The following is a 140,412-nucleotide window of genomic DNA, read 5'->3' as shown; positions in this document are numbered from 1 at the left end:
CTCAAATGAAGTTAAACAACTTGGGCAAAGTCACAAGTGGCCAGGCCTTCACCAGAGCTGAGGCCCCTTGGCTCACTACCAGGCTTTCTTTGTAAGGGACAAGTCGCCTTTCTTTTTCTTCCTTTTTTATAATAGCTTTTTCTTTTTTCAAAATATATGCAAAGATAATTTTTAACTTCACTCTTGCAAAATCTTGTATTCCAAATTTTTCTCTCTCCCTCCTCACCTTCTCCTTCTAGACAGCAAGTAATCCAATATAGGTTAAACAGGTGAGATTCTTCTATACATATTTCCATATTTATCATTCTGCATGAGAAAAATCAAATTAAAAAGGAAAAAAAATGAGAAAGAAAAAAAGCAATCGAACAACTACAAAAAAGGTGAAAATACTATGTTGTGCTCCGCATTCAGTCCCGACAGTACTTTTCTGAATGCGGATGGCTCTCTCCATCACAGGTTTATTAGAATTGGCCAGAATCACCTCATTGCTGAAAATGGCCACGTCCATCAGAATTGATCTTTGTATAGTCTTCTTGTTTCCGTGTACAAAGATCTCCTGGTTCTGCTCATTTCACTTAGCATCAGTTCATGTAAGTCTCTCCAGGTCTTTTTGAAATCATCTTAGTGCAGTGTCTTTCTGCCTCTGAATACAATCTTCTATTTGACTTTCCTTTCTTACCTTTCTTAAATTAGTTAAGCAAGTGCTATTGATACCCCCTCCATTTTAGCCCTCATTTCTGTTCTTTTCTCTCTTCTGCCACTGTCACCAGCCCAGTATAGAGCCTCCTTCCCTCCCACTAGGACTATAGACTTTTAACACATCCTAGAGTCCTTACTTTATTCTCTCTTATCCATTCTTCATATTTATATCAAGAAAATCTTTCTTACGTATAACTATGATCATATCATTCTTCTATTAAAATATCTTCCAGGGTTCTCCATTGTCCACAAAGCAAAAACTCTTCTATTTGCCACTCAAGTCCTACATAACTTGAGACCTCCCTTACCAGTTTTAGCTCATAGTTCCTCTCTTTTTAGTCTAATCACTCCTAAACCTAGACTTCCCTCTGTCCCCCCAAACACATCGCTAGTTTTCCTAGCTATAAGCCTTTGAGATTAGATTTGAACTCAAGTACTTCAAGACTGGCACTCTCTCCACAGTACCACCTACCTGCCTTCCCCAACCCCTCTGGTTCTGTTGATGTTCCTCCTTTGCTTCTTCCATATGTTGAATTCCTGCCTAACACTTCAAATGGCACTTCCTTTATGAGGTTTTCTCTGATCTGCTTGGGCTATAATTACATATTGCCTCAGCCTTTATTCACACATCTTGTTTTGTTTTGCTGAAATATATTTATTATTATTTCCTAATGAGAACAACCCTTCCTAGGATTCTAGTTCTAAACAAGAAACATAACTCTCACTCTTACATGCATGTGCACTCACAGGCCCCATCTCCATACCTTTGTACGACTAGTTGTCCCTTTATGTCCTTCCTAATGCCTCTTGGAATTCCTAGTTTCCTTCTAGACTCAGCTCAGCCTTCTGTAAGAAGTCTTTCATGATCTCAACTCCATCCCTATTGCCCTTCCTCCAAAATCTACTTTATATTCAACTAGATGGCACAAGAAGATAGAATGCTGGACTTGAAGAAGTAGGAAATCTTCAGAATTCAAATCTAACCTCAAGCTTTCTGTAGGTAAGTCTACAACCTCTGTCTGCCTCAGTTTCCTCATCTGTAAAATGGGGATAATAATAGCACCTACTTTCCAGGATTTTTGTGGGAATGAAATAAGGTAATATCATAAAGCACTTTGCAAACTTTAAGGTAAATTCTACTATACATTTGAATATGTATAATCATATATACATATACACGCATACATATATGTGAAATATATATTGCACACATACACATACATTTGTATCTTGTCTTTTCTCATGGAATGTAAATTTTTTCAGAGCTGGGATCATGTCACATTTGCCTTGTATCTTCAGTATTTGACTCAGTGCATATTCTTAATAAGTATGTGATGATTGATTGATAGTGCTCCAAAATAATTTTCCTAAAAGAAAATATTAGATATAGAAATGCGACTTTAAATTTTTCTTTGACCTTGTTTAGGTGAGCAGGTTATGATTTAAAAAAAAAAAACAAAACAAATATGGGCAGATCAAATTCACTAGCTGAGTTGTGAAGGTTTCAGGTGAAACTTGCTCCCTTCGGAATAGAGAGCTCATTTAATCATCATTTATCTATGGCTTACCATGCAAGGTTTACCTTTCTCTGGTTTTTAAAAGCTCCTGAAGGTTGTAAGTCAGATTTTCTTTCATCTTCACAAGAGTGTTGCCAGGATACATAAAAGTACACATATGCTCTGTTGACCTAAATCCAAGCACCTGTCCGGAATCAAACCTGCCACTCAAGCCTGGGCTTGAAGGGCATGGGCAGGTGGGGGCAGGATCACTGAGCACTTTCAGCCTGATTTTGCATGGGCTGAATCTGGATCAACCAGAAGTAATTAGAGTCTTTCCTCTTTGGTCAAGGGCTACCACTGGAAAGAAAGAAGGAAGAGCTAATGGGCATTGCAACAGCCCAGAAATTGAGAATAATTCACAAAAGTGGCAAAGCCCCAGGATCCCTCAGCTAGTCCCTTATTTGTCCTTGCCTAGCTATGTGACCTTGGTCATATCACTTAACCCAAGTCTCATCTTTCTCATGTCTAAAATGGCAGGGTCAGAGTAGATGACCTCTGACTTCTAGCTCTAAAGACTTATAATGGCAGATAAGATCAATGGAAAGCTTAGCAATTTTTTGTGTCTTTATAATGTTAACTTATTTTATTTGTTTTTTTTAGAAATCTCCTTTTTTGATTGTACCTTGATTTTTTTTTTTTTCTTGAGGGGAAAGGTACCAAACTACATCCAAAAAAAAGATTTCAATGTTAGTTGTCAGTCTGAGCAAGACTTTGGAAACCCTAGCATCCTTTTCTCTTCTTAAAGTGGCAGTGAGATGATACAGTGCATGGAGTATTAGTCTTGAAGATTAGAAGATCTGAGTTCAAAATTGCTTTCAGACATTATTATCTGGGGGACCCTGGACAAACTATTTAACTTCTATGTGCCTCAGTTTCCCTTTCTGTAAAAAAGGGATCCTATTTGTGGTGGCAAAGAATTGGAAAATGAGTAGTTACCCATCAATTGAGGAATGGCTGAATAAGTTATATATGAAAGTAATAGAATATTATTGTTCTATTGAAAATTATGAACAAGTAGATTTTAGGAAGGCTTGGAAAGATTTACATGAATTGTTGCTGAGCAAAACAAGCAGAACCAGGAGTACATTGTCTACAGCAAAAATGTGCAATGATCAACTATGACAGTCTTGGTTCTTCTCAGCAGTTCAGTAATTCGAGGGAATCCCAATTAAACTTTGGAAGACAAAAGCCATCCACATCCAAAGAGTCAACTATAAAGACTTAATGTAAATCAGCACATGTTATGTTCACTTTTTTTTTTTTCTTCTGTCTTATTTTTCTCTCATGGTTTTTCCCTTTTGTTCTGATTTTTCTCTCCCAACATAATTCATAAGAAAGTATGTTTTTTATAAAGAGAATGTACATATATGACCAAAAATTCATTTTTTACATGTAACTGGGGAAATAAAAATAAGTTTTATAAAAAGAACATGGGACTTGGAGAGAAAAAAAGTGGGAGAGAGGGAATCCCAAGCTGCTTGTGAGAATATATTGAGGTAATAATTATAAGTGCTTAACACAGTGCCTGTGACATAGTAAGAGCTATATACATGTTGGCTATTATTATTATTAAATTCACCCTCAGGCATTTATTAGCTATATGATCCTTGATAAGTCACTTAACCACTATAAGTTTCAACATCTTTATAGATTATTGGAATAATAATAGCACCCACTCCCAGAATTGTCACAAGAATCAAATGAGATAATATTTATAATGCTTATCACAGTGTCTGGCAAGTAATTAGTTCTTGTTTCCTTCTTTCTTCTAGAAAGGTAGTCAAAGTTTTCACTTTTTGCCTTATACAATATTTTTCCCAGTCTTTTTTAGTCCCCCTACCATTCTGAATCACAGTAAAACCTTCTTGTACTCTATGTAAAATATAAAAGAAAATTAATATTAAATTCATTCAATATAAAATATAAATTAAATTCTAGAATTTATTTTGGATATAGGAAATAAAATCAAGAAATTATTTTTCATAAAAAATTTTATTTGCCATATAACATTGAACTATTGAACTAACTATTAAAAAATCAATAGTATTATACATTCATACATAGCATCCATACTATTCAAGAATATTATACATATATAGTTTTCAACATTCCCCTTTGCAAAACTTTTTTTTCCAAATTTTTCTCCTTCCCTCCCTCATTTTCCCCTCTTTTTAAGACAACAAGTAATCCAATATAGATTAAACATGTGCAATTCTTCTAAACATATTTCCATGTTCCTCATACTGTCATGTCAGCTCAAAAGAAAAAAAACAAGAAAACAACAACAAAAGTGAAAATACTATGCTTTGATGCACATTCAGTCTCCATAGTTCTCTGAATGCAGACAGCATTTTCTATCCAAGTTTATTGGAATTTCCTTGAATCACCACACTGTATAACAATTTTAGTATCACAAAGTTATTAGATAAAATTATTTTCACTAACACTACTATTTTTAGATTATTTGAATAAAATATAGAATCATTTATAAAATTTCCTCCGTACTCCCTTAACAAAATCCCCATACTACTCAGTGATTCATGTACTCCAAGTTGGGAATCCCTATTAATTGGATTGGTTTGAGAGGGATTTACATGGTCTGACTTCTTTATTTTATGGATGATTGGCTTAAAATATACAGGTGGTCTAATCAGCAGAGCTATGACTACTAATTCAAGAATGTTTGTGGTTCTAGCTCTAAAGGCTTGTAATGGCAGATAAGATCAATGAGAGTTACTCACTGCCCCTCATCTTGCTCATCTTGCTTCCATACTGAAAGGCAGAATCTCATGGTCAGAGAATATATTTTCCTTCTCCCCCATCCTCCCTACCCTTACAAATGTCAAGGATAAGGCTGGGTACACAGCAGTCTCACATAGCTTATTGAATTGAACTGCAAGCCATCTCACTTAATCTAAAACTGATTACTAGTTTACTACACTAGTCTGAATCCTGAAGCAGGTCTCCTAAAGAATTCTATTTAAGCAATATTTTGTTAGCCTAGTTGGAATTATCTCATATAAGCAATAAAATTATATTTCATGGATTTCTACTGGCTGTCTCCACAACATTTAGTAAAGGTTTATCATATCAAACTGGTCCTTAATGTTCAAGAGTGACATTGATTAAGTCAGAACCTTGTATTAGATTTATCCATATTGGCTATATTTAAGAGTGACATAAGTCCTGGTGCTGGGGGTAGGGAGAAGGGAGAAGAGTCAATGAATTTTGTTAAAATGAATACAATATTCCCTCCTTTTTTTGCTGACTTAGGGACTGTGAATATGGAATATTTATTTCTTTTTTAATCTTTATTACAAAGGATGGTTCAGTCCTTAGGGAAAATAGAAGAATTATATTAAAAATCAAATGATAAAACAATATCAAAAAGTAGTTATAGAAACATACAAAAAAAGGTTCATACAAAATCAATAAAGTTAGAAAAAGAAAAGAAACAAATAGAAAAAAAATCATGTCAAATATCTGAAATGAAATTCTAATATCCAAGATATATAGGAATTTGATACAAATATGTAAAACTGAGTGTAATTCCCCAACAATAAGAGGTCAAACAATATGAACAGCTTTCTAAAGAAGTACAAAATCATCTACACCCATATGAGCTATAGATTACAAGTAAGTAATTATAAATGAAATGCAAATTAAAACAATTCTGATAAATTGGCAAAGTTATTAAAAGATAGAAATAAGCAATGTAGATTGAGCTGTGAACAGATACACTATTGTGGAGACTGATGAGAGGAGTCTGAAATTGAAGGGGAGACCCCAAAACTCTCTGAAAACTCCTTCAAGGAGAAATTCTCCTTGAATCCCTGCCTCTGTGAGACCTGTCCCAAGGAACCAAGATAAAGTGGCTTAACTTGGTGGGACTAGTTGAAGTAATCTCATTTAGCTGGATATTTAGATTTCTATTGACTCCTATTGTTGGCTCAAGACCACTCCCAGTAAGTGGTCTTATCTAGGCCTGGGGGCAGTGACAGCATTAAGGGAATCTCATTTGATTGAAACTTCTGTCTCAGATTTTCTTATAAAAATGGCAACTTGGGGCTCAGTCCTTGCAGAGAGCCTAATATGCCATGCTATGCCATGCCATGCTATGCCAAGGAACCCTCTGCCCGCTGAAATGATCCCTAAAGGGGAGCCAAACCTCTTCATTTGGTTCCCTGAACACCAAACCTGATACTAACATTCCTGACCACCCTAATCTCATCATTTGGTTCCCTAACTCTAATCTCATCAGAGACCAATTTAGAATTTTGAGAAAAGTAATTCAGTTATTCCTACCTTCTCACCCCAGATATCTTTCTCCTGGATATATTCATCCAAAGGAGAGCAAAGACAGAAGAAATAGTTTTATATTTACCAAAATATTCATAGTATCACTTTTGGTGGTAGCAAAAAAAAAAAAAATAAAATAGAAGAAGAAGAAGAAGAAGAAGAAGAAGAAGAAGAAGAAGAAGAAGAAGAAGAAGAAGAAGAAGAAGAAGAAGAAGAAGAAGAAGAAGAAGAAAATGGTTTCCTATTTATTTAGGAAAAGCTAAACAAAATATGGCATATAAATATAATGGAATATTATTATTGCACTATGGATATGAGGAATTTGGAAAATCATGAGATAATTGCTGTGATCTGTTAGTGATGATTTCTTTTATTATTGTTTACTTGCATCTGACTCTTCATGACCTTATTTAAGGATTTTCTTGACAGAGATACTGGAGTGATTTGCCATTTCCTTTTCCTGATCATTTTACAGAAGAGGAAACTGAGGCAAACTAGACGAGTCACTCACTTGCCCTATCCTACCCTTGTGTAACTTTACACAGCTAAAAAGTATCTAAGGACAGATTTGAACTTAGAACAATGAGTCTTCCTGACTCCAGGTCTGGCACTCTATCCATTGTATCACACAGTGTCCACTAAATCATGACTATGATAGTGTAAATGAAACGAATGTTAAAACAGAGCTGAATCACTTCTGAGCCAATGACATGTCTAATCTTGGCCGGATACTATAGATCAAAACTTCTTAAACTGTGGGGGGACTGTAGTCCCATATATGGCAATATAATTGAATGCAATAGTCACAAAAGTATGATTTATTATCAGTAAATGTTTGATTTATATACCTATTTTATATACCTATATATCCAGGATCATGGAAAAAAATTTTTGGGTGAAAAGGGGTTGTGAGTGGAAAAAGTTTATATAGCCCTGGTCTAGATGATGAAATGTCTTGTCTTTTGGTGGAAACATGAGGGGCTTTGGGTACAGAAACTTATGTTTACTACCAGATCTGGGATCACTGTGTCTATTAATTGTTTTGAAGTTCTTTTTTTTTATTTGTTTTTATAAGATGAGGACATTGAATGTCTGAAGGTAGGAAGAGTAAAACTATGACCAAAAATGATTATAATTTAAAAACAAAAGATAACAATAAAACTTATTTTGAAAAAATAAATTAGGTATAAACCTCTACTTCAGAGCTTTTATTTCCCTCCTCAATATCATTTTGGTACACACAACAGATGCTGATGAAATATTGAGGTGGCCAATAATGTTTCTGTTCTTTTCCAGATCTCAAAATGGTCCCTGGACCACAGTCTAAAATAACCCTGTCCTGAGGATATGGAATATAAAGCAGACCTAAGACCACTGGTATCAGTTTATGAAATGCTAATGGCTTATCCAGCGAGGTTTACCACCTTTTGCTTGAGGCAATTTGGGAGCATTAAGCCTCCATAGCCAGAAGCTTTAAATAGTACAGTATCAAATATTTACATGTGAAAGGATCTGTGTAGAAGATTAGGATAAAATTTCATTATTTGTTGAAAATTCACTCTCTCAAAATAGCTAATTCTCCATTATTAATTTTTTTTTTTTTTTGCTCTAAAGGAGGATGATTCAAAATGGCAGATCAATCAATCAAATAATCAGTAAATGTTTATTAAGCATCTATTATGTGCCAAGTACTGTGCTAAACATTGGGGACACAAAATGAGGTAGAAGATAGTCCCTCCCCTATTGAACTCAGGATTTTCTTTTGCAATAGTTTTCTCAGTGACTGTGCCAAGTAGAAGCATTGGGCCTTCAGGTTCTGTTCTATAGCCATGCATTTCTATAGTATAATGTAAATTAATATTTTTAAATAATGTAAACTATTCCTGCTTAGCAATATGATTTTATTATTATGGTTATTTATAAATCTTTGTAGATTTTTGTTGCTGTTCAGTCATTTCAGTCATGTCCAATTCTTCCTGACCTTATTTGGAGTTTTCTTGGCAAAAAATACGGGACTGTCTTGCCATTTCCTTCTCCATATCATTTGACAGATAAGGAAATTGAGACAGACTAAGTATCAGAGGCCAGAGTTGGACTCATGAGGATGAATCTATCTGATTTCAAGTTCAGTGCTGTATCCACTATGCCACCTAGGATACCTCCACCTAGGATGGTGGAGTGATGAAATTGGAGTAACAGGAAACATAATTTAGTAGAGATGATACTAGACCTGAAATCAGCAAAAATTGGGGTCAAATCCTACTTCTGACAATCATAAAGCTGTTCAGCAATGAATAAAGTCACTTATCAAATTTTTGTTTCTTTATTTTTAAAATGGGTATAATAATACTTATATAGTCATAGCCTCACAGGACTATTTCCAAGGTTCAAAAAAATTAATAACATTTGTAATGTGCTCTGTGAATTTTAGTTATTTTCACTGCTTTCAGTTTCTTCAACTGCAAAATCCCGTTCTTATATTAAGTTGAATGCATGTAAGGATGTGACTGCACTAGCATATAACTTTTCTTCCTAGTTCCCAACCCTCAGACAGGAAACCCTGTGACTCAGCGCTTCTGGCTGGCAGTCACACAACACAATCTCTGTGACCACTGGAGACTTTCCCTTTTGTTTTCAGCACCTCGGATAGTGCTTGGCACATAGTAGGCACTTGTTTGCTTGCTTGATTGGTTTGTTACATTACATGAAGATATGGTGGCAGGTGATGTTCTAGTCAGCCATAATTATTTACATGAAAATTTTAACTCAGGAGAAGCTTAAAAATTTACCTAGCTTTCCAATCTTTAGCACTCCCACCTCCATTTCTTCATCTTTGTAGAGTCTAAATACAAATTGAAGCAATTTTTTTTTAAACTTAATTTTTTTTCCCCTAGGTCTGTGTTTTCTTTCATAACATGGCTAATGTGGAAATATGTTTTGCTTGATAGTACATATGTAATCTATATCAAATTGCTTGCCTTTTCAAGGAAAGGAGAGAGGAAAAGAATTTGGAACTCAAAATTTTAAAATATAAATGTTAAAAAATTGTTTTTATATGTAATTAAGAAAAAAAATTAAAAAAAAGAAGATACATATTCTTAACTTTTTTACAGAGGTGGAGGACTATAGTGTAATGTTGCATATACTGTCAGACTTGGTTAGTGTGTTTTATAATTTTATCCAATTTTTTTTTTTCCTCTTTCTATTGTATACTTTTTTTTTTTATAAGGGATAGCTTTCTGCGTAGAGGAAGAAAAAAGATATCTGGAAATAAGAGTGATATGAAAAACAAAGGAAAGCAATAATATTTTTAAAAATAAGAAAAGCACTATATTGTCTATTATTTTTATGGAAGGAAAGAAGTGTAGCCTTTCTGTGGTCATATTTGGTCATGGTTTGTGTAGTGTTAAGTGTCCTAACTGAATGAGCTTCAAGTCTATTTTAATATCTTTAGAAAAACAAGCTCTACCTTCCCCAGGCACTGCCCAGCTGTTTGCCAATGTTCAGGGCCAGGTCAGTTGTCAGAATTGGCCCTAAGCTAGAGATGGCTCTGTTTCTAGCACATCATATATTTATAAAGAAACTTTAACACATTGATGCTCTAAAGATGTGTGATATCATTGACATGGATATTTCCTCCACTGATGGAAACTGTCATCTACTGACCATTACCAGTCAAGACAAATGAATCAACCTAACTGAAGCTTTAAATCAACTTTCAGGAAGTGACCTGAACCAGAAAAGTCTAACCACCTGCACCAACTTAACCATTACCCCAAACCCAGTGGAGATAGCCTAGGAGACTGAGCCTGAAAGTCCTGGCAATAGCAGTGACCTCCAGACTACTAATGCTGCTTGCAGCCCTGCCTCCCACACCTTTCATTCAGAGGATGTCTTCCTGGGCATTTATAGACATGTGAACCAAAAAATGTCCGTGAAGGTGTTCTAGTCACTGCACTGCCTAAGTGCTCCCAAACCACATCCCTATGTGTTTATCTCCTCTTAACATCAATCTAGTGCTTCCATAATGGAACATTATTGTGTTGCTAAAAATGATGAAGGGGATCATTTCAGAAAAATCTAGGAAAATTTACATAAACTGATACAAGATGAAGTGAGCAGAACCAGGAGAACCCTGATCAACATACTGATCCATCATACTTCCAAAAGATTTAAGATGAAAAATTCTATCTACCTTTAAATACAGAACTAATGGAATCAGGCACAAAATGAAACATTTTTCCAACTTTCTTTGTCTTTCTTCCTTCTTCAACATTACAAATGAGGAAAATTATTTTACATGATTTCATATTTGTAATGGGTTTTGCATTTTTGTTTTCTGAAGGAAAGAGGAGGGGTAAGCTGGAGAGAAAGCAAAACTAAAAATAAAATAGAATTTGTTTTTTAAAAAGTTTTTCTAAAAGTTTTTAATTGTGTATCTTTTTGTCGGTAGAATTGATAGTAGTTGAATGAGATTATGGTCTCTCAAAGGCACAAAAAGGAGATTATTTTTCTAATTGCTGGAATTACCATCTAAGGAGACAACAGGAACCCAGGAGATTTACTGATACATATTATAGCTTTCCTAAAGAAACCCCCCATTCACCAGAGATCAAAGAAAGGAAAAGGTGAAGTCAAAAAAGAGCAGGAAGAGAGTAGCTCAGTGCTACAGAGAAAGTAGTTAATGCTTTTTTTTTTTTTTTTTCCAGTCAATTTGCCGTATATCACCATTACTAAAGAGGTAGCTGGATGGCTCAGTAAATAGAGTGCCAGCTCCTCAATGAGGAAGATCTGAGTTCAAATGTGTCCACAGACACAAGCTGTGTAGCCCTAGATAAGTTACTTAGCTCTATTTGCCTCCGTTTCCTTATCTGTAAAAAGCTGAAGAAGGAAATGGCAAACTACTTTAGTATGTTCATCAAGAAAACCCAAATAGGGGCTAGAAAAGTAGACACAACTGTCTAAGACGCCTAATATTCCTTAAGGATCAATGCTATCTCCTCAGTACATAAATCTAGACCTGGACCAGAAGTCTTCTAGTATAAATCCTTTACTTTACAGATCAGATCTAAAGAGATGACCCAAGGTCGCACGGGTGATAAGGACCAGAGGCACAGATCCCTTGTTCTGAATTCAGATCCCTTGTTCTAGATAAAGTATTGCTTCAAAATTACCATGCTGTGTCCTACATGAGGGTATCTGATTTCCCCAGCTCTAAGGCCTTCTTTCCCCTCTTCAGCAAAACAAATCTTTTATTAATTCTGCATATAAATGACTGTGAATATTTTACTTCCTCCTACAGAAATGTAAAGTCTATTAAGGGCAGATTTTTATATTATTTTATATATTTTTTTTTTCCTTTGTATTCCCAGCTTCTAGCACATTTATTATGCAACTATTAGACCCTATTTGGGTTTTTCATTTGTTGTTTTTTTGGTTTTGTTTTTTGCTGAGGCAATTGGGGTTAAATGACTTGCCAGGGGTCACACAGCTAGTAAATGTTAAATGTCTGAGGCTGTATTTGAAGCTGAGTCCTCCTGATTTCAGGGCCTGTACTTTATCCATTTGAGGTTTTCTTGGCAAACCACTTGACAACTACTGAAGTGATTGGTCTTTTCCTTCTCTAGCTCACTTTACAAATGAGAAAACTGAGGCAACAGTGGTAAGTAATTTGACACAGTGTCTGAGGCCATATTTGAACTGCTAGGCCCAGCTACCTAGCTGCTCTGATAGACTAGGCAACTGTGTAAACAGTAAAGCACTACATAAAAGCTTTCTCAACACAATGATACTTTGCATGTATGTGAACAATCAGTCAACAAATCTTTATTAAGCACATACTGAAACAAGTACTGTGCTAAGCACTGGGGATATAAAAGATGTTTCCTGCCCTCAAGTAGCTTACAGTCTGTGGGGATGGGGGTGGGGGTGAGGGTGGAAAGCAGCAATATACAAATAGAAAGAAGATAAATTAGTTGGTAGGCAGCTAGTGGAAGAGCCAAAGAAAGGAAATTCTATTCCAAATCTGATTCTCATATAGAGAGGACCTGATTGCTGAATGGAAGTGATGAGAACTTTGGGAGAAAGTCCTTTCTCCTCGATGGAATGTAAGCTTCAAGAAAGCAGGGGCTGTTTTCAGTTTTTGTATTGGAATTTCTAGTGTCTAAAACAGGAAAAGTGTTTAACAAATGCTTGTTGAATGAATCTTATCTTCTCTCTTCTGGGAAAAAGGAAGTCTGGTCTTATGGGCTTGAACCCAAATCCTCTCCATCTAGCTAGTGGTCAGTCTGAAGATATAGCAGGTGGTGGGAGAGCGGTTCTGAATGTGAAGAATTCACATCAGACATTATTGTCACAAGGACCCTTTATTGATGTGAAAAGGCTCATGGGTAAAATTTTTTAAAATGACTTAGTAATGGGCTTTTTAAAGGTCAGAGGGTGAGAGAAAGTAAGGATGGGATCTTGATTGGTTGTTGTCACCCCTCCCCAAAGAAATCCCATTATAATATATCTGGCAAAAGATCTCAAATGAGAGGTAACCAACCCAATGCCTCTAAAAGAATTCATCCCACTTTGGAATAAGTCTGATCATTACTCAAAAGTTTTCCTGATATGAGCCCAAATTTGCCTCTTTTCACCTTCCCCCATTGCCACTGTTTCTTTCTTCTGAGACCAACAGAATAGGTCAAATTTATTTTCCAAATGATACCCTTTAAAATAACTAAACATAGATATCCTATCCTTCTTGAGCTTTCTCTTTTCTATTCTAAAGATTTTTAGTTTCATGTTTTCTACACGGAAGGAGTATAAAACCTGTAGGTAGGAATATTTAAGTTTCCTCCAGGGTGAGAGGGTTATGTTTGTTCAAATTCAATCAGATAAAATTATGCTCTACTCGGTGGAAATAGTTTGTTCCAAAGGCACTAAAGCCCTAATGCTTCTTGTCCTAGGCCCCAGTGATGCAGGTTGTGTTCCCTTTAAGATACCTTTCTGATTCCCAGCCCCCAGGGCTGACCTTTGATTCACAAATCCTGGTCAAAAACATCCTTTTGAATTCTAATGGAAGATATCTGGGCTCTCCCAGCCCCCAACAGATCTGAGCTAACTTAGGCTGTCCCAGCCCCCATTCTAATGATGTGCTCAGGTTTCCCAACCCCCACCTAGCAAATTCTACCCCTGGCTGAAATCCATAGAGGAACCAATCTGGGACTCCACCCACAGGTCAAATAAAAGAGCCAAGCTGGAATCATCTCTTTGCAGAGGGTCGAAACATGCAGGCACCATGCTTTGGTGTACTTCTCTCTTTATCTAACACCTTTTATTAACCAGACTTTAACCTTACTTCCAAACTCTCTTTTATCAATCTAGGTTTTCGGGTCTGTGAATTCCTCTCCAGGGGACTCTTGCACCACTACTAGACCTCATTTAACTCTGTATCTTTGCACTGAACCCAAAGGGGTTGCAGGAGAGCTCCGTTTGACTTTCTGTACCCCGAACCTGCCACTAGACCTCAATTAACCCTAATTTCATTTAGGTCCCTCCAATTCTAGATCTCATCACCATGAAGGGAGTTCACTCTAAAGGGAGACTTGGGGTGCCTTGGGGAGGAGGACATCATTGTCAGAGTGAGCAGTGAGTTGCCATGTCAAACTTCTCAGTGTGTGACCTATCTGTTTTCTAAAACCAATAAATCATTGGCACAAGCCTCCTAACATAGTCCCCTGTCATTTTTTCATGGAGGAAGAGGATTCAATGTCCTAGCAACCCACAAAGTACTCCATGGTAAGTCTCAACAACAAACCCTGGGTTGCCTGAATAGAATGAACTGGGTGGTAGTATTGGCTACACAGGCAACTAACCACATTCACATGCATTCTGCCAAGATCTTGACTGCCTTCCTCTGTTTTGAGCAGAACTCTGCCAGGGATCTGGGAATAGGGCAGCAGAACTTGGGGGGCACTCAGCTACATGGAGAGACCCCTGGGGTGGGGCTCTTTGGATATCTTCCACATAGAACCATCCAGATTTAGAGAGAACTAGTGTGATTTTTGAGCCAGGGAAAAGATGAAAATCAAATATTCGGAAAAATCTTATTCAACTCTGACTTTCAACTGGAAGGAGGAAAATCTGCTCAAGAAAAAACTCAGTCTTTTGGAATCCCTGAAAAAACACGAAGCCAGAACCTGGCTAGTAGAACAGAAAGCTTTGTATGGTCAGTTCTGCAAGAAGCTTTGGAGGTCAGAATTGGCTTATGCCAGGTTGCTGGGCAACAAGGACTTGATCAGACAGCTCACCAAGAATGAGTTCTCTAGCTGCATGATGGCAGATGGTGAGCCAGCGCTGATGGCTATAGTGCAGAACAGGAAAGACATGAGGAAGACGCCAGGACCAGGCTATTGTGGATCTACTAGAGATAACTTCTCACCTGCTACAAATAGTAGTTTGGTGAAGGAGAAGGAAAGCAAGAAAGACCTAAATGGGTTTTTGGAAGCTTCTAAGAGAAAGCTAAATCCAGATCCAAAACAAAACAGCTTGAAAATGAATTTGGAAAGGAGAAATTTATCAGCCCATCAGGAATGGGATAGTTTGGATAAGCAGGTCCAGTTTTATCTCCAGAGATCCCACAGTGGTAAAGAACAGGAGGGACAGAAAAGAAAACCCATCCCTGCCAACTATAGGTCTTATTTTAATCAAAAGCTTCCAAGTTCTCCAAATCAGCAGCACCCAGCTACTACCCACTCTGGGCGGGATGTGCGGGTAGATCCAACCAGTGGCAGACCAAATGACAAGTTTCTAGGATGTCTCCATTACAGTAATAGCAGAGAAAGCAGCTATGTGGCCAAATCCAGACCCAGCTCAAAAAGGGTCTTTTTGGGGGAGGAAGAAGCAACATCATTCATACCTTTGAGGGCTGAAATTCAGTCCATGATGAGTCAAAAACCACATTTTAAAGAAAAAATCAAGCACTATCTTCGGAAAGTGGCAATTCCACCACTAAGTGCTCCTCTTCCAAGAGATCATAATGCCAAAGGTGTCCAAGAGAGGGGTGGGCAAGGCCCCTGTTATAGCTGGGATTCAGAAGCAGATACAGAGAAAGAGTGGAAGAAATGGCTCCCAGTGGGACCAGAATCCAGTTCACGAAGTGTTACCTTAAAAAAGCTAGATTGGTGCTTCATTCAAAAGGCCACGTCCCCAGAGGTTCTTTTCCTGGAGAATTACAACGCAATTCTCTCCAAAGAAAACCAGGTGAAGAGAAATTGGTTCCATCATAACCCATACTGCTCAACCACTAAACTACCCTAAAATTTCCCTAAATTGGTCATTTCCGGCATTGGATGAAGAAATGACCAAGAAGCTGGGCCCAATCATTTCTGAAAATTGGACCCCATAAACAGGCTATTTTCTTTCAGATTTGTGAGAAGTCAGGATTACTCAGACCCAGGGAAAAGAAACTTTCCACCTTCAAAGGCTTCACTTTCTTTGCATTGTCCAGACCTATCTTCATCTATAGGTCCTGAAGCTCAATACAGTAAAATGCTTTTATTAGGAAGGATTTCTGGGAATCCAATAATCTTGAGAAATCTTATTCTAGCAAACCCAAATGTATATAAAATGAAGAGCAGGAAACAACAGTTTGTATAAAGTCAAGAAGTTTCCAGATTGAGTGTTGACTTGGGAAGGGAAAATGAACTATAGGAAGAGAAGCTAAGCCTTATTTCTAAACCTTTTTACAATGTACTAAATTGAGCAACTGAACAAGGACTTTTGCTTATCAAGTGCTGGAAGGAATGCAGTGGAATGTCAAATCTGTAATTAGTACTTGAACAGAATTTCTCTTTTCAAGAGAAATGCTTGAAGGAAAGAGCCAATACAGGTCACAGCCACCCCTCCTTACCCCTCCCTCTGCTTCCCACAATATTTACCTAGCTTTACTAGAGCCAGAACGCTCATATAGTTTGTCTGTTCCCTTTATCCCTCACCTCATTCTCAATTGCACCCTGTATCTTGATGCTCTGTTTCTTATACCATTAGCTTTTGATTCACAGTTTCAGAAGTCTTCTTGGCTTTCCATAAACAGAATAAAAACATCTTCAAAGATCCAGGTGCTACCATAGAATGAGCACTGTAGCTAAAGTTGGAGGGTCTGGGTCTTTATTTCCTCATCTATGAAATATGGGCTGGGGGGCAGGAGGAAATTAAATTAAATTAAAACTTTTTTTTTTCATTGTGAAATAAGGTTATTAAAATCTCTTTGCTTCAGTGGTATATTATGTTATAGGAGAAAGACCATTAGACTTGGAACTGGAGGAAAAATGGATCTGAGTTCTAGTTCTAAAACCAACAGAGAAATCATTTAACCTTATGTTTTTCATCTGAAATATGGGGATAATAATGCAGATACTATATAAGAAAACATGCCTCTGCTTGTTACAATGTGTATAACCTTAAATGAGACTTTTAACTTTCCCTGCTCTCAGTTTCTTTTTTCTATAAAATAAAGGGGTTAAATTAAATGACTTCCATGATCCAAAATTCTCTAATTTCACAGACGAGAGATTTTCTTGACCATTATGTCACAAGGAGCGGTTCAGCTAAGATTCATGACCAGGTCTCCTGACTCACTTTTCAGGAGTCTTTTTATTACACCATGCTGGTGCATGTGGCAACAACCAGTTTTGACATGTTTAAATGATAAGACAGGTTATTCCTGTCCCCTGAAACCAAAGATCCTACATATCTGAGGTTGTCACATGACTGGAAAGAGCTTGTGGTCTGTTGATTTAATTGACTTCTTGGGTGAATTATTTAGGAGGATTACATACATGTATGTTATATATTAAATACAAAATATTCCATTCACAGATGTTGGGTCTCTTAAGTGTGATTTGTCTGTGTTGGGGGGGAAGGAATGGGAAGGGCTGGCTGGATATTTAGGTTTGAGAGCCAACTTTTTTTTTAAGGCACATACCTCTAAAATATTAATGCCAATAGAAACAGAGTGACTCAATATACAATATTAAAATATATAATTCTATTTAATGCTATACCATCATAATTGTGTTGTTATGTCCATTTTACATATATTTATTTAAAATAAATTTAATTTTGAATTTATTTAAATTTAAAATAAATTTAATTTTGAATTTATTTAAATTTAAAATAAATAATGATCGAAACCTAGATCAAGTAGTTGCCACTTCCCTGTGTCATTGAGAAGATATACTTTCAAAGATATACTTTATAAGTCCAATAAAAACAACCACTGAGGGCATAAATAATGATTTTTGAGATATAACATTCAATCTAGTTGTTGCATTTTCAGTTGTCAAGAAGCCTTTTTTTCATAGATCTACTTCTTTGTTTTGTAGGGGCAGCTAGGTGGCTCAGTGGATTGAGCAGCTGGACTCAGGAAGCCTCATCTCCCTGAGTTCAAATCTGGCTTCTGACACTTACTAGCTGTCTAACCCTGTGCAAGTCATTTAATCCCAGTTTGCCTCAGTTTCCTCATTTGTAAGATGAACTGGAGAAGGAAGTAGCAACCCACTTCAGTATCTTTGCCAAGAAAATTCCAAATGGCATTGTGAATAGTTGGACACAACTGGACCACAGTTTTGTAGAAATGGATACATTGTAAACTTCAGAAGTAGCACATCTCCTGCCCTAGTGTTTCTTTGAATACAGAGTCTTTGTGGAGTTTCTGGGCCAAGGTCAAATCTTTTGGAGGAATCACAAAATGTTTTTATTTGTAACTATTGATAGCTTTGGGAAGATAGTGGCTTCCTAAGGAAAGGAGAATTGGGTTATGGTCAGAAGGGTTCAGTTTTAATCTAGGGTTTGCCCACTTGTTTAATCTCAGCAAATCATTTAATTTCTCTGGGATTCATCTTCCTCATCCATTAAAATAACGGGTTTAGACCAAATGATCTTTAATGGCCTTTGCAACTGATTGTGATCCTAGGAATTCCCCAGTTGGGCCCTATTTCTGATAACATCCTAAATTCAGAACTGGGGGATTACTGTCCTTGGAAGACCCTTTTTCTATATTTTTATTTCTCCATAGATTGATTCTAGAATCTAATATACTTAGATAATGGATCACAAGCTACTCAAATAACTATATTTTGGAATTGAGCCATCTAGGTGAAGGAGAATCCTACAGCCTTAAACATCTTCTGCATTTATTCATGCAATCTTTAGACAGATGATTTATGAGGTAGGGATCATGATCAGTGTTTTCAGAAAAAACAATATTCCCTTTTTTCTTGAAGAATGGATTCATGATAAATAAACCCAAGTCTTGTGTATACCTTACAAACTGTGTTTTCTTGGGTCTCTCATTCCTGAACTTGGTTTTCCAAGATATTCTTCAGTATCCTCCCATAAGCTCATTTTATCCTTAAGTCACTGAATATTAATGTATGGGAGGATGGGAGGATCTCATTTAATCCTTGCTAGGAGTTTCCTCCCTCCTCCTGCTCTACAAGAGATTTTGGTGCACAAGTACAACTGCCTTCATGGTGGTCTCTTCTTTTAAGTTCCTTATGAGCATTCTAGGATGAGGTGGCCAAGTGTCATATTAAAGATCATTTATTATTGCTTTTGAAATTCATGATGAAACCAATACTGCTGAACCTTCATTGAATTTCCAGAGAAAAACTTATTTCCATTTGGCTACAACTTTCTTTTATTTTTTGGTCTCTGTTATAGCAAGAATGTCTCTGTCTCTGGAATTCTTAGTGTGCTACAAATTACTTGGGACAAGAGGTACTTTTTATATGAGATAAAAGGTTTTACATGGGCTATATTGTATGTATTCTACTGCCCCTATATTAAAATGGCTTGGGCCCGAAGGAGGTAAGAGAGCTGAAGAAGCAGTGGGTTAATTTGACTCAGAACATTTGACCTTGACCAGATGAAACCAAATTGAACTAGTTTCTCCACTTGTAGTCAGTTCTGTCAGATGAGTGTTGGATTCCATGCCATGTGTGCATGGTTCATTGCTCTCTTAATGGTATTTATAATTGTGTGGTTTGTAAGGATGGATATTATTTCAAGGAATTGTGCAAAAGTGGTAACTCTCAAAGAGCACACTTCAGTGACTGAAATATTGCAGTGATTTTTTGCTGTGGGGAAATCAAGTTTTTCAAGGATCACTGAAGCTCACAATTTAATAAGATCAGATGAACAAAAGCACAATGGAGAATAGTTGAAAACTATAACAAAGGTCTGAATAACTACTTTTACAAAACAGACTAACTAATCTGCAGAAAAAAGGCAAAAACTTGAGGAACCTAGGATTTGGAGTTTTTCTTGATTCTTCTATAATGCAACCTTGGTTTGTCGACATTGAAAGAACAAGAGATAAGCAAAAACAAGACACAGTGGCTAACTCTTGTTATTAAGTAAATAAAACCACATGGAAGAAGCTATATGAAAACCACTGACAAATGACCTATCTCATCATACTATAAAACATCCACATAAAAATGTTTGGGGGATTTAAAAAAAATTCTTAGAAATCTCAATTCCTTTAAGAGAATGATAAACAAAAAGATGAACATAAATATTTTCTCTTTCTTGTGTTTTTTCATTTTTGATCTGATTTTTCTTGTGTAGCATGATGAATATGGGAAATATATTTAGAAGAATTATATGTTTAACCTTTAGCAGATTGCTTGTTCTCTTGGAGGTAAGGAGAAAGAGAGAAAAAATTTGAACAGGTTTTTACAAAAAGGAATGTTGAAAACTATCTTGTTTTTATTTGGAAAAAATAAAATGCTATTTTAAAAAATAATAATCTGGAAAAAGAAACAAACAAAAGATGAACATAAACTGGCCTGGGTGATCTGGAACTTTGATTGATTTAAACCATATTAAAAACCTATGTGCTACAATACAAGCTAGGATTGAAAAAAAAAAAAAGGCAGTTCATTAAATCTCCATTTAACATCCAAATATTGTACAAGTTGTGGTATATTAATATAATGGGATGGGATGAGTTATCAGTCTTTTTTTTCCCCAGTATTTTCCAACTCTTCACAACCCCTTTTTAGATTTTCTTGATAAAGAGGCTGGAGTGGTTCACCATTTCCTTCTGTAAAGGATACTATTATGCTATAAGAAATAATGAAAGGAATAATTTTAGAAAATTATAGAATTCTTATGAACTAATATGAAATAAAAGAATCAGAACATTAACTATTAACATCGTAAAAACGAACTCTTTTGAAACATTCAAGGACCTCTGATTAACACAGTGATAAACTATTATTCCAAAGGATAGATGATGAGACATGCTACCCATTTTTTAACAGAGAGGCAATAATCTAAAAATGCAGAATAAGAGGCATTTTCAGACATGATATGGACAATATGAGAATTTTTTGCTTGACTATGTTTGCAACAAAGGTTTTGTATTTTTATTTTCAGATGTGGGGAAGTTGGATGGTAAGAAAGTTGAATTGATTATTGAAAAAAAAATCACATACCACAAAAATTCTGTGGTACATGGGGTTTCCTGAGGAAGGATATAAAATTATGTGTCAAAAATCTTGTGGACGCAATACTAACTCATGTAAAGTGATTGCAGCAAAACAGGGACATATTACCTATAAAGAGTTTTTTGTTTTTTTAATGATATAAAAAGTTATAAGGTTTATTGAATAAGATAATATGTTTAACTATTTAAGTTACCTTAGGGGTTAAGGGGGAGAGCCTGACCAACATGATGAGGATGAGAAAGTGATAAGAACTTAGATTCTACTCTCTATTATGGGTATAAATGTGACCCTTAATGCCTACTAGGAGTATTGTAGGTAATTGCTGGTATCCCTTTCTAGGTCCAATTTAGAGAGGTGGTTTTGATCCACAAAAGCCTAAGGAATCAGGCAAATTATCCCTGAAACGTTTCAGGAATGTCCATAATGGGATGTGAATCCTCTCTCCATTCCCCAACCCCCATATTAATGGACATAGCCATACCTTCCTTAGGAAAATTAGTCAAGCTCATCAGTCTCTCCAATAAATTCTTGCATGTAGATAATTTAATCTCTATGTCCTTTTAATAAGAAGAGGTAACTAGATGACATGTGGTAGATAGAGGGATTAGGAAGATAGGAAGTTTTGAGTTCAAATCCAATCTCAGATACAGTGTGACTCTGGGCAGGTCATTTAATGTCTGTCAGCCTCAGTTTCCTCATCTATAAAATGGGGATAGTAGGTTGTTGTGAGGATTCACATATGCAAAGTACTTTGCAAACCTTAAGTATATGAATGCTAGCTGTTATTAATATGAAGGTATGGTGAGGCAAAAAATAATTCCATGAATTGTATTTTATTTCTTTCCAATGATCCATACCTCTGTGATAGGGTTTAGATAGATTATGAGGTTAAAGAATGAATTGATTTTAGGATCTGCCTGTTATATTAATATAATTAGAAAATGAAATAAATAAAATACAATAAAACCACCATCACCACAGAGTTAAGTATTAGTTAGGGGAAACCTACAGAATATAAGAGCTAGAGTTATTCATTTATTTACTCATGTCTTACTCTTCATGATCACATTTGGGGCTTTCTTGGCAGAGATAGTAGAGTGGTTTGCCATTTCCTTCTCCAGTACATTTTACAGATGAGGAAACTGAGGTAAAAAAGGTGAAGTGATTTGCTCACACAGTTACTACATGTCTGAGGCTGAATTTGAGCCTCAAGGAAAATGCCTTCTTGACTCCAGATACTAGCTGTAAAATTAAGTTGATTGGCCACATACAATATGTATAATTGTTATTATGGGGAATACTTATTTATATATATATATATATATATATATATATATATATATATATATATATATATATATATATATATATATATATATACATATGTGTGTGTGTGTGTCTCATCATTCAGTAAGAATTCATTAAGTTGTATCTTCCATTATACTAAGCCTTGGGGAAAGAGAGAAAGGCAAAACTAGGATCCTCAAGTAACTCACATTCTGACAGGGCAGATAGCATACAAATAACTATGCATATGCAGCCAAGCCACGAGCTTCTAGATTCAGTTAGGAGTAGGAAGATATGATCATCTTTTTTCCTCTCCTTCAAGGGTCTGGGAATCACAAATTTTCCCATTGTCCTCCCAATCACCAATCCCCATCCATCCTCTACTCTGATCCTTTCCTCCCCACAACCTAGGGTCTGATCTACAAGGTGGCGTGCTCTCCAAGACCATAAGCCAAGTTGCCCCTGGAATACTTGCTTCTAGAGATCCACTTTTTTATTTTAAATTTAAAATTAAATACAAAATTAAGGGAAAAAAATAGAAAATGAGAGAAAAGGAAAATAAAGACCAAAAAAAAAAAAAAAAGTCGTCAAATGCCTTATACATTTACTAGCTGTGTAATGCTGGGCAAATCACTTAATCTGTTTGTTTTAATCCACTGGAGAAGGAAATGATAAAGTACTCCAGTATCTTTACAAAGAAAAATTGGACATGACTAGACAACTGAACCACAATGTACCCAAAATGCTGTTAAGTATTGGGGATAAAAAGAAAGACAAAAACATGGTCCCAGAACTCATGGATCTCGTATTCTTGCTGGGGAGAAAACATGCAGTCATGCGCAACATCCATGTATATGCAAGACATATACAGGGAAAATGGAAAATAATCTCAGAGAAAAGGTCCTGGCTGTGTGGAGGTGAGTATGAAGAGGGGGAGAATACTGAGAAAAGACTTCTAAAGAAGGGAGGATTTGATTTGAATCTTGATGCCAGGAAAATTCGGATATGAAAAGTGAGGAGGGGGAACACTGCCAGCATGGGGGAAAGTCAGATGGTGTATTCTGTGAGAATAATAGTAAAAAAGTCACCGTAGCTAGATTGTATAGTATGTAGAATATAAGAAGATTGGAAAAGTAAGAAATAGGATAGACTGCGAAATACTTTAATGACAGAGCATACTATATTTGATTCTGCAAGTCTAACAGGAAGCCACTGGAGTTTTTTAGAATAGGGATCAGATTTGGATTTTAATAGTTTGGGCAGCTAAGGAGAGGATGGATTCGAGTGGGGGATATACTTTTTAGTAGAAGATACTAGAAATCAATGATAAAACCACTGCAATAGTCCAGGATGGTAGTTATCTATGTGTGTTGAGAAAAGGGGAAATTTTGTGGGGGGGTTGACACGTTTAGAGATGACAAAACTTGACAGCACATGCACAAGTGAGGAGTTAACAATGGCACCATAGTTACCAGTTAGAATAACCAGGGGAATGGTGATTTAGTCATAGTTAAGTTGGGAAGGGGAGGTGTAGGAGGAAATTATTTCTGTTCTGAATGTGTTGAGTTTGAGATGCTGATGGAGCATCCAGTTTGAGATGTCCAAAAATCAATTCACAATGGGAGAGGTTCAGATTTGGACTAGTTATACAGAGAGCATTTTAATAATGCAGATTAAACTTGAGATTTTTTCCTTCTACCTGGAAACCTGGTTGTTAAATATTTACTATCTTACCATTTATTGGTAAGACAAATTGAGAAAACAATCTACATCTGAGAATCTGAGTAGAGAGAGAAGAATTAAAGTTAGGGAATGAGGGAAGGAATCCAAACTGTTCAGGTATTATAAAGAGATTTTGATTTCCTGTATTGCTCTCATATTCCTATCTCCTTCAATGCAATTTAGTTTCCCCTTAATGTCACACTTCAGATCTACTCATTCCTCCAATGTGTCAATCACTTGCATAAAAATTATAATTGAATTTATGACAGCTGATGAGATTGACAAACAATGAGATAAATAAGAGGAAATAGGGCAGGGCCTAGAAGTACACCCATGGTTAGTGGATTAAGATCCAGCAAAGGATAAATTGCAGAATTGTCATGAGTAAATAATAAAGGAAGAGAGAATCACATCATGACCTAGCAGTATGAATATTGAGTGAAAGAGAATGATCCAGAGTGAAAAGAAATAGAAAAGGTTAAGAAGCTTGAAGATTGAGAAAAGCCCATTAAATATGCCATTGAGAGGAATGATAACTTTACAAAAAACTGTTTGTTGAAGGATGAAATTGGAAACCTGGTTGAAGAAGTTTTAGAAGTACATGAAAGGAAAGGAAATGGAGGCACTTTCTCTAGGACATTTTCTGAGGAGAGTAGGAAAGATAAAGTATGTTAGCTGGGACAGTAGGATCAAATGGCAGCCTTTTTTTTTTTTTTTTTTTTTTTTTTTTTTTGCTGTTGATAGGCATTTTTGTAGGTCTCAGCTTTTCTGTATGTCTGTTAGATACAGAGAGATTAAATATTGCAAAGTGTGGATGAGAATGGCAGCAATCTGCTAAAGAAGTCAGGAGAGGATGAAATAAAGGCTACACTTGACAGTGAAGGTACTGGAGATCATGAAGAGGAAGAATGTATAGGGGATCACAAGCATAGAAGATGGAATAACAAAAGATGAAAGAAATTTTCAGGTTCATTAGTCAAAGGGGGATACTTGATAAAAATCAAAAGGTTGACATCAACCTCAGAAGCTAGCTGAAGGGGGGAAGGAGAGGTGATCATGGGGATTGAGGACCAGGAAAATTAGGATATTTAAGGTAGTGTAAATATGCTTAAATCCCTTATTATGAGAGCAAGAGTTGAGGATGGAGATTATGAGCCAGATGAGTACATTGAGGAAGGAGAATAAGAGGGACATCTACTTTAGTCAATAGATATCCTCAAAGGAAAGATTGCTGATTTATGATGGAAAAACCTGAAATCCAAAATGGAGGGTAAAGTATTCTGATCCCCCCATAATAGATGGGTATGGATGAACATGAAATCAGTCCTTGAAAAAGGAGCAGGGCATTCATTATTGTCAGGAAGGAATAAGGTCTTGAGTGAGTGTCAGAATGTGGATAGGTGTGAGAAAGAAAAAGCTTTAAGACAATTATGGAGTTGGCATTCAAGGGCACAGAATGCAAGAAATAGACTTTAAATGTGATATTAGGGGAATATTAAAATTGGGTTGAAGGGAACAGAAATATGGAAACAGCATAGGAAATAAGATTTTTCTATTTTAATGCCTAAACACACATTGGATTTCTTCCCTCATTTTCAAACTTTAATTCTTCCCTTCCCTGTACTCAGCTTCTCAGATGTAAGTTGTTTCCTCAATTTGTCCTACTAATTTTTATAGCATAATCAATGCTATGATGACAAATATTTAACAATCAGCTGTGCAGGAGGAAAAAAACTTAAATTTAATCTACATTATTATAATTTTCTCTAATATCATTAAGATTATCAACAAAAGAATGAATCAAATCCAGATTTGTAGCATTTGTCACTTCCAAAATGTAACTGCTCACACCGAATGTTTAACAATAATAGGTTCTCCACTATGAACTGGCTCAAACATTCTGAAATGCATCCCTATGATGCTTTACTTCAGCTCTGGAATTGATATTCAATATATACTGCATCTCTGTGCCCTGTCTGGGAGTCAAAGACTACAGAACCTGTTCCTGTTTCAGAATTTTGGTCCTATACCCTCAAGAAATGATCTCCAAGATTTGGAACAACCAAGTTCCTCCAAGAACGCCTATATTGCCCTGCTCTCATGGGCTTGTCCTGAGAAACCACTCAGGGCCTGGAAGTGATTGTTTTTGTTGTAACCCACCTTCTTACCCATGATTTATGTACATAATTTAGGATATAATGTAATGTTTAGAAAATATCAGGGAACATTAACATCTTATGAAGATTACATGTACCAAGTGTTTTGAAATCATAAATTATCAAAATAGCAATGAACAAGGGGAATCTAATCCAAGCACAATTTTCAACTGAAATATTTCAAGTTATGGGGCATCTCATTCCAATCTCAGGCAGCTCTAATTGTCAATATGTTTCTCAAATTTATTTATAACTAATTTCAACCCAATTACTCCATAACTTACAATAAATTTAATTGTCTTTGTTGCCAGCTCCTGGTCTTCTCCAGGCTAAACAAACTGGAGATTTGCACAGCATAAATTGAAGTCTTGTGGTCACCCAAAATCAATTATGCTAAAGATGCAAGGCAACTTACAAAGAGGGTCCTCTTATCTTAGTTCACCTTCAGAAAAGATACTTATTTGGATTTTTATCAGAACTCTTGCAAACCCCTTTGTCCAATTTTGCCTGTCAAATACTCTCAAAATTTTAGGCATAGCCTCAAAATAGTTTTGTGTAATTCCAAAATGAAGATACCATATTCCATATGCTGTAATTAATTCTTTCTTAAATTATACCCAGTTGTTAAAGGAGCAAAATATGCACAATTACATCCTATTCTACATAGGTTCATAGACATAGAAAGAATTTTGAAGGTCTTTAGTCCAAACAGATTGTGGGAAATATTTTCAATGAGAAAATGGCCCAAATTGATTGTGTTTTGCCCAAGGCTCTTCAGCTACTAAATAACAGGGTTCATATTTGAATTCAGGTCCTTCATCTAAATATTTTCCATTGAGCCAAACTACTGTCAGTACTTTCTAAAGCAATCTTGAAAAACCAGATCAGTTCTGGAGCATTCAAGGTCTGAGAGTTTACTTGGGCATTCTAGGAACAACTTATGACCTGGCTTTTATATATGACATGTTAAGAGTAGGAAGATTTGGGACTATGTAAGGAGACTATATGCTATTCAGGGAAGAAAATAGCTATTTCCTCATGTTGGCACAGAATTAAATTGAGTTTTAGTACAAGAAGATGTGATCTAAATTAGGGAAATCAGCAGCTTTTACTTTACCACTGTCAAAGCATATGCCCCTACATTAAATTGTGAGGCAAAGAAATTCCAAATATCTTAAACTTACCAAAAGTTAATAGTCATGAAAATCTTATACATACACACACACAGAGTCAGAGTGCCTCAGATATTTATTAGCTGTGTGACCCTAAGTGGTCACTTAAGCAGTTTGCCTCTGTTTCTTCACCTGTAAAATGGAGATAATAGCAACTATTCCCAGGGTTGGTGTGAGGATAACATGAAATATTTATAAAGTGCTTTGCAAACCTTAAAGTGCTACATATAAATTCTGTTATACACATATATATATATACACCAAACATCAGATCATAATCCCCATAGAGAAAAAAACCAACAGATATGCCCAAGTCCATCCACTAAGAGTGGATGAGTTTCAGATGTCATCTTGCACTGTAGACTTCAAGCTGTTTTCAAGGCTACTTCCGTGAAAATAATATTGGGGTGAAGGGAGAACTTGCACTAAAAGCAAAAAACAAATGAATAATCTACCTCGTACTAAAATGTGTTTATGATTTCACCAGAGCGGGTATTTTTTGCACACCACAAGCTAGCCACATGTGCTCAGCTTGTGTGGATCTTTTTCATGTTCTCCCATAAGGTGGCCACCACAGGGAGCAAAGGAACAATCTTGCCCAGAGCCGGCAGCCTTCTTTGCTTTCATGTGACATCACAAGGGTAACAATGGATTTTGCGATGCCGTTATTTCTTAATTTTACCAGTAGACCAGCTTTCTAAAATGACTCTATCCCTCTTTAGCAGGTCCTTCTAAGGTATTGTGGACTGAATATACCCACTGTTGCCCTTTGGATCATCCCCCTAAGGATCCATCCAAGACATGTGTCCAATATAAGAATTGGAAAAGATGGCACCCCCAGATTCATAAGCAGCTCTGAAGATTGGACTAATCATATAAGACCATGCTGTAAGAGTTGAGCTCTCTCCTAAGAGATTATGAAGAGTCAACAACATTTCACTGAGTTTCTTAACATAACACACATCCTTCTCCAAAGAATCACACAGGAGCTGTATAAAAGTTCAAAAAGATTTCAACCTTATTGGCTATAATTTTTTTCATGATTTCTTGGAGAATGTACTTAATACATTTCTGAGGTAAACATGATAGTGTTCCTTAAGAATTTCAGGGCCATTTCTTTTTGCTTAAAATGAGAATCTCCTCCCTAATTTCTACAATATAAAATAGAATTGGTCAGGCTCTCTTAGGTAAACTACTCTAGGTCTTTTAATTATAACTACTAGTTGACTAACAGTACTTTAGAAGAAAACACTATCTTATTTGATCTTCCTTGTAAGATATCAAATGAAATTATCCATATCCCCTTTACAGATACAGAAATTGAAGCTCTACAAAAATCAAGGGCCTCGTCTAGGGTTACATAGCTAGTAATAGGGCTAGAATGCAAACCCAGAATATCTTTAAATGTCAATTCCAGGGCTTCTGTAATTAAACCTCTGCTCTTGCCTTTCCTCCAATCCAACTCTATCATTACAAGAATAATGTTCTTAGGCATAGAACTGATCATGTTGTTTAATTTTTTAAAAAACCTGTTGTTTTCTACCGCATATTCAAATGTCCCTAGTATCATTCCTAGTCCCCCCAACCTTGTGCACTATCGCTTCTACATAAGCTCCACGGGCCAACTCTGGAGTCCTTCATCACATACAACATCATCTCTAAGGCTTTTCTTGGGTTGTTTCCCAGGCCTAGAATCATCTTCCTCTCTGTCTATAAATTCCTACCTGCTCTTTAAATCTCAAATCAGATACAATCTCTTCTTGAAAGCCTTTCTAGACTTCTCCAAAATTCATCTTTAAGTTTCCAAGGCATTAATTAGATCAGATTGTAGACTGTAGCAATTTATCTTTGTATCTTATTCTTCTATCAGACTCTACTCTTTGAAGGCTGATTTGTTAAACTTAGCTCCCCCCAGCACAGTTCTTAACAGAGGCTTAACAGATGGTGTATTATATATTAATATTGTCTTGTATAGATTGTATTTAGTTGAGATACTAGACATACTTTATGCAAATAGATTTTTTTTCCATTCCTAAAATTCTCTTTCAGTGGATGATGAGTGTATTCCTTATAGAATGATTTCTTATGACAAGCCAAGTCTGAATCTGATGCTTTTTAAGGTGACTCTCATCTAGCTCTAACAAGGGCATAAAGAAGAGAGATAATATTATTGTTTGCTTTTTTTCTTTCAACTGACCAAGTATCAACTTTTAGATTTAAAAATTACTTAATTTGACAAAATGATCTCAAAGACAGAGGTCTTTGCATTGCATGGACAGCCTTAAATCTTTAAATTAATTTAAAAAGAGTAATCTTTGTGGAAAAAAAGAAATCTGTTAGTATACAAAAGTTACTAAAGCACAGTTCAATTCAATAGAAATTCTTGGGTGTTTCAATATTAGATTGTTCCATGTCATACTTGTTTGTAACTAATGAAAGTATTATCAAAGTGAATGAAAATGAAGGATTCCTTCATATAAGGGAACATATATCTGTCAATTATAAAATAGTTCTTTACCATTATGGGGGGGAGGGGCAGAGAAGAGTGAAAATAAAATTTTCCAATCATGTTATAAGGTGGGGGGAAACATACTGTTGCATACTAAGCTGCTATAGTTTATAAGGAAGAGTTTAGTTTTTTTTACCTTTTTTTGGAACTAATATAAGAAATTATACTATTGAGTAAATAGCATAATAAAAAACCCCCACAGAACTGTAAAAATGGGGGGAAAAATATTATCTAACACCTCAATTTCAAGATGAGGAAAGTGAAATCAAGAGAAGTTAAATGAACTGCCCCCAAAGAAAGATACCTAATTAATGAAATTCAAGAAATTATAACCAAAATTTAAAAGGTCTGGATAGTCTTACGAGAAGCAAACCATCTTTTTAGAATATAAGACAAAAATTTATAATTAGATTGAAGCAAAAACCTTCTTTCCTAAGGTTATTATGTAATACTAAGCCATTTTAAAAAATAGCATAAAACAATAATGAACCACTAAAAAATTAGTATTAGAGAACAAAAATCTCAAGTAATATCCCCTTCAAAATGAGAAATTCTAAATTCAATTTAGAAAAAAAAATTTTTTTTAAAGGTAAGTTAATCTGTGGCTTCATAAGGTCATAAACTTTGGAAAATAAAAAATGCTAAAATCAGACTTGGGCATTTTTTTTTGTTATCTTCATTCCATTTAAGAAGCCAATTCCTTCTGTCAGTATTACAATTAAAAATGTTAAGTTCTGGGAAGAAAGTTTTGAATGAAGATATTTTCTTCCTGAGCTTTACTGATGCCACAACCTAGTTTTTCAGACTGAGATACATAAACTATTTTTGAGGAAAACTAAATTTAAATAAGACCACCAGTTTTTAAGAAAGAATATTGTCAGCCATTTTTTTTTCTTTTTTTTTTTTTATGACATGTCAAGAAACAGAGGCTAGAATGCAGGGAAATATAGTTCCCAATTAAATCATTGCTTTCACCCAAGCCCTTGAGAACCAAACCAAGAGCTAATTTACAGAGAGCAAATAACTATTTTGAATTTTATTCCATTATGAACTGTCTGGTCTATCTTTACTAATACTGCCAATACTAATTAGCAATGGAAAATCACAGGCATGCAGAAAGAAGTTATAGCATAAATAAAAATAAACTCCTGAAGAGATCATCTGACATACCTTTTTTCTTTCCTTAATATAGATTTTTTTCTTTTTAAATTTCTAGTATTCTAAAATAGTACAGTTAGTGCTTTACATCTGCTGGATTCATAAATCAAAAACTTGGCAGAAAAACATATTAAAATGGCAGGATTTCAGTAGTGGAGTGATAACAGAATTTAAGAGAATAACTGAACAGCTTCAAATTGCTTCACCCATTTATTATATAAGATGCCTAAAAAGGCATTTGGGGTTTCCTTTGCTCTCACTTTTACTGTACATGAAGGAGAAAGAGGAAAAAAAAAAAAAAAAAAAAAAGATGGGTATGCCCTTTAGAAAAATGTATGATATTGAATGTTCACTGTCATGCAGTTAAATACCTTAACAATGTTCTAAAAACAGGTAAGTCCAATTCAATTACACCCAATTTAACTTATCAAAGGAAGGAAATCACTGTCTTGTTTTTCCACTAGATCATGGTGAAAAAGGTCACTGTTTTATTCGGCATTATAGTTACATAACAGTTCTGTTTCTATTACTAGAAAGAATTTATTAAAATAATCCTGAAAGACATTTCCCCCCCCCTCCAATGATTTCAAGACTTGTCCTTTTCCTTCCAATTTCACATTAATCATTAAGCTGATTTGACTTGTAGAAGTCAGCTAAAACAATTGTCAAGGCACAAGCTCAGCTCTGCACAACAGCTATAGCTTGTTGTTGAAAGATTTACCAATTATGTCCCCTTAGTTAAAAATATACAATCCCTTTATTGTATATTGCAATGGGAGAAATTAACATTACAGACACAGAAGACTAGGAAAGGGGAAAACTATTTCTGAACTGTCATTTAAGTTGAAAATCTACTGTTTATTTTCTGTAACACAAAGTGATTTTTAGCATTTACTTTTTAAAATAATAAAAAATAATATTGAATAGCTGGGGACATACAATAGAAATGGGCTTTAAGATCAATAGTTTCATTCATTTCCAGGTTTGCTTAATGTTAGATTCTATAAAACAAGGAATAGTAACCATCTTTTTTGATTATGTCGCAACACTGATCATGTGCCTTGATAAGGAGGAACAATTCATTAAATAGGATGATGACATCATGTAGGGAAGACTTTGGATTGTCGATTTTAAAATCAATGTAATAGGCAATTAATAAAACTTAATTTTAAGTGCACTTCCACATGCTTTGTCTATAATATAACAAATTTCCCATCTTTCTTGCAATACACTTGACTCACTATCATTTGGCTGAATATGCACTTTCCCCCAAGTAAATATTTAGTTCAAAACAAAACAAACTCAGAAAAACAAAAACAAAAACCTCCCACCAACCTAAAATCTCTACCCTTTCATATACTAACAAACAGGATTGGCTACTGAAACAGTATACTGCAAGACACGTGAAGACAACATACAGTGGCATGAGTTTTGTTTTTTAATTTGTTGTGCTGTGACTAAAGTAAAGTTCTCAGGGCTGCAGTTAAAACATTCCAAGTTCTCCCTTCCATCTTTATTGATTCTCAAGATTTTGCACAGAAAACTCTTTGGGGGCTAGAACAGCAGTAATTGCATCACACTGTTTCCAGGACTTCAAGTTTTAAAAGCAAACTGTTCAAAAAAGTACAGTTCCTGATTTGAGTAGATACAGGGACAAAAAAAAGCACATACTTGAAGGTTACACGGGCTACAAATGATGGCAATATTTTTCCTTGGGAAAGTACAGTTTGTTGGTATTTCTTTTTAAATACTCAAAAAAGGCTCAACTTCAAGCAGTAATAAACACAAGCAAAAGTGATTTAACCCTTAAAATAAATATTCAGGAAAACCTCTCTGTACATACAAGTGAAAGAATATGTAACACTTTCACGTGAAAAGAAAAAAAAAATAAAGAATTTGTTCATACAAGCAGCTGAAATCTGCTGTTCCAGCCCTAATGTCCCCAGGAAAGAAGGGAGGCACAAACACGGATGACTACTGTAGCTCACTATCTTATGGCCTTTTTTTGTATAGGGACATCATCACCACCAATTGTTATCCCTTTTGTTATATTTATTAATTATTATTTCTTTTTTACAGCATGCCAAATCCTTTGGCATATGTGATGGCCTTCAACAATCTTTCTTTAAGTTTTTCTTTGCTGGAGTATTCCGGAAGCAAAAGGACATTAAAGCAAGTGTGAGATGTAGGCAACCTAAATGAGAAAAAAAGGGAAAAATGGAAAAGTATTAAGTCATGGGAAAATATAGTATATACACTTGTTAAAAACCTGTGAAAGATGTTGATTTACCAGCAATAATGCCACATTAAATCAAAACTTAACAAATAAGCTTCTGCTTTTGGATTTAAATTATAAACATGAAACCTTCTGGCCTGAAAATTGGCAATCTTGAAAGAAATTTTTTGTATGTGTTCAATTACTTGTAAATTATACAATGCTATGCTATAGTCTTTTAAATGAAGCATACAACAGTATATTTGGACAGAAACATTATTTAGAGGCCAATAATCACATATGAGAGCATAGTAATTCCATTTCCCTATTAGAAAATTAAGATGCAATGACAAATGGCCAATCTCTAGCCTGTGCTTAACTATTTCTGAAATAATTATTACCTAAGAAGTGACTTGAACAGAACTAAGCTGTGAATGGGGGGGGGGGGGGGGGGGAGAAGTGAATAAATCACAATAATTTGCTGAGGCAAAAAGTTAATATTTTACTGAGCTGAAAGATGAACCAAAATTTTAATGAATAACAATAATGAAGCTATACACTTATAAACTGGTACAAATTATAACTTCAAAATATTTTTTGAAAAATATTTAAACTGAACCAAAATCATAATTGGTTCAAACAAATCCTTGAATAAAAATAAAAAGTACAACTGTTCTGGCACTTTATGTTTATACTTGAATAAATTTTTGGAACATGATAAAAGGTACTATATATTCATGAATTCCATAATTACCTTTCTGTGTCTGGGCCATTTTTGGCTATAATCATCTTTAATTTTCCCAGTCCTCCCACGGGTGCTCTGTCTGTACCTGTTGTAAACTGCAAGAAGAGTCTTTTCTGCTCATCTGTAAACGAATGGACGATTTCCCAGAACTCTCTAAGTAGGGAGAAGACGTAATGGTAAATTCAATTTAAAAATTGTGTCAATGGCTATAGCACTACATTTATGAGCTTAGCATTATATAAGTTTTCTATTAAAAAAAAAAACACTATTGCATATAAAAACTATATATTAAACATGATCTACCTGCCAAGAGATATGGAGTTATGAGTCAAGCTAGTTTAGAATAAACTAATTTGTAAAATCTTACAGAAGACAGTGAGAGGTTATAAGCAATAATGCCTTATAAAACAATAATGTAACAGCAAATTTATGAAATGCTTTCTAGGCAGAAGCAAAATCATTCTTACGGTATTTAAGGATGAGGCAGGAAGGAGAATGGCCAAAAAAAAAAAAAAAAAAAAAAAACCCTGAAAAGATCTGTCCAAAATTTTATGATAAACTCTTAGTAATGATGGTGTAGGTAACACATTTATATTTGAACACACAATCTAGGGTTCTGGAGAAGGAAGCTGAAACAATATTAAAGAAACCCAAAATGGTATTATCAGTTGGATTAGATCAACTAGACATAGCAAAATCCAACTAAAATTGACAATTTTTTTTAAGGGATTGATGAACAAGGGAAGAGCGAACAAAATTTCAGATCATACTGTTGCCAGATAAAAGCCATGTTGCTAACAAAATTTTTATGACTTAATATTCACATCCATTGAAAACACTTCCAAAGAATGAACAGAGGAGAGGACTTCTACAGCAGCACAAATTGGGAAAAAAGGATAGAAAATACTACTGTGCTTTGTTTACTGACTATATATATTTTAGAAGCATTTACCATGATATAATCAAATACCATCTTCAAAGCCAAATTACTTCACTATATTTACTATGTAAATTCATAAGATTTCCTGAAAGATTTTGTTCTAAAACTCACTGTTTATGTGTATGATTTTATATATATATATATTTGTCAAAGGAGGTAGTCACCTCATAAAATAGTCTAAATAAAATGAGGTCAAGTCCTCCAGATATTCCTACATATGGTTGACAATGAGCTGACTATTTAAGCCTCATAATACTAAACAATTTTTAAAATGAGATTGATAATCACTCAAAAGAATTCAGCTTAGATATTCAAAATGAAAAAACAAAAACAAACCCCAAGATGGATAAAGAAAGTCTATTGTCCACACTATTTGCATGAAAAATTCACAGATGGATGAATGCTCCAACAATATAACTTGAACAGAAACTGTATATGGAAAATAAATCTGATCAAGAATTGAACAGGAGAGTAAAACTGAATTCCCTTTGAAAAACTATTGTATTTAGAAGATCCAAAACTTTTATTTGAAACAAAGGTCTGGCTTGTTAACTTCAATATTTTCTTGATACTTGAGCAAGTTCATTCTAGGCACAAAGCATGGCCAGTACAAAGACATGGAGATGGAGGGTCATGTGAAAACAAGAAGTAGAGATATTCGAGTAGGGAGAGGAAGCAATATATAAGGGAGTGGGAAAGACAGACTGGGGTGAGGAATGGGAGAAGAGAAGAAGGGATAAGTAGTAAAGAGCTTTAAAAACTAAAGAGGAGTTTATATTTTATTCTAGAGGTAACATGGAATCACTGAATGCTGAGCAAAAGTGACATGGAAAGATCTGTACTTAAAGAAAAGTAGTTCGGCAGCAGAATGGACTACAGTGGCGAACTTAGGATGGGCAGAACAATAAGAAAGCTGCTGTAATAATACAGGTTTAATATGACAAGTGCTTGAACTAAGATATATAGCAATATGAACAGAAAGTAAGGGAAATATATGCAAGAGAAATTGTGGAGGTGAAAATAGCAACATTTGACAAATGATTCGATGTACGGGGTAAGGAAGAAAGTGAATTTAAGGTTAATGCCAAGATTATAAGATTGAATGATAGTGCCTTCAAAAGATACGAGAAAGCTTGGAAAATGTGGGTGGGAGAGAAAGTTAAGTTCAGTTTTATACATCCTGTATTTGAGATGTTTCTAAAATTCCCTCTTTGAAATATCTAATAGGTAAGTCTTGATATGAGACAAGCTGAAAAGAAAGATTGCTGCAATATAACAGATCTGTAAAATTGTTTCCAGAGATGAAAGAAAAACCCATAAAGGAGTAAAGTGGGATGAAAGGAGAAGTGGGACGGAGGTGACAGAGAGATGAGACAAGCAAGAAAAACAGGGGAAAGGAAAGACAGCAGGGAGAGAAGAAAAGAGAGGATGCAATCTTGGAGCATATACATATTTTTAAAAAATATTTTTCAATTTTATTTTATTTTTAGTTTATTTTTAATTTTTAACTTTTATTTTTCCAAATATATATATATTAGTTTTCAACATTAATTTTTGTAAAACTTTGTGTTCTAAATTTTTCTTCCAACCTTCTTTACTTTTCCTTCCCCAGGCAGCAAGCAATTTGATATAGGTTAAATATGTGCTATCCTTTAAAACATATTTCCATATTTATGAATATGTTGAGTCAGTAAAGGAGATTGCAATACAACAAAACCGAGAAGTACTTATTTAAGAAGAAAGGGTCATCAACACTGTAAAATAGAATGGGAAGAAGGAAGATAGAGAAAAGATCATCAGATGTGGCAATTAAGAAATTGCTGGTAATTTCAGAGATCAGTTTCCATGGAGTGATGAAGTCAGAAGTCAGACTATAAAAGGGTAAGGAATGAGAAGAGAGGAAATTTTTCAAGAAGAAGAGAGGAGTTTTTTCAAGGAGTTTCACTGAGACTAGAAGGAGGTGGGAAGGTGATCACATGATGAGACTGAAGGATGACTCATGAACTAACTGCCTGTATTTTCTAATGGCATTCATACAATATTAAGATATACAAAAGAAAGTCTGATACCCTCTATGGAAAATTTATGGGAGAACATGGAAAAGAACTGCACAGGATGACAGGTTACATAGGCCGCAATCACTGTTGATGATGATGTACATCAATGAGATCACAAATCTAAGAATCAATGCATCAACACAAAATGCAAATATAGCACATTGTAAAAATATTCTTGAAAAAGTTTCATTCATAAAATGTCCTCAAAATAAAGGTATTAAAATTGTAAATAGAGTAGAATCCCCTTTATGATGTTGGTATTGGCTTGAGGAAAAAGTACAACTTGTTTTAGACTTGTGAAATTTGTATTAGTTATATTTGAAGGGTATCATTTGAATGATAATATACTTGAATCCTTGTAATAAGAAAGTCAATATATAAGGTAAATACAACATATCAAAGTAACTTTCCATTTCCCATGCAAGAGTAAGTAAGCAGTGGTAATGTTAGAGTAAAATGATGATATTTCAGGAGAGAAAAATCTTTTTTAGTTGGCTTTGAGATATACATACATACAGATGTATGTATGTCTATATGCTTATCTTCTATGAAAATTCATACTATTTAAATACAAATGATAGCATGATATAACATCAAGAGCACTAATTTGGAATTAAGACAGGTTTCTTGACTGCTCTTCACTGCCTGTGTGACCTAGTCACTTAATCTCTCAGTTTCAGTTTCCTTAATTTAAAATAAGGAGGCTGAAGCACAAGATGTCTATGATTACTCTATACAAGAGGTCACATTGAATGCTGGTTAGGATGGCAGTAGAATGTTCCATACTCTAGTCCCCAAATCTTTCTCATCTGCTCTTTTTAGTTTGAACAGCTCCAACCCTCAGTCATATTCCTCTATTCTGTTCTATATTGCTATGAAACAAAAGCAACTAATAGGGACTGAGATCCCTGTTTGGCAGCATCTGGTGGAAATAAGGCCCAGACAGTGAATTCTCTTGGATGAATGAAATCTCAAATGGATGAATTCTATCCTAGAGAAAGTACTTACATAGCAGACTTGGCTACTTGAATAAAAGCAAAATGTAAATTGAGTAGTAAAAATATTATTGTCTCATTTACTTAAAAGAAAGCAGACTGTCCTGTTAATGAGCAATAAAACAAAAACAACTCAACTCCAAACTTATAGAGTCTCTTGAAAACATGAAGACTCTTAAGTTTCCAAATCCTTTATGTTAAGAAGCTACTTTGCCAGTCCAATTCTTTTTGTGCAGCAAAATAACTGTTTGGACATGTATACATATATTGTATTTAATTTATACTTTAACATATTTAACATATATTGGTCAACTTGCCATTTGGGGAGGGGGGAAGGAGGGGAAAATTGGAACAAAAGGTTTGGCAATTGTCAATGCTGTAAAATTACCCATGCATATATTTGGTAAATAAAAACTATAATTAAAAAAAAAAAAAAAAAAAAGAAGAAGCTACTTTGTCCTTGAGAGTCCTGTGGTGGGTGAAAAAGCAGAGATGCTGATTGGAAAATTTTCCTAGAGAGTGAGCAGGAATGGAGAACACACTGAAAACTGTTGTCATCTGATGGTACTGGGCAGCAATAATAGGGAAATGGCCTGAGGCCATGATCCTAGAAATTAGCCAAATTGGAGGCCAGGGATTTACTAGTGATAACAATTGAACAATCAGTTGCCATGGCTCTAAGTCAAATTTTGCTACCTTCTCAGCATGGAAACAAATTATAGAACAAATGTCAAAACTTTTTCCACCCTCAGTTGGCAGTGTCACTAAAAATAGTAGAAAATGCATGCTCTAAACATAGACAAAAATAGTCAGCTTACACATGATGTATTTGACATAATATACCAAAGCCCTGACTTTTTTAGTTTTATGAAAAATAAATTTTCATGATTAATTTTAAAGATTAGATCATTTACTATTTAAGAATATATAGCTCCCATTGAATGGACAAAATGCTGCCATTCTACACAAAGCATCTTACCTAATAATAAGAGAGTCCCTGGTATAGCCACCATCATATTCTGTGGTTTCTTCTAATGCTTGGAAGTCTAGATTCTGAAAACAAAAGAGTATCTCTTAGAATCTTCTGGACCACCTTCTTTGGAATAAATGAATTTTATTAAAAAAAAAAAAAAAAAAGTCCCTGTTTTCTTACCCGACTTCCACAGATAAGCAATTCAATTTCCTCTGGTCTGAATAAGTATTTCAAGGGAGACTCATTGGTTACCATATGAAAACCTCTCCGAAAGGCTTTGAACTGCTTTTCTACAGATTTGTTGAGAATATAGTCAGCATAGAGACTGACAAATTCCTGAAGGAAAACATTAATCAGAGGAATTTATTGTGGCAGTGAAGATAAAAGGCAAAACATTTGGTTGGGTAATATAAGTTTTTCCAAAGATTATCAGGTTCAAGAATATTTTAAAAACTCAATACAATGTTTGTAGATATAAAAAGAAACAAATTTCATAATTCACAAATGTTTCTGAAAGATAGTGATAAATGTTATCCATACCACCTCATTACCTCATAGAAATTTAACATACAGAAATTAAAACAATTTACAAATCTGGAAGCAAACTCAATTTAAAGCACTTGAAAGTCTTCATTTACAAAATATTGAAGTTTCTTCAGCTGTCTGTCCCTGTCTTTTCTTCAAATACGAATATTTAGTTTAAAAAATTAGTGACTTCCACAAAATGATATTCATGGGGTCTAAGCAATCAGAAAATTACATTCTCTTTCCTGTAAAGTACTTAGGAAACTAGTGAATTTTTTTCAATACTCTCATATTTATATCCAAAAGTAGAAGGGACCTCTAAGGCCATTTAGTCTAATCTTCTTAATTTTATACCTGAAGAAACTGAGGCACCTAGAGGTTAACTGACCTGCCCAAGGTCATCTAGGTCTTCTGATTCCAGAGCCAGTGCTCTCTCTACTGTATACCATATTGCCTCCTTGTCATGAGTTCTTCTATAAGATTATATACCATATGGTACTAAAATATCAAATTAACTAGACAGAATTTATTATCATATGATTTATTTTGGATGTTTATATTCCGTTATATTCCAAGTTTATTTTCTGCCTATGTTCCTGAAAAAATGCTGAACTGTGATTTTTATTCCATTTTGGTACATTTACCCCAATGGAACAGCTTTCTTTTGATGGAAATCAGATTTACAGAAAACTTTACACAAATTACTCTATAAAAGAGACATGCATGAAGACAAAGTATACAGGTATCATTTTGCTGATGTAAACAAATAGTAAATAAAGCTTCACAACACCTCTTCCAACACTCAATCATCTTTGTCACACACATACATTGTTCATAAAGAAACAAACCATTTGCTTATTATAAAGTTCTTTGAAAGATGGCTTACAAATTCCCCTGAATTACTCAAAGGATTAGAAAATATAGACTTTAAGATTTAAATGAAATTATGTGATCACTTAGCTTTTAAATGTAGTGTTTAGACAGTGATCTAAAACTATTCATGATACATAACATTTTGCAATGCACAGAAATGGAGAGCAATGAAGAACTCAAAACATGGATTACCTTCCTGTTTTCATTTGTTATGGGAATCTTATCACCATTTTCCTTTAGATCATACATCATTGGATTACCAAAGAGGTCTGTCTGAGATATTTGAAAAGTGATCATCATGTCATCTTCCACACTTCCCTCATATTCCAGCAAATCTTTTAAACTCTGATAGAGAACCTAAAAATTTAAGAAGGAAAAAAAAAAGCTGACAAATGAGCCTACTGGTAAATTTTAAAACGTAACAAAGAGTTAAACTATTTCTCCTGAAAATAGGTGTACCAAGTCATAATGAGCAGTAAAGGTAAGTATTGCACATCTGCTCTGCAGAAGCAGGGAGAGGGCTATCATTATAGGAAAGCATCACTGTCTTGCCACCTTTCAGCTACTCTAAAAGTTTCAAGCAACTAAAACAATTTTACAACATTAATAATACTACCATTGCATTTAATAGTTAAATAAGCAGTAAATACTTTAGAAATGTTAAGCACAATTTTTTTTTAATATCAAGTGAATTCTTATATTTATATATCAAGTATAAGGGATAAAAATAGAAAAACAAAACAAAAACTTACTGGGTGAGAGTCTGCCAGATCACGGAAAGTTCCTTTTTTCCCCATTAGTTTCCTGTAGACAACCATGGGAAAATGCACATCCAGTATACAGTTATTGTAAATAGCCAGACCCAGTACTATGCCAATCAGGGTAAACTGACCCTCAGTTTCAAAAGAGGATGGATTAAACCAAAACAGTTTTGTAGATTCATCATATGTGAACATACCTATAAGAAATGATTTTAAACAAAAATTATTTTCTTTAAGATCATGACTGAAAAAAGTATAAATTTATTTACTTATATTAAACTGATTTGTACATGAGTAGGAAAATTCATGTTTATACATTTAAAAAACCAAAGGGCAAATTTTAGATTATGTTGCAAACATACAATTTAAAAAATTGGAAGTATATAATTTCAGGAAGCTAATGAAACATACAAGAATAAAAAGTTCCCAGTGGACCTCGATATGATTGTAGGGGGATTTTCCCCAAATTTGTAATTTATATTATTTATTTATAGAGAGGAAACGAGATCTCATATTCCTGCTACTGTGATTAAACATGAAAAAGAACATATTTCCAGAAAAAATGAAAATGCAAAATATTTTATGTTCTTAAAAATCTCACTAAAAAATTCTAAGCAATTTTTAGTTAGTGTTATTTTAAATCTTATAATTGTAAAACAGAATCTGGGAGTTTCAGTCTGTAATGTAAATACAAGGATAAATGCATCCTAAGCTAAAGCTCCTAAATGTATTCAATATATAATGCATATAAATGTCCATCTAGGGCAAGTAGATGGAGAAGGAGATGATCTGGTCAGAAAGATCTAAATTTAATTCAGTTTCTGACACTTAATAAATGTGTGGCTCTGAGCAAATCCCTTAATTTCTGTTGTTTCATTTGTAAAATGGGCATGATAATAATAATGTATACTTGGCAGGGTAATGTGGATCAAATGAGATGATAATTATTATCATCACTCTTAAATTTAGATAATTGATAAGTTTAGTTATACTATCTTTAATATAAGGATATTGTATATACTGAGTATGACTCAATAAGAGAAGTAAATGTGAATCTATAAGACTATTTTTTTTTTTGCTTCACACAATTTCTCTTAACTCTTGAAGAACTACAAGAGAACTTGTAGAACTCTTATAAATCTTACAAACTAGCCATTTTCTCCTTCATAGTATACTTGTTTGCCTACATTTCTTATCAGCACCTCTTATTTTAAAATCCACGATTTCTTTCTATTCATTTTTGAATTTCCGTCAGAGCCTGTTCCCAAGCCATATTCTCAATCTATTTTAGCAAGATGATCAAATTTCCATTCTAAATTGTGTATGGTGTCTCCTATGTATATATTATTACTTGGTTTTCAAATTTTACTATTACACTGAAGACAGACCACTCATGCCTTCCTTATAATATCCAAAAGGTAAACATTATTTAATGATATGGTAATTGTATTGTAAAGGTTTTCAATTCACCAAAATGATTTTTAAAAAAGGTTCTTACTAATATGAAAGGAAACAAAACATAAAATCAAATTTTTCAAAAAATCCAACATGATATACAAAACACTGATTTCAAAACTGCCTAACAGTCATTGTTATTTATAATAGATATCAGAGAGATGAAGTCTAATATGAATTTTTATGATTAAAATGATTCTTAATTCTTATAGCCATTATGTAGAAAAATAAATACTAGCAGACATTCTCCTATGTTTCTTCACGTAAGGTAATGTAAAGTAGTAAATATATAATAATCACAAGTAATGTAGTATATAATTTATATTAAAAATGAACAGTTTGCATTTTAGAGGAAAAAATTTTGAAATGATACATCAGAGTAAATAAGAGGAGAAAAAAGACATCTACCTTGACAAATCTACATTATATCATCATTTGCTTAACAATTCTAGAACCATATTTCAAACAAAAGTACTACTTCTAGCCTTAAAGACAACAGAAGTATATGCAAATCCCCCACTACTGAAAAAAATAACTAAAAAAAAAAAAAAAAAAAAAAAAAACCTAATCTTATTGATAGTTGGCCAGCAATATGATCTTTCTACATGGAAAGAAAAGAGGCTTTCAACATTCTTGGCATAATTTTTGTTATTTTATGAATATCCTGCAATTTCACTTAAGAGATCTACTTTCATTGTAAGATTTTCATGGCATTTAATATGGTATTTCAAAAATCAAATTTTAAGAAATTATTTGTTAGCACACAAAATGACAACTTAAATGCAAACCTCTACCATGATATATATAATTTCTATAAGTACATATTTCAATATGCAGAGTGTGTAAACATGTAGATGTTCACATTCAATAACAGCTAATAATTTAAGAGGGTCTTTCAACTATCAATAAACTAATATGACTGCAATTGAAATAACAGGAAATCTCAAATTCAAAGAGCAAAAATACTTGGAATTGCCATGACAAAATGCTGTTGCCATAAAAGTCAAGAAAAAGTATTTTTAAATGTATGTTTGATTTAAACTTAACATTCCTATGGCTAAATATCTACATAAACCAGAAACCACACTGGCTGAATTCACTGCAATTATGCTATCTTGGATCATCACTTTGCAAGCTACCCTTTATTCATCATCTCTTAATGATTCTCTATTAATTCAGTGACTATTTCCAGACAAACTCTTATCTCAAGAACTCAACTCCATTCTCCCTCACTCCCAATCTTTTATTAGAGAAGTCAGAAGTTTCCTCAACATCTTGTCTTTCCCAATTCCCTTTTTTCCCCAATTCTCCTTCGCCTAATTAACTTTTTCACATATGCCCTGGATACCATCCCCTTCTCTCTACTCTGGTATCCTGTTCCAGTAATCATTCTGGCTCTCCAACTGATCTTCAATCGCTCTTTCTACTTGTACCTTCCTATACCATCAAGAAAAATGCTTAACTCTCATTTAGTCTAAAAATAAAAACCTTCTCTGATCCTTCAACTGCTGTTTCATGTTTCTCCTTCCCTTCACTAACTTCTAGAAGGAGTTGTCATTACCACTTCACTTCTCAAAAACTAATCGAGCTGGTTACCAGACTACAACTTTATTGAAAATATCCTTCCTTGGCAGTAGGATTACTAATGAAATCAATCAAATGGCCCAATTCAATAGTTTTTTCTTGGTTCCCCAACCTTATGGTAGTACTGAATACTGCTGGCTAACCTCTTCTTGATTCTCTTTTCTTTCTTGGCCTTCAGGGAGTTGGAAGGGGCCTGAGAGACTTTCTATTGTATTCCATAATTGAACATTTATGACATACCTATACAGTAGCTGACCAGCCTCTGCTTAAAGAATCCCCAAAGAAGACTGTACAATTTTCAAAGTTTTCATTTTGGAAAAAAGTTCATTTTGGGAAAAAAACATTTAATTTTCCCTTTCCATAAACCTGGGACACACCCCTTTTTATCTTCTATTCATTATTCTACTTTTACTTGTGTAATATGTCTTATCTTCACACTAGATTCCAAAGTCCTTAAGGGAATATGCTATGACATTTCTTATCTTTAAATTCCACGTACAGAGCACAATATCTTATACATAATGTTGATGCAGTGGTAAAAGCAACTGCTTCAGAGTCAGAAAATCTAGTTTAAATCCCAGTTCTGATGTTTTAATACTATATTTATTCATGGATAAGTTGCTTTTCTTCTGAGCCTCAACCTACTGACATCACAGGAAAACTCTGAGATTTCTACAAATTACTTAATATGGTTTTCTAATTGAATGTTCATTTTTTTTTCTTTCCCTTATAATAAACTCAAAACTTGGCTACTTTTGAACTTAGTCCAAACTATTAAATCACACCAAATCAAAATTTAGTATGAAGTAATAAGAAAAGCTCTTTAGTTCTCAGGTACAATATGGCATATGCAGTATGCTAAGAGGTTCAATGCAGTTTTAAGTCATTAAAGTACAACTAAGAGTTATTTTAAAATTGTTCAACCCTAAAACTTCATTAAGAATTTTGGGATTTGCCATATAACGTATTATCTCCTCAATTCTCAAAATTAATGGAAAAATCTACTTTATTCTGGGTTACATAATTAGTAAAATGCCCTTTCTATATTAAGTCATCTAATCACTTAACAATTTAAATATTTTACATCAATGCCTAGCTCACAATTAACAGATAAAAGGTGTAAATATAACAAAGTTCTACTCAATTTTCTGAATCAGGAATAAAATATAAATAGGAATGCTGACCCTCTCAAGTTAAGGCAATTGATCAATTCTAAAGAAAGGTTAAAATTGGGAAAAACCTAGCACATAAATAATGATCCAAGAAAATGAACATATTATCAAAATATATACCAATATCTGGATTGAAGATTTCTTCCACAACTAGCTGAAAAAATTCTTTGGAAACACCTCCTTCATCAACTCCTTGTTCTCCTTCAAATTCCACATATAACTGCTTCTTCAAGTCTGCAGGATTCTCCATGGCAATCATCTCTAGCTAGTAGTAGAAAAACAAGTATATAACATAATTTTAACTGGACCTATTAGGATGGAAACAAGCAAAACTAAAGTAGAAGCAAAAAAGTGAAAAATAGGAGTTGGGAGGAAAAAGAAGACACAAAGAAAGCAAATTTATAATGAACTTGCTAGATGTACAAGAGAGAAATCTGGTAATTAAGATACTTAAGATCTAAGTCATTTTTTCCACCATAAATACAGTCTACTTTGATTGCTTGTTTCTGCCTTCTAAAAGAAGCAAAAAGAGTCCAAAACTGTGTCTAGGATAATACAGTGATAACTTTTAAAACTATGAAACTAACAAGTAATGGAAAGACAAAATTAGATTCTGTTAATCCTAAATTATGGGTTGGATATTAGAGAAAAAAGAAAAGAAGACAGCAGAAAAGTGAATGTTCAAATCATGTATAATCTCAGTACATGCAATGGAGTACAAATATATTTGCAAACATTTTTTTTACAGACTATTAAACAAGTTAATTCCCAATAAGATAAAGAAGTCACAAGAGAGCAGTTTATGCTCTCACATTAGCCTTTCATTTCATTTCTTAAATTCCTTTATAATAAATGAAACTGGTGAAATCTATTCCCTTGTTCTGAATTTATTCATAGAAATTAGTTCATAATAGACTTGAGTGACCTGGTACTTAGCACCTGAGGCGATTCAATGGAGAGTGTGGTGGGATTGGAGTCACAAAGTCTAAAATCAAATCATGCCTCAGAAACTTACCAGCTGCATGATTTGGAGCAAGTCACAACCTCTTTCTTACCCTCAGTTTCCTCATCTATAAAAAGTGAGAAGTTGGACCCAATGACTTCTATTGTACCTTAAAGTTTTAAATCTATGATTTTATAATCAATTCACATATCTAACACTCCTACAAACCAGAATACAAGAAAAATCAATGTCCACATGGATGACTCTTATAAACTGAAAGACACTGAAACATTCCCTGAATTGTTGAAGTATTGTGTTCATAATAGTTTTAATTAGGCCTATTATATAACTGATGAATTAAAACTGGTAAACCATATAGTTCTTTACTAGACATATAACAATACTTTTTTCTCAGTAAAACATTTATGAATTTACAAGTCATAAGTCCATTAAAATTGGCTTTATTCTAGAACTGAAAGATATAGTGGAGCTAATGTTTCTTATTTCTTATCTAAGCTGGTAGCAAAGACATTGCTTTCAAACTCTTGTTAACATTATTTCAGTATTAGAGATAATTTCATCACCATAGGCACTGAATAAATGCTTAATGACAGACTGAGTAAAAGCCCATTAGTACTGACTATCCCTTAAAGTTACATGCAGCACACAACTTCTTTTATTCTTCAGATGGCATGAAGACAGTGCATCTTTTCTCTGCATTTTGCATTTCAGGTTGTTACACAAAACAAGTTCATGATTTCCTTCTGGTTTACATATTCTGATATATATATAATCAAATTGCATGTGATTTATATCATGACAACTTTATTTCTATAAAAGAGCTAATAAATTTTATAATAAAATGCACAGTAATATAATAATATAGTTTTCCTTACTCAAAAGAACTCTGAATACATACTAGCTTGAAATGAATATTTTGGAAAGTCTGATCTCACTAAAATACACAAAATATGTCAAATAAATGATGTGCTTTGACTCTAACCTAAACAGAGGATTCTGAGAGGTTTGTTTCTTTCTATGTCCCTTTTTTAATATTCATTTCTCTTTTATACACATATGCACATACATATGTATACATATATACATCTACAGAAATACATATATTTCTTCCAACTAGGGGAAATTAAAAAAAAAAAAGAGTAAAGGTAAAACATTATATGACATATTAGAAGAAACTGTCTAAAATAATATGTAATTACCCAATTTCAGAAGACTTCAATGCAACCTTCAATTTAGTTTTTTATATACCCACATATGTGATTTTGCATGCAGAGAAAATGCTTTTGAATCTTTGGAATTTTAATTATCCGGAAAATTCTAAAAGGAGCATGTTTTTTTCTTCAAAAAACATACATGCAAATAAATTGTAATGACTCATATCACTTGTGTGTTGAGTGACAGCCAAATCTTAAATCACAACTGTCACAAAGATGCCAGATTTACAGGTACCTAAAGAAAATGCTACAACCCAGAAATCTTTAGACTTTGTAATTGTGTATGTGTGTGTGAGATATACGATTTATACTTATCTGCCTATGACAGGCAATTTTCTTAGTCTGTAGGAGAACATTTATGAAGCTCCATGAAATATAAAATAGAATTTCTGAAGTCTTAATTTATAACTATTCTCACGCCAAAATACAAAGTATCTTTAAAGCTATGTGGCTGCTCTAATCATATTAAAGTTAACTTGTTAGGTAATAAGAAAAACATTTCTAATCAAGTGGCTGAAACAATTGGACAGAAAATTGTTCTGGGGTTATCTATGAATTTATTTCTGTTCTCTATTAGAATGGATCAAGCCACTTGTTCTGTAACATGAAAAATCAGGGGATACCAGGACAAGTGCTGTGATTTTGCTATTCCAGTTTAATGAAATAATGGGAATGTATGACAAACCATTCAGTACTCCTGACTGAATCTGAACACCACTAAATAAATATAAATGAGAAGAGCAGCAATCAAAAAGAATGTACTATGTGGCACAAAGAACAAAGTATTGGTCTTGGAGGAAGGAAGATTCTGGGTTCAATTTCCCTTTCTGACATTTTAAAGGATAAGTAACTTTGTTAAAGTCTCTTCTAAGGCAAACCTATCTCAACCTCCCCTATAAAAAGGGACAATAATACTTGTACTTCCTACCTCAAAAGGATTATTTTGCCCTTTGCAAATTTTGAAGCACTATATAAATGCCAGAAATTAATACTGATGTTATTATGGTACCTAAAACAAATTAATATACTTTTTAATGTACACAGGATTTACAAAACATGTTCTGCTACAATTCACATATATACAGATAAAGTTCCAAGTTTAACCTATAGTATAGGGCTCATATTGTCACATCTTTTCTAAGAAGAATCTCTAAATAAAGGTGGGGAAAGAGATGGTGGTATGGCAAGAGAAAGAAACCGTGTCACGGCAGAAGGAATGACTGTCAGGGGATTAGAGCCCCTGTGTAGGTTTTCTTTAGAGACTGACAGCTGAGTACTACCTTACCATCTCCACTTTATTTCATTTATAGTTGATTTAGGCATTGCTAAACCAAGTCTCACTATGATTTCTCTCTATATTCTAAATGTTTCTTCTTCATCCTCCTATACCTACCTGGCAGTTATCCAAATCTAATTTATTTGTTTTTCTGAACATAAGTGTATAATTCTTATCAATGTTCATCTATGCCTCCTACTCCCTACTTGTGATTCAACTACAAAAAGACAAAAATATTTTCTATTACATGCTCTGTATCTAGAGTGCACTTAACATAGTTCAATACAATTTTTTTAAATGAAAGAACCATTATCTGCAACTAATAAAATAAATTGCCTCTACACTAAATGTTTATATTATAGAGACAGACTTTTGATATGAATGTGGAAAAATTTGCCTATATTTTAAAAGGACAAAAAAAAATTAGGATAATAGAAATTGGGATAAATTAAGAAATCACAAAAATTCAGTCAAGAATTATTTGAAACTTATGCTAGGTCAGATAGGCTGTGTCATCATCAAAGGTGTGTTAGGCAAAAATAAAGATTATATATAACATCTAAATGTGAATAGTTTTTCAATACTTTAAGAGAAAACCTTTTGTATAAAATTATATACTAATTATGATGTTTATTCTTTCTACAGAATTAGACAATATTCTTTATCTGTTAATAAACTAAGTTATGAAGATGATTTTTTTAAAGCTAAAAATGTATCTATTTATAAAAAAATATTCAGAACTGCTTTAATGTATTGGGCAAAAATAGGAAACAACTTAGAAAGCCAATAATTAGAAAATCTGTATCAATTTGGAAAATCAATATAATAAAATGTTACTGAGATTTTAAAAAAAGATAAATGTGAATTAAATACAGAAATATATGCAAAAAGACATGGGTATAAAATGAAAAAAGTAAAATTATCATATACATTGAGGACAAGAATACAAAAAAATAAACAAAAACAATATCTTATATGTGTATCAAGGGAATAAATCAGATAGATGGGGCTAAGGAACAAGTAATCTACTAATTACTTTGGTTAAAATTTCCTTTGAGTTAGACCTAAGGCAGAGTGTTAAAGTCCTATCTTTTAGTAGAGTAATTATAATTACATTCCTACTCCTACTAAAGCTATGGTAACTAATCGTTCAGTATACTTTCAATGGCTCACAATTATTAGGTTCCTCAACTTTTTATCTTCAACTGTGACTTCAATACATGTTATATACTCTCAAAATCCAACTTCCAATCTTTTCCTTAGAATACACTATAAGATTATAGGTACTTCTATCTCCCCTATTTACAATACCTGTATCTCAAAGATTTTTGAGGGAAATAAATTTTAAAGTGCTGTAAAAATATTGTTATTATAATGTAACTATAATAACCCCTTTCCCAAAAAGTAATTAATTATCCATGCCTGGAAGGTGGAATCCCGACTGTTTAACCTATCTCTAATAAAATGCAATATCCTGGACATGCTTTCCTACCTAACTCTGCCAATAACCAAAGACCTGGCTTTATAATGTATAAAATAAAAATGTTGGATGAAATGATTTTTAAGGGTATTTCAAGTTCTAAACATCCTAAGTTGCTTCCTTTTTCATTTATTATTAATATTACAAATAGGCCATGAAATTTGGCATCTTCATCTATTTATCTATTCCAAATGAAAATTTTGCTAAAACTTTTTCTGAATTATTCCTAACTATTCCCAAAGGGTTTTAAAACTGTGCATACTCTGATTCAGCAATACTACTGCTAGTTCTGTATCCCAAAGAGATTAAAAACAACAAGAAAAAATGCGGCGAGGGAGAGTACAAAAATATTTATAGCAGCTCTTTTTGTGATGACTAAGAATTTGAAAGAAATTGAGGGGATGATCATTAACTGAGGAATGGCTGAAAAAGCTATGGCATATAATTGTGACTGAATACTATAGTGCTATAAGAAATGACTTACAGGATGATTTCAGAAAACCCAAGAAAGACTTACATGAATTGATGCAATGTGAAACAAACAGACAGGAGAAAATTGTAATAGCAATATTTTATGGCAAAGAACTGTGAATGATTTAGCTATTATTAGCAACACAATGATACAAGACAATCCATATTTTTCAAAACTGTTTTAGACTTCTTGTACAAAGTGACTGGTGGAACTTAAAACTTAAAAAAAATATCTATCTATCTATCTATATATAAATATTATTGTTTAAAACATTTTAAGTAATTCCTAATATTCTATAATGTTTATATTTCTTTATGCAAATGGAATCATTTTAACAGAGATTATAAAAACCTGCCTAAATAGATCACCTACAATTCTGCAAAGAAAGTGGTCATTTAAAAAGTGACTTTGAATTCCATTCTCAAAAAATTTTAGATAACTGATTTATACAGGTAAATCTTAATTTATGGTCTTGTTTACAAGTGCTGAGAAGTTATTTGTCAATATAGTTAACTCTCCTGTATTTAAATTCACTTTGCTAATCAATTGTTTTAGTTCTTTCTTGACCAAAATAATAAATCTTATTTCCCAAATCTCTGAAGGTATGAAAAACAAAAGGCAAAACCAATATGGCAAGCTTATCAGGAGTAGATTTTAAATGGGTTTTGATGTTGTTCCTTTAGAACCGAATGTAGTTCAGGAAATGGAGGAGGATATACTTTATATATATCACTACCTGGGATCATGGGCCAACTTTAATAATATAAGGTTGGAGGAACTGGTGATATTCAGTTGAGAGAGGACCTTTGGAGGGGGCTGGCATTCAAGCTCATGACAGAAGTTTTCAAGTATCTAATGGCCCAATTTTAGAAGATGAGGATAGATCTAAGACTGCAGAGTTATAAGTGGACTCTTCACTTTTCTGATGGGGAAGATATAAAAGAGATAAAGTGAGGACCTTGCCTAAGGACCTACAGGAAATGAATAACAAGGAATCTAAGCTAAGTCCTTCTGATTCTAAACCCAATATTACTCTACTTAGCCCTGGGAGAGTGAAACAAGGTGGATGCACCAGAAAAATTCCAGCTTAATGTTAAAAATAAATAAATAATTACAATAATTAGAAATATCTATAAGTGGAATTTTATGCTTTTGGAGGTATGTGACCCTCACTGGAAGACGGAGTACCACTTGTTGAGTCTAAGTGTAGATTGTACTAAGTCTTTTCTCTAACGTCTAACTCTTTAGCCCTTTACTTTAAGATATGATTGTTATTTGAAGGACAGGCAAAATCACCGCACAAAGACTAGCCTCCACAAAGCTCAAAGGAGTGAACCAAGAAGTCATAGTGTTTAATTTTGTGCTCTGGCACCTCCATATAATCTGAAAACTCCACAATACTACATGTGTGTATTATATTACATCTATACTTCAGCCAAAGTTGCTAAATTTGTAGAAGTTTGTAGATTAAGATTAGTTATTTAAATGATTACCTATTTATTAGTGGGCTTCTGAATAACATGGTTAAAATGAAGAAGACCAAGCAAGCCTCTGAAAGGGACATATATATGTTACTGCCAACTGCCTCCTCTGGAGCTTTTTGTCATTAGTCAACAATTTTTGCATTGCAAGGAGGACTGGGGAACTTGGATTTTGCAAAGTTAAAAGTCCTTTAGTATTAAGACACTTGGCTATTTTGTAATCAGTAAGATGGAAAGATCCAAAATTAATTAACCTGTGGATCCAGAGCTTATATGTAGATTATCATTTTCTCAGAAATTTATATGAGAGTTAACTAGAGCACTAAGAAGGTGGGTAACTTGATTGGGGTCCCAAAGTCACTAAACATCAAGAAGCAGGTCTTCCTGGCTTCAAGTCAGTTATTTTTTCCATCAAGTCAAGCTACAAAAATTTGGTCTAATATAACTTTTAAGAATTAGCTTTGCCACACCCCAATTCTACACTAGTGTAGAATACTAAAAGTTAATTATACTTTTATCCATGAGCAGATAAGCTATTCAATTTGTTCAAAATCAGAATTTTTGTTTCCATGTTGAAAATTAAAGATGAATAAGTTGTTTTTTATTTTCTAGTAAATAACATGGGGCTAAATTTATAGATTTTTAAATGCTATGATATGATATTACTTTTCAATTGTTCTGGAGCTTCTCCCCTCTTACCCCCCCCTTACTGATATTTACATATATGTCACTTAAACTACTGTACCCATACTTCCATGTAGGGGTTTGTAGAAGATGGTAAAAGGCATATCTTTTTTTTTTTTTCTGAGTTAATAGTGGTAACTTGGCAATTATTTATAGTTTTAATTCATCTTTATAGCCTTGTCCTCCATTAGCATAAATAGTTGAAAGTAAAACTATAAAAATTTGTAGAGATGTTTAACAGGAATATGTAACTTTTATTTTAGGGATTCTAGTGTTGCGGAGAGAATACAGTCACTCAGTCAATAAGCATTTATTAAGCACTAATTCTGTGCCAGGCCTTGGGTTAAATATTAAGGATACAAGGAAAGGAAAAAATATGATCCTGCTGTCAAGGAGCCCACAGTCTAATGAGACTAAACATATAAACAATTCAGTATATACCACAAACACACACACAGTAAATGGAAAACAATCTCAGAAAGCAGGGGCCAGTAGAGTAAGATGGAAGATAGGGGATGGCATTCTATAGAAAAGGGAGTTCAAGTTGTATAGTATGACATTGGATAGCAGAAAACTTGGATTCAAATCCGAGCTTTTTATGTTTGTTATTTTTATCACTTTGGGCAAGGATTATTCAGTGTGGACCACAATTTCCTTACCTGTAAATTGAGGGAGCTTGACTAGGTCTGAGATCCTTTTTCATCTCTAATGCTTATGACTCACGTCATGTTTGAAAAAAGTTACTAAAAATGCCACATGCCAGCTAACTAACTGCCTATACTGGGACTACTACTCTTCCTTCTCTTATTTAGGTCTGTCTTTACATTTGTGGCTTTTGCAAGTGATCCCAATTTCCTCTGGATTTTTTTGTATCTTCTATGTTTATATTTTTAAAATAAACTTGGAGCTGGTTGGCAAATCATTTATTTTGCTCTTGCAGAAATGAAAAATCTTACTTTCTTCTAGTCAAAGAGGCAACTATTAATATAACTGCATATATTTAATCTTTAGCTTATCAAGAATATTGAATTGATAATTCTGAATATGATGGGCCAAAGTCACAATACTATCACATTATTCAAGAGAAGAAATTCAGCTGTGCTTATGGTTTCTACAAACACTCACCATAACTTCTACATTACAAAGTGCTGTCATTATGCCATACATTTCCCTCCAAATAGTTAATGGCTTTTCCATCTTTCTTACAGCTAAACTTGCTAATATTCTATGGTGTATTTCAAATTACCACATAACTTACCCGGACAAGTGCATCATCTATGATATGATCACGTCTGACTTTGAGTCGTAAATATGGATTCAACTGTTGTCCTTGAACTAAGCTGTAGAGCACAGTAATGCGTCGTTCACTGTACATGCGGATTCTATTATCATAATACAATCCCAGGTTCTTGGTGACAGCATTCAATATAAAGGGACAAGTCATAAAAGAGAATTTGTTTTCTGTTTCTACCTTGAAAAAAGTGTAATCTTTGTCCATTTCTAGAACATCATTCAGTGGTTCATTAATAAACTCTTCAAAAGGGATAAGTGGTTTTCTGCAATCTATAGTTTTAACACCAAGTTCAGTTTCTAGTGGGTCTACTCGTGGACCCTTCTTGTTTCTTCTCTCCTCTCCCAAAAGCTCCTGAAGTGTCAATTCACTGGATTCTGGGATGGGCTCTTCATCCTCCTCTTCATTATGATCTGTATCTACCTCTCCTCCTACTACATTTGCATAGTAAACCATTTTCAAGCACTTTGAAGCAGCAACAATGGCATCATCATCGTTCACTAGATTACGACTATTGAATTCATTGCTTATGACTTTGTAAGTAATAAGCTGTTGAAACGTTTCCATCATTCTCCGAATCTGATCTGCACTGTATTTAGACCACAGTCTGACCATTTTTGCTTGGGCTGCAAGGGGTAATTTGCTCATTGCTTTGCAAAACAATGGCAGAGCCATTTCCAGATATTCAGGGCTATGAAGATTGCCATTCTCCATGACAATAATGAACAAATTCAGATAATTAGGATCCCGAGAGTACACATTGTGATAAGTCAAGTCACACTCCACATTAGGTGACAAGTACACAAGTGCATTAAGAAAGGCAGTTTCTATTTTTTCATTAGAAAGCAATCTGTTGTAGACTCTTCTGATTGCGTCAATATCTACAGATACTTCATCAGGACCTAATTTTTGTAAGTTGTTATCTCCTTGAGAGTTGCTATCACCTATCCTTGAGGATGATGCTTCTGAATCTTCCTCCATAGCAGCAGCAGAACATGCAGCTTTTTCTTTTTCATCTTCATCCTTGTCTTCGTCCTTTCCTTGAAGAGATTTCAGTTCTTCCTTTGTATGTTGTTTAGCTTTACGGAAGCTCTGTACCAAGGCCTCAGCACTAGAAAATACTCTTCCAATAACTCGTATTAAAGGGGAATAATCCTCTTTCTCTCTACATAATTCAAGAATTTCGTATACCTTTTCTTCTGTTAAGTAAGTCACATCTATAAAGTTTGGGGAAGAAAAAGAAAGACATTTTTATAAGTCAAATATTTACTTTTTAAAAAAGTTTAATAAAAAAGCAAAGACAAACACTTTGAACTCAACACCATTACTGCTTAACCAATCTTTTAAAAGTAAATGGCTATTCCTAGTATATATTTTAGCCCCTTGGAATATAGTTTGCTCTATTTGCACTATGCAATGTTAGAATTATACATAATTAGAAAATTGGCTCCAGCTCAATGAAAATATTCAGTGTGATTGAGATCACCTCATGGGATTTATTATTTCTACTAATTGGAATGTGGCTGTGAAATCAGAAATACAAATAAAATTTTATGATTATTTGCTACTTTCACTCCTGCCTAATAAATAAATTAAATTAAATCTGAATGAATGAATGAAGCTAGCTTGCTCTGACCATCCTTCCCACATCTTCTCATTGAAACCTAGACTTTAGCCCTGGGACTGACTCTAGGGTTTCATATACTTAATACCATTTGTAGCTCACCTTAAGAATAGTCTTATGCCATTAGTTTATATAACCTCCATGAATGCACAGACTGTCTTATTTACTTGTATTTATGTTCCTAGTGCTTAGTACCGTGCCAATCATTCATTCATTTCTTTAACAATATAGATAATGAAGAACTTGAAAGTACATTATCCAGTGTGTTTTTTAAACCTTAATGAAAAATGTTTTTTTAAAATATAGAGATAATAATGAGTGTGTCAGTATGTTCCAGTTTGCAATCAAATATATTAAGATAATTTTATTTTTAATGAGTCAACATTTTAGTTTAGTTCATTATGAAACATTATGTTTCATTTTATACCCCAAACAGCCCCAGTTCGGCAAGTCTTTTTTTTTTTTTTTTGGGGGGGGGGGTAGGGGGAGGAGGAGAATCTCCTCTCTCCACCCCCAACAATATTTTCTTGATTCATTATCCATGTAAGGAGGAAGTAGAAAAAAAAGATCTAAAAGATTCCTACTCCCAAATAAGGCCCTATGTTTTATTAGCTTTATTTCTCTTCCACATAAAAACACAATACTATCTTTGGGGTTTTTTCTAGTTTATTCCAGATTTTTTCAGAAAATGGCACTTTAATAAACCGAATAGAATCTTATATTTGAAAAGGACCCTAACATAGATAAGGAAAATGAGACCTACTGAAGTAAAATGACTTTTCTGAAGTCACTTTCAGAAGCATTATCTGGAAGTATGGTTCCCTAATATCAAAGTTAGTGCTCTTTCAACCATATCATGCTACTTCATGGGTCTTGAGTTTCAAATCAAAAGATCACACCATAAGAGCATTAGATTTAGAGCTAGAAGGGAACAAATATCTCATTAAAATCCTTTTATAGTTGAGGGAACTGAAGTGAAAGGTTAAATGATTTGTCCAAGGCCACTCTGCTAAAAGCACAGAGCCTTGATGTAGAATTCACTTCCTATTATACAGTTAGTGGAAGTACGGGTGGAAGGATTCTTAGCTTACCCAAGATATAAAAATAGAAGATGAATAATTCTTTAGATGACTTTTCAAATATAATTGTTCTCACTAAAAGAATATCGTATTAATAATAGTCTGGGAATAGTATGAATTCTAAGCAAAGGGATGGAGAAGGAAAGAGCTGATCAAGTCTGAAGGATAGAAAAGCAAGTAATACATAATCAAGTTATAAGGTATGGCCTAAAGGTGGGTAAAAGTGACTAATAGGCCTTGAATGTCAGACAAAAGGCGTTTTGATTTTATTCCAGAGTCCTCAGAGGAAAGCAGAGTACTGATTAGAGTGAAGACAGCAAGACTAAGCCACTTAGCAGTTATGTTACTTCAGATGAGTCACTTAATATCTCAAGACCTCAATTTACTCACCTGTTGAAATGAGTTGATCTCTAAGGTTCCTTCTGCTTTTATATTTTTATTACTAGTTTGAAGGCTATTACAAGGTAGGCAAGTAGTAATGGGGCCTTATAGTAGTAGGTATAGTAGGTAGTAGTAGTAGGAGTAGCAGTAGTAGCAGTGGTAGTGGTAGTAGTAGAAGTAGTAGTGGTAGTAGTAGTAGTAGGAGGAGGAGGAGTAGCAGCAGCAGGAGCAGCAGGAGCAGGAGCAGCAGTAGTAATTCACATTTACATAGCAAATCAAGATTTATAAATTTCTGCACATACATTTTTTCATTTGATAGGAAGATGAAGCCAACAAGAATACAAAAGAAGATGTAAGAAATATTGTTGTTCAGTTACGCCCAACTTTTTGTTGACCCCATTTGGGACAGATTGTAGAGTGACAAGCCCACTATTACTTCATAGGTAGATTAACTGAAATAAAGTGACAAGGGCAAAGATACTCTGTAGCTTCCACCATCTCTGAGTAAACAGAAGAGCTCTCACCCCTTCTTCCTTCTCCAAACTTCTCCCCAAGTATCTGATAGATCAGAGAATGACAGGGCTGATGAACATCAAGTGTTCAGTAAAGAGATCTGTAGTGGCTACTTTCAGTAGCAAAAGTTCCCCAACAAAGACAGAACCTCATTCTCCTCATCCCAGCTCCAAATGCTACTGTAATTTATCAGATACCTGGGCCCACATTTAGGAAAAATCATAGTGATGTTCTGGTGTTAAGAGGCCGGGGATGGGATGAAGCACCCTAATCTGTCACTCATCCACTATGAAGTTCAAAAATGTGCTAGGCAAAGTCAGCCTCTAGTTCCCATTCCTGACAAGGCTTTGTCTCTGGCTTCAGTGTGGAGGGGGCACCAAATTATCTAAGAGGTGGAAGCCAGGCCTAGAAATAAACTTAGAAATGTTTATAAAAGAAAGATTAAATTCTCTCCCTTTAAAAAATCCATTAAAGCATTTTAATATCCATATATTGAGTGTGGCAATAAGATATGCAATATTACTAATTCCTATCAGGAATGGCTTATTGGGGATGTTCAGCCTGAAGAAGAGAAGCTAGGGGAAAAGAATGGATTCTGAGGGAATGTAGCTATTCCTAAGTATTTGAAAAACTGATTTATAGAAGGATTAGATCTTTTCTGTGTGGCCCCAGAAGCCACTCTAAGATTCAAAATAAATAAAGAAATTTAGCATGAGTAATAAGAAAACAGCTTTATCCTTGATTTAGAGAAAAAACTTTCTAATTACTGTAAATTGTCTCAAAATAAATTATTCTCTTGATTTAGAGAGAAACAAACTTTTGGAATTCATAATTTAGATAAGAGCTGAACTGAATGAACTCTGAGGATCATTCAACATTTTAAAATCTTTAGTTCTAATACAACATTATAGTTAAAATGAAGCAAAGTTTCCAACATTAAGATCTATTTAAGAAAAAAAAAATTATGTGAAATTTACCAGAAAGAAATTTATCATTTTATGATGAAAATACTGTGTGTGTGTGTGTGTGTGTGTGCGCGTGCGTGTGCATGTGTGCATATTTATAATAACTTAAGAAAATATATAGTTAAAAACTGCTAAGATCAAGGGTTAATTCTGATGTCGTGAGCAAACAAAACAGGAAAGGCACACTTAGAACTAGTTTAATATGACATTCATATCATTTACTCATATATTTGGGAACAATCTTTTTTAAAATTTAAATTCTTAAGTCCTAGAAAAAATGGGAACTTAAAACATGTAAAGACATCAACGTTAGAATCATTTTCCAGAAAAAATTAATTAAAGCAAAACAGCAACAAGGAGGTCTAAGAATTGACTAATAAAACAATTCCCCTGCCAAGCTGACAATACTGCTACCCCATGAAATAGCAAGTAGAATGAACCAAAAGTTGGGAATCATTTTCATCAAAGCAAAATTCTTCCACAAGACTAGGAGGAGAAAGAGATGAGACCTTCATTTTAACCTAATGGGCCTCAGTTTCCTTATGTATAAAATACATGGGCTGCCCTAGATGATTTCCTTTTTGGACTTTTGCCTCAACATCCTAGGACTCTCTTTCACATGATGAGAACTCAAACTGGAAGAATCCTCCAAGACTATCTCTATCCTTTACCCTTATTTAGGAGGATGAAGGAGCTGAAGCTCAAGGGGGGTTAAATGCTTTGTCCAGGACCATGACAATAATAATAATATTATTAATTAATAATAATAATTAATAAGCATCAGAGGAAGGAGATGAATTCAGGTCTCCAGCTTGAGAATCCCTGCTCACTTTCCATGAGTCACTCCTGTTATCTTTTCCTGATTTTGGCTTTCTTAGTCTTTTAGAGAGTTAGCCTTTGATAGCATCAATTTTCATTTTAAAGATTTCAGAGGTAAAATATGTAGATTCTCATGATCTAATACTTTATTAAATAAACTCAGCTCAAAAGTGATAAGGCATTTATTTATTTTGTTAATAATAAAAAGAAATAGTTAAGGGATTGGAATCAAGAGGATGACTATAAAAGAGCAATTAAAATCCTACAAGAATAAGAATGTCAGTCCAAATCTGAGCTGAGGCCTTTTGAAAATTTCTGAAGAATGAGTTTTTTTAGTTGACACTGGATCTAAGAAAAATTCTGGTGAAGACATGCGCATGTCTACCTTCATTCTGGCTGGAGACATTCTGACAGGAAAAGATTCAAGACTTTGAAGGACACAATACAGAACTGAAAGGAAGGCTATCTCTAGAAGCTCCCCAAGAAATCCTGCTCCCAGAGAATGATCTACAATTTAGAGACTACAGAACATCACATTTTGGCTGAAGACAGATAAATCCTAGATCAATTTTTAAAAAGAAGGAAAATGCAAATTCTTCAAACTTAACTTCAATTCCTAATAAAATTGTAAAACAGATTATGAAAGGTATTGAGCACTTAAGAAAAGAATAGGTAAAGGAATTGTAAGAATTAGGATTGTAAGGGGTTGACTGTGGGAAATGGGTAAACCATACTGATGCCATCTTGTTATTTAAATCTAGAGGTAGTTCAGCTATTCAATTATGGATCTAGTCAAAATTCTCTCTAGTAAGGAAACTTTATTCAATTATGGGAAGAAAGAAAACTTGTATTGAACTGTTTGAACCTTGCCCTCCATGGCTAGGAAAATGGACCACACCTGCTGCTTAGATACCCTTAACGAAGGACCTAGGTTATGCTGGTCAGATCCTAAGATTGAAGCAAGGAATTTTCTCATAACAGTACATCTCAAGCAATCCTTGTTTTATCTGAAAACTGACTCCGTACTAATCAATCATTTATTGTTTTTATGATTCAGATTATATTCACAGAACATTTGATGGGAAATGGGATACTTCTTTTTTTTTTTTTTTTTTTTTTGATTTCAAGGAACTGAACCTGGCTCATTCCACCCCCACCCCCAAATTTGGAAAGTTCCAAATCTTTCCTCCAATTATATTGTATTGTTTCCTATTAATTAACTGGCTTTATTCAACTATTTTTTTTAAAAAACATATGCAGTTTATTAATTCCTGTATTCGGTGTCTAAGTCTAAGGTCTGGAATAGATCTGGTCCTGGTTTGTTGAGCAATTGCCATGAACTACTTAACAAATCATTCTTGAAAGACTGAATCTTTCCTCTGGCATTTCATCTTTTACCCTCCATACAGGTAACCATGACTCAGAACAGACTTTTTAAAAAAATGGCAAAAGCATGTCCACTACACCTAGTTTTGTTCCTCAACATAGTAGACAGATTATAGCTGGTAACAGTGCATCAAGATTTCAAGAAATCATTGAAAAAGCCTCTCATAATACTCTTGTGAATACTACTGAAAGATGTGAACCAGTGGGTTTGAAGAACTGGTTCATTGAGTAGATTCAGAGTATTGATTAATAGGCAGGGACTTTTCTTTTTTTTAATCTAAACTTTTTGAATCTTCCCAGGTTGGTTGATAAATTAAATTAACATTAAGCATTCTCTTCTATAAGTTTGGTTAAGTCAATCAATAATGCCTGAAAGCTAAAGCTAAATAAAACCTCACATTCATCTGTTTTGCATTCAGGGCCTTTCACAAAATCTTACTATTTTACTTTTCCAGCTGTGCTTCTTTTTCTGGGGATTTGGATAGTAGGAGGAACTGGTAAGTTTTTTAACAGTTCCCTGAAAAGAAAAATGCATGCAATACATACTTATAAATTTAATCTACATTACTAACACTTCTTTCATAGCTTAAGCCTAGAAAATCAACAAAACAATAAATCAAGCTCCATCTTGTTGTTCTCCAAGGGGTAAATAAGTGTAGCTCACAGTAAAAATTTAACAACTTGTTCTTATTAGCCAACTACTATGAGCCAACTCCACTGTACTATAACTTTGTTCCTATACTTCCTAATATCTGGAACATCCTTTCCTCTTTCCTGATACAAATGCTATCAACATCATCATCTATTGAATTCGTACTTATTCTTTGAAACCCAATTAAAATACCATCATTTCCATGAATTTTTTCCTTATACCTCCTCCTATTAGTAATAGCCTTCACTTTGAAATATTAACACTTAGACCTTGTTTTTATTTTGTGGCACAAGCACCAGGCTTAGAGTTAGAAAGACTTGAGTTCAAATGTGGTTTCAAACATTTACTAGTTTTATGACCTTTTATAAATCACTTCACCTGTTTGCTTCCATTTTCTCATCTTCAACATGAACCCTAGAATAAAATGGCAAAAGACTCCAATATCTTTGCCAATAAAACTTCAAATGGAGCCAGACTGAAGTGGCTGAAAAAATAAAAATGCATTTATATGCAATTCAGATATTTGGTGGTGGCTAGGTGGCACACATTAAATACAGGGCTGTACTTATAATCAGAAGACCTGAGTTCAAGTCTGACCTCAGACTTTTGGCAAAGTGATTTAACATATGTTTGCCTCAATTTTCTGAACTGTAAATAAAATAGGAATAATAATAGCACCTACCTCCCAAGGTTGTATAATGCTCAAATGAGATAATATTTGTAAAGTGCTTAGTATACATGAAGTTTGGCATAAAATAGGCAAGGTAATAGACAAATACTATCAACATCATCTTAATTCTCTATATATCTGCATTAACATTAGAAGGATTGTCCTATTTATTTTCCCCCTTTCATCTTTTTATCTAATAAAAGTGCTCTGCAGACAGAAGGCACTTAATTGAATGAATGAACCTGAAAAAAGGTAGAGTGCCCTAAGGCTTTGTCATTGTTCTGTACAACAGTTTTATCAATAAACTACATAAGACAGAAATTACATATTTGTTAATTTGTAGATTCTGTGAAACTGGGAATACACTGTATAAAAATTTCTAATTAACAACCTCACAGAAAAAAATTAATAGGGATAAATATGAAGTCCTACACTTGGTTTAAAAAAATCATTTGCATACGTGCATGAGTAGAATATGATTTCTATGGAACAGTGGTCTTAACTTGGCTGACTGAAAGTATAAGAAATCAGCACTGTATTGTGGCAATTTAACAAAAATTAACATGTTTTCTGAGACAGCATTAATAAAAAATGTCCACAATTTTGAAGTTAATTGTACCACTATGTTATCTTGTGAAGATTATATCTGGAAATCCATACCCACTTCTGAATATCCAATTTTAGAAGAGCTATTGATAAAATGAAGTACCTCTAAAATGTAAGGACTAGCATCGTGAGATAGGAACTAATACAAATTCAAGTAATATATTATTTTATATAGCAAGAAGTTTGTTTTTTTTTTAAATAACAGAAATCTTTATTAACAGAACAGATATAAACTAAGAAATATTTAAATGAGGTCAGGTAAATCTATAAATTACAGGGTCATAATACTTTTTTGAGAAGCCAGGACTTTTCCTTAAGCTCATACATAGAAAATAAAGATGCTCTCCCACAAATACTGCCAGTGTTTAAAAAATTCCAATGTAGCAATTATATATTCTTATTTACACAGACTCATAAAAATATATTAGCATTTTCTAAATGGCTTATTATGGTAATATTTTATAAATAATAAAAATGGACAATGAGATAGAAATAAAATCACTGAAAATACCAAGTCCATAATGACAATTTCTCAAAATTCCCCATATCTCCTTAATCATAATACTACATACAATTAATTCTTTGATATTGGTGAAACGATCACAGAAAGATCAGTGGTCATATGTACCCCTAAAATATATCTCTATCAACAGATTTCCAAGAATGGGAAGGTGAAATGTGCTGAAAATGTAGTTTAAATTTCTTTTTTGCTGGTGTAGACAGTTGCCCTCAGCACAAAATCAGAAAAGCTATGGAACTGAGTTTACTGGTTTGGGTGGATCATTTTAGGCCAGTTTTTTAAAATTTGCAAAATGGAAATAATACATGCCAACTATATACCTCCAAGAATTGCATACAAAATAAAATATATTAAGTGAAAAAAAAAAAAAAAAAAAAAGAATTGTGAGGAAAACAATTTTAATCTTAAAGCATTATATAAATATATTCTAAGCTTGTTCAACCTCTGTCCCAAACAATAATTTAAGGACTTGTTATTTCAGTGACTTGCCTTTACCTCCAGGATTGAATATAAAAATCTCTGACATTTTCTAGCCTTTTTCCTCTCATTCAGTCTACTGCTGTCTTCCTCCTCTTCATATATTTGAGGATTCAGTTCTGCTGGTCTCCCAAGTCCATGCCCCCTAAGTGACCCAATGCAAAGGCCTAAGAGCTTCATCCTCTAGCTCAGGGGTTCTCAAACTACAGCCTGCGGCCAGAATCAGCCAACTGAGGAAGTTTATGTGGCCCGCAGGGTTATGGCAAATGGGCTGAGGGGAGGAGACAGAGTGTGAGTTTTTGTTTTTACCATAGTCTAGCCCTCCAACAGTCTGAGGGACAGTGAACTGGCCCCCTATTTAAAAAGTTTGAGGATCACCGCTCTAGCTCATACACCTTCTGTAGCTCCCAAACCAACCAAATTACATACAAACCTTGAAGCCTGTCATCAAAAAGACTTTTTTTTCAATTTGGCTCAGACCCTAAATTACCTGTGAACATGAAAATCTTCTTCCCTTTAAACTGAAGTAGCTCTTCACATGGCACTAATTTCCTCCACACACTCAAAGCCTCTGACCTCAGTTTCAAAATGGACTTCCTTCCTTAAATCTTCTGCCTGTTTGTAACTTTTCCTTTTCAGGATCAATCCAGGTGCCAACTTTTCCACGATACTTTCACTAATCTCTCTGACCTTTCACCCTACCTAAACCCAACCAAAATACAATCCTCTTTACCTTCAATTTCTCATATGGCTATTTGAACTTTTGTTTGCATATAATCATTAGCATTATACTTATTTGTGGAAATGTCTCATAACTATAAATTTTGTTTTTTTATTTTTGAATTCCCAGTTTCTGGTATAACAGGTACTTAATATTTCACTGACAATTTCCTTAAAATTTCAGTTCATTTTCTCTTGGAAAAGCTGATTTTGTCTACCTCTTAGAAGATACAGTAATTATAGATATGGGGCTTGTAGTCAGAAGACCAGAGTTAAAACCTTTCCTCACAGAAAATTAATAGTTTTCTGATCCCTGGGAAGGTCAAGTAAAGGCTGCCAGCCTTAGTTTCTTCATATGTAAAATGCCGTTAATAATAATCCCTTTCCTCAAAAGTTTGTAATTTGATCTTTACAAACTTTTATTAATAGTTTTCTGATCCCTGGGCAGGTCAAGTAAAGGCTGCCAGCCTTAGTTTCTTCATATGGAAAATGCCGTTAATAATAATCCCTTTCCTCAAAAGTTTGTAAAGATCAAATGAGATAACACATAAAACACTTTATGAATCATAAAGTAATATATAAATGTCATTATTAGCTAATATTATTTAAGGATAAAACAAAATATATAAAAGTCTTTAGAAAACCATGAAATGCTACAAAGATTTATTTATAAATGGGAAAAAAATTTAAACTAATGGTTAAAAAATACACTTCAGAGTCTATGACAAATTTTCTTTGAAATCAATGCCTATCAACCAAGACTTAACAAAGTCTTGATAGGACCTGAATAAAACATACATAAATAACTGCTTCTCCACAGTCCTCCATCCTTCTGTCACAATTACTGTGAAAAGGAGAAAGAGCTTTGGGGAATATAAAGAGACAGACTCTTAAGCAGGTCTCTCTTATAATCCCCATTTTCCTAAAATGAATACCTTCCCCTATGTTTCCTGACTTTTTTCTAATTCATTTCTTGTAAAATGTTAGCTACTTCAGAGGATGTCAACATGGATTCACAACAATGTTCCTTTACAGGTCCATGAACTTTTAAATTAATTTTTAAATTAACTATGTTTCACCACAATCGATTAATTTTTAAATCCTTTGTGTTTGTTTTATGCATTTTAAAAACATTATTTTGAGACAATATTTCCAGGTATCACAAGATTGTCAATTGGGTTCATGACATTTAAAAAAAAAAAAAAGTGTTCTAGTTGGATGAAAGGGGCTTTGATTCATGGACTCATCAATGCAAGGAAATCATTCAATGGAATTGTTTACTTAGCCTTCATTTCCTCATATATATATAAAATGAGGAAGACTAAATGACCTCTAAGTTCTCCCTTTAAGCTCTAGATCCATATTGATATCCATTTTGTATCCTTGCAAATAACCCAAACTTATCTAAGAAACAATTAGCTGAGCTATGAAAGGGTGTTGGTAGGTAATTAATATTGCAATGTGGGAAATTTTTGGAAAATGAGGGGGATCACTGAGAAACAGACTATAAACTTAAGTATTTAGTCCCCTCATGCCTAGAAAAAATGCTTTAAAAAAATACCCTATTTCAGAATTTCAACTAAGATTAGCCTTGCACAGACAGAATAGGAAGATGCTTTAGTTCCTTCATTTACCATATAAACCTTGGTTCTAGAACAAAAATTATATACACAATCACACTGGAATGTAATCCATTACTAAATTGCAAACTACACATTTAAGAACATAACCTTATCTCATAAGAACTTTCATTGTCCATTTTCAGTCCAAAGCCTGAGCTTTAATGACCATGAAGAAAGCGACAGCCAAAATACTCATCTTCAATACAAAGAAGAAACTAGAAATAGCAAATAATATGTTCTTACATTGTTAATCCTGAGTGGACTTTTTACAATATTAGTAATCACACAAAACAATTCTAAATAGTCAGAAGTTACTATTTCCTTCCTTTTAAGCTGTACCCTTACAATGAAATGTGAATGTTCATATGAAGGTTTTTTATTGGTGTCCTAACTGTAAAGATATGCAAGTTTGGGTGACTGGGAAATTTTGCTTTAAAACTACAGTTTCCCTTTATTATCGTGGCTCAACCATGGTAGTTTAACACCAAGGAAGAGATGAAAGAGTAATTAAAAACAACTAAGCTAATAATTTATTGTATGACTTGTTTTCTATTATACTGATTTCAACAGTGAGTTAAAAATAAGATGATATATATGAAAATGCCTTGAAAAAGTATGTATAGAAAATAAAACCAAGATAACCAGACCATATTATTATTTTGCTCAATAATGGGATTCTTTTCCTTTTCCTTTTTTTTTTTTTTTTTTTGAGGCTGGGGTTAAGTGACTTGCCCAGGATCACACAGCTAGGAAATGTTAAGTGTCTGAAACCAAATTTGAACTCGGGTCCTCCTGAATTCAAGGCTGGTGCTCTATCCACTGTGCCACTTAGCTGCCCCAGATTCCTTTCTTTAAAAAAAAAAAAAAAAAAAATCTAATTCAAAGAGGGAGAAGTCATTGGACTGTATTATAAACAAATCCATTTTAGACAAAACTGACATTTACAATGGTACTAAAATGACATTCTTCATTTTCTTAAGATATCTTTGTAATATCCTTGCTCACATCCAACTAACACTTCCAAGATTCATCTTCATGATGCTTTTATTGTAGAACAAAAAAGAATTCATGAAACTGGTTTCAAAATGTTTCATATAATATGTAGCCTAAAATTTCCATTTAAACCTTGGCTAATCAACATTCTCAAAGCATGTTTATATTTCAATTTTCCACGAAGAAGGATAATTTGCTGATTAAAAACTTCAAAACTGTTAGCTGACTAGGAAAGACATTAAAAAAACAAAAACAAAAACAACAACAACAACAAAAACCAGCAACACACGCAACCACTTTTAAAGTCACCAGCTAATACTTAACTTTAAACTTCATGAGAAAAGTCACCTTCTTCTGTTTAACAGTAATGCCCCCAAAATTCTAAATATGAGGGGCAGCTAGATGGTACAGTAAATAGAGCATCAGCCCTTAAGTCAGAAGGACATGAATTTAAATCCAGCCTCAGACATTTAATACTTCCTACATGTGCGATCCTGAGCAAGTCACTTAACCCTAATTACCTTAGCAAAACACACACACACACACACACACACACACACACACACACATCCTCTAAATGCATGGAATGGAAAAATGTGGCTATGGCATCCTTCAGTTCTTTCTATTATATTTAAAATATTTCATTTGCTAATTTCCTAACAAGAGTATAAAAAAACCAACCTAAAGGGATTAATAATATTTTAGTAATGCTCAGCTCCACATTACAGATTCATAGAGTAAAAAGAGATAATATGATAGATGATCTATTCCAATCTCTTCATTTGTAACTTGTGCAATAAATACTTAAGTTTATGACAAAACTGAAGGTAAGAGTATGTACTGTTCTGACATCAAAAGTTCAAAATTTCTGAATCCACTTATCAAAGTTCTAGTATTAAGTTATAATGCAATCCCTTTAGTTTACTTGAGGATGCAATATAGCTTAGAGAAGAAAGGAAGCAAAGCCCACTGGAGCTAAATTACACATTTATACTGAGCAAAGATTAAGAAAAGATTTTTATATTACTCATTTCCTATATTTCTAAAATCAGTTTAAGGAAAGTATGTTACTATGTTATAAAAGCCTTTTAATAAAAAAATTCAGACTTCTAAATCCATTTTTGAAAAGATTTTTGACACAAATAAAGAAAAAAATTACTGTGGGGGAATGATGTTAAGTTTTCACCTACTTAAAAAGAGGACATGATCAGATGATCTTAAAGTCCTTTTCAGTTTTCTCCAAACTCAATACTTGCAGAGCTAGGTAGGAGTTTAAGTAGAGGACATGATCAGATGATCTTAAAGTCCTTTTCAGTTTTCTCCAAACTCAATACTTGCAGAGCTAGGTAGGAGTTTAAGTAGAGGACATGATCAGATGATCTTAAAGTCCTTTTCAGTTTTTCTCCAAACTCAATACTTGCAGAGCTAGGTAGGAGTTTAAGTAATTGGGGCTTTCTGGTGGAGAATCAGGACTAGTTGCTCCTCTTAATGAGGAAGCACAATAATAAAGTACAGGGCATGTTTGAAAATAACGAAGGGCTATCGAGGCTTTTCAACTCTAAAATGACAGACCTAAAAAGTTAAAATGAATTTTACAGATAATATATTGTTTTTGATAAGGTAAAAAGGGTTAAAAGCACTCAGTAATCTTTATAAATAAGGCATACTTAGCAAATATTTCCATCAATACCATCCTCAAATTACTAAATGAGAAACTTCAAATAACTACAGCTTTGAAAAAAAAATTTAGACTTAACAATTTAAAACAATGTTCTAATATTTACCTATCTGAAACAGTGATTGTATATTCATTTAGAAAGTCTTCCTCATGAAGGCTGTACACAGGGCAGTAGAAACATTTTTATTGAGGATGATGAATTTTGATTATAAACTTTTCAGGTCCACTTTTCTTTCTCCTGCAGCTTTTATTTTTTTGAAGGCAGCTCTCCATTAAACTATGACAAAGAGCTTAAAGTTCTTTTGGTTAAAGTGGAGGTCTGCTTCTAGAATCACTCTTTCCAAGAATCCCTTGAGTCTTTTCTTGAAGGACTTGAAGAGGTCTTCATTAAGTGTTCACAGCTTATAAATCTATCTTCCAGGTTCATAGACACAGGTAGAAACTGAATAATGAGCCAATATTCCTTTTCTTTGTGATCATAAATATAACTTCATGATAAAAATAGGCTTCCTGTAAGAAATAGTACTTAATTGGACAAATCTTTTTTTCTATACACTATGGTAGTGAGAGAAGGTACCCTGGTTTATTTATTTTATTATTAAACTTAGAAACTTGTAAAGTTTTAAAAGCACATGTATATACTTAAAGGCTTTATAAATACTTGTTAATAATATTATAAAAATTTTACAATGAAGGGTTAAGATTATAAGAGTTTCACATCTAGTTCAGAATTTGACCACAGACCCCACATTGCCATGCAAGAATAAGATGTTATAAAAACAAGTTTTTATTTCTTTATCTTATATTCTTTCTGTGCCATTACCCTTTGTGGTTTCCATTTCCTCTGCTTCCCTCCATTTCTCTTCACCATATATACTGTGGTGAAGACAGACCAATTCCTTTTACAGACTCACTTGTTCCTCTTCAGGATACTGACTTTAAGATATGTGAAAAGATCCTCTGATTCCAGAGAATAGTTTGTACTTTAATTCCATGGGCTATAATGGGAAATGGAAGACTAAATACATTATAGAACCAGCTATTTCCCCTCCTAACTTCCTCTTCCATCCAAGCATAGAGACCCAGAAATATGCCTGTGACAAAAATGAAAACAGTCATCAGACTTGTTATAGTACTCAATAGTTTACAAGCAACCATTTTCTCCTTTATGCTGGTGAATCCTGATTTTTCTACTATACTCACTACTCTTCCTACCTTTCTCTATTTTTGCCAAGAACACAATTATCCTTCCTAATTCATAATTCGGAAAAGTTAGACTCAATTCCTCATTCTTCCTTCCTTCCAATATCTATTACCACATCTTAACAATTTTACTTGTGTTATCATGTTTATGATTTTTCTTTCTGTTCTGTTTCTGCCCACTCTCATGGCCAAGCACACTGGTTTAGGCTTTCATCACCTCACTCCTAGAGTTTGATAATACTTTCCTTCTAATGACAGTATCTCCCTGCATCCAAGTTTCTTTCCTTTCCTATGTATCTTACAAACAGCTACAGTGATTCCTAAAACACAGCTGACCACATCAGTCCCCTGCCAATAATTTTTGATCTTTCCCTATAGCTCCAGTTTAGCATTTGAAATCTTTCACAATCTGCTTCCAGTCTATCTGTCCAAACTTATTGCACATTACATACCTTCATTCACTCTATAGTCCCACTAAAGAGCTCTATTTACTCTTTAACCTACAAAACTCTCTATCTCCAATCCCCATGCCTCTGTACAAGATGAATCCCAGGCTGAGACTGCAAGTGCTTGCTAAGTCCTTACAAAGTTCATCTCATTCTACGAGACCTCTCTTGATCCCTCTAGTGGTTAATTCCAACTCTTAGAAATTACACTGCACATATGGAGATTGACTTGATTACAAAGTAGTTTTTTTTTTCCCTTTCTTATATTTGGTAGAATGTAAACTCCTTTGAGGGCAGAAACATTTTTTCCCTTGTTTTTGTATGCCTAGTACACAATACAATGCTTGACACATAATGGATAAATGCTTAGAATTGCCTCAAAAATTGTTTTTATGGAAAATAATGAAAACATGCTTTATCTTACCTATAAAATAAGAAAGGAAACAAGAAAAATCTGCTTCCTCTTTTCTTGTATATTGTTTTCCTTTTAGAAAAAATATGAATGACTTCTGGATGGAACAACTCATTGTATGAAGGGAGAAAAGCTGACAAATATTCAAATTTTCAATAATAGTTAATAAAAGAGAGAATATAACAAAAGGAAAGATTTCTTGAAATGTAAAACAAATGTAAGATTAAACCCAATCATAAATGAAATGAGGCAACTAGGTAATACAGAGGATAGTGATTGGATCTACAATCAGAAAGACTCTTCTTCCTGAGTTCCTGAGCTTCAAACATTACTAGTTGTGTGACCCTGGACAAGTCACTTAAATATGTGCTTCAGTTCCCTCATACATAGAACGAGCTGAAGGAAATGGTAAACCTTTTCAGATACTTTGCCAAGAAAACTCCAAAAAGGAGCCATAAAGAGTTGGACAAGACTGAAAAATGAGTAATAACAACAATAATCATAGATGAAAAAGTTATCCAAATTTTTTATCTCAAGTTGGAACTTTCTTTGGTAGAGAAAAACAAGTTAAAAAAAATATGTCAGCAATGAGAAGTTCAAAGTCTCAAACACATCTTGAAGACTAGTAGCCATGGTTTGTGATTGAAAATGATTTGAAATCAAAATATATATGTTCCTGGGCTGTTATATTTTATAACAATAGAATGTGACTAAAGCAGCATGACAGGGGCATAGTGAACTGAGTTTCATTAATGTTTTATCACTGTACTCAGTCTTTGCAGTATCATTTTTTAAAATAAAGAATATTTCTTGATATTATAATGCAAAGTAAGTATTTTACTTTAAAAGAGAACAAATGTCATTTTTAAGGATTTAGTTTAAGTTGTCTTCATTAAATACTACTAAGACTCAACAGCAAATTATACAAAAACAATAATTTCCCCAACAATAATGTGAAGATATACAAAATGCTAGTTAAAATGAGCCAGCCTGCTAATTTAATCTCCCTCACATCCTGTTCATTACCAATACTGCTTAAGTATACTGAGAATGACAGAAGTGGCAAATAAATTTATATCATATATCAATGATCCTTAGTTGTGTTTTAGATTCCCTTAATAAGATCCTAAATAATGATTTAAAATTACTTATTTCACCAACAAAATTGCCTGAAGTTAGTATATTTGGCTTTAATGAAATTTTATGTTTAAAGATAGGCTTTAAAAAAAAAGGGGGGGGGGCAAGCAGTCCTTTAGACTTATCTCCTAAAACTTAATATAAAATATAAAAGAGTTTATTTCAAATAGTTTAGACTTTCAAGGTATAGTAAAAAGAATCCAGAAATATCATCAGTCACAAAAGAATCAAAAGGTTCAGAATTTAAAATGTAAATGTAAATACCTACTTTAAACAAGCTTACATGAGGAGGCTTTAAAATATGGCTAAACTTCTTTAATTTAGATCAACTAAAAAAAGAAGGAATTTCAAAATATTTGAAATGCTTATCATCATGTGGAAGTGACTGCTTATCACTGGAATTACTTAAATTCTCTAAGGCTTGTGGAATACAAGATCTAGCAGGTCTGACATGAGGCTGGAAATATAAGGGACATAAACTAGACAAAAGCTTATTATGAGGACCAAAGTGTTCTCTGGAAAGTATGTGTGGAAGATAGGGATGGGAGGAGGAGATAATTACTAGATGGTCAGTATCTGGGTATATTCAGCTAAATAGAGCCCCATTCACTATGTTGAATAACTTCCAACACTTGAAAATTAAAAAACTAAAAATACCCAAGTGAAACTAAATACATAACTGGGGAACAGGGATACCCCCAGCTAATGTAGAGGTAATCCAGCTACTGGGGCAAATTTGTCCTTGATTATGCTTCAAAAATGTGTGTATGTAATTCTGATGGATGTAGAATTATATTGGCTGATCTCATAATAAGGACAAGGCAATGTGTAACCTCCCAAAAATTTTTACTATATTCATTGACTTATCCAATACCATTCATTCACAAAGACTTGTGATAGATACTGAAGTCGATGAAAATTTTAAATTAGACATAGTCCTTTGTTAAGTCCCATTGGTGGAATTTATATTTCATCAATGGAACAGGACTTATGTATATATATGAAGACAATATATAATATGAAAAGTTCAGAGAGTTATGTGATATTTGCTAGACTAGATGAATCAAAAGCTGGAATTAAGGTTGCATGGAGAAATATCAACAATCTCAGACATGCAGATGATACCATTTTGACAATAGAATGTGAAGAGGAATTAAGAGATTTCTTGATAAGGGTGTAAAACTTTATAAAAGCTAGAGACAGCATGAAATGACATCAAAGCAAACAAACAAAAAACACAACTAAGATTTTGGCAACTGGTTCCATTATTTTCAGAGAAATAGAGGGATTAGAAATGGAAGTGTCAGATTTTATATTCTTTGGTTCAAAAATCACTGCAGACAGCAGCTGTAGCCATGAAATTAGGACTTTTGTTCCATGAAAGTTAAGCTATGAGAAATTTGGATAACTTACTAAAATGCATCACTTGTCAACAAAGGTCCATATAATCAAAATTATGGCATTTCTAGTACCAGTGCATGGCTGTGAAAGCTGCACTATGAGGAAAACAAAGAAAGCACTTCAGAATTGACACTTCTAAATTGTGATGCTGGAAAAGTGTGTTGAAAGTCCCTTCCTTGAATGGCAAGGAGATCAAATCAATTAATATAGGCTATTTACTAAAATATCAAATACCATAACTATATATACTTTGGTCAAATGGTGATAAAACAACTCATTGGTAAAAATGTTTCTTGTTAAGAAAGACTGAAGATAAAATAAAAAGGGATTGCAGAGGATGAGATAGCATCATAGAAACAATGAAGTGAATTTGTAAGACCCCCAAAAGATAATGGAGGATGAAGGGGACTGATGTGCTTATGGCCCATGGCATCACAAATAGTCGGGAATGACTGAACAACAAAAACATGTGGAAAAGAGAAGGCTGAAGAGAGAAAGAGGGAAATATGAGAACTGTTTTCAATTATGTGTGGACTAGAAGAGCCAACAGACTTGCTCTACTTGGCCTCAGGGGCTGATGCTGGAGGACGACCAGAGGAAAAAACCTCTCTCACCAATGAAAGCTTTCTAAATGTCGAATGCACTTCACATGGAGACTAAATAAGTTCTCTCTCACTGGAGGATTTCAAATAGACAAATATTGTTGGGCATATTGTAGAGAGGATTCTTATTTGGCTAAGGGTTACATGGACAAAATGGTCAATGAGTGATCTTTTTAAAGGAAGATAATATTGAAAAAGATAAAAGTCAAGGATATGTAACTTGGAAAATACCTACTCTAAGGAGATCAGGTAAGGAAAAGGCGTCAATGAACGAAAAAGAGAAGGAAATGTTAGAGGGGCAGCAGAACTAAGAAAGTGATTATCTCTGAAGCTAAGGAAAGTAAGGAAGGCATGATCAGTAATGTCAAAAGCTATTATTAAAAAAAAAAGTTAGGAAAAATATAAACGGAAACAAAAGCCTTGTTAATCTTTAGGATCTCAACTTTAGAACGTAAACTCCTTTCCCCTTTTCTGCTTCAGGCTAAATACCAACTCTCAGACATACATACACCCTTACCACCATCTGGGGTAACTTCTCTAACTCGTGCATCTCTCATTTCTTGGAGGCTAATGCAATTCTGCTTTGCTTATAGAACACAGCAACTTCTCTGAAGAGGGCATGGAATGCTAGATGGCTCTGTCATCTGTAATCTGTAATCATTTCTTAACAAATCTAACCAATTACTAACAAAGAAACAGACTGCTTCTAGGAAGCAGTAGATTATGTCAGCAAAAGAAAAGTCCTGGCAGGTTCCAAGAAGTGATTGCTGGGCAGGAGAGTCATTTGTTATTATATTAGTTGGTGATGGCACCTCATAAAATAAAGACAAATAGAGAATTCTATTTCTGTAATGACACCAATAGTATAATAGAAATGATGGAAGAGAATTATAAGAATCCCAATGTTTTAGTCCCTCTATAAAAATCAACTTAGCTGCTAGAACTTTACATATATGAACTTCTCAACCAGTGATCAAAAAGAAGACACACTTTAAAAAAACTGAACAGAATGAATCATGACATTCTTGCTACAGACAAAATCACCTGAAAGGAAGTTGAAGCTAAGTGGAAGAATGCTCACAGATTCTCTCTGGAAGGGAAAATATCCTAAGTTCAGAAGCAACTAGAAAGATCATTTCATGATGTATTTGGTCTTCTCTTATCACAGGATTCCTAAGTATTTGTCAAAACACCACCAACTGCAGCTAATGTACAACATCTATTGAAGAAGCAATAAAGAAATTCAATAAAATGTTTCATAAGATGCTCTAAATTAAATAAACATATGCTTCCAAGATTCAATAATTTCAATGTTATGGCATCAAAGTTAAGATAGTAAAGTCAGACAAAAAGATAGTAAAGTCAGAACTAAGGAACAAGAGACATGAAAGTGATGACTACTCAGAATCCAAAAGCTCTCTGCCACACATATTGGGGGGGGGGGGGGAAGAAGGAGTTTTGAAGATCAGGAAGGCACTGGACATCATGAGTATCTAATTTTTAAAAAATGAAACTGATTTTAGTGAGCATTGACTACCTCAAAACTGCCTTAAGAATCCGAATCAGGAGTATCTGAAAAATCAAGATTACTGACTTATATGGGGGGAAAATGTCAAAATGAATACAGGACTAGAAGGATAAAAGTGACCAAAAAAATATGGTATGCAAACCGAACTCTAACTTGATCAATGTAAATAAGCTATTCCTCTGAGGGGAAAACAGTGGAGGACAGGAGAATGGCTAGAAGAAAAATGACACTGAAACCAATTACATCAATTTCATATAAAAATTTAACTGATGTACATCAAATCCTATAAGTAACTAAAAAGAGCTTAAAAGCCACTTTTACTCAATAATACTTGATCTACTTGTTAGGTAGAAAAAGAGAACAACAACAACAAAAAAAAAGCTCATAAAACAACAAAAGAAGTGAGAAGAAAAACAAATTTGAAACCTGGCAAGAAAACCATCTAAACAAAATCATTCTAAAGATTTAATGATGAAATCATAAGAGTAACAGAGAAAAATGATTTTTAAAAAACACCTCTTTTTATCATAATGGTACATCCTGTTATTTATTTGCTAATTATATAAAAACATTATATCTGATGGAGGGAAATATGACTTTAAAGTTTTTTCTCTAACAAGCTGTTTCCCATAGACCCACCAAATTTATACAAGATTTCCTAAAAAACTTCTTATTCAAAACCCTGGTGATTATTAATACCAAGTAAGGCAAAAAATCAGAGAGACATATATTTGATATTGACATGTTTGCTATCCTCAGGCAAGAGATGTAGTCCCTAAATTTAAGAACCACAACTTAAGCTAAAGAGGTTTCCTTTTTATATGGTGAGGCCTCTCCCCAACCCCCTCCCCCCCCAATTTGAGAATGATTAAGTACTGATTATATCAAGTTCTAGAACAAATATATAAAGTTTCTTGGATGGAACACTGCCTGGACCAGATTAAAATGAGAAATATTTAACAAATAAATACTGCTAATTTGGAGTTTTCTAAGTCAATATTTTAGAAAAGCACTGGTAAAAGGATGCCATCAAAGCGCTATTTGGGAAAACTTGGATAGTCAATGGACAGTTTGAGTGAGTACTGCTTCATCTATATACTTCCCCATTCTACACTTATATAGATAAGACATTAACAGATGGGCAAAAAATAAAAGTTATGTGTTCTTATTGGAAGGATCTGCCAAAATGATAAGATCATAGATTCACTGGACTATTGCGGGGAAGGGTTCAAAGTGGAGCAAGGAAAGGAGAAGGACAGGGGTAACAGGGGAAATAGAAAGGAAGAAGAGAGAGAAAATGAGTATAAAAGGAAAACTCAACTTAAACTAACTAGATTAAAAGAGTAAATTATGAGTAAAACCAGTATGAATTAGCAAAATTTTGCCATGTACAAGGGACTCAAGTGCTTATATACTGAGAAAGCAACACATAACATTTTTATGAAGACCTTTTTATACGATCAAAAAAATGAAAATGAAAATGTTTTTACAGAAGTATTCTTATTTCTTCAACTTAAATAGTTAATATTTCAAAGCAAGCTTAGCACTTTATAATCTTAAAACCGCAAATAAAGATGTTAGGAAACATCACTATTCAATATCATGGCTGAAGTATAATACATTTTGCCTTCTGAAGCATGAGATTTCTATTTTCCAGAAAATTCTTTCTCACAACTGGCAAGCTAATGTTCTAAGATGTTTAAAAATATTAATTAACCTAAAATACATAAACAGAACTAATGTGATAATTGTTCTTTCCACTGATCTGGAGAAATCTGTGGACAATCTACTCATAATCTACTAACTGAAAAATAAAAACTTTTTTCTTTTAACTCAATTTCTCTTTTTAAATCAAGTATTTAAAAAAAATCACAACAATTTTCTAAAGAAATTTTAAAATGTCTTCTTTTCTCTTGTTAAACTTTACCATTTATTATAATGCTATCTTAGGAACTTCTGAATATAGGTTGATTTCTCCCTGGTATATCATTATGACTTGTATGATTTTCTTCAGTTTAGCTTCATCTTAAGTAATTTCATATATCTAGATCATGATTGGATGATTATTTATGAATCACAAGCATGTAATTCTTTGCCATAGCATTCTCTGTCTAATTCTCACATTATCATGGACTATTTTGTTTCATTAATGTCACTGCTTCCTTTCCCTACTTTAGTGAAAAATGGGAAGCACAAAAACACTTTGAAGATCAAGGGGTTAATGGACCTACATATACTTAATTGCAATATTACTATACAATAAAGAAACCCTTCTGTTAAATATGGAAGGGAAAAAGAAAATTTTAACTTTAGTTGTTATATAGATCTGGGAAGAAAGTTAACTGAAAAAAAAATCTGAAAAACAAAACAACAACAACAAAAATCAAGGAATAAATTAAAAATACAAACAACTCAAATCCAAAGGATAAAGACATCAAACTAGTCGAATGTTAAATTTCTCTGTGATTAAAAAAAATCTTTTAAACAGAACCCTAGTACAACACAGCATGAATATAACACTATCTTTAGGATCTCTCATGAAAGAATGCTTAGATTTTGTACTTAATTCCACTCATAGGTGTTATACAATAAACTATAATAATAAAATTCCTGGAAATGATTTTGTAGTTTGACATCTAGCAAATTATTTTTTTTTATAAAGATTATGAAACTGGAATTTGAAAGTTTAATCCTACAAACTAAATTTCATTTTTTAATAACCACGTGAAAATGGGATTTAGCTTAAAAAGGTTATCTTATCTTAGACTGCTCAAAATAGGTATTTAATATGGAATTGTTGAACTGAAATAAGTTTTTTCTCCTAGTTTAGAGAAATTGATAGCCAACTGAAATTTCTTGAAAATTATTATAGTGAACTGAATCCTAAAGAAATAGCTATTCAACATACATTTTTTTCTAAGACGTGAGTATTTAAATTTAACTTGATATCAAATTGAAAGAACATTTATCATTTGGCTGGGAATATGGAAACCTGAGTTTAAGTTAACTAATGAACTATATGTTCTTTAGTAAATAATCAAAATGTTGTCTGTTTCCCTATCTATAAAATAAGAAGTCTGAACAAGACATTCCATGATACCAACTTTCAGCAGTTTTCAAGCTTTTGTCAAGCCAGCAAATATTAATACAAAGTAAAGTAGCAAGAATTCTTTGAGTAATTGGAGTAGAAGAGAACCAGGGAGGAGAACAAGGATGTACAAAGTATTTGTGTTAAATTTATGGAAAACGTTATATAAAATTTTCATTCTTTTTAAAGCATGGAAATTCTGTGTGCTTCAACTATTACAAAGATTTGGATACATGAGGGGAAAAAAATGGCTGTATATATGGATAGTCATTGTCTTATTAACACTATTATTATGAATTTTTTCTGCTTGAAAATGATTTTGACTATCATGAAAGCAATTATGGGGGAAAAAAACTTGGACATAACAGATAATCTAAGTATTTTATAGATACAAAAGTCAAAAAGAAAAAGCAATGAAAATCAGGGATAAGTCAACTTCTAGGAAAGGATGCCTTTAGGAAAGACTACTACAGGTTTTTTTTTTTTTTTTTTTTTTTTTTAAATCTCTTAGCTGCAGCCTAAAATTTTCTATTTTATCCTTTCAATTTGAAATTCATTTAGATTAGCAAGCATTTTTAAAAATGAAAATCAAATACTTCTAGGAGAATTAACTCTTTAAAATTGGCAAAGACTTTACCCAGAGGTAACCAAAGTCTGGAGATTTGGGAAGAAAATAGGTAATTTTAAAGAAAAGAGCATTTTTGTGAGATAAGATCTGAGTTCTTGGGATAAAGTTCATAACTGTGGAAAAAGGAAGTATAGAAAGGCAAAGAGGAGAATGTTAAACTTCACTTCACTTCATTGAAATTTTGCTTAGGGCAAAACCAAGAAAGGGGGAAAAATACATCTTCTTTACCATGTGGCCCTCTGCTCATAGAATTATAACTTCAAAATCAAGAATTATAATAATTTAAGTACAATATGAGTTAAATAAATTCATGTGGATCTGTCTGGTAACCTAACTACCATTTATAATATTGATTTCATGAGAAATGTGTTATTTATTGACAAATTCATGGAATAATAATAATATTAAAAACTTGAAACAACACAGCTAGCTTGTAACATGGATGCTTGTGCTATCCTTCAAAACCAAAAGGGGTTTTACATTTATGCTATAATTTCTTAATAATTTAATAATACATCAAAAAACAAAATTGAATTAAAATAAAAGTTCTTACCTTTAAAGTCATCTCTAGGGCCTTGTACTTCCTTCTTGTTCATTTTCCTATCAGTGCAGGAGTTGTTATGGGCACCTTTAGAGTTGTTTTCAAGGTAAGCTGAGCTGGTTCCTTTCTTGGAGGGATGAGGATCACAGAGTTTTGCATTAATCTTATAAAGCTCGAGGGCCTTAATAGCTGCTGCATTGTTATCCATACGAAGAAAAGTTGGACAGGAAGCACAAAACTCATTCGTGCAGACCTCATTTCCACAGCCCTCAGTTAACTGGTGGTAGTAGCGTTCTATTAGATGCTTTGCAGCTGCTCGCTTCCTGTACCAAACATTCAAACAGTAAGCATAAAGATTAGTATGGCGTTCATATACAAAGCTCATTCAGATTTTCAGCAAAGCAATAATTAGTGAAGCACGATCTGTGTAACATTTTAAAAGAAATTAAGAAAGTGTAAGGTTTCTATTTTTAATCAAAATTTTGATTATCACTGACAAAATATTTGTTGTTATCAGTAAGGTTAAATTAAAATTTACTAGCTTTTAAGATATTTCATTTAAATAAAACATTTTATATTTTATTTCATTCTTGTATAAAAAGGTGTGAAGAAATATAAATTGTTAAGAATAAGGAATACTTAATGAAAATTACATGGATCCTACCTTCCGAAGAATGCGTTCATATTTTTTAACATATTTTAAAATGGGTCTATAATTAAAATTGTTTAGATTTCACAATAACTACTTTCTAAAAATTTAAAAGTAAAACTCTGCTTTCCCTTTACCTAAAGACTATCTTTTGACTGCAACTGTTTATAAATACCACATGTAATTGGCTAAAATTTTATAAAATGTAAAAACAATTAAAAATAATTTTAAAAAATTTAAATCTAAATTTTATTTTTCATATTTATTTACTACCCTCCATACATGAAAATATCATGATAGGTAACTGTCTATACTAATTCTAATCTGAAAAGAAGTGGTTGAGTTTCAAAATTCAAAAAATACAAAAAAATTGTATGAAATACAATTATGAAGCCTATTACTAATAGTTTAATAAATTCATCTCATATTCTATTCAGAGTTTATGAATGTATTGGATGAGCTAAAAAAAAAAAAAGAGGGACTATATATTCTACATATTTCATAAACTTCAAAGGAAAGTGGGCATTTACCACTAATGTTTGTACCAATAAAGGTTGGATGGTCATCTAACCTAACCCAATGGGTTACAGAAGAGATTCCTGAATGGGAGAGTTATCTGGGCTACATGAAGTCTAAATCTAAAAATCTAGATTTCTAAACTTAAAATTCTGTGATTGTATGATTCTGGAAGAATAAGGCTGTAGAGACTACTGAATAAAGAAAAAACATTTTATTATAGCCTACAGACTCTCCACATTTGTGGAAAAAATAGGGTACAATACGCTAGGAGATATACAGAGACAAAACTAAATATAAAACATGTATAGTGATGTGCTGACCCTCCAAGAGTCAGCTTTTTTGATTTGTTTTGGTTTCTTCCTGGAGAGAGGGTGAGAAATAGTAAAGTGTTTCAATGTCGAGTACCCATACAAAAACAACAGAGGTACAACAATAGTGAATTATATTGAATAAAAGGTATATGAAGAAAACCATGCATTTCAAAGCAGGATTTTATTGTAAAGCTTACAAGACATCCTATCTCACAGACAGGTAATATAACATTCAAAACCAAATCAAATTTATTCTTCTGTTCTATCATGAAAGAAACATGCAGATTTGTAACCTATGATTCATGCCAAAACAGTTAACAAAAAGCAAGGGCAATGCACAATAAAATGGGGTCAACAAATGCTCTTACTTTCTGCAGATATAAAAAATCAAATTATAGCCACACACATTTTACTGATCCCATTTTAATAAAAAATAAAAATTAAATTGAAAAAAAATCCTATCTATATCTCTCTCCACTAAAATTCATTATAAAGGTTGATAGAGAAACACATTAAATAATAAAGATTTTTTTTCCCCTACACTCACCAAAATATCCTTTGAATACACAGTAGTCCCAAATGTAATTTTATACAATATCAATTATTCTTAAATTAGTTGAATAGTGCCAAGGAAATCTTATGAAAAACTCAAGAGCTATTTTCAAGTATTAATGGGTTCCTCAGTGTCAGAGTGGCTAAGATGACAAGAAAAAATAATGATAAATGTTGGGGAGGATGTGGAAAACTAAGACACTAATGCATTGGTGGTGGAATTGTGAACTGATCCAGCCATTCTGGAGAGCAATCTGGAACCATGCTCAAAGGCCTGTGTATATCCTTTGACTCAGTAGTGCTGAGTCTGTATCCCAAGGTATATTGTATACAGTATACTGGGTCTGTATCCCAAGGAAATCATGAAGGAAAAAAAGGAAAGAAAAGTACACACATGTATAAAAATGTATGCAGCAGCTCTTATTGTCATAGCAAAAAATTGGGAAAATGAATAAATGCCCTTCAATTGGGGAAATCACTGAATAAGTTATGGCACATGAAAAAAATGTTCTATTAAAAAATTATGAATAGTCTGATTTTAGAAAGGCCTGAAAAGATTCACATGAATATGCTAAGCAAAACAAGCAGAACCAGGAATACACTGTATACAGTAACAGCAAAATTGTGTGATGATTAAGTATGAAGACTTGGTTCTTTCCAGCATTTCAGTGATCCAAGGCAATCCCAATAAACTTTGCATAAGAAAAGACCATCTACATCAGAAATTATGGAGACTGAATGTAAATCAACACATGCTATGCTCACTTCATTTTTCTCTCTCTCGTGGTTTTTTCTTTATTGTTCTGATTTTTTTTCCCCAGCATGACTCATAAAGAAATGTATATTAAAAAAAAATAAAATAAAAATCAATGAATGTTTATAACCAGAAAAAAATAAAATAATAAAAAAATAAAGTGTATCTCAGAAGATTTTTCAATTTTAAACAGGCAAAATTTAATCAGATGCCATAGTGATCATTTTGAGAATCCTCTTTATGTAGAGCAGCACAAGCAAATTAAGTATCTGATAGGTAGAATAGAACTCCCTGGAAAGCAAAGCTTTAGAATACTTATATAGATGTGTTATGTGTTATTTTTCAAAAGAAATCTAGAAATAATCTACCCTAGTAATTCCTAAATCATGAACTCATTAATACATAAGCTTTCAAGTTTTGTGAAGCCAGTCAAGGTAATACATAAGCTTTCTTTTTTTTATTTTCCAAAATAGTTCCTAACTTTATAAGCAGTGTGGCATAGTGGAAAGAAAAGTTAAATAAGGAGTGTGTGGTTCTAGGTCCATGATTAATCCCTGAGTCTCACCTTTCTCATCCATAAAAAAGGAAAAAAAGCACCTATAATGCTGACCTCAGAGGATATCTCTGAAGAAAAAGGATAATATATGAGAAGCACTTTATAATCTTTAAACATTAAATAAATGGCGGCTATTATTATTAGTTTAGAGAAAGAAAGTATGCCCAAAGCATTATTCATATTCATATTCAGAATATCACAACCTAATTCATCTAGGAAAAAACTGACATTTTCAAAAAACAAATTACAACAGACTTCTAAAATCTAATTAATTTTGAGATTATTTAAAGTTTTAATAATTTATAATAAACAAAACTATCCATTTATGTACTTGGATAAAGTTGATAATGTAGCACCATGAAGAAGGAAAAATGAAAAAGAATTATGGAATGATAGAACCAGATCTGGGTAATATATATATTCTATTATTATAAACATGGTTTCACATAAGTTTGTTAGTGATGTAATTTGTCTGTTGACAATATTCAGGGCAGCTAAGTGGAAAAGTTCATAGAGTTCTGGGTCTGGAATTAAGAAGATTTATCTTTCTGAGTTCAAATCCAGCCTTATATGCTTATTTACTGTATAACTTAGACAAGTCACTTAACCCTGCTTCCTACTCTGAAAATGAATTGGAGAAGGAAATGGCAAACCACTCCTGTATCTTTGCGAAAGTCAGATATCACTGAAATGACTGAACAATGACTACTAGGAAAATTTCTTTTGAATGATTAGGGAAGTCACTGGCAAGTCTCCAAAGTATTCTACACCTTAATATAACCAGCATAATGTTATTTGCAAATAAGAGCATTTGAGAACTTTAAGTAGGCAAAAGAAACCACATTTTTGTTTGAACATTTCCCAATATAACTTCCAAGAATACCTTTAGCAAGTATCTTTGTATTTTGTTTTGTTTGATATTGATAATTAAAGGAACAATTGAAATTTTTTTTTTAAACCTCTCTACTTATCAGGAATTCTTTCATGATCTTAATACCTTGCTAAAGTAAATCCTGAAATTGGCCAAGTCAGGGGCTTTTTATAATCAACAAACAATAAACAGTAATATCCTGTGTCCTCTACCCATCAGTCATCTGATGCTCCACAGAAAAGCATTTGTAAGGAAGGGAAAGGAAAAGGGGATATTACTAAGTGCTTACTATGTTCTAGGCACTGTAAGTATTTTACAAATATTATCTCATACAATACTTTACAATGACCTTGTGAGGTAAGTACTATTATTATCTCTTTTTTACAATTAAGGATAGTCAGAGGTTAGGCAGTCAGTAATTAAAGAACTTGCCCAGGGTTTCATAGCTAGTTAAAAGTCTGAAGACAGATCTGAACCTAGATCTTCCTGATATATAATCTAATGTTCAATTCACTGTACTACCTAGATCCTCATTTATAAAAGTCTTATAAAAGACATCATGAATATGTGCAGATAATTCTTATCAAAGTATAACAATAATGATAATAAGTGACATTTATATACTGCTTACTTTGTGCCAGGAATGTATTTAAGTGGTTTACAATTATTACCTCATTTAGTTCAGAATTTGATGATAACTTCAGGATCACAAATCTGAAATATAAAACTGCATTAATCTTTTCCTTTCTTTTGGAATTTGTTCCTTACTGAAATATTTTAAAATTGATTCCTAAATGTCTTAAATATTATGTTGCTGCCAGCACTAATTTTTTTTTCCTGTACTTTTGGTTAGATCCATGTTCTCTTCTTGCCAACTGGTATTGGCAAACTACATCGGTGCTTGACAATTATTATTGGTATATGATCGATGGTAGCTCTATTATGGAGCAGAAAAAAAAATCAAAATAGAATCAATTTAATTTTGAACTCTTTGTTGCCCTCTTTCATTAAAGTCTCACTTTTTCCTCCTGTTTTCTTGAATGATACTGTTCCTAATCTTCCATTATTCTAATAGTTTTTATTTATTTATCAAATATCTATCATTTTCCAGAAACTCTGCTAAATGCGGAGGACAGATCTTTGACCTAAATAAAGGACATTACTTCCTAATGGGTTTATTGGCTAAACTTATTGTTGAACTCTCATGACATTATTATGAAGGTTACTTTTTTCATGGTTCCTTTAAGAAGTGGAGATGATCATAGTTGATACTATGCTATAGTATGATACTATACTGCTAAACATCAATGGAGAAAGCCACACAACCTTCTGTCTGGGTTCATTAAAAGTATACAATAACTAATCTTAAACTGAGCCTTCATTGCTTATTACTCTTCACTGACTGATTCTTTATCTCACTTTCCAAAATACAAATTCTAAATCTGCTTTTCTCTTAAGGCATTGGCCACAATGCCACAAGGTCTACCTTCATGCTTCACTGAAAACGTTGAAGTCATCCATTGAAGGAGGAGGATGTGTGATTGTTATTTACAGAGGATCCATCACCAGCTTTTTTTTCTTCCCAATTCTACTCTTAAAATTACCTCTTCAACCTTACCATCCCACTTCAGTTCCACTCATGGAGGAAAAGGTGATCTTTTTTCAAATATAATATCTGTTGGCCAATGTCCTGTCTCCTTTAGAAATTTTCCTTTCAATCACTATCCTTTTTTCTCTTTCATTTTCAGTTTCTCCTTTCTTTGACTCCTGTTCTGTTTCCAAGAGTGCTTTCAAAAATCTTCAACTGATTCTATAATATCCCTAAGTTACTTCCCTATACCTCTCTACTTCTCCCAAACTCCTGCAAAAAGCTCTCTATGGATTGCATCAAAATCACTTAATAGAACTGATTTCTCCAAGGTTACCAATGATTTAATTGTCGAATACTAACTGCCTTATTTTTCCCTTTCATTCTTCTTGAACCTTTTATAACATTTGATGCTGTTCACTTTTCTAGACACTAGTGCCCTCCCTGGGTTTTAGTGACACTTTCATCCCTTCATTCTCTCCATAGCTTTCTGGGCAATCTTTTTAATTTCTTTTGCTGGGAACAGCATAAATTTCTTTTCTATACTTTTGGTTACGCCAAGTACTTTTCTTGCCAACTGGCACTGGCAAATTCCATTATGATATCAGTTTATGATATCTAATTATGTATATGTATACAAATACATTTGGAGGCATGAATATGCATATGTGTTTAGTATTTGGAGAACTAAGAGTAATTTTATATTTTTAATTATTTCATGGGCTGCCACAAAAGAAGTTTTATGCAGTTGGGACCAGCAATGAGATTCTCAGGATTTAAGTAGGCTGAGCCTTATATATTTTAGTTAGACTAGGACAGTCTTTCTAATTTATTATAACCTACCAGAAGGCATTGCTGGGATAGCCTTCAAGAATCTAGGAGTTATGTCCAAGTCACAATGTGGCAAAAGAATTTGTGAAGAGAATTTAGTAAGCACTAATAAATGAATTTTTTATTGGACTACAATGGACTATCTAATTAATTTCACAGAATTTTGTCAAATAAAAGCTAAAGATAGATGGAATAAAACATCATTTAACAGGCACATGCCCTGCTAAATAAATAGATATTTAACAATATTCAGCATAACAAAATTTAACTCCGGGACCCAGGGGCCCCTCCCCCCCTCTGAAGAAGATAGGAGATGGGGGTAAATATCCAGGAGCTTCTCCCAGATCCTCAGTTTGAGAAAGGCATCCCAGAAATTTGTTTCAGCTTTTCCCATCTGGCTAACTTCCTACATTTCATGATCTTCAGAAATATAACTGTAATAATAAGAAATCAACTCAAACTCTCATTTTTTCAGATCATATGTATCATGCCCTGTCAATGGGTAATCTCTCTCCTTCCCTACATGCTTCTCCCCCACAGGAAGGATAGGGATTGTTTTAAGCTTTTCTTGGTATCACTAATAATTACCTCAGTGCCTAAGCCCTAATAACTTAATGCTTATGGACTATTGATTCCTAGGTATCACAGCATGTACTTCAGTAAGTTCTAACTGACTAGTTGACTTAGATATAAAGGATGAAAAACAAATTAGAGAAGTAGGCAAGGAGATACCTTCCAAACTATAGTTAGGAAAAGAAAAGATTAGATGAATCATGTTCTTCAGTTCTTGTAAGATAGGTGATTGACTAGATACACAAGATGAGACATACCACATTTTTAGAACGGCCAATGTACGAATTTATTTTATCAAACTGTATTTAGTTGCTTTAAAGGAGTGCTTTCTAACTTTCTTTTTTTGGTGGGGATAGCAAATAACAAAGTGAAAGCTATGAGGAAATAATTACAAAGGAAGAGTAAGGTTAACAATAATGATGCCAAAAATAGAGGACAAATGAAACATTTAAAGCATCATAGGAAAAAATTCAGAAGAGGATACAGACAAACAAGGTTAGTACTGGACTGCCATATAAACTTAATATGTATGGTGTCCCAAAATCTTAGTGCAGTCCTAACCTTTAATAACTTAAAACAATAGTAAGAACTTTTGAGATATCCTGTATACTTAAAAAACCAAGCTGAACAGAGATTCTCAGGATAATAGAGATTCCAGCCCCAGCAAATAAGAATAGGCCTTGGGGTAAAGTGAATCAGTGGCAGCAGTGGCAGGGGCTGTTTCCAGAGCTCTCATCCCACAGATAGTAAGCAGGTCACACAACTGGCCAGAAGGCACTGACAGAGGTCTTCTGCTAACACTGAGGCTGGCCTCTGTTGCTTTGCCCATCCTCACACCCAGGCTTAGGCAAGAAGAAACCCTAGCACCCCAGAACGGTTACCCTCCTCATAGTTCCAGGGCAGAAGAGTGCTTATGGTCACTCAGACCAGGAGAGGACTACATACACCTCTTCTTAGATCACACCATCTCAGAGGAACTGAAAATTTACAGATCCCTAAACATACCTCTAAAAAAAAAAAAAAAAAAAAAGTCTCAGGCTATGGAAGAGCACAAAAAAATATTGAAGAAAACTAATAGCTTAAAAAAAAAAAAAAAAAAAAAAAAAAAGAGACTAGGTTACATGATAAAGAAGATACAAAAAAATCAATCAGGGCAACTAGGTGGTGCAGTAGATAGAGCACCAGCCTTGAATTCAGGAGGACCTGAGTTCAAATCTGGTCTCAGACACAACATTTCCTAGCTGTGTGACCCTGGGCAAGTCACTTAACCCCAGCCTCAGGGGGGGGAAAAATCAATCAGAAGAATGCTTTAAAAAGCAGAATTGGCCAAATGGAAAGAGAGGCACAAACATTCAGTGGAGGAAAAAAACTCCTTAAAAAATAGAATTATCAAATGGAAACTAATGAACGTAAGAATTCAAAAAACAATAAAACAAAATCAAAAGAATGAAAAAATAGACATGAAATATGTCATGATCCCAGAGGAAAAGACTGGCTTAAAAAATAGATCCAAGAAAGAAAAAGTAAAAATTGTTGGAGTATCCTGAAAGCCATGATCAAAAAGAGAGCCTGGATATAATCTTTCAGAAAGTTCTCAAGAAAAACTGCAGAACTCCAGAAAGAAAGGGTAAAATAGAAATTGAAGGATATATCAATCACTTCTCAGGAGAGATTATAAAATGAAAACTTCCAAGATTATATATCCAGAATCCCAACAACAAGAAAGAAAGAATTCAAGTATTGTGGAGACAGTCAGGATAATGGAAGATTTAGCAGCTTCTATATTAAAAGATCGAAAGTTTTGGAATATGACATTCTAGAGAGAAAAGGAGTTCAGATTACAGCCAAGAATCCTCCATCCAACAAAACATTATAATCCTTCAGGAGATAAAAATTGGCATTCAATGAATTAGAGGACTTTCAACTATTGTTAATGAAAAAATAAGAGCTGAAGAGAAAATTTGATTTTTAAATACAACACTCAAGAGAAATAAACAGGAAAAAGAAATCATAAGGGGCCTAATAAGGTTAAACAGTTTATACCCTACATGGGAAGATGATACTTGAGACAACTAAAAACTTTTTCCTTTTTAGGGCAGTTAAAAAGAAAACATATAAATAGATTTGAAAATAAATTTGAGTTGAATATGAAGGGATGACATAAAAAAAATTAAGTGATAAGAGAGGGATGTAATGGGAGAAAGGAAAAGGGAGAAGCAGTACGAGGTAAATTATCTTAAATAAAAATGCCAAGAAAAAGCTTTGTGGAGGGGAAAAGAGGAAGGGGAGGAGTAAGTTGTTGTGGCACAGTTAGTTCTCTTTTATTGTCCTGCCTCGATTTCCCCGAATTGTTCTGCCTCAGTTTCTAATTATTCTGGCTCAACCATCCTTCCCTCTTAATCATCAGAATATTTAATAAGGATAAAATATCTTATATTTTAGAATATCAAAATGCTTCTCTCCATCCTAATCCATCAGAATATCAGATACTGTTTTATCAAGATGCCTCCCCTCACACTGTCAGAGTCCCATTTCCCCTCTTAGCATTCTTGACTCCGCCCCTGCTTCTGAGCCATGTGTATATATGTCACTGAGAACTCACATTGTTTGCTGGATTCTTGGAGATGAGTCGCATTAATCTCATTCAGCCCTGGGACCAAATCATGGAGTCATTTGGTCCCATTAAATCTCTCCCTTCAAATAAAATATTTTAAAACTCTCTAATCTTTATCTTGCCTCAGTTTCTCTGGCACTAAATAGTATACTTTATTCTCACCAGAACTGGTCAAAGAGGAAATAACATACACACTTAATTTGGTACAAAAATCTACTTTACCATTAAGGAAAAAAAAAAAAAAGAGGAGGAGAAGGGAATAAGAAAAGTATGGACCTAGGAGTGATAGAAGGAAGGTCAAATTGGGGAAGGGGTAGGTTTTCTTCCATAACATGACTATTATGGAAATGTTTTTTTTGACTAGACACATATAAGCTATAACAAATTACTTACCTTTTCAATAAGGAGGAGTGGGGAGGGAAGAAAGGAGAGAATTTGGAACTCAAAAGTTTTAAAAATAAATGTTTAAAATTGTTTTTGCATGTAACTGGGGAAAAAAGTTGATCAATGCAAGGGAAAGGTCAAACAAACTGCAGAAGCAATCAAAGATTATGGGTAAAATATTTGGAAACAAAACAAAACAAAACAAAAGACACCACTGGTATAAGAAATTCTTAATCAACAAAAACTGCTTGGAAAACAGGAAAGTGGTCTGGCAAAATTTAAGTTTAGACCAATATGTTATACTTCATAGTACAATAAATCTTAAATGAATATATGATCTAACAATATCATATTACAAACTAATTAGAGGACAAGGATACCTTTTCTAACTATGGTTAGGGAAACAATTCTTACCTTGCCAAAGAAGAGAGATATTCATCAAAGATAAAATGAATAATTTGGCTACAAAAAACTGAAAAGCTTCTGGTCATGTTAAGTGAATGTAGTTAGAATCAAGACCCAGAAATACCACAATTAGGTTTGTAACTCAAAGGGAGGAAAGCAAGAAGGGAAGGAGGGAGGAAAAAAGGAAGGAAAAAAGGAAGGAAGAAAGGGAGGGAGGAAGGGAGGGAGGAAAGAAGGAAGAAAGGGACACTAGCTGCATAAAAATAATTATTTTTTGTGATGACTAAGAATTAGAAATTGAAGGGATGCCCATCGATTGGTGAATGGCTAAACAAACTGTTATAAAATTATGATGGAATTCTATTGTGTTATAAAGAAATGGTAAGCAGGATGATTTCAGAAAAATCTGAAAAGACTTATGAAGTGAGCAAAACCAAAAAGACATTATGCAAAGTAAGAATATTGGACTATCAACAACTATGAATGATTTAACTATTCTTAGCAATACAATCCCCAAGGACTCATGATGAAAAACCACTTATAGAGAAAAAATTGATGCTGCCTGACCAAAGTATACTATTTTTCACTTTCCTTTTTGTTTGAGATTTTTTTGTAGAAAATGACTAATATGGAAATTTTTATAGGATTACACATGAATCTCTATCAGACTGCTTACCATTTCAGGGAAGAAGGGAAGAGATGGGAGGGAGGGATACAATTTAGAACTCAAATAAACAAGCAAAAAAACCAACAAGCATTTTACATGTAACTGAGGAAAATAATTTTTAAAAAATCTGAAGAGAAACAACTGGGAGAAAATGTTGAGAGAAAACTTATTGGATTATGGTATACTAAGATATATGAAGAAATTTATATAAATATATGTATGAACTGTGCTCCAATAGATAAACGATATAAGTTAATAATATGCAATTTTCAAATGATGAAATACAAGCTACCAACCATGAGGGGAGAAAATAGTGCAAGCCATAAATAAGAGAATTATAAACTTTAAAAAATTCAGAAGTTACACCTTACACCTCTCAGCTTGGCTAAAAATGACAAATGAATAAATTAATAATAACTATTGGGGAGGTTGTGGGCAGATAGGACTACAGCTTGTAGAACTGTACATAAACTGGATTAACTAGTAAGGAAAACAATTTGGAATTTCAAAACCCATTTCAATGTAAACACCCCATGAGCCAACAGTAATACCACTATTAGGCCTTTTTTTTTCCTTCTGTAGTGGCAAAAATCTGATCCACTTCATCATCACCCTCTGCCTCTTTAATTGAACCCATGAACTTTAACATCTCCACTGAAGGAGTGTACTACTCAACTGGGATATCTTATTTCTCACCTAGCTGAACTACTATGGGATTTCTCTATCAAGGACATGAATTGATTGCCTTAGTGTGTTTGTCTTCCCCCATTAGACTGTAAGCTTAGGGCAGCTAGGTAGTACAAAGGATACAGCACTGGCTTTAAAGTCAGAAGGATCTGAGTTCAAATCCAGTCTCAGATATTTAGTAGCTGTATGACCCGAGCAAGTCACTTAATATTGCCTGCCTCAAATTGAAAAAAAAAAAAAAAAAATTTTAAGCTCCTTGATAGTACTATCCATTTTTCTACATTTGTATTCCCAGTGCTTAGCACAGTGATGGCACACATTGAGAGCTTAACAAATGTTTACTGATGAAAACTTAATTCATTTATCTTGATATATGAAATAAAACACTAACAGACTATAATTTTTTATGCAATGTTTTTTTTCTTGTTCTTTTATCTCAAAATATTTGTAATTTTGTTGTTAAAAAAAGAAAATAAACATTTTAAAGAAAATCAACATAAGTGGATAGAAAAAGATTACTTTTCACTGTTCCCATTATATAATAATTAAACTACTAAACATGAAAAGATTTCACCAGGTTAAAAAAAAAATTAAAAAACTGTGTTATTTTCTATTAATTTTGTTTAAAAGAAAACCATGCAAAATGACTAGGTATAAAATTATACCACACCTGCCTATTCAAAAATCTATGTTAACTTCAGAAATCTCTTCCTGCCCACTTAGCATTGCTACAAATGTACATGTCTTCATAATTATCACATCTTTTACTATTTATTTAATATTTAAACGTGTTAGAAACATTAATAACATATAAGTATTATAATATGGGATTGTAATTATTAAGCCTTGCAAATATGGCATAAGCCATATACCTAAAGCTAATTATAATCTTATAGAAACGAATGACTTCTCTTTGTAATATGTCTCTACTATTCTCTATTAGAGAAGAAAGGTATTATTACTCCTATTTTCTAGGACTTTTGCTTAGATCACTTTTGTATTTCTGTTACTTTCTTTTCTATATTCTGTTAAATGTAGAAAGCTTTTATACCATGGAGAGTCATATTGATAATTATGCTAATTAAGAATACCAACATTCATTCAACATGGAAAAACCACACATGTACGTCATTTGGTCCAGCAATGTGTTTTTGTAGTGACATCCAATCAATTTACAGGCATTTCTGTGTACTGTGGGCCAGGTATTGTACAAGGTGCCAGAAATTCAAAGAAAAAAAGGAATGGTCCCTGACTTCAAGAAACTTTGATTATATATAACCTCTTAGAAATGCTCAATACTTTAAACAAGCCAATGAAGCCATATTACTATGGCTGTAGTAATGCCATTTTACTGGCATTACCGATTTTAAAGGGTTAAAAACAATTAGGTTAATTTTCTTCCATATTATAGAAATCTTCCCCTTGGGCTACAGATATAGCAAAAAAAAAAAAAAAAAAAGTTATCAAAAAAAGAATTTATGCAATACTATATCAATGAGAAGTGGAACCTTGTGTTAGGTTACCTTCTTGTCCACAAGCATTAATTTTTCCCTAGATTAAGGGAATTCCTTTCATGAAGCAAAATAAATATGCAAATTCTTATGTTACCAAAATACAGACAGTCAGTTATGAAACTTATTAAGCCAAATTACTTTGGATTAACAACTCAAAAACTGAAATTAAAAAGAAAATTACCAGAAGCTTAAAAACAGCTTGACTGAAGTGTTAAAAGTTCTTCTAGGCAGTCCCTCCTAATCCACTCTGCACTTCACGTTTAGAATGCCCTCCTTTGAATCTTCCCAACTTTAGTCAAGGTTCATTTGTGTGTGAAGCCTTTATAGATCACCCTAGATATTTATTTCTGCTTGGGCCCTCTTCAAATCACCTTGTATTAACTTACTGACATACATACAAATAAATAAATAAAAGTTGTGTTCTCTAGTGATGCTAGGTGGTACAAGAATGTTTAACCTGAAGAGAGGAAGACCTGAGCTCAATGTTGCATTAGATCCTACTACATGTGACCCAGAACAAATCACTAAATTGCTTTCAACCTCAGTTTCTTCATATGTAAAATGGGAAAATAATGGCACCCATCTCCAAGGATGGTTGGGAGAACAAAATAAGATATTTGTAAAGCATTCTGCAAACCTTAAAAGCTCTATGTATATTCTAGCTATGATGACGATGATAATGACCATAATCTCAGCTTTTTTGTCTTTGTATTTTTAGCACATATTTCCGAAGAATGTTGCAACAGTAGGTGCTCAATAAATGTTTGTGGAATTGAAATCAATTATTAAGCATAGGATACTTCTCATGCTTTTCATAAAATGTTAGTTCTGGGGTGATAAAATACTTTAAAGAATCTTCAAATAACTAACAAAGTTATAAATGTAAATGTTTATATTTAGCAAAGTCATAAAAACGTTATATATCAAGATTTCACAAATGAGTAATATATCTCAACATTTATTTCTTTTTAGCTAAAGGCATGACTCTAAATAGTTTGAGTTTTCCATGGCATTTAGAAGAGAATCATTTTATACAGCAAATATTAAGAAATCTGAATGTTTAATTATTATAACAAAAACCTGGTTTCCTTGATGCATTTTAAATTTGACACACAACACACATATATAAATAAAATCTTTCCTGAACTACAAAAATGACCTAAAGTAATGATACACATGAATACTCTAGAGCAAGTAAATATCTGTGGGGAAGGATTACCTTTTAAAAACAGTTAGGGTCATTACTATATATCCATAATTATAGAAAGAATACTGTGATTTCATTGACTAAGACTGCTGAAATCTATAATAAATGAAACTCTGAATGAATGATTCAGGGATTCTAAGTAGGAGTTTCTAAGATATAGTCTAGTAACAACTCTGACAGTGATTTGCTATATTATGCCTCACCATTACTAGACTTTGCTCTCACTTTCAATTTTAGAAATTGATTTAAGAAACTGGAAAAGTATGTATATTGCCCACCTACTACACTAAAAGCTATCTGAATCTTTCTCAAATATGTCCCCTTCAATTTTAACATCACGATGGCAGAAACTTTTATTACCAAATTTCTGCTCTACTGAGATTCCTGAAAAGTCTGCCTCTTTCCAAGCTAAAGAGCATTATTGTTATTAAACCTAGACTCACAGATTCCTATGAATTCAAATGAAACTTCAAAAATCAAATGTCCCCAGGTGACATATGCATTCCATTGAAAGCAGTCTTAGTAACCATTCAATTTGTTAGATTAATATTAGTTACACCAAGACCTGATCATTTCATTCTTCTGATCAAAATATTTCAATAAATCCTTACCGCATAAGTCTCACTTCATATTAAGACTATCCTCTATATCATTTCAAGAATCTCATCCTGTTTTCCTTCATGTATCTTCATGTGTCAAGATTCTCCCTCTCTCCAATCTACCTCTAAATAACTTGCAGCATAATACTGCTAAAACACAAACTCAGACCATGTCATTCCATCACTCAAACCCAGTGACTTAACATCTTTAGGATCAAATAAAAACCTCTCCACTTAGCATTTAATGCTCTTTACTACTGGGCTCCAACTTCTTTTTTTTTTTTTTACTCTCCTTCACACATCTACTCAAAGCGTGCTTGTTGTTGTTCTTCAAAATATTCTCCTCTCTGTGACTTTTGGCAAGATGGGGTGCATTCTTTCTTATCTATATCTCTGACTCCTTCCAAGCTTAGGCCAAACATTGCCTTTGCTGATCCTGGTCCTTCTTTTTATTAACTATCTTATAACTATGCTATTTTTTTTTTTTTTTTTTTAAATACGTATCATCTCCCATGATGAAAAGCAAACTCCCTGAGGATGGAAAAAATTTTTTGGTCTTTTTTTTAATCTATAGAACCTCACAGTAGCTACAATATTCTTGACATGTGCCAAATATATAACTGAGTGATTGATATATGCTATAATACAAATAAACCAGGGTATTTCTTATTCCTTCACAAATCTATCCTTCATGTCTTTGTTCATGTTAATCCCCACCTCTGTTAAGATCATACCTATCTTTCAAATCTTTTCTTAAATGCCTTTTCCCTCATTAAACTTTCACTAATCATCCCAATTAGAAATATTTTCTTCAACATCAAATCCACTTTACCTGCCTTATATTCTTATTTTGTTCTATTATATGTTACTATTATTACATAATATTATATATTTAAGTAAAGTGCTATTAACCCTCTTTCTAGATATAATGTTACATCAAGGCCAGAATCATGCTGTATTTCAATTTATCTCAGCACTTAGGTCAATACCTTGTACAAAATAAACATTTAATAAATAAGATGCTTATTAAACATTTCCTCAGTTTTCAAAGTAAAGAGCATTATTATAATTTAATTCTAGAATTACAGATTCCTGGAATTCAAGTGGAACTCAGAAATTAAATGGCTCAGGCCTCAGATGACATAGACATCTCATTTGAAAGTAGCCCTAACAAGTCACCATTCAGACTCTGTGTGATAACCCCTACTGGTGGGAATTTACCCACAAAGCAATCTCAAAATAAGTCTTTAAATTTTTGAATTCTGGGAATTCTGGGAAGTTAGGTGGTGCAGTAGATAGAGTTCTGGCCCTGAAATCAGGAGGATCTCGGGTCAGATCTGGCCTTGGACATTTAATACTTCCTGGCTGTGTGACAAGGGCCAAATCACTTAAGCCCAACTGCCTGCCCATCCCCAAATTTTTTTTTTTTTTTTTTTTGGTGTTGTGATGTTAGCAAGTTGTTTTTCTTTCTTCTTACTAAACCAAAATCTGCAATTTAAAAAATCATACACAATGATCCTAATTTTGCAAGGACCAAGCACAGGTTTCTCTTCTACATGAGGAATTATAGATAATAATAGTTAGAAACAGACTGAAATTATCTAGTTTATCATCTTCATTTTACAAATGTGGTAACTGTATGTATCTCATCCTCCATTTGACACAAGACTAGTTTTTATTTTCACCTTAAAAGGATCAGCTAACCAGCTCTACTAGGAGTTGGAAACACTAATAGATAGGATATGAAAAAAACACTAGCTAAAATTCAGAATATGGTATTAGGAAGCACTGTAAAGGTCTCAGAAAACATGTAATACTCCTTTTTGTTTCAGGAAACTGGTAATCTAAGAATGTTCTTTGATCTATAATAATCACTGAAGGTATGAGATAAAACCACAGATGAAAAATAATGGCACCCAAAATTTTACAATGTCTAGATGGACAGAAAGGAACAGCCAATTAATTGCAAGACTCTTAAACTATTAGTGTTCACCCAGCACTTACATAATTTAATCTTGGAAATTTTTTCTTCCTACATTTTTTAATGGGAGTGAAAAAATGACAGAAGCTAAAAAATGTTTTGAACAAATTTAATAACCGAGAAAAGCAATATATGAGAAAAATAAAGCACATACTCAAATAGCCATGCTAAGCATTCAAATGAAACATTAAGTAAATTGCTTAATCTTAATATTGGAGGGACCTTAGAAATCATCTAGTCCAACACCTACCTGAAGCACGATTCTCCCAGTTTCAAGGCACATTTTACATGTGCTCATATACTTTTCAGGATATATTTAAAGCTATGTTGCCAGAAGAAAGCTTGTTTAAGCTTATGAGGAAGAAAAGAACAAGCAAAAAACTCTTAAACTTTCTGCAGAGACCAAAGAAAAAATTTTATTTGACAAAGAATTTTTTTTAAAAGTTAAGCAATTTGATGGGGTTTAGATTTTGAACACTTATAAAAAAAGAATAGTATATCCCCTGCTGTGTTTAAAGTCAATTCTGTCATAATAAAAATGCAATGAACACAGGACCAGAAGTCAGGCTCAATTTTAGTCCTGGAGTGAGTATTTCAGCAGCTAGGGCTTTATAGATATTTCACTTAACTTTAGTAGACCTCATTTTTCTTGATGATAAAATGAGGAGGTAAGGGAATGGGAAGAGGAGTTAGATTAAATGATCTCTAAGGTCCCATCTAGATTTCAAATTTTATATTCTATGATTTTGAAAGGTTTTCTCCCCCCAAGAAATAAACAATATTACATACTACTATAACAGTAATTATCTCACTTTACATAGTAGTTGTGTTCCTAGAAAAAGGATATAACTCAAATCATATTATACTCAAGAAGCTCATTACTTGAAAGCTACGATATAAATCAAAGTGCTTTGACTACTATAAAGCACTACTCAAATGTAAGATAGCACAATCACTGTTGTTAGTTATAATAATTGAACTCTGTGGTAAATTCTTTTTATATAGTCAAGAATTATTTTTTCTGATATGATTATTCCCCCTTTAATTATTTATTTTATGAGTTTAGATTTTCATAAACAGGTATTCGGTTCTGGTAGGACATAGTACACCTGTATTGAATAAAAAAATTTGCCTACCTACCCCACTGAATAGCTGTCAGAGTTTCTAAAGTGGAAGTGGGACTGAAAAGCTGGAAGAGAGATGTGAAGAGCTAGAACTACACTTCAACATTTCTGCATTTCTCCCTTCCATCATAAAAGTAGGAGGCTGAAGAGACAATGAAATGTTCAGGCCACAGAGGAATTAAATATTATCAAAACTGCTACTATCTCTAAGTATGAAAAAGTGGAAAGCTCTAGGGATATGCTAACATCTATAAGAAGACTTGAAGAAACTTAATGACTAGCAGTTGGAGCCAAGAAGTTCAAAATAGGTAAGCATGTTTCTACTCAGGGCTCTTTTAAGATCTCATTTAAGTTAATTAATTCTGAAAATATAAATTTTATATTTTATTTTAAAAATCTGATAGTTATTTGATATTGTCTGTATAAAAGTAAACTAATTACAAGTTTCCAAAATAATTTCCACCAATTTTACTTACATTCGGCTAGCTTCAATGTCGTCAGAGTGAGGTTCTCCTGGTGATCTATAAGATGTAAGTGAAAAATATTAAATAAAACATACTACTTTAGATAATAACTACATGTAATTACATTGGAAGATATTTCTCTAAAATAAGTTTGATAATACATTAAACACTTTAGGTCACAACATATTACTAGGCAAAATTTTCAAATTTCTAACACATACTGAAAAAACTCAAGACGTATGGGAAAAACAAATAAAAGGTTGAACCCTATGGATTTTTTAAAATGTACTTTACTTAATAAAAGCTATTATGTATTATCTTCCTGAGAAGGGTATACAGAATCCTATGTTGGCAGTATAAAGAATCAAAATCTAAGAAATCAAAATTGTGCAGGAGGAATAAAAATTTTCACTAAAAAATTCTCAACTGCAGTTTGCTATGGTCAAACCTTGACTACTAACTCTTACAGAATGATTTACTTATGCATAATCCAAAAATGCAAGTCAGTATTAAAAGGAATTCCAGATGACATGGTAAGTTATCAGCCAATAACAGTTTGACCATTCAATATTGACATTACTTTGGTTTCCTTGTACACATACTAACTAGTGGTGCTGCAGATAATATTGGTCAGAAATAAACTTGAATGGAAGAGAAAACTAAACCTTATATTAAACCTTTGCTGCAGAAAACTGAGAATTGCCCATTGATATAAAAATCGCCAACCAGTGGTTTTGTGGTATTTTGTTTATCCAATAGAAGCTATATATCTTTATTTTATATAAATATACTCAGGAAGTCAAGTGTACTAATCCAATCCTTTCTATTTCATTTCTAGGGTGCATGAATCTCTTATCCTATATGTGGCTATTAGAAACCAGACTGAGTTACAGTAAGTGTATTCATTTTATTAGCAGTTTTAAACCATGTTATAGTAGGTATAATCTAAACATTATTTTCAATACTTGCAAACTCAAAAAAAAATTTTTCTTAAAGACTAAGTTTTCAAAAGGACATCAAGTCTTGACCTAGGAATTAACCAGAAAATGAGGATTTGAACTTCAAAATTTTAAAGACATCAGAAGAATCTTAAAATCAGAGCCACCAGAAAAAAAAAAAAAAGGATAATTCTGTTTTCTACTGTTCTTAAAACTACTTTAAAAATGTAATCTTTAATGTAAAGATGTAAATCTTTAGTTGACTTTCAAAACTTTTGTTTTCCCTTGTTTGTTCATATCATTGCTAAGAGCAAGAACGCATAAATAAGGTCCCTGCTCACATTCCTGAATCTCTACATACAGCAACATTTAAATTGTAAGTTTCATTGAAAATCACTTTGAGAACTAAACTGATAGCCTGCTGGAGGTGGCAGTGACTTAGCTGTGACACATATGAGAAAATTTCACTCCACCCTCTCCCCCAGGGAGCAAGCAAATCACCTTCGTGACACACCTGGTCTCCACCAGCCTTGTGGGTAAGAACCCCAAGATTGCTTCCAAACTTGTATCTCCCAGACAGAAGTGCTAAAAACTGATGATAACCCCATGTACCAGCTGACTCATTTTTGAAAGTGCGACCCTCCAGCATCAGATGTCATATTGTAAGGAGGCAGAGCAGGCTTGCAAAACAAAAAATAAACCTGCTGGCACTAAGGGAAGAGAGGCAGATTAGAAGCTTTCAAACACTTAGGCAGCAAAACTTTCAAAATTAACAGGAAAGATAAAGGAATAAAGGAAAAGGGGGGGATCCAGAGAGAACATAGAAAGGGGGGAGGGGAACTGCAAAGGTATAAAGATAAGACACAAGCAAGGAGGGGAACAAATCCAAGTCTTAGAAGCAAAGATATATAAGTGCTGCAGAAATGTGAGACTCTTCCAGAAGAGGATGGAAGCTATGTCAATTACCATATAACAAAAACATTCCAATCTAGCTTTAATGTACAGCTTTTCCCATTTCTGTTGGCTCCACAGAGGAAAAGGGTGACTATTATCTAAATAAAACTACCAGGTTTAACTTGGTCTTGGAAACTGATCATTTGACTAATTTATCAAATCAAAGTCAATTACTTAAAACCATTTATAAGTGAGTAATTTAAAATCAATCTGGATGGGGGAAATAAGATAACTAAGAATGAAAGACAGATTAATGAGTTTAATTTAAATCTTCAATCTAAATGGTTATCTTATATATCCTTCTAGTCAATTTTATAGATATGATTGTTTTTAACTAAAAGATAACAGTATCCATAGAACAAATAGAAATATTTTCCTTGTAAAAATTTAAGCAAATGTTTTGAGTCAATTATATATCAAGTTTCTAGTAGCCCAGCTTACAATACATTTTATAAATTGCTTTTTTAACCCAATAGTGAGAGAACAGGAGACAAAACTAGCAAGATACCAAGTCAGGTCCAACTTTCAAAAACTGGAGTATCAAGTACTTTGCAACGATATTAAATAATTTTCAATCATTTGTTCAATAGAAGCTAGTTATCCTTTCATATAAAGTATGATTTTTAAGGAGTACAAGGAAATTATTTAACCAAACAGAAAATATAACTAAAGGAAAAAATTATTTTAGGGACACTCTCTTATTGAGATTTTCATTTTAAAAATTTAACAAAAAGTAAATTATTTTAGAAATAAAAAAATCTCAGAACAAATGCTCATATAACTTTCAGTCTTGATTTGGATTGCAGAAAATGTGATCACAAGACACTCATTAATCTGAAAACTGCAGCATGAGCTAGCAAATTCATATGGTGGCTCACTTCCAGTAGTACTGGGTACAGCTTCTCCATTCTGCAAACCACTCCTTTTACCTCCACTGTAACTCTCTAGGAGAGAAAAGTACACTGATTTTACTAAAGCTATAAAATCTGCTAAGATAGTGTTTTAATAAAAAGGTTACCAAGGAAAAGACACATTTTAAAGTTTAAACTTCTAATAAATAAATCTTCTGATTATTTTCCATAAAGTTCAGAAATAAATGTTTACATAGACATAAACCTGGAATCATTTCCCTACCAAAATACTCTGCTCTGTCATTTATCCATATAGACTTATGGTAATAATGACTATTACTGACATTTTTAAATGGGAAAGAGGTAATGATAATTTTTGGAGAGACATGAAAAAGCATGCCCAACATTCTTGATTTTATCTCTACCAATTTTACATTTTATTTGTATAACTACCAATAGCAATTGCATAATCTTACTTTATAAGATGATAGCCCACCAAAGACCATGAAATAACATTCAAAGTTACCTTTTACAAGCTGTGGCCATTCGGTGACATCGAGGTGATCACAGCTTTGAGTCACTGATTAAAAACAGGTTGTCACACCAGTCTAGTTGCTAACTTGAGCTGAGCGTAGGCTTAATAACTCTAATAAAAACAAACTTTCAGTTAGAATTCCTCAAAGTTAGCATTTCAGTCCAATGTTCAGAGCACTCCTCTTTAAAACTTTTGTCAACTTCTAAATTTAAGAGCATACCATTATAATCTTCATTTAGAAAAAAAAATGATTTATTACATCTCTATTAAGTAAGGCACTGTAATAGACACAAAGAGAGAAGGTTGTTATTAATAACAAAAATCCCGATTTCAAAAACATTCCACTTGAGTGGAAGGGAGAAGGGAAACCAAGGATGTTGGTGGTAAGGTTAGGAGTTGTGATGGTGGAAGTAAATAAATAACTATAAAAAACCAGCATGATAAGCTAACAAGTGCAAGGGAGAGGGATTCAGGTAGAATACTAAGAGATATGTGAGGATAGAAAGAACATTTTTAGCTCAAGAATATTGGAGATAAAACTTACTGGAAGAGTTAGCAACTGAGTGGGGCTTCAAAGGAAGGGAGAAGGCTTTTGAGGAGAGGGGGAATCCATTCTAGTGGGAAAAGCCATATGCATAGGTATAGAGATCAGAGAAAGCAGGAACTGAATAGGAAACAAGAGAACAGTTTAGTTTGTCTAAAATAGTGTACATTCAGGAAGACTAATATAAGATATGGTTGGAAAAAGTGTATTGAAGTCATACTAACAGGTCTTGAATATAAAGAAAGGAAGGTTCAAGTTCTCAGTACTCAATGAAAAGGTATTTTTTTTAGTGCAATAAGTGAAAAGAATAATATTATTAGGTGAAGGACAGATGGAAGGAAAGGACTGCTGAAAGGGATATACAATAGTTCAAGTAAGAAATGAGGGCTTGAATTTACTTATCCTCAGTAGGATGGGAAATAAGGTAAAGAATGTGAACTGATAAGACTTAGCAACTAATGAGAATGGATATTCAGAGGTAAAAGAGAAGCAATGTTTAATAATGACTCCAGTGATTCTGGTTATGAGCCTATAACTAGAAGAACAATGGTACTGCCAACAAAAAGAAGCAAATTAGAGGAAATGGCAAGTTGTAGGGAAAAGATACCGAGTTAAGTTTGGAACATGTTGAGTGAAGTGGGGTGGGATATATATGAAAGTCAGTTGAAAATATGAACCTAGAATTTTGGGGAGGTGAGAGAGAGAGAAAGATTCAGAATATAAATGTATAAAGGTGATAATTCAAGCTATGGTTTTTAAAACTTTTAAGCTTGTCAGTTTATACTTTGCTTATAGCCCACATATACAAACAGAGGTTAAGAGTTCGGGAGATAAGATATAAAACTTATAATAGGAGCTTAATGAGACCATCATGAACATTGAATTTTTTTTTTTTTTTTTTTTGAGGCTGGGGTTAAGTGACTTGCTCAGGGTCACACAGCTAAGAGGTGTTAAAAGTGTCTAAGATCTGATTTGAACTTGGGTCCTCCTGAATTCAAGGTTGGTGCTCTAGCCACTGCGCCACCTAGCTGCCCCGAACATTGAAATTTTGAAAAAAAGTCAATAATTGGGCATATATTTGATAGAACAGTATAAAAATATAAATGAATACTGAAGACACACTCTTTAGGGCCATTAAAGACTATCTTGGATTACTTTATGAGTTGAACAAATGTAGCAAAATTCCTTAGGAGGGCACAGCTAGATGGCAGAAGTCAAATCCAGCCTCAGAAACTTATAACACTTACTAGCTCTGTGACCTTGGGCAAATCATTTAACTCCAATTGCTTCACAAAAAAAAACAAAAAAAATTAAAAAAAAAAAAATTCTTTAAGATACTGCAAAAGGATACCTAATTCTTTATGAAACTATGTCCAAAAGCTAAAAAATTTTCCTAAGAGACATCAAGATAAAACTATGTGTACACATACCCTTCCCCAAAGACATCTCCCAAAAGTGTTCACTGTACCACAGCTGGCCCTACTAGTAATCTTTCAGTGATTTCACAGGATAACTCACAACTAACAGGAATCCTCATACTAGTTCAGACAGTATATGTTAAGTCCAAAATAATAACATACCCTAACGGTTTTGCTAGTTTCACTTTGTCCCACTAAACTACAGCAGGCCTATGAGAAACCGCTCTAGAAAGAGCCAACACCTCTAGCCAACTGGAACTGACACCTAGCCGTGTTTGATAGAAGTTTAAGGTATGGGCTTTAAGGTAAAATGATACGATACCTCACTCACAAAATATAATGGGAAAAAAATGGTACCATTAATATTTCAAGAAAGTTCTGAATTCTGAATGTAAAACTTGTAGACTACAATTACCTAATAAATCAAAAGAACATTTCTAGGCCTCCAAGAAATCTAAGAATTATTACAGATTTACAGCTAGAAGGAAATTTCCAATCAAATCTAATGTACCTACTCAGGTAAAAAAATAGATATTTATAAACAGAAAAAAGGTTTGTTTGTAAGTTTCTTATCATTGCTGATCTCGAAATTGCATTAGGGTTTTTACTTCAACAGCAGCTGAAGACAAAAGAAAATCTCTCAATCAAAACTCTAAGGATTTTTAAGGGCTCCTTGTAGCCTTACATTTTCTAGGGACATGAACACTTGAGAAGTAATATATTCCTTTCTAGTCTTTACTCATGTACATATCAAGATCCACTGAATGGTACCAAAAAGACAACATTTTAGATTTATAAGTTTCAAGTATTACTCAGTCTGAATTATCTTATACATTAAACTGACAGATAAAAGTAATTTGTTAAAGAGTAAATACTTGGACATTACTGACAATTACCTGTTACATTTCCCTCCTCATTTTATAGATATTTATGTTTTAATTAAAGAAACAGCTCTCTTCCTCCCCTACTGTATCCCAAATAGGTTTAATAAATATTTTTCTATGTCCCATTATGACTGTGACAATTTTCAAATTCTGATGCAAGTGCAGTCAAGAGCTGATATTAATACATTATTTTTATATGAATATATTAAAAAAATACAAACATACCATATTTCTCTAGTACTTCAGGTGATCTTGTGAACTCTAAAATCAGGCTCTTACAGAATCCTGACCTATAATACAAAAACATGCCTTATTTAAGTTTTTGAACCAGTAAATCATTGATCTTTATCTTCACTATATGTTTTAAAACAAAATTATCACTACACATTTATTGTACATAAAATTCAGTAAGAGGAATACTATATGTCCTATTATTGCTTAAATTGCCTAATCAGGGTAGTTACAAAGCTAAAGTTGTAATTCTGGCTGTTGCTGCTATTGAATGAAAATATACAAAGCCTTAAATATGCTACCTAAATCATCATTATGAATTATTTTTAAAATTTATCTTTAACAGGAGAACATTATACACAGTAACAAAGCAAGACTATCTGATGATCAGCTGTAATGGACTTGTTCTCAGCAATGCAGTAATCTAAGATAATTCCAAAAGACATGGATTGAAAAATGCCATCCACAGGGAGAGAACTACAGAGACTAAATGTGGATTGAAGCATAGTATTTTTCACTTTGCTTTTTTCTTTTTCATGTTTTTTCCCCCTTTAGGTCTGATTTTTCTTGCACAACATGATAAAATGAAAATGTTTAAAAGGACTGCACATGTTTTAACATATCAGATTGCTTTATTCTGGGGAGGAGAGAAGGAAGAAAAGTCAGGAACACTAAGTCCTTATAAAAATGAATGATGAAAAAATTATCTTTATATGTATTTGGAAAAATAAAATACTATTGAGGGAAAAAATATGGTTAAACTATTCAAAGATTCCACAAATTCTAATACTTCAAATTTGGTTGTTTCAAATATGTTCTAAATTTCCTTTATTCTCTATTTCCTATAATGGTTAGAGTTCATAAAAATAAAAAAATAAAAACACTTGTCCATTTGCAATAGTTTATCCTTGTGGCCAGATGTGCCACACACACACAAAAAAAAAAAAATAAATAAAAAATAATATTTATGGATATTAGCTGGTATAGCTATATGATAAAAACCATTTATAGTAGCTATTTGTGGTACCAAAGAATTGAAATCTGAGACGGTATCTATCAATTTGAGACATGAATGTGATGGAATAGGATCGTGCTACAAAAGATAAAAGGGATGGCTTCAGAGAAATCTGCTAAGGACTTCTATGAACCGATATAATATAAATTAAGCAGAAACAGAAGAACAATTTATACAATAATAGTAAGATTACAAAACAACTCCGAAGATTTAGGAACTTTGATGGAACAGGCAATCCACCTTTAGAAAGAAAAATAATGGACAGTACAGAGTAAGACATTTTTGGCATGTCTAACAGAGGAGTTTGCTTTCCCTAATTATATATTCGTAGTGGCTTTTCTTTTTCTTATCTTCTCAGTGGGCTTGGAAAATGAAAATTCAAATTAAAAAAAAAATTAGGGAAGATTCTTGGAAGGATAATGGGAAGTATGTTGGTAAATTTTAAGCTCTCCTAATTTCTGCCACAAGTAGAATCAATTTGTGCCTTAGAAGAACAGAGACCTGAGGCAGAACAGGGTCCTCCTAACACAATCAGAGAAGATCAGAAGAAAGACCTGAGCAGAGAGTTAGCCAGGCTAGCTGGGCTGAAACACTAAATGGGGACCTTTCTAATTAACTGGGTCTGGCTTCAGCCTCAGCAGGAACCAGAGAAACTTTGAACCTAGGAAGACAGTGAACCTGGGCTGATTGGGAAGGCCAGACCCAGTAGTGCTGCTGAGACAGGACACCAGGCAAAAAGGAACCAGCACCCACGTGAGTGAGTACAGAAGCAACAGGGCAGCCACTGGCAGTAGCTGTGGAGAGAGCTCTTGGTCTGGGGTTCCTGGTTAGAGGGGAAAGCTGAAGGGAAGCTTGAGGCACTATCCCCATACTCCACAATTAGGGAAAAAAAGCTTTTATCCCAAAGAGTAACATGAAATGCCTCCCTGCCCAGAGAGAATTTGTAAACTCAATAAATAAATAAATAAAAATTAAAAAATAAAATAAAATAAAAAAATAAAAATCAAATGAGACACATTGAGAAAAAACTAAAATAAATAAATAGAATAAAATAAAAACCATCTAAGAAAAACAAGAGGATGGTTATAAAAACCAACTAGAAAAGGAGGTGTACGGAATCTCAAAGATAAAAATCTTTGAAAATTAGAATTGGGCAGGAGGAAGCCAGTGAAGGTATGAGACTAAAATAAAGCATTATAAAGAATGAGGAAACAGAACAGAGTGAGAAACATCTTATAAGAAAAATGATAGATCTGGAGGACAGATCAAGAAGAGAAAGCATAAGAATAATTGGACTGCCAGAAAGTTGTGACCAAAGAAGAGAACCTTGACATAAGAAAAAAAATTCAAATATGCTGGAGCTACACTTAAAATTATGCAAGAGTTATCAGCAATTACAAAAAAGACTGCAGGTCCTGGAATCATAACTCTTGACAATCAAAAGAACTAGACTGAGGCCAAATATATATATAGCAAAATTATATATAATCCTGAATGAGAAAAAAAGGAACTTCAATGAATTTACAGATTTTCAGGACTTTCTATCAACCAAAGAAGAATTTTACAGAAAATTTAACACATAAAAGCCAAAATCAAAGATCAATTTTAAGGAACTCAACATGGACAAATTGTGTTGTTTTTTTTTAAGGGAAGTATATACTATATGCTTAAGATTCACATCAACAATAGAGTAAGCTCAAAAGAAAGATTGGGGCAGAGAGAAAAGGTAAAAATAGTAATCATGTCATAAAATGACAAGAGGGACACAGAGGCATCAGAGGGGGGAGGAGGGCTCATAGCTCTGAAAACCTGTTCACATTGGGAATGGGTTCAATAGGTAACGCTACATATATATCATGAAGGGTATATCTCCCTCCAAAATCTATTAAAAAAAAATAAGGGGGGAGCGATGGGCAAATGGAGAAGTAAAGGGTGAAGGAAGAAGACAAGGGAGGGATCCTTGGTGGGGGGAGATTAAGTAATAACAAGACAAGTTATAGAACAGAATTTAAGAGTCAGCAGGGATAGGAAAGATATGCGTATATGTGGAATGTATGTATGTATGTATATATCTACATATGTATATATAAATATATCTTTTCTTAACTATTGCTGCTTAGGGTGGGGGGAGGAGGATGAAAGGGGAGGAAAATAAAGTAAATAAGGTGTTCAACAGAGAACCAAAAAACAATTTACATGGTAAAGAAAAAAATGGCCATTCATGAATATAATTTCTTCTACTAATATATATACTTTCTTGATCTGGTAATTTGTTGTTATATATTTTGAATACTCCATGATGTCCTGCTGGGCACATGCCAATGTTCTCTTTTGTTTTGATTTATTTTGTTTTGTATTCCTTTTCTGTTTTTCCAAATAAATAAAAATTTAAAAAAATCTAACCAGAAATAATGCTTGTCTATTTGCAAACAGACATAATTTTAAAATAGGACTGTACTAATCGCAAATTAAAATAATGACAATTTGAAAGATACAGAGCATACCTGGCCAGCAAAGACTTTCATTCAAAAAGAAAAAAAACTATACCTTATCTTGTAAGTAAAGTGATAGCTAATAATAAATTTCATTTCATATAACTCCCAAAATAAAGAAGCTTTAAATAAGTAAAAAGGCTGAAAAAAAAATCATCTAAGGAAAAGATAATTACGAAGTTTCTTACAAACAAGTCTTTTAACTTGCTCAACAAATTTCTCAAAGCAGTAACTGTATAGAGAAAACTATATTTGTCTCTATCCTCATTTGTTGATTTCTTCCTCATATAACTAGTAAAATGTGAAAAGAGCAAGATTGTGCAAAAACAAAATAATGCCAACCTTTCTGATCTAATAAGAAAAGTAAAAGCTGTGAACCATAGAATCTAGCCTAACCTTTTATTTTACAGATGGGTAAAATTAAGGCTTAGAGAGGCTGCTAGTCACTCTGTAGGGATAATAGGAGACAAGAGACACCACCATAAATTAATTATACTGCATCATTCAAAGCATACTCAGTATAAATTAAATTATCCTGCTTTAAAGCAGGAGAAAACCCAAGAATAACTTAAATGATGAATGAAAACAATTTAGGATTAAGGGAAAACTTGGGTTTTTTTTAATCTAGCAGTTTTTTCTCTTAAGGCCATCTATATCATTATCTAATAGATAATGATTAGATATTTCAATTAAGGTTTTACTCCTCATTTTTAAAATACAAAACTGATTAGAAAAATATTCCTAACATTCCTTTCAAGTAACCACATCTACAGGAAATCTAAAACCTAAGACCATAAACAATTCTTATTTGGTAAAGCTTATTAGCAAACTAAGATACAGTATCTAATGACTCCTGTGTTCTGCAAGCACAAATTTATGATATTCTATGATTTAATATATACACATCTGCAAAATGGCATAAATAAATGAGTGTTACCCACACCAACCTATGCCAAAAAACACCTACTTCTTTCTGTGCCTCACAGTGCAGTCCAAAATACTTTTTTATAGTTTTATTATTATAAATAGGTTTTTACTAATTAGCATATGAAAGCAAATGTTTTTGCCACAATTTAAATTAATTTTATAACAAGGCTAGGCCTCATAAAACTATCTTACCCAGGAAATGGTCTAAAATTCGGGAATTGGGTTTCTTTTTATATTCTAGTTAAAGGCACCCAGAAAAATGAGCACTCTGGTAAGATGGCAAGAGTGAGGGATAACTAATGGACAATCCCTAGTGGCTTCCCAATTTTTTTTTGCATACCCCACAAAAAAAATTTTGAGGGCACACACACAACCCCCAATATACATATATTTACAATTATTTATAAATCACATAATATAATACCATAGTAAATAATGATATATGTTTTAAAGTTTATACAAAACAAGTTTTAAAAGGATGAGACAAAGATTAAAGAACATTTTATCCTAGACTCAACAGGAAACAACTAGACTTACTGAGTTAGAGGAGTGGCATGGTCAAAAAGACCACTTTAGAAAAATCTTTTGGTAGTTAGGTAGAGGATGGACTAAAGAGCCTTGAGGCAGGATGACAAAAGAGGAAACTTCTAGTCCAAACCAGAGATAAAATGGGAGGTTGTGGAGGCAGAAATTACAAGATTGTGTGGGATCAGGGAAAACGTAAACCATTAACAAGGTTGCAAACCTGAATAACTATAAAAAAGGTGATGGCTCAATAGACAGAAATTGAAAAGGCAGGGAATTTAGAGGAAAAGATAGGGAGTTCTACATTAGATATGCTGAGTTTGAGATACCATCTAATCTGAGACGTCCAAAAGTGAAGAGATTAAAGGTGGATATATAGATTAAAGAATTAGATAAACCTATCAGAGGTAAGTGCAGATAGGACATTATTCACATTGTTAAGTGGAAGTATTTGAATGATAAGCCAACAAAAAAGAATTGTAGAAAGAATATGCCAAAAGGCAGAAGGAATAAGAAGTGTATCAGAAGAATACCAAAAGTGTACCAAAAGCCTCCCCAAAGAGAGATTTTTTTTCCTACAAAATGAATGTGATCAAGAATGTCAACCTGAACATCAGATTTGGCAATAAAGAAATCATTACTAACTTTGAAGAGTAATTCCTGTTGAGTAAGAAACAAGGCTAATGTAAAGGGAGAAAATACAAAAGACTGAGGACGATTAGTGCCCTGGGGAAATAAAGTTCAGAAGAGGGATGAGTTTTGAAAGAAAGAAAAGGTAACCCCAACCTATTCATGCCTGCTTATCTTGTGTTATGCCATCAGAAAAAGAACACCATTTGGGGGAAGTGAAGGGCAAGAAAATGCCAATTACCAGCACAAATTCAAAATAACGAGCCCATAGATTGGGTGGACTTTGCATAGCCAGAGGAAGACAGGGAAATAAATATAAAGGTTGTGGATAGAATTTGGTTTTTAAGGGCAAGTTTTAATTGCCTGAGGGCCCACACCTAGGTCACCACAAGGGAGGATAGACAGTAAGGAGTAAAGGGAGGAGTAAAGAGGTATCTGCTAGGAGTAAAGGGAGGAGTAAAGAGGTATCTGCTAGTATCTACTTGAATAGAATAAGGTGGTACACTGGATAAAAGAGGAATCAGGGCCTAAAGTAAGGAAAGGAAGACATCTTCCTGAGTTCAAATTCAGTCTGAGACCTGTGACCCTGAGCTAGTCACTTAATCCTCATGCTTCAGTTTCCTTATCTGTAAAATGAACTAAAGAAAATGGCAGACCATTCCAGTATCTATGCCAAGAAAATTCCAAATGGGGTCATGAAGAAAAGTCAGATACAACTGAAAAATGTGACCATCAACCCTTTCGTAGAAAAAAAACCCCATCTTCCTATTCAGAGATTAACTGATCACATAGCTCTTGGAGTTTAAGCTATGGCACCCTTGAAATAATTCAACAGACCTCTAGAGCCCAGCTTCTTAAACCATGAGTCACAAGCCTATATGGGGTCTCATAACAATGTGAGGGTTGTGAAATTGAGATTTATTATCAAATAATGTTTGATTTGTATATATCTATTTTATATACCTATATACAACGGTAGGTCATGTAAAAAACTTTCCCAGGACAAAAGAGGTTGTAAGTAGAAAAAGTTTAAGAACTCCTGCTCTTAGGGGAACTAGTGTCCATTATGGAGACTACTAACAGATACAATGTCAGAAGACTCCAAGCACATTATTAGGGACCACCTTTCTCCTGGAGAACTTGAAAATGGATAAACTATATAGGACAAAACAGTGGATTTGCAATCTTTAGTCTTGGAGGATGGGCCTACATGAAGGAAAAAAAGTATCCAAAGAAATTTATAGCTAAAAGCCTTAACAAAAGTTTTAAGTTTTCATCAGGATATGAAATGCTGTAACAGCATGGCCTAAGTGGAAAAATCAATGAACTTGGAGTCAAAAGATAGTCAAATCTCTAACTGAGGTGAAGGCCTCTTCTAACTAAACAGAACATTTGTGTCCTCAATCCTATCCTGAGCATTTTCAGGCTGCCCCTCTGAAAGGTTCTTTCCTTTCTTTAATAAAAGATACTCTATCTTAGATATTGGTTGGAGGGGAAATCTTCAATTTCATCCCCTTCCTCAGTCTTCTTTCACTATCATCCTATTTCTGTTATCCTTATTTATTTTGCCCATTTTGCAAAGGAAGAAACTAAAATTCAGAAGTTCTATAAAATACACACACACACATATATATGCCAGAATCACATAACTAATACTTTAGCGATATTTAAAGTGAGGCATGAAGACTACAGTACTCTGAAACAACAACTCAAGTCCTGTGTTATACCCACTATGCTATACTGCCTCTCAGTATTCAGCAATTGAACACTGGGAAGATTAAAAAAATAAAAATAAAAATAAAATAAAAAATCAGAAGACTTTCCCATGTCTTCAAGGAGCTTATATTGTAAGAATAGGAAAACAAACAAAAAAACAGATAAAACAACATATAGAGAAATGGCATCCAAAGAAGAGTTTGGTCCCAGGGATGACAAACTATTAACATAGTTTCCAGAAATAATACTATTGATGAGATTATTATGCCTAGAGCAAGAGATTTGAAAAGGGGAAAAAGAACAGGTAGAGAGATGGTCTACATAGAAGAATAAACGGTATGTGAAGGTAAAGTATGGGTATGGCTAGAGTTCTTATTTTCCTTTTATATTATGAATTTAACAACATCAATTAACATTTCAGTATATGAGGAAAAACAAGAGAAAAATCTATGAAATTACTGTATGTTTATGTTGTACAAACTTTTTTAAAAAAGTATATATTAAACTTAATTACTGTATTCCTTTCTGAATTTGCCTTCTGTATATTTCCAAAATATCTTAATATTCAACTCCCTACCCTTTCTCCCTATCTTTAATACTACAGTGCTGGTCCCACTTACCCCTCTAAGCCTTCCTTGACAAATAAGTAGAGTCAAGCAAAACACAGCAAAACATTTTCTATTCTGAACTCCTAATGACTTGATGTGAAAATGGCATTTTAGGATAACTGATATAGCAGTACTGTGAAATATAGGTTGGAGTAAGTAAAAATAAGGAAACCATGACTAAGTGATTACAGAAAACCAAAATCTAACTTCAATTTTAAAAATCTGGATGTGATCTCATTGGTATGGGAACTCAAAGTACTTTCTTCCACAAAGCTGATCAGAAATTCTCTGCCTGGTTAACAAAACCATTTGGTATTGGCTAAGAAATAGACTAGCTGATGAGTGGAATAGGTTAGGTCCAGAGGAGAAAATAATCAATAACTTCAATAATCTAGTGTTTGACAAACCCAAGGACCCCAGCTTTTGGGATAAGAAATCAATGTTTGACAAAAATTGTTGGGAAAATTGGAAATTAATATGGCAGAAACGAGGCATTGATCCACACTTAACACCATACACCAAAATCAGGTCAAAATGGGTTCATGACCTAGGTAGGCATAAAGAATAAGATTATAAATAAATTAGAAGAATATAGGATAGTTTACCTCTCAGACCTGTGGAAGAGGAATGAATTTATGTCCAAAGAAGAACAAGAGATCATTACTGATCACAAAGTAGAAAACTTTGATTATATCAAATGGAAAAGTTTTTGTACAAAACTAATGCAGATAAGATTAGAAGGGAAACAATAAACTGGGAAAACATTTTTACAGTCAAAGGTTCAGATAAAGGCCTTATTTCCAAAATATATAGAAAATTGACTCTAACTTATAAGAAATCAAGCCCTTCTCCAATTGATAAATGGTCAAAGGATATGAACAGACAATTCTCAGATAAAGAAATTGAAACTATTTCTAGCCATATGAAAAGATGCTCCAAGTCATTATTAATCAGAGAAATGCAAATTAAGACAACTCTGAGATACCACTACATACCTGTCAGATTGGCTAGAATGACAGGGAAAGAAAATGGGGAATGTTGGAGGGGATGTGGGAAAACAGGAACACTGATACATTGTTGGTGGAATTGTGAATACATCCAGCCATTCTGGAGAGCAATTTGCAACTATGCTCAAAAAGTTATCTGACTGTGCATACCTTTTGACCCAGCAGTGTTACTACTGGGCTTATATCCCAAGGAGACCTTAAAGAAGGGAAAGGGACTTGTATGTGCAAGAATGTTTGTGGCAGCCCTCTTTGTAGTGGCCAGAAACTGGAAACTAAGTAGATGTCCATCAATTGGAGAATGGCTGAATAAATTGTGGCATATGAATTGTTATGGAATATTATTGTTCTGTAAGAAATGACCAACAGGATGATTTCAGAAAGGCCTACAGAGACTTACATGAACTGATGCTAAGTGAAATGAGCAGAACCAGGAGATCGTTGTATACTTCAACAACAAGACTATATGATGATCAATTCTGATGGATATGGCCCTCTCCAAAATGAGATGAACCAAATCAGTTCCAATAGAGCAGTAATGAACTGAACTAGATACACCCATCGAAAGAACTCTGGGAGATGACTATGAACCACTACATAGAATTCCCAATCTCTCTATTTTTGTCTGCCTGCATTTTGGATTTCCTTAATAGGCTAATTGTACACTATTTCAAAGTCCGATTCTTTTTGTACAGCAAAACAACTGTTTGGACATGTATACATGTATTGTATTTAATTTATATTTTAATATATTTAACATGTATTGGTCAACCTGCCATCTTGGGGGAGAGGGGAAAAATTAGAACAAAAGGTTTAGCAATTGTCAATGTTGTAAAATTACCCATGCATATATCTGGTAAATAAAAACTATTAATAAATTTTTTAAAAAGGGAGGGGGGGGGAAAGAAAGAAATTCCCTGCCATTTGCAGTCTTAGAGACTTAGTTGGGGCACAGCAAATTAACTGTACTGTCCAGTATATGTAAAAAGTAGGACTTGAATCCAAGTTGGTCTGACTTGTAGGCCAGTTTTCTATTATTTTATGATGATTCATCAATAATTACTTATAAATAAATAAAACAAGGACATTTTAAAAATAGGTTGATTCTTTGAAAACTGGAAATTTGCTATTTCTCTTTTAACCAGCTCACCTGATGAACATATTTACTGCTTGATCATGCTGAAAAAGTTTACTATATAATACAGTACAAATTTAAGTGGTAAGGAATACAAAGTAAAAGTGATATTAGTTTAATGGAACTTATTACAAAAGGCATTAAGGAAAGGTGAGATCAATTCTGAGCTATATTTAGAAGTTGAAGAACAAAACATTGTGGGGAGTTTATTCCAGATTTAAGAATGCTACAACAATTTAGTCAGTCAGGGAAACTAGCAGGTTGTTAATAGGAAAAGGTAAAGAAAATGATTTATTTAGCTGGAATGGAAGGAATTCAGCAGATATGGTTAAGTGATAAGGCTGGAAATAGAGGCAGGTTGTAATGAAAATGGATGAGAGTTCTCTTCAATGTCAGGCCACGGAGGACAGAATTGACAAAACAAAGCCATCATAGATTCCTGAGCAGTAAGTGAGCTTTCATGTTGAAACCTTTTAGGTAGGCAGCATGATACAGCACAGCAATCACTTGCTCTGCAGTCAAAGAACCTTGGCCACTCCCTGAATGAGCTAGACTAAGTCCTTTAATCTCATTTTTCAATATGAGGAAGTTAGACTATAAGTTTCTTCTTACTTTATGACTTATGATTCTGTAACCTTCTGACCTATAGAATTTCTCACATTTTAATTCTTTTCCATTCAAAAATATGCTCATTTATAAATTACTTTTTGTTCCCTTTCCATGACAAAACATCTGTCTTTGGTTAAGGCAATCCAAGTACAAAACAGCTGGAAACTTGTCAAAGGTCTTCTGGAAGTGTAAATAAATCAAAGTCATGGATTCCTCCCCCACCCCCCTTATTCATATTTGCATTTATATCCTTCAAGGCATTTAGCAAATTGACACGACTACTCTTCATTATAACAATGCTGCCTTATAACCATAGGTTAATACTGGTTTAAGTGTTTGGGGATAAGTCTTTATTATAAAAGCTTGTTTTATAGGGTAAATATATACTTTGAGGTCTTAGGGGTTAACTTTTTTCCCACCAGAAATGGGGATCATTTTGGCAATATGACAATTTTCTGGTACAGTGGCAGTGTGTAATAACAAGTTATATGTTTTGGCCAGCAAGTTCTACAATTTCATCCTTCAGTGCTTTCAAAATTATGGTGTGGATGCCATCTGGTCACAATGATGAATGATTTTTTGAGAAAATCTTCTGGGCATTTTAGTGTTAGAATTCAAATTAGTTTAGGCTCTTTTTACCAACTCTTATACCCCAAAATATGCCAATTTTTTGGTTCATTTTAAGCAAAATTCTCTGTTGATATATCATACAAAAATTAGATTTCCTGCAAAATATCTGTGAAAATGTCTTCAATGAGCTACATCCAGAGAAGGAACATTGGGAAATGAATGTGGACTTGCATTTTTTTTTTCTTCCAGGTTATTTTTACCTTCTGAATCCAGAAGGTAACTCTTGTGCAACAAGAGAACTGTATGGATCTGCACATATATACTATATCTAGGGATATACTTTAACATGTTTAACATGTAGAGACTGCCTGCCAAGGGGAGGAGGTAGAGGGAAGGAAGGGAAAAGTTGGAACAGAAGTGAATGCAAGGGACAATGTTGTAAAAATTACCCATGCATATGTTGTCAATAAAAAGCTATAATTAAAAAAAAATAAAAATCTTCCAACATCAAGCAGATACCCTTTGAAAATATTATTTTGGAAAGTATATTTACTCATCAGTAACATTAATCTCCAAGATGTTTAAGATAATGGTTTAAAATAAGTGAATTTTTATTGTTTCTGCTAAAAGATTAGAAAAGATTTTATCAAAAAATTACAGATATTTGTGAACATTTGTATTTTTCCTAACATTTAGTTTTAGTTAATCTATTAAGTGGTTATATGTGATTATACAGAAATATTGTTTTAATTATTCTGATCACATTTATTCAATCCTTAATTTAAATAGAGATAATGCAAGGGAAAAAAGAAAAAGAAAAAGAAAGGGTAAAAAATTCCACACAAGGAAAAATTTTCTAGAAATGTTCACATAACGCTATTAATTTCTACTTTGTGGACTTTTATTTAATTCTTTACTCATTTTTCCAGAATCTTGTGTTTCATGTTCACTTTCTCAAACTCTACAGGTTTCTGCTAGATTCTGTATGAAATAAACCATGATACATTTAGAACATTTTTTAAGACTACTGCCTTCCTGCTCCAACTGGAAGCAATCACAAAAATAAAAATAAACAAAGCATTATTGTGGCTGCTATTGTTGTTACTATTATTATCTAAATAGTGAGGAACATTCTCCTTAATTAGGATAGCTCCAATCCAACAAAATCCAGTTAACCACCACCCTCCAATTTTAATAAATATATTTTCTATCAATATTCTGGCATGTATTGATTTAAGTGTCATAGACTAGGTCAACATGGATTAATTCAACTGTAAGAGCAAATTGACCCTCCTATACCAAGATGAGATGAAATAAATCAAAATCTCACAGCCATCTACTTAGCCTTTTATGTAACTAAACTGGAACTTAATCTATCATTTATTACCTATGGCAACCTTTGAGAAAATACTTAACTTCACTGGGTCTCAATTTCATCATCTGTTAAATGAGGGAATTGAACGAGATGATCTGTAAATTCTGTCAATACAGCTATAATTCTATGATCATTCCCAATGACTAGTTATTTAGTCTCTTGAAACAAACCTTGAGTAATGGAAAATCCATCTACTCTTGAGGCAGCTCATTCCATTTTTGGATAGCTTTACTTATAAGGATTTGTTTTTTGTCTTAAATGTTAAAACATTATGTGAACTATTACTATTATATTTGCCCTCAAATGCATGCTTGATAAAACATCATATAAATATACATGCTTTAAGAAAAGTACTTTTGAGCAATGACTTTCTTATTCAGTCTTGTTAATGCTTTTCTTTTAACATTATCATCATTTCTGGAAGGAACATTACATAAATCTATACTCTCTACCACCTCCACTCCTCCACACATTCTGAAGAGCTTAAAGCCCCTAGTAAAAAGGAATTGTTGTTAAGAAAAAACAACCACCTGATGATATCTGACCTTATAGGCAACATGCTCCAAGCACACAGTCCCCTGGCTTCTATACTGAAGAGACATCATCATCATCTGTTCTCAAAATAAGACATTACAAACACTACGTTAAGCTTTAATAACATTTGACTTTATTTGACATTGTGGTCAAATATATATCAATCTTCTTTGGGGAAGGGTAGGTGTCCTCCATAAGATTACCTTAATAAATACTAAAGCAAAGAAGTATCAAGATATGTATGTTGACTCAGTTTGGATGATTCTTTAAATTCTTCATAGACTTGCTATTTCTTCATTCTCTACAACATATGATGGCACATTAAGCTACAACTATCTTCAATGCTGATTGTCTCCTTGACTGTGATCATTATTAATAATGCAATTAGGGATATTATCATGGAATTCTGTTTCTTGTTCCCTTTATAAACAAAACGAAATTTTATTTTTCTTTACCTTTTCTCTTTTTTTGCAATTGTGAGAAGATATGAGCCATTCTTCCATTTAGCTGTAACTTCTCTGATCTTTTTTCATGGCATTAAGCTGGCACGTAGTGGGTGCTTAATTATTTTCCATCTCATTAAAATGAGAAAAATAGTAGTGAATCAACTTAATAGGGCATTAGACAAGGAGCTGATTATTTTATGTACTAGTAGTTAGTTAATATCGTTCAATGATGTAAATCTGTGTAATTCTTAGCATCCTGTAAACGCTCTTCTACCTTATGCCACTAAAGAAGCAGAAAACTAGAAAGGGAACTAAATAGGATTTTTATGTTTCATAACGTAGTACTACAACTGAAGGACTCATTTTCTACTGGTCAATTTGTTGAAGCTTAGTTTTTCTATGCTAAGATAGGCTAGTCCTTGGAGTTCAGACACAGTCTATTTCTGGGACTGTACTTAAAATGCCTTTCTAGCTAGGTACAACTTGCCAGAATTTGTAATCTGTTATTACAGCCTTTGAAAACTCAGGGCCATTTCAAAGCTATGAGTAGGATATTAGCTATTGTATTAGCTATCAATAGCTAATATAATACTAATAGTAGCAGAGTAGGGCTTTGCTAGAGATTTACGAATACCTTCTGTGAAAAGTAAACTTACACATTACAAGATATGATAATTTTTACATGGCAGTAATATTTTATTGTCATATTCCTTACCATATGAAGAAAAGAAAGAATATAGTGGTTTTAATACACAAATATGTTTTATTTTGGATAAAATATCCTAAAGTACCCTTTTATATCACTTTGTGGTGCAGATTGTGGATAAGAAATTGAAGTTTAAAAAGTTTAACTTAGCCAGGGTCACAAGACTACAAAGTGGCAAAACCAGCCTTAAAAATCGGGTCATGAGAATTCAGAGCCTTTTTTTTTTAAATTAATTTTTATAATTATAACATTTTCTTTGACAGTACATATGCATTATCCCTTGTACTCCTTTCTGTTCCGAGTTTTTCCCCTCCTTCCCTCCACCCCCTCCCTTAGATGGCAGGCACTCCCATACATATTAAATATCTTATAGTATATCTTAGTTACAATATATATGTGCAGAACCTAATTTTGTTGTTGTTGTTGTTACAAAGGAAGGATTGTATTTGCAAGGTAAAAATAATCTGGGAAGAGAAACAAAACAAAACAAAACAAAAAAACAATGCTCACAGTTTACACTCATTTTCCAGTGTTCCTTTTCTGGATGTCCATCATTGATCAATTGGAATTGGATTAGCTCTTCTCTATGCTGAAGATATCCACTTCCATCAGAATACATCCTCATACAGTATCATTATTGAAGTGTATAATGATCCCCTAGTTCTACTCGTTTCACTCAGCATCAGTCGATGCTCTCCAAGCCTCTCCGTATTCATCCTGCTGGTCATTTCTTACAGAACAATAATATTCCATAACACTCATATGTCATAATTTCCCCAACCATTCTCCAATTGATGGACATCCATTCATTTTCCAGTTTCTAGCCACTATGAAAAGGGCTGCCACAAACATTTTGGCACATACAGGTCCCTTTCCCTTCTTTAGTATTTCCTTGGGATATAAGCCCAGTAGTAGCACTGCTGGGTCAAAGGGTATGCACATTTTGATAACTTTTGGGGCATAATTCCAGATTGCTCTCCAGAATGGTTGGATTCTTTCACAACTCCACCAACAATGCATCAGTGTCCTAGTTTTCCCACAGCCCCTCCAACATTCATCGTTATTAGTTCCTGTCATCTTAAGAGCCTTTTCTACCACAACATGCTGGCCACCCTATTCTTGCAGGAGTTAACAGCTTATATGCAAACTTAGGAAATATCTTAAGTCTGTAAAATAAATTGCATCTTTTTTTTTTTTAAGCTGATAGTTGAAAAAAAAAAAAAAAAAAAAAAAAAAAAAAAGAGCCATCATTTCAACTTTTCTTTTTTATCTCCTCAGTCTAATTACAAGGAACTGTCAAATGAGTTAATATTTGTAAAGCATCCAGCAGCACTTTATTTGCCTCATTCCTTTTTCTGATAAGGGCATTTTCTTATGTTATTTTTAAAAAAAAATTGCAAGTTAAAAGTATATGCTACTTATTACACAACTAAGATGTTTCATAAAACTTGTATATAAATCAAGTATTTGTCAAATGAATAAAAAAGCCATTACATAAAAATTCCATAGGATTATTAATCTTTTTGCAAAACAAATTCATTAATAGTATGAATCACTCCCATTTTTAAATATTATGACAGTGTCATAAATAGAAAGTATTAATAGCCCAAGAACATTTTAATTTTAAACTATGAATTTCTAGGATTGATTCATATTATGTATGTTGCTACAAGCCTAAGTTATTATCTGCTCTCTTCAGGGATTCAGAATAAAAGATTAAATGAATGGATTCTGTGTGTGAGACAGTATTTATTATATATAAAAAGTAGACAGAGGCTAATGTATAAAAGGTAAATATTTAATTTACTTTTAGACCCAGAGGAATCCTTAGAGATCATTTGTAGAACTTTTTCATTTTACAAAGAAATCTAAATAATAGCACGTGTTTCTTCCTTCGCTCTCGCTCTCTCTCTCCCTTCCCCCCCTCTGAAAAAGTGAGAAATCATTTTCCAAAAAATTCCTATGGCATGATAAGTCATTCAGTATTCAGTATGATCAGATATACTTATTAATTTCCTTAACAATAAACTTCTTCCCAAAGAAATCTATACCCACACTTCCCCCAAAATAAAACGATAATATCCTGGACTTCAGTAAGTGCAAAAGCAAAATAATGACTTATTTTCTCGTATGGCTCAGAAACTAGATATTAAAGCAGCAGTTTCAAAAGCATTTCAACAAAATATTGAATATTGGCAGCACTGTGGTAAACCATGCTAGTTATTTTGTTGATTTCAGAACAGTTTTTGAACCTAGTTTTCAACTCAAGCATCTCAAATGGGAGAGACTTCAGCAGCTAATATAATTTGTAATGAAATTAAAAGAAAACAAAACAAAAACACTACGCTACAACATACCCAAGAAACAGCTTTTGTGAGAAATTTTTCAGTAGCTTTGATCATTATATACTTTACTATATTTTAGTTCATAGGTTCCAACCTATATTTTTTCCTGTACCCTTTGAAAACCACACGTCAAGCTATGATCAACTTTCTTTTCTGCTACCACAAACTTTAAAATGGAGTGATTGTTTCCACCCCAATGTTGCCATCACTTCTACTTCAGCAATCAATGATTGCTTGTACATAAAAATGAGCCAAAAAATGCAACTTCAATTGTTGGTTCTTCTACTTTTAGAAGGATGAAATTATTAGTAAGACAAACTAGGCCTTCTTCTTAGTTCTTCTCTTTCTGACAAAGAGAGCTCCAACAGATGTCCAGAAATTTTAAAAATCCTGACTTATCATGCCTCACGGTCAGGTCAGTAACCCATTTCCTGACTTTATCTCTCTGTCCAGGGTATCTATAGCACACACAGATAATGATACTGCCAGTTTATACCACAATTCATTTTTACCCAAATGGTATCCCCTTCTGGTTTTCCTATCTCAGTATATATGACTATAGAAAGGAATTGTGATGTTTGTGAGCACAAAGAACTCCTGATCAATAAAACTATATATACAAATACAAACAACTATGCCTTTTATAAATAAATCCAAGGGAATTGCCTGAATTCCAAAAAGGTTAAAAAGGTTGCTCAAAGTCATATACACCAAGTAGGTATCTGAGATAATTTCTAAACCCAAATCTTTCTAATATTAACCCCAGTACCCTGCTCATTATTACATCTTAGCACTTAAATAATCTTCCTAATTGTTTTTTGTAATATATACAATATTGACTCATCCACTCTACCCCTATTTTACCTATGTGGTTCCTTTTGAATATTCATTCAGAACATTACTGAAATCATAGGTCCCACCCCATTCCTTAAGTTTCAGTGACAGCTGTGAGGAAAAATTGGCCTTCTTCTGCTAAGATATATAGTTCTTCAAGTATCATCAATCTTAAAAAAACCTTTTGATTTAATTGTAAGGTGCTGAAGGCTGTGCAAGCTAAAGATGTTTTTTACATTTTAAAATAAAACTTTAAATAAAATGCAAACCTTTTCTTTTTTTTTTTTGCAAACCTTTTAATTAAAATAAAACAGTAAACTTTTTAAAATTCTGTAAGACTTAGCACAAAGAAGTGCTAACTTAGAAAGCAATTAGCAAAAGATAAGCAGAAAGGTAATAAGACCAAAGGTTCTAGAATAAAATACTTTTTCAGACATAGCTTTTGTATTGTTTTTTTTGCTTACTTATCTATATGTTATGACACATTTATGTCTACAAACCGTAAAGCACTATAAAAACCTACAGCACAATAAAAACACGAAAAGCACTACAAAACTAGCTAGCTATTTAGGAAACTTTTTATGTTAGACTATGGACACCAGAAAGTCACTGAAGCATTTATCAGAGGACCTCTGATCATGATCATTCCTAGTTGCATTAATAAGAATTCTAAAATTTCCAAAGTTGTTTTTTTCTTTCAAATGTTGTCTTTGTGTAAACTGCTCTCCTAGTTCAGCTCAATTCATTCTGAATGAAATACTAAGAATTCTGAAATTTCCTTTAATTTAGCATAACATACCATTACATTCACTAACACTACGATTTTTCAGCTATTCTCCAACATAAAGCAATCTGTTAGATTCTATTTGCTTTATATTTTTTTCAAAGCCCTTTTAATCCTCTCATTAGGATCAGGAAGTTTGTTTTGCTTGCAACTAGGCAATCTCTTTCCTTCTATCTCAGCTTTTCTATCAATTGAGTTCGTTATTTTTCTAGACCCAATGACTGAGTTTGTGAATGTGCTCCTGTGAATGTCAAAAATAAGACTCCTCTAACAACCACTCGTCATATTCCTTCATGTTTGTATCCTCTACTTATGTACCCCAATAATTAGAAAGCTCAAGCTACCTTTCTTCCCTTTCTTCCTCTTTTCCATATCAGTGTATCGTTTTTACCAATTCATTTTCTTCCTTCACTTTCTACCTCCCTTAATAAATACTCTTGGAACAGAAAAAACTTGGGTGCTAAGATATGTTTCTTATTTAATGCCTTCAATTATAAAAATATTAAGGTTCTGAAGACACTTATTTCTTCCTTCCCAATCAGAATGTTCATCATACAACCCTTCTAATTACCAGAATAAATTTACCTTTCTGTTTCTTCTTTGCATTTCAAAGTCCCTATTCAGTTCGCTTCTTTTCAAAATTTTGCTTTGAAATAGAAGTTTGAATATGGGCTATGAGAGGGATGGAACTTATCCTTTTGGGGTTTTTTCCAAGAGTTGATCAGTGTGTTCTATCTTTACCTGGTTCTCGGATTTTAATAATTAGGGACTGTTTTCATTCGTGATTTCTAGAAATAGTGTCTGTATTTTTTTTTATTATCATGTTTTGCAGAGGTTCCAAAGATTTTTTTAAAATTTAAGTCTTATTAAGCTGTTTTCCACTTCAGTTTTTTATACCAGTTATCTTGCTTTTTAAGATCTATTTTTCAGTCTTTTCCTCCTAGACAATATTTTGGGGACATCTCTAGTTCTACAATAACTTTTATGAGTTATCTTTGGTTTAAGCATCCCTCCAACTATAGCTCCCCAACATGGGCTTTGAGGTGCAAGAGGTTTTACCACCTGCTGTGGTTTTAGATGAGGTAGCTTGAATTTCTGAACAATCCTTGAAGTTAGGACTTCCTCACCCCAGGGAGTTTTGAGGTTCAGAAAATTGCATCTTCAGAGCCTTCTATTATGTCTTTTTCTTCTTATGTTGTAAAGAACTTCTTCAATCCTAGGAACCTAGACTTTCCCAGGCTGAGTGCTAGGGCTTCCTGGGAGTCTGTATTTTTGTTGCCTACAGAGACCTTTAGGATATATATATGTGTTTTTCACTGGTTACATGCTAGGTAAAGCTGCGGGCTTGCCTGTCTATGCTAGCACTAACTTTGCTGACCACCCCTCTTTTCTACTAACAGTTGAGTGACTTTTGGCCAATTCTGAGGTAGAAGTCATTTATTGTAATTTTTTATTGGATTTACTATTCATTACTTAGTGTGGTAGACATCTTAAGTTTTGTTGGAGTTTGTATAACTGGGTGGTCTGTTCTTGTCCCAAAGACATAACTATGCTAATAGTATAAAGAGAAATAATTCTTAAAGTGATATCTAATGGGCCAAGGGTATTATATACCATGAGGGAGTAGCAGGAGAAGGGGAGATAGCTAAGTTTAACAAGTTATATATATATATATATATATATATGTATAGTCTACCAGCCTTCCAAGTACAAACCTTGCCAAGTTCAAAGAAGTTTACTCATCATCAGGTTGATAAAATCTTCAATCACAGAACAGAAAAATTAGGACAATGGCAACAACTTAAATGAAAAATCAACTAAATACTGTAATTATAACTATCAAGTTTGCCTCTGGAGAAAATATGCTTCCCTCTATTCACTGACATGGAATTTATAGTTACAGAACTATATATGGATATGGAACTTTAATTTTACATGTGCAATAAGACATAATTTTTATTGAATTCTTTTTTCTTTAAAAGGTAATTGTCAGAAAGGGGGTTGGGATGAGAGGTTATAGAGTAGGATAAAAGAAAATAATAAATTAACATCACATTTTTCAAAAAGGTCAATTATAAAGAACCATATGGTAGAAATAGGACAACTAGGTATTACAATGGATAGAGTAGTGGACCTGGAATTTTAAAAAGACTCATTTTTATGAGTTCAAATCTGGCTTCAGACACTTAGTTGTGTCACCATGGAGAAGTCATTTAACCCAGTTTGCTTCAATTTCCTCATCTATAACATGAGCTGGAAAAGGAAATGGCAAAACACTCCAGTATCTTTGCCAAGAAAACGTCAAATGGAGTCACAAAGAGTTGGACACAACTCAAATGATTCAACAACAAAAAGGTAGAATTTGCTATGAACCCAGTAAAACCTGAAAACCTGAAGGTCCCACTTTATAAGAAAGAGAATGCTCTTGTCAGATGGAAATGCCATGGCTGGCAACTGATGATTTAAGGACCCCATCTAGTGGAAAAAAGCAGCAGGTTCATCAATTTCAAAAGAATTAAGCTGAATGGTAGAGTTTTGGCAAGAATGAACTGTATTTAAGATGTTTAGAACCAACTGCCTGTTTAGTCCCAAAAAGAATAATGTCTTTTGTGAGAGTGAAGAAAATGTACAGCCATTCTGGAGTTTCTTCCAGAAAAGGAACTTGGATCTATACTCTACAGAGAGTTCAATGAAGCACCTACTAATTAATAATGCTCTCTAACTTCCTGAGTTATTAGGAGAAATTTTGTGTCAGAGAGATTTAAAGAGATAGAAGCTGAATTATAACAACTTTGAAATATACTAAGCCATTAGAAATATTAATGGACTTCAAAATAGATGTTTTCACTAGCAAAACAAATAAGCAGCTCAAACGTAACCCATATTTCCCAACATTATTTCATTTTTCATATTTTTCCAAAACTGAATTCAAAACATTGACTCTACAAAGAATTTTATAACAAAATTCAAAATACTGATTCTAAACAAAGTCTTTTTCCCAAGTATCATTGGAGATATAATAAATTCCTCTTCAAAGGTCCTAGAAATGAATCCTGGAAATGGAACCACTGCCTTTTTTATGATGGGATCTATCCCCCTTTAAGTATATATCAGTTCAATAAAGTATCCACTTGCCATTTTTTCCTAAAATATAATGGGCCAAGGAGGGAAAATTATAAATAGGATGAACATAGCTCATATTGACAGTTCAAGATGACTGAAAAAGAGGCATATTACAAATCCAGGAAAAATAATGCATTATTTGTTCATTAGTTTAAGCTAAATCTTTCAAATGATCCACATTTAGGTGGAAGGTTAATATATAAAATCAATGTTTTAGGAAGTAAAATTCCTATAAATGTTAATTAAAGACAAACCTGTATATATATATCTTAGCTTTTCAATATCAGTTCTAGTCACACTTACTAGATGTGTGACTAGACAAGTTATTTTCCTCATATGACATAAAATGAAAGAGTTCTAGTTTAATCTTAATTTTATGTCATATGTATATTTGCATTGGAAGATTAAGCAAATTTGTCAAAAGCAACCAAATATCTACTTAATATACACATATAACAAAAATAGTGTCTTTAAGAAAAGTGGAAACAATCACATTCATTTCAAGGGAAAAGGAGTTTCAATTCAAGATAACTTTTTAAATATCTTTGTTCACTATAAGGAAGTAAATAATGAAAACTAGATTATGTATGAAACATTGTTTTACAGCCACAAGTACAAATGTTTATTATTTATCAACAAGTATGAAGAAGTCTTATTTTAAACAAATTGTCCCTAAGTTTTACAAGAGATATTTTTTTCCTATTAAAAAGTCACTCTTACAGGATAGAGCACCAGCCCTGAAGTCAGGAGGACCAGAGTTCAAATCTTGTCTCAGACACTTAACACATGCTAGCTGTGTGACCCTGGGCAAGTAACTTAACCCCAATTGCTCAGAGGGAAAAAGTCACTCTTAAATTTTACTTTTTTTTTTTTTTTTTTTTGTAGAACTAATATATTTTATATGTTTAACCAATCCATCAATGTGCCAGGCACTGGGAAGATTAAAAAAAAAAGGGGGTTTTCCTCACTATAAAATGGATAACAGAAGTTTAATTTTCATTATAACTGAAAAAAAAATCATAATATATCATAGATTCCCTTATTCCCTTCAGTTGTTAACACCCCTCTTTCCCCAAGTCCCCCAAATTACATAAATTTTTGTATTTGCTCATCTTTTTCCGAATTGTACCTCTCTCCTCTAAATCAGTAACCTGTTGAAAGCTGGGAGTGATTTCATCTGGGAATACTTAGTAGTATACGTGGTACACATTAGGGACCTAATAAATGCAAGCAGCATTGAATACTCCAAATCCAATCATGAATAAGAAGCAGTGTGGTCTAGCAAAAATAACAATACATCTGGAGGCAGAGGACCTAATTTCAAAACCTGGCTCTACTATTTGCTATTTGTATGAGTTTGAGCAAATAAATCCCTTTATCTATCTTCCATTTTTTCCACATCTGCAAAATAAAAGAGATGTCCTTTCAGATCTAAGATTAATTCTATAATTTGTGAAACTATGTATGCTGAACACGTATAAACTCATGAAATATAACAATTAGGAATGTCAAAGAACAATTCCCACAGATAACTGAATTGTCTTCATGACCCCACTTGTAGTTTTCTTGGCAGAGATACTGGAGTGGTTTTGCCATTTCCTTCTCCAGCTCATTTTACAAATGAGGAAACTGAGGCAAACAATGTGAAGTGACTTCCCCAGGGTCACATAGCCAATGAGGGTCTGAGGTCAAACTCACAAAGATGAGTCTTCCTTACTCCAGGCCCAAAACTCTTATCCACTGCATCACCTAGCTGCTGCCCCAAGATAAACGAACAGGAATATTGAAAAGCAATGAATCAGTTAAAAGTGCATAAGGAAAGAGGGAAAAAACAATTAGTCTAACCCAGTGGTCCTCAAACTTTTTAAATAGGGGACCAGTTCACTGTCCCTCAGACTTTTGGAGGGCTGGACTATAGGAAAACAAAAACTCACACAGGCTCCACCCCTCAGCCCATTTGCCATAACCCGGTGGGCTGCATAAACGTCCTCAATGGGCCACATCTGGCCCTCGGGCAGTACTTTGAGCACCCCTGATCTAACCATTTAAGAAACTCCCCACCCCAAATAATAGTCTAATTCGAAATGTGTGGTTGTCCTCAAAGTGAGAGAAAACAAAAGCTACAGATATACTAACTAAACTATTAGGAAAAAAATATCAAAAGTCAAGAATTTGAAGGGAAACAATTTTAAAAAGGAAAAAGGATGATAGGGATGTAGCACCATTGAACTTCGCACTACATTGATGAAACACTGTTGAAACATTTTTCAAAAACTTTTTTGTTTAAATCTGATCAGTGGAACAGATTAGGAGAGTAAGGCACAGAAACCTTGGAACATTATGGACTACCGTTTGATTAATTCCAAGGACATCATTGGATATTCACTTTTCAATTCTTTGCTATAGCCAAAAATAGATAGATGGATAGACAGACAGATGGACAGATAGACAGATGGTTCTGCTAAGGACTACTTACATAAGCAAAAGCTAATGGAAAAAACTGGAAAAAAAAAAAAGTTAGTAAAGCCAAAAGATATAACATTAAGAAAAGAGGAAAACAGAAGATAGTACCTTGCACAACCTAAGAAGGAAAACTGAAAGGGAAACTTGACTGGAAAAAAATCTTTATAGCAACTAATTCTGATGAAGGTCATATGTAAAGAGACAGTATAAAAATAAAGTGTCCAAAGAAGATGAACAGTTTCCAAAGGGAAAAAAAGCAAGCTATCAACAAGCATATGAAAGAATGTATCACTAATAAGAAAATGCAAATTAAAATACCAAGGAGGTTTCACCTCATACTCATTAGACTGACAAAAATTACAAATAATTAAAATGGTGAAATGTTTAATGAGACATGGGAAGATAAGACACACTCTGTAGTGTATTTTAAAATTAGTCATCTAGCACTTATTAAGCACCTAAGCCCAGCACTGTGCTAAGCACTGAGAAGACAAAGACAAGGGAAGGAAAAAAAATTAACCTGCTTCCAAAAAACTAGCTTACAATCTAATTGGAGATAATCACAAAGGAAAAGGACTGGAATTAAAAAGAACCTTCTTGTAGAAGGTCGGATGTTAGCCAAGACTTAAAGAAAGCCAGGAAAGCTGGAAGGTAAGATGAGGATGGAAAGCATTCTAGGAATGGTAAACAGCCAGTAAAAATGTCTCCAAATAGGAAGATGGGAATGAAGAACAGCAAGGAGGACAATTTCATTGAATTGCTGGGGGGGGGAAAGGAGAGGAGGCAGATTATGAAGCACTAAGTATTCTGAGAAACTATTTGTTATTACTTAAAAAATTATGAGTAGCATGACACAATGGATAGAGAGTCAATCTAGAAGCTAGGAAAATATGGATTCAAATCTGGGTCAACTGACACATACTGGCTGTATGACCAGTCACTTAATCTCATTAGAACAGGAAACTTTCTCATCTGGTAGCAATTGCCTTTATATATGAAATCATGAGTCAAGTTTCTACTTCAATTTAAAGTCACTAAGCGATGTTCCTAAGATGGATGAAGAAAAGCAAAGTACTCTCATACACTCAAATATAGCAGCATTTTTTGCAATGCCAAGAACTAAAAAGTGGGTACCCATTCAATTGAGGTTTTAAAGTAAATGATGGCATACAATGTAATAGAAATATTGTATGAAATGATTCAGAGGGAAGTAAAACAAAAAGAACAATGAATATGATAATCACACTAACAAAGAAAATTATATTCAGAGACTTCAAAAATTTGATCACTGTAGTAATGTATCTGTACTGTATCTTCAGGGATAAAGATAAAGCATACCTTCCTCCAGACTGCAAAAAGGTGGTATAATTTTTCCCCCTCATTTATTGATAAAGGATGATAAAGAGGAGTGGAAGACCACCTCCCAAGGTGTGTGAGAAGGAAATCACTAGGATTATCAGTAAAATATTTAAAGAGAAAAAAATCCAAAATATGAGCATGTTATATTTTTACCTTGAAAAATTTACCAATTCCACCAAGAAAGTATTAGACTATTGCTGCTGCCAGAATTGTCAGTTAATAAACTGGTAGCACAAATTTTGCTTCTATAGGATCTCCTAATGGATTGCCTATTATTATTATTATTAGACTCAACAAATCTAATACATCATTCTTACCTCCTACCATTTCCAATCTGTTCTTCATATTGTGCTTAGACTTATCTTCCTAATGCATAAAACTAGTATACTCCTTTCCTATAAGATTTAGAGTTTTTTAGTCATCTAGTCTTCATTTTAATAGTAACAAACACACACACACACACACACATACACACACACAGTGTGCTAAGGTATAAAAAGTACTTTACATCTCATTCAATCTGTACAATTAGATTCCTCTATTTTAAAGATGAAGAAACTGAGAGATTACAAGGTTATAAATGTCATTGTTACCTACAACTCCTACATAGTATATTGTAGGATGGATCAACTGTGAATGACTTTTAAATTCTCAGCAATACCAAAGACTACTCTGAAGAACAGGATGAAAAATGCTATCCATACCCAAAGAAAAGAACTGATTGTATCTGAATACAGATTGAATATATTTTTTTCTATTTTACTTTTTCTTGAGGACTTTTTTTTTTGGGGGGGGGGGGGAGATTTAGGTTTTCTTTCACAATGATTTTATGGAAATGTTTTACATACTTTCACACTGGCAAGTTTTTAAAACAAATGTTAAAAAATTGTTTTATATGTAACTGAGAAAAATATTAAATAAAATCTATATCTACACATTACATATTACATAAAGAACAATCTTTCAAGCATCTCCTTTCAAGGGCCTCTACAATGAGGTGTCATCCTACTTTTCCAACTTAATCTCATATTATTAGTACCCATTCAGTACTCTACATTTTACAAATTGTACTATTCGATCTCTAGAACACACATTGTACTTTTTCACCTAATGCTTTTGCTTATGCTGGTTCCTTTGCCTCTTAAATGCATGTTCAACTCAAGTACTAGTTCCTCCACTAAATTTTCCTTGATCAATCTATTTCCCTCTCAGATATCACAGATATCATAAAGGACTTTGTTTTGAATTTATGTATTTGGTGGATGTGTTATTCTTTTACAGTATGCTATAAGCCAAATGAAGGTAGATATTACACTTTCTAAATTCAGAGTACTTTGCACACTAAAATCAATTAACCGAACCATTTTTTAAAAACTCTTTGATCAGGAGCAAGTTTTGAAAGTGCTAAAGTAAGTGAAAAAAAAAATTAAAAAATTTTCTAAGTCAGAAACTAAGAGCCCCAAAATCTAATCTCTACCTCTGAGGACTCTTCTTCCATTGGGCAAATGATATGGATCTTGTGACTATCCTTAGAGTTAAGTCAATATATGCTGGCTACCTTTAAATAATTTTATTTTTAATAGTAGCAAACAAGTTGGATAAGTAATCTGAATGTAAACTTTGTAGGCAGGGGCTAGATTTCTTTTTGTTTTATGTTTCAAGTATTTAGTACAATTCCTTGTGAGTATGACAAATAAGCAATTCAAAATTGAAAAAGATCTCAAAGACCCCCAAGTCCCAATAGCTTCTTTTGACAGATTAAGAAAGTGAGGTACAGAAGTGACAGGTGATTCATAACTTAACCAACATCACAAAACTAATGAGAATTTGAGCCCGGGTTTTCCTACCCTCAAGTCCAGTACCTTAATTAATACTTCAAATTGAAATCTGAAAAGTACTGGTTCAAATCTAATTGTGACCATATTAAGTAGCTAGGATTGATTAGAATTGAACTATTTCTAACAGAATTATCAGACTTATTATTAATATTAACATTTCTATCACAGAAAAAAACTTATTTCTAGATCTTCTAGTTCACTGAAAATACATTACATTTTAAATAAAATTGCAGGCTTACATAGTGCCAAGCATGACAGGCTATTGTTTTTTCCAACTAGTCTTCCAGCTCCTTGTAGGTGGAGCTCCTTTTTATGCTTCCTATTCTTTTTTAGTATCACTATGTCCTGCAGATAATAGTAAACAATCAATAAATGATTGAAAATTGCATATATGTAAAATTTTAAAGTACAGGGGAAAAAGGTAGATTCTATAACTGTAAAGACAGGCAATATGTACAAAGGGCTAGCTAATTTGCTATCAAAAAGACCTGCCTTCAAATGCAACTTAAATTTAACACACTAACCACATGATGTTAAATAAATAGCTTTTCCTTTCAATGTCCATAAAGCACATAAATTCAACATTGGCTTTCCCTACAGGAATATATAGTTGCTAAACTGAATTTAAAAGATTTTCTCACACATGGAGTTCCTCATACTGACCTACCTTTTCCCCTAAAAGAGGACTAAACAAAGTAGAAGGAAGCAAAAATTTAACTTGTAAGCATAGTGAAATATAATAAGCCTTGAGTAGAAAGTAAGGAAGGAGATCTAGCATAACTCAAGAAGTCTCAAATATTTCTCCATTATATATATGGGTACCACATGAAGAGGACAAAATTTTGCTTTAAGATTTGCACAGAGCTTTGAAAACATCTCATTTTAACCTTGTAACAACAGTGGGAGGTAAATTATATTGCATTTTACAGATGAAGAACCTGAGGCAGACAGATGAGGAGATACACAGTAAGTGTTAGAAGCTGGATTTATAAAAAGAAACAGCCCTAGATTTGAAGTCAAGATTACATCCAAATTCATATCTAATTTCACACATACTAGCTATGTGACCCTGGGAAAGTCATTAAATCCATGGACTGCCTCAATTTCCTCAACCGTAAAATAGGAATAATAATACCAACCAAGCTGTTGTGACGATCAAGTGAGATATTATTTGTCTAAGTCTTTATTGAAGACTTGTGATGGAAAGAGCATCCACATCCAGAAAGAACTATGGAGATTGAATGTAGATCAAAAGCATTGCATTTTCATTTTTTTATTCATTTGTTTTTTCTTTCTTGAGTTTTTTTTTCCTTTTTGATCTGATTTTTCTTGCATAGCATGAAGAATATGGGAAATATATTTCGAAGAACTGCAAGTTTTAACTTATATCAGATTGCTTGCTGTTTATAGAAGGGGAGAGAAAAATTTGGAATACAAAATTTTGCAAAGGTGAATGCTGGAATCTACCTTTGCCTGAATTTAGAAAAATAAAAAGCTACTTTAAAAAGTCCTTATTGGGACAACTAGGTGGGCATAGTGAATATAATAGCACAGGCTCTGGAGTCAGGAGGATCAGAGTTCAAATCAGAACTCAAACCCTGCTAGTGTTGATGTTTTTGTTAAACAAATGGGATTTTTATTAGCCAAGTTCTTTTTATTCTTTTTACTATATTAGCTGTTGTATGACCCTGGGTAAGCCGCTTAACCCTGATTTAAAAAAAAAAAAAAAAAGCACTTACCATAGTGCCTGGCATATACTAGGTACCAAATAAATGCTTATTCTCTCCCCTCCAGCAATCTAAGCCACCTAGCTGCCTCTTAAAATATGTTAAAACAATTTGAAAAATAAAAAGCACAATGAAAAAAACCACAAATCTGCACTTATGAGAATATATTGTGGTTTTATGATTTTACCCAAAATCTTTTAACTCCAAAAATCATTTCTATATACTTTTTATACCTGAAATACAGAAAATTGCTCATTTACACAAGAAACTGCTTTTGTAAATAGTTAATGTTAATGGTTCTGTTTGGAAAGCTGCTAAAGAACACATCCAACAACTTTTTTTTTTTTTTTAAAGTAAACATCTGGAAATACTATTGTTTCAAGCTAAAATTTTAGACATGACTAGAAGTTTTGGAAACTTCCACTGCCTACAATATGAGTAAAAGGAGAAAAATTCTCCAAATTTTCAGGGAAACAACTGGCATAACTTCAAAAAGTCAAGAACTGCCACAATGCTATACAACTAAAAAAGTGCCACAAGATTTTTAACAAGACTTCACGAATGCTCTACTAAAGTGCTATTCCAAAGAAACAAAGGTGATCCTGGTGTTCCTTGTGGAGGGCAACAATGCTCAGGGGCAGGCAGGGCAAGAAGTTTTGATAGAGCTTACCCCAAGGGAAGCCTAGAGAAGTTTATGTACACAGATGGTGCTACCACACCTACCAAGGAATGAGTTGGGCTGCAGCAACTCATGTAACTACCCAAGTCACAGAGAAGTTTCCCAAATATCAGCAGAGGTGGTATCCAATATCAATGAAATCAAAGTTCTTTTGAAGTAGCTACATAGTACCTTACTCTGATACTTTGAAAGATCTGTAATTTTATCAGTTAGGGTACTCCTTCCATAGACAAAGATCTCAACCCTTACATGTTTCATGAGCTCGTAGCACTGAAAAATTCATCACCTACTGGCCAACATTCTGTTAATGAGCCTCTCTACACCAAACTAAACTGGTACTCCAACCACAGGGCCAGTTTGTCACACATGACTCTTTGAATTTAGTAGGATCTACAAGAGCTTGCTACAGAGAACTGGAAGCCTCTCAGAGCGGGACTTTAATGTTAGGGCTATATATTAATTTAATATTCTTATGTTTATTTTACCTTATCTTACAATTCATTCATTTGATTCTCCTGACATGTTGCTTCACCACTAATTAAAAGATAGTAATAATGACAAGTAATGATGAGAATAATAACTCACATTTATAACACACCTTAAAGTTTATGAAGTATGTGGTACTTACTGAGATGAAGGAGAAAAGGGAAAAAATGAAAAAGATGAGTCTATCAGATATTTTGGGTCCATATAGTGATGATTGCTGGGCAAATAAAAATTTTCAAGTAATTAACTAAGTAACTGGTAAAAGATGTACAGTACTAAAAGATGTACAGTACTCTATGTGGATGTTAACTAATTAATATAATTAATAAATGTGGAAAAAATGCTACTGTGAACATTTATTCTACAACTAAAATGATAACAAGGAAACACTGCTGTCACCAGTAAGAAACTGGAGCATGATCATCAATATGTTTTATATCCTATTGAAAAGTATGATCATTTTAGTTCTATCAGAATAGAGTCTGAGGATTTATTCAATCTCTGATAGACTCAACAAGTAGCATCAAAAGAGTAAATTTGTTTTGAGGCAGTAAAGTAGAACTACTTGCCTGCTATTAATCCCAGGAGAACCACAGAAGTCAATCAAATTTTTTTTTATCCACTAAGGATTCCACAGGGTTGCACTGTCAGATACAGGGCATCCCAAAAGTCTACATGAGTTTCAAGCTTTTTTAATGGTTTTTAAGCTGTAGTTTAATTTAATTAACACAAAACTGCCCAAAGACTTGGGATATCCTATATATAACCACCATCATGACTATATGATGACTCTTCAGGCTGTACTTAAAATCACCGTTAATATTTCCTTCTATAAAAGCGACTGAATTTCTACTGTAGTCCTACTCTGATGCCTCCTTCTGGCATGGAACTACATCTGCATTTTTGAAGACTAGGCTAGTGCAGTACAAAGCTTCCGATATTCCTCTCTAGTCATTAATGGACTGCATAACTGTTGTATTCTTGGAGAAACATCAGTATGCTAATGAAATATCTAAACTACAATACAGACTAAAATACAATACACAACTCTTATGAAAAGTTTGGATTATGAGTTGCACAAGAGTATCCACACTAATGAAAAAATTAGATGAATTTAAATCCTGACATGTAATTTGCTGCTCACTTCTACTCTTGTATTATTTTCATGTATGTTTTATCTCCCTAAAATCAGTTTCATGAGGAAAATGATTATCACACACTGGATAAATGTGTTAAATTCAACTGAAGCAGGATTAACTGGGCCTGATTTGTTCTCAGTCCAAGACTATTATTTTTGCCCATGAAATTCGTTTTGTCTATTAAGAAAACTTTACCATGTGATCAAAATATACTTACTTTTTTTCATATCAAACCTGATAATGAAAACTCTTAAGAGCTGCTCTTTAACACTGTGGCTGTTCTATATAACATCTACAAGCACTAATGGATAATAAAATGCTAACTTGAAATTTTTGTTTTACAAAAGTTTGCATTTTAAAAGTTAAATTGCTACCTCCCTCCAGCCGGTTTTGTTTTTTAATGATCAAGGTTTTAGAATGTCTAGTTGCCACCCACTTACTGCCTATGAGTGTTTTTATTAACACCTGTGTCACCCAAGCTATCCCTGAGAAGTCGCCTGAATTTCTGCTGCTAAAGAAGCATTTCCTATGCTAAACACAACTTTAGATTCCTGTTCAACAAGGGACTGAGTGTTACTATTTTAAATTTTTGCCTGCTGGCCACCTAATAAATGTGATCCTGATACGGTTCTACACCTCTTCTATTTTTGTCCTCCCATAGGATGTCATAAAAAGCAAACAAAATGAGACCATGAATCATCTTTCTAGGATTCTGAGCTTTTTTTTTTTTTTTTGGGGGGGGGGAGAAGGTGGAAAGACACCACCTGCTTCTCCTCGACTAAAAAATAAATAAATCCATAGGAAAGACTGCTATTTGGCTGCTTTTCGCCTATACCTATTTCACTTGGGGAAGGGCAGCTTCTTCCATGCGAACTGAGCACTAAGGCACAGGCCAAGGGCCTGGTGCTGGGCTGTGTGTCAATCTGTTTTCTTCCCTCTTTCATTCACTCCGTTGGGGGAGGGGGGAAAAGCAGAACTATTTCCAGGTGTATATTTTCGTGTGTATGTGCATTTTCTTGTGCGTATGTGTGCTCGCTCAGCTGGGGGGAGGAGGGTGATCAGAACTATTTCCCGGCTAAATTTGACACACATCGCCCGCTAGCAAAAGCCAGGAACTCCAGCGCCACTTGGGGTGGGGGTAGGGGTAGGGGAGCCTAAAAACCACTCTCCAAAAGCAAGGTTTGGAGCCCGATGCCATCAAATCTAACAGCTCTTCTCCAGTCCTCCCACCCAGAAACAAACTAGAAGTCCCCAGCAGATATTATATGCTAAAAATACGGCGAGGACGAAGGGAGGAAGCCAGCGCCTGACAGTTTGGAAGGAAGAGGATTCGCTCCTCTCTGACTGGGCAGTAGGTCGTCCCCAGCCCCGCGAACACAAGCCGGGGGGGGGGGTGCGCTTCCCGCCCCCTGCCCCTGGCTCCGGGCCCGAGGTTGTTAAAACCCCGCAGGCGGTGGGGGAAAGGACGCCTCCCAAACTGACAGTTAGGGCCCGGGCCTGCCAGGTGGCCCCGGCCCTGGGCCCAGCACCCCGCCTGTCCGCCCAGAGAAGAGGCCCCGGTCTCGTCAACACCAACCTGTGGTGGAGCCCCCGGCTGGGCCGCGGCCCTCGAAGCAGCAGCAGCAGCAGCAGAAGCAGCAGCGGTAGTGGTGGTGGGAGCAGCAGCAGGCGCCGCCGCCGCCCCGCTTCTCCTCCTCCTCCTCCTCCCGCCGCCGCCGCCTCCTCTTTCCCCTTCGCTGCCGCCACCGCCGGGGCTCATGCGGGACCCACGCTTCCTTCTCCGGGACCCGGGGGAAGGAAAGGAGCCCGCGGGGCCGCCGGGGACCCCTCGCTCTTTTCCAGCCGCAGCCGCCGCCGCCGCCGCCGCTCCCCCACCCCGGGGGGCTCAGGGGCCCGCTCGGCCGGTGCTGGGCAGCTGGCGGACGGGCGGCTCCGCGCGGGGCCCGGAGCAGGAGCCGGAGCAGGAGGAAGCGCCGCCGCCGCCCGAGGGGGGCTCTGGGCCGGGGCGCGGGCGCACCGTGAAGCCGGCCTTGGGGGAGGTGGAAGTGGAGGAGGCAGCAGCGGCGGCGGAAGAGGCGGCGGCGCGAAGGGGACGGACGGCTGGAGAAGAGAGGAGAGCAGTGTGTGTCGGGGAGGGGGGAGGTCGGGGCGGGCAAGGGGCCCTGTAGTCTCCTATAGTCACCCCGAACCCAGCGCCACCATCTTGGGAGAAACACGGATATCACGGCCGCGGCGCAAGCTGGGAGGACTGGCTGGGCGGGCGGAGTATCCCGGCAAGCAACGCGTGCGCCACCCGGGCCTGGCTGGGCGCAGGGGTTCAGGCCTGGGAAAGCTGAGGGGTGGGGACAGCGTGGGGGAAGCCCGGAGGAAAGGGAGGAGGCGGGGCGGCGGCGGCTGCCAGGGACCGGGGAGAGGAGGAGGAAAGGAGTCGCGGAGGGGGCGGGACGGACCATAGAGTCTCCAGGTTCCTCCCCTTTTCTCTCCCTCGCACGGCCCGTTGCCCTACGGCTTGCCGTCGTCACCGCCGGGTGCAGAGGCGGCTGGGAAGGGGTACCCACTTCGGGACCGCCCTGAGCCCCTCCGCGCCCCGCAGCCATCTTGGAGTCGGGCAGAGAGGGGGCTGCGGTGAAACGGGGGCCTCAGGCCGGCGCTCTGGGTCTGGGGAGCCCCGTCTTGTGTTAGGCCCGGGAGGTCCCCCTAGAACCATGAGGAGAGTCGATCCCTTCCTCCCCAGTGATTCTTAACCCGGGATAGATTCCAGGGGATCCTTGAACTTGGACTAGGGGGGAAAATGACATCACGATTTTCACTGACCTCTAATTGAAAGTTTGCGTTTGGCTTCAAATATGAATATAGGCACACGTTATTAAGGCCCAGATACAAGCCCACCTTCTGCAAGAAGCTTTTCCTGATTCCCTTTCATGCTAATAATGTCTTTTCTCTATTATTTCTCATTCATGCTGTGAAAAGCTAGTTCATGTACAGATGTTTACAAAGGGTCTCCCCAATGTAGACTGTGAGCTCCTGAGAAGGGATTGTCTCTTGCCTTTCATTTACCTAGTGCTTAGCCCAGTACTTGCCCTCGAGAATCTGGCCAGCTAATGGTTGGAGACAACTTGCAGACAACTGGGTACAAATGAGACCTATATAGGAGAATAAACACTAAGCACCTGCTTTATGAGACCTAACAGATCATTCAAGATTCCTTCCTTACTCTCACTAATCCCACCAAACCAATCAGCTGCCAGATCTTGCCATTTCTGACTCTACAATAATTTTGCTCTTTACCCTTACGGTCTCCACCCTAATTCAAACAATCTTCACCTATGCTATTGCAGTGCTTTCCAGTTGGTCTTCCCCATTCGAATCTTCAACAGCTAATAAAGTGATTTTCCTAGAGGTCTGAGCAAGCCATCCTTAGGAACTCAATGAGCATCAATGTCTCTCTATTGGGGGAGCCAATATGTTCTCCTTTGCCTGCATTTTCACCACTGTCCCCCTCTTACATTTAGAATCTTATTTAAAGTACTAAAGGGTAAAGAAAGCCTTCTGAAAGAACGATATACACGGCTCCAACAGTGTCAATAAAAGACAAATACAATAAACTCTGTTGGTTCTGTACTATCAAAATTAAAGCACAGATCCTTCCTATCTGTTAATTATCAGTAAGTTACAAAAGGACATTGTAGAAAATGACACGAGATATCAGTCATAAACATGTTTTGCTTATCTGTTTTGAAAAAATATGGGTGTTTATTGGGAAGTGCCCAATGTAAAAACAAAATATTTTAATATGAATATTTTCTTAAATGACTATATGAAAAACTGGGGAAAAATTGGCATAGGAAAGGAGATCACCATGAAGAGTTACCTTTTATGGGCCAATATCTGTGGCAGAGAACAAAAAATAAATAAAATCTATGAAGAACTTGACAAGATTCCCCCATACAAGATGATCAAAACAAAGGAAAACAAAAGTTTGAAAAAATATGCTTTGACTTGCATTGAGACTTTACTTCTTTCTCTGGAGATGAATAGCATTTTTCATCATAAAATCTTCAGAATTATCTTGTATCATTATATTACCAAAAATAGCTAAGGCATTCACGATAGAGCATCATACAATATCGCTGTTACTCTGTAAAATGCTTTTCTGGCTCACTGAACTTTATATCAGTTTATAAAGTCTTTCCAGGTTTTTCTGAAAGCATCCTGCTTGTTCCATCAC

At 33.9% G+C, this 140,412-nt stretch overlaps 1 protein-coding gene across 6 annotated transcripts; it reads right to left on the bottom strand.

Annotated features, from left to right (window-relative positions):
• Window positions 1-31,514: 31,514 nt before the first annotated feature.
• Window positions 31,515-137,840, bottom strand: UBE3A (ubiquitin protein ligase E3A). Of its 6 annotated transcripts, XM_074300329.1 has the most exons (14): window positions 105,110-105,174; window positions 102,030-102,149; window positions 101,531-101,596; window positions 100,213-100,408; window positions 98,773-98,817; window positions 79,923-80,233; window positions 54,187-55,436; window positions 45,478-45,622; window positions 41,138-41,343; window positions 40,578-40,742; window positions 39,168-39,323; window positions 38,994-39,067; window positions 34,032-34,175; window positions 31,515-33,256 (listed from the first exon to the last, which is right to left on the bottom strand). In XM_074300329.1, coding segments are annotated over exons 5-14 (2,574 nt in total). In that variant the 5' UTR covers window positions 98,775-98,817; window positions 100,213-100,408; window positions 101,531-101,596; window positions 102,030-102,149; window positions 105,110-105,174; the 3' UTR covers window positions 31,515-33,135. The 6 variants fall into 6 exon arrangements, with proteins under 6 accessions (XP_074156430.1, XP_074156429.1, XP_074156427.1 ...); XM_074300328.1 differs by lacking the exon at window positions 101,531-101,596; XM_074300326.1 differs by lacking the exon at window positions 105,110-105,174 and having other exon boundaries at window positions 100,200-100,408.
• Window positions 137,841-140,412: the final 2,572 nt, after the last annotated feature.

The sequence above is a fragment of the Sminthopsis crassicaudata genome, chromosome 3, assembly GCF_048593235.1.
Source record: "Sminthopsis crassicaudata isolate SCR6 chromosome 3, ASM4859323v1, whole genome shotgun sequence".
In the NCBI taxonomy this organism is placed as follows: domain Eukaryota; kingdom Metazoa; phylum Chordata; class Mammalia; order Dasyuromorphia; family Dasyuridae; genus Sminthopsis; species Sminthopsis crassicaudata.
The sequence above is the reverse complement of the archived record's forward strand: the minus strand, read 5'-3'. Positions and strand labels throughout refer to the sequence as shown.

Excerpts from the sequence above, each read along its gene's own strand:
- UBE3A (XM_074300326.1), bottom strand. The coding sequence starts at position 100,306 with ATGGGGTTATCATCAGTTTTTAGCACTTCTGTCTGGGAGATACAAGTT. Across the intron at positions 80,234-98,772 it reads GACATTGAAGCTAGCCGAAT|GAAGCGAGCAGCTGCAAAGC; the intron begins GTAAGTAAAATT and ends TGTTTGGTACAG. Across the intron at positions 39,068-39,167 it reads TGCTTATCTGTGGAAGTCGG|AATCTAGACTTCCAAGCATT; the intron begins GTAAGAAAACAG and ends TTTTGTTTTCAG.